Source organism: Rhinoderma darwinii, chromosome 1 (genome assembly GCF_050947455.1).
Source record: "Rhinoderma darwinii isolate aRhiDar2 chromosome 1, aRhiDar2.hap1, whole genome shotgun sequence".
Classification (NCBI taxonomy): Eukaryota; Metazoa; Chordata; class Amphibia; order Anura; family Rhinodermatidae; genus Rhinoderma; species Rhinoderma darwinii.
The window spans coordinates 404,660,112-404,804,290 of record NC_134687.1 but is presented as its reverse complement, the minus strand read 5'-3'; the positions used below and the strand labels follow the sequence as shown (position 1 = coordinate 404,804,290).

At 44.5% G+C, this 144,179-nt stretch overlaps 2 protein-coding genes across 6 annotated transcripts; both read left to right on the top strand.

Annotated features, from left to right (window-relative positions):
- The first annotated feature begins 88,736 nt into the window (after window positions 1-88,736).
- Window positions 88,737-132,342, top strand: DCAF11 (DDB1 and CUL4 associated factor 11). Of its 5 annotated transcripts, none has more exons than XM_075828883.1 (15): window positions 88,737-88,842; window positions 96,911-97,076; window positions 99,604-99,731; window positions 100,416-100,534; window positions 101,475-101,530; window positions 101,634-101,734; window positions 105,509-105,655; window positions 110,092-110,146; window positions 115,905-115,973; window positions 117,351-117,408; window positions 122,258-122,443; window positions 122,760-122,913; window positions 123,007-123,159; window positions 125,919-126,025; window positions 131,906-132,342. In XM_075828883.1, the coding sequence occupies exons 2-15, from the start codon at window positions 96,922-96,924 to the stop codon at window positions 132,020-132,022; spliced, it is 1,605 nt and encodes a 534-aa protein (XP_075684998.1). In that variant the 5' UTR covers window positions 88,737-88,842; window positions 96,911-96,921; the 3' UTR covers window positions 132,023-132,342. The 5 variants fall into 5 exon arrangements, with proteins under 5 accessions (XP_075684998.1, XP_075684997.1, XP_075684999.1 ...); XM_075828882.1 differs by having other exon boundaries at window positions 88,820-88,908; window positions 96,911-97,053; XM_075828884.1 differs by having other exon boundaries at window positions 88,820-88,908.
- Window positions 132,343-132,677: 335 nt separating this feature from the next.
- Window positions 132,678-143,664, top strand: FITM1 (fat storage inducing transmembrane protein 1). The gene is made up of 2 exons (XM_075852714.1): window positions 132,678-133,181; window positions 143,021-143,664. The coding sequence occupies exons 1-2, from the start codon at window positions 132,988-132,990 to the stop codon at window positions 143,637-143,639; spliced, it is 813 nt and encodes a 270-aa protein (XP_075708829.1). The 5' UTR covers window positions 132,678-132,987; the 3' UTR covers window positions 143,640-143,664.
- Window positions 143,665-144,179: the final 515 nt, after the last annotated feature.

Below are 144,179 nucleotides of genomic sequence, written 5' to 3'. Positions count from 1 at the left end.
CTTGTTCAACCAAGTTCCCTGTGAGTTTCCCTGTGCCCTGGTTCCCTGTTTCAGTCCCTTCTGCCTTTTGTCTGGATTTCCCGTTACTGACCTCTGCCTGAACTTGACTATCCTTGTCTGCCGCCTGCGTTGACCTATTGCTATCCATACCCGTTACGACGCCTGCCTTGACCTATTGCTGCCATACCCGTTACGACGTCTGCTGCCTGTCCTGACTTCTGCCTATCCATCCGACTGCCTCTACCCGCTGTGCCAAGCGTTGCCTGGGTTCCAAGCACCATCTCCCAGATGACACCGAGGATCCACGAACAAACCGGTGAGAACCGTTATAGTTTGCAATTTGACTGAAACACAGGCAACAAAAAAAAGGAGCACCTGGTGGATTTTGGGGCCTCTTTTTAATTAGGATGTTTTACGGGCACCATTTAAGATTTGCAGAGGACTTGACAACATAAGAGGCACCCCCCAAAAGACCCCTTTTTGGAAACTACACCCCCTGCGGGGTCAGTGAGCATTTTGACCCAACAGGTGTCTGATCTAGATTTTATTAGAAATGGGCCATGAAAATTTATATTTTTTTCAATAACATGTAGTTTTAGAGGTAGTTAGAGAAAAAACACCCCATAATTTGTTACATAATTTCTCCTGAATACGGAAATACCCCATATGTGGTTATAAACTGCTGTTTGTGCAGACGGCAGGAATCAGAAGGGAATAAGCGCCATTTAGCTTTTGTAGCGCAGATTTTGCTGGATTGGTTTTTGAGTGACATGTCCCATTTGCAGAGCCCCTGAGGTACCGATAAATTGGAGACCCTTTGAGTAGTGACTCTATTTTAAAAACTAAATTCTTCTAGGCATTCATCTAGGGCTGTAGTGAGCATTTTGACTGCACAGGTGTTTCATAGATTTTATTAGAATTGGGCCATAAAATGAAAAAATATATTTTTTCCAACAATATGGTTTTATCTAAAAATTTTCACAATGGGTAATAGGAGAAAAAACAGCCTTTGTTACACAATTTCTCTTGAGTATGAAAATACTCCATATGTAGTTATAAACTGCTGTTTGGATAGACAGAAAGAGCGTAATTTGGCTTTTGAAGAGCAGATTTTGCTGGATTGGTTTTCGGGAACCATGTCGCATTTGCAGGTCCTCTGAGGTACCAGTACAATAAAATCTCTGAGAAGTAACCCCATTTTGGAAACTATCGAGGCATTCATCTCAGAGTGTCGTAAGCATGCTGACCCCACAGGTGTTTTCCAGGATTTAGTGCGCAGTGGATGTTGCAGAGTGAAAATTGCCATTTTTGTCCAGTTTGTTGCACTATGAAAAGACAGCTCTCTAATTAGTATGCTGTTTCCTGTTTTTAGAAAGATTCTACATGCGGCCCTTATCTTGTGCCTGGACATGTGCATTTAGGGCCAAATTTGGGGATTGCAAAGTGAAAATTGCTTTTTTTCCACTGATATGCCATTTCAGTGAACAATATGTTGTGCCCAGCTTATGCCACTAGAGACACATACCTCATTAATTGCTAAGCGGTTCTCCCAGGTATGGAAATGGCATATATGTGGACGTAAAATGCTGTTTGAGCACACTGCAAGGCCAGATTCACACGAAAAAGTGTAAACTCGGACATGAAAAACGGCAGTTATTCACGTCTGATTTGCACCCGTGCGGTCCTGTTTTCACGGATCCCCATAGTCTTGAGTATATCGACGTATCCATGAAAACTAAAGAAAATAGGACATGTTCTATTTTTCAACTGGACCCTTCACACGGTCCGTTGAAACAACGACCGTGTGAACGGCCCTATTGAAATACATCCGTCCGTGTGATGGCCGTTGTTTTAACGGCCGTCACATGGACATATTCTACGTTCATGTGAATGTGGCCTAAGGCTTAGAAGGAAGGAAGCACCGCTTAGTACATTTTGGAGTACAGATTTTGCTTGGTAGTAGTTTTGTTTGGGGTTTTATTAGGCTGTGTTCACACAGAGTTTTTGCAGGAGGAAAATTCCTCCTGCAAAAACTGCTCCAGACGTTTTTTGCACAGTGGTTTGACAAAAACTCGTCAAAACACTCATCGAGGCATTTTTTTCCTGTTTCTGACTGATTGAAATGTTGTTTTGGAGGCGGAAACCGCCTCAAGATAGGTCATTTTGCGTCTTTTTACCGCGACGCGTTTTTTTTGCTCACGGTAAAAAAAATTGTCCGCCTCCCATTGAAATCAATGGGAGGCATTTTCGGGCGGGCCTTGTATTTCTATTTATAATGTGGAGGCATATTTAAAGAGGCTCTGTCACCACATTATAAGTGCCCTATCTCCTACATAAGGAGATGGGCGCTATAATGTAGGTGACAGCAGTGCTTTTTATTTTAAAAAAAACGATCTATTTTTACCACTTTATTAGCGTTTTTACATTTATGCTAATGAGTTGCTAAATTCCCAAGTGGGCGTATTTTTACTTTAGACCAAGTGGGCGTTGTACAGGGGAGTGTATGACGCTGACTAACCAGCATCATGCACTCCTCTCCATTCATTTAGGCAGTGCATAGGGATCCTTTTAGATCGCTATGTGCTGTCTTAGGGCGGATTCACACGAACGTGAATTGCGTCCGTGCAGGCCACGTGGTTTTCACGCGGTTCGCATGGACCAATAGAAGTATATGGGGCAGTACAGACAGTCCGTGCTTTTTGCGCAGTGTTTGTCCGCTACGTAAAAAGCGCTTCAATATCTCTGCGTTTTTCGCGCATCACGCACCTATTGAAGTCAATGGGTGCGTGAAAACCACGCATGCCGCACGGAAGCACTTCCGTGCGAACTGGCTGTTTCGCGCAACAGCTGTCAAAAGGATGAATGTAAACAGAAAAGCACCACGTGCTATTCTTTTTACAAACATCCAAATGGTGTGTCATAATGATGGCGGCTACGTGAAAACCACGCAGCCGCGCATCATATGCTGCTGCCACACGGAGCTGTCAAGTGGCTTTTGCGCAGGCAAAACGCTGCGTGTTTTGCGTGCGCAAAAACGCCACGTTCGTCTGAATCAGCCCTTATACTAACACATTACCGATACTGAAGTTTTTAGAGAGTGAATAGACATTCCACGGGATGTCTATTCACAATCGCTGCACTTCGTTACTGTTTCTATGGTAGTTACAACAGAGGAAGCGTGATCTCGTTGTAACCTGTCATTTACCGCGTAATCTCGCGAGATTACGCGTCCTCTGCTGTAACTACCACAGACAGAGTAACGAAGTGCAGAGATTGTGAATAGACATCCCGTGGAATGTCTATTCACTGTCTAAACACTTCAGTATTGTTAATGTGTTAGTATAAGACAGCACAAAGCGATCTAAAAGGATCCCTATGCGCTGAGTAAATGAATGGAGAGGAGTGCAGGACGCTGATTGGTCAGTCATGCACTCCCCTGTACAACGCCCACTTGGTCTAAAGTAAAAATACGCCCACTTGGGCATTAAGCAACTCATTAGCATAAATGTAAAAACGCTAATAAAGTGGTAAAAATAGATCGTTTTTTTTAAATAAAAAGCATTACTGTCACCTACATTATAGCGCCCATCTCCTTATGTAGGAGACAGGACACTTATAATGTGGGGACAGAGCCTCTTTAAGCTTTTTTGGAGTACATCAAAGCAAAATACAGTGATATTATAATAACAGAGTAAATAAATAATAAAAATAATACATAGATATGTGGTACGCTGTGAAGCAATCCTTTATGCACAGGCCAGTGTCGCACTAATAATTGGTGTAATTTCTTATAGCCCTGCACCTTTTTTGGGACCTTTCCTTGTTTGCAGTTTGGAGAACTTTGCTGGGAAAGTGCTGCCCTGTTTCAATTTGGGCGCCCTCGCTTTCAGCAGAAGTACTTGGGTCCTGCCTTTTCTGGTTCCCAGATATTTTGGCCATAATAATCACTTCTTGAAACTGAAGGAATGTTCCCCTCTGTCCTGAACATTGTTTTTTTTTTATCCCACGCATTACCAGATCCAAAACCTTTTTTCTTTTGCGTGACAAGCTCTAGTTATTATTGGTACCATTTTGGGGTAGATGTGACTTTTTGATCACTTGTTATTCACTTTCTTGGTAGGCAATGTGATCAAAAACCAGCAACTTCTGGCATTTTGTCTATTCTTTTTTTACGGCGTTCACCATGTGCCATAAATGACATGTTAACTTTATCGTACGGGTTGATAGAAATACGGCGATACCAGATTTATGTACATTTTTTTTTCCCGTTTTACAGCTTTTGCAACCTAAAATCCCTTTTAAAAAAAAATCCTGTTTTTGCGTTGCCATATTCTGAGCGCCATAACATTTTTATTTTTGCTACGACGTAGTTGTGTGAGGATTTACTTTTTGCGGGATGGGCTGTAGTTTTTATAGGTACCTCTTTGATCACTTTTTATTTCATTTTTTAAAGGTGAAGTGACCAGAAAGCAGCAATTCTGGTGTTTTTATTTTATTATTTTATGGCAGTTACTGCACTAGATAAATACAGTTTTTTTTCCAACAATAAAAGACATATGACAAATAAGGCGATTTTTCATTTTGATTTAAAAAAAAAAATGGAAAACCTTTTTTTTCTTAAATTTTTTTCTCTCATTGGGGACTTAAATATCCAATTTGCTGATCACTGGTATAATAAACTTCACTACTGATGTAGTGCAGTGTGTTATAACTCTCAGTTAGGCCTCTGGCAGGGCCTAATAGGCTTCCGCAGATGGCAGACCTGGGGGCCATTGTTAGGCCTCCGGTTGGTATAGCATCCATCGGCACCCCATGATTCGAATGCGAGGGTGCCGATGGGATTTTAAGCACTTAGATGCTATGGCTTCTAAGGGGTTAAACTGCCGGGATTGCATCTAGCTCTGACCCTGGCCCTTAGAGTAGAGTGTCAACTGTAGTATACAGCTAACACCCACTGGTTATGACGCGGGCTCAGATTCTGAACCCACGCAATCACCAGCGTGGTTAAAGTTTATCTGTCACCTCAATATACTGTGGATAGGTGTGACATGAGTATAAAAAAACAGCCCCCCAATCTGGACAATCCCTTTAAGTAATATTTACTGCCACTTTTCTAACGAGGTTCAACCGGGTATTGTTTAGTAGTGCGTGCTGCGTTCCACAACAGGCCTACCTTGTATTGGGGAATACATTACATAATACACCAGTAATCCAGATTTATGTACTACTTAGGCCGGATTCACACGAGCGTGTTCAGTCTGGGATATACGGTCCGTATGTCGGCAGTATTTCCCGGACTGAGCACACTGCAGGGAGCTGGGCTCTTATCGTCATCGTTATCTATGACGCTAGGTGTCACTGCCTCGCTGCGGGAAAACTGTCCCGTACTGAAAACATGTTTTCAGTACGGGACAGTAGTTCCGTGGAGAGGCAGGGACTCCTAGCATCATAGATAACGACGATGCTAGGAGCCCGGCTCCCTGCACTGTGTTCGGTCCGGGAAACGCGGCCGACCTGCGGACCGTATATTACTGAACACACTCGTGTGAATCCGCCCTTAGTAAGCAGAGAGAAGTATGAAATGGTACATGTAAGAAAGCACACAGCAATGAGTCTGCAGAAATGGCTGGATTCGTGGTTTTTTTTTTGTTTTTTTTGTTTTTTTAATTCTCAAATACAGTTTATTGTAGAACAACAAATATCATAGTACAAATATCTAACATGTTATAAATTACATCAGTAAAGTGCAACACAACAAGATAGAACAAAACGTATGCAAAGTCATATAATTGCAAATAGGTCAATGAAAAATTACTGAGCAAATAAATCCAATGAGAATGACAGTGTACAAAGAAAAATAAGGCACGGATAAGGACTGATAGGTAAACATTTACCAAATATACAGCGAGTAGATCCGACAGCAATCATGATATAAAGGTGATTATGATGGCGGTCAGTCAGAACCATTTCTCATATAGCATAGAAAACAAAAGTATGCATGGAATGAAAAGGGCGGCTAAATGAGAAGCAGGGCTGTGGCAAAGATTAACTAAGGGCTAGGAGGTGAGTCAAAGAACGTACGTTGGGAGGAGCAGACGGTGGCAGGGGATTTTAACCATCTGTCCCATATTGCGGTACATTTGAAAGGACAGTTCCTATGTTGGCATATCCATTTCTTGTAGGGCAGCATATTACCAACTGTAGGCCAGATATTCCACAAACAAAGGGGCAGGACATGACATCCAAGTTTTAGCTATTAATTTCTTAGTGTAGTACAATGCCTCGACAAGAAAGGTATGGATAAAACGTCAGATTCATCAGGATCAGGGAGAAAAGGACTGGCCTTGGGTAGAGCAGAAGAAGGTTTCCCATCTTGTCATTGAGAAATTTGACAACCTGATCACAGAGCCCAGCCACTTTAGGACATGAACATACCAAATGGTAAAATGTACCAGGAGGAAGTTCACATTTAGGACATTCATCGAAGTAATCAGGACAGAACCTGTGGAGTTTAGTGGTGGTATAATATGCCCTATATAAAATATAAAACTGTGTGAGCCGTACATTATGATTAGGGGACACTAGTTTACAGGAAGAAAGGGCTCTAACCCATTCGTCTTTGGTCAATGGGTCCACATCTCCAAAATGATCGTTTTTTTCTAAATAAAAAACACTGCTGTAATCTACATTACAGCGCCAATCACATTATTTATAAGATAGGGCACTTATAATGTGGTGACAGCGCCTCTTTAAATATGAAAATATTTGGGAGGGGGAAAGAGTAAACTCCTCTAGTAGATCCGGGAAAGGCTTGATGCTAGAGTCAGAATATAGGTGGGAAGGATTTAGTTGTTTATTACTATAGCTATCTACTATGGCAAGCTTCAGCTTGACAATTGCAGTCTGACCGCAGTGAGAAATAACAGGTTATGCAAACTGCAAACAGCTCTGTCCCTTGTTGTGAAGGGACAAGTGACATTGGAACTAGGGTCAGAGTCTGATTTTTTTGTCATAAATAATGATAGCTGCCAGAACAAAGATAAAAGGGCAAAATACATCATTAATAGTTTACTGTTCACAACATTGTTTTTCAAGATTTAGTAACCCAGCAACTGCTTTATACAACTGCTTTTGTCTTCAATATTTTTCAGTAAATACACACATCCACTTTTACAATACAACTTTACTGTTTATATAAAAATATAATATGCAAGCTCAAATCAAGTAACAACCTGTATTACAGGCCAGAGCAGCACTCACAATTCTGCTACTAGAATCAGTTGACAAACATGTTTACAGACACACCCCTTGCGGATCAGTTGATGTGTTATAATGCGCTGCTGCTGCTGAGGAGCATAATCGTCCTGATACGACTGGTGGTTGATGTCTGGTCCGTCTTCTGTCGCTCTGGTAAAAGACTTGCGGGAGTAAGTGACGTCGCAGAAAGATCTTGCGATTCTAGCTGAGATCACGCTGGGCTGTGAATCACGCTGGGCTGGACTCAAGACAAGTGTATGACGCTGATTGGTCAGCGTCATATAGTTATCTATACAACGCCCACATGGTGAAAAGACAATAAACGCCCAGAAAAATTTAGCTTAAAGAGGCTCTGTCACCACATTATAAGTGCCCTATCTTCTACATAATATTTTAGATTTATGCTAATGACTTTCTTAATGCCCAACTGGGCGTGTTTTTACTTTTTGACCAAGTGGGTGTTGTGGAGAGAAATGTATGACGCTGACCAATCAGTGACCAATCAGCGTCATACACTTCTCTCCATTCATTTACTCAGCACATAGTGATCTTGCTAGCTCATGATGTGCAGTCACATACTGACACATCAACGTTACTGAAGTGTCCTGACAATGAATAGACATCGCTTCGAGCCAGGACGCAATGTCTATTCACAATCCCGACACTTCGGTAATGTTTGTGTGGGACTTAATGACAGCAAGCGTCATCTCGCGAGATCACGCTGTAAGCTGTAATTTGCAGTGTGATCTCGCGAGATCATGCTCGCTGTCATTAAGTCCCACACAAACATTACCAATGTGTCGGGATTGTGAATAGGCATCGCGTCCTGGCTGGAAGCGATGCCTATTCACTGTCAGGACACTTCAGTAACGTTAATGTGTGTGTATGTGACTGCACATTATGATCTAGCAAGATCACTATGTGCTGAGTAAATGAATGGAGAGAAGTGTATGACGCTGATTGGTCAGCGTCATACACTTCTCTCCACAACGCCCACTTGGTCAAAAAAGTAAAAACACGACCAGTTCGGCATTAAGAAAGTCATTGGCATAAATCTATAATAGGTCATAACTTGGTCAAAATTGATAGTTTTTCTAAAGAAAAAAAACTGTTGTAATCTACATTACAGCACCGATCACATTATGTAGAAGATATGGCACTTATAATGTGGTGACAGAGCCTTTTTAACTCTAAAAAAGAACACAACTTTGGAAATAATAAACGTTTTTTTAAAACAAAAAACACAGGAGGGTATGTTCACACGCTTAACCAAAAACGTCTGAAAATATGGAGCTGTTTTCAAGGGAAAACAGCTCATGATTTTCAGACGTTTTATAAGCAAACTTGCGTTGTTCGCGGCGTTTTTTACGGCCGTTTTAGGAGCTTTTTTTTTATAGAGTCAATGAAAAACGGCTCCAAAAACGGCTTAAGAAATTACATGCACTTCTTTTTACGGGGCGTCTTTTTACGCGCCATTTTTTTTAAACGAACACGTAAAAAACGCCCCATCGGAACATTGATGGGCATTGAAATCAATGGGCAGATGTTTGGAGGCATTCTACTTCCGATTTTTTGGCCGTTTGTGGCTGCAAACATTATCCACCATGCCTTAGTAGATCGTCTTTACTTGCCCATAATACCTCTGGAGAAACCTCTGGCGATTTTCACAAAGCTGGATCAGGCTTATAACCTGATCCGTATACATAAGTGACGAATGGAAAACTAATGTATAGAAGAAAGATAAGTGTATAAGACGTAACTTTTAATAGAACCCATATAAAATAGAATATCAATAGTATTAACATACACATCCGTAGGTATTCAAAGTGATGAATACAGGGTTACAGTTCCTTGAGTACACAGCAGGGTAAGCTTGGATCATATGTAATTGCACAATGGCATTCTATCTGTCCCTTCAGCCTCAACCTGTGCCCTCATTGTTGACACTACTCCTGGCACTCGTTCTGAAAAGAACGACCCTGTTGTCTCTGGAACCTATCCCTAATGTTGGGATCGTTTCTCTAACTAAAGCTCCAGCTTCTACGCGTTTCGCCAGTTAAATACTGGCTCGTCTGGGAGATGTTGAGCATAACGGCATAACAGATCTTATGGCAGTGGGGCCAAACGTGTAGGAGCTGGAGCTTTAGTTAGGGAAACGATCTCAACATTAGGGATAGGTTCCAGAGACAACAGGGTTGCTCTTTTCAGAACGAGTGCCCGGCGTGTTGTCAATAGTGAGGGTTCAGGTATAGGCTGAAGGGACAGATAGAATGCCATTGTGCAATTTCATATGATCCAAGCTTACCCTGCTGTGTACTCAAGGAACTGTAACCCTGTATTCATCACTTTGAATACCTACGGATGTGTATGTTAAGCAATACAAAAGTATATACAATACTATTGATATTCCATTTTATATGGGTTCTATTAAAAGCTACGTCTTATACACTTATCCTTCCTCTAAACATTAGCTTAAAAATTTGGAAGGTATAATGGGAACCAGCCCGTTGTTTATTAACTGGGAATAATGAATTTGACTAATGGAAAACCACATTCAACACCCGAGATGGTCACTAAGAATATCTCGTAATGCCCTTTGGACTGTGTAACGCTCCAGCTGTGCTTCAGGAATTTGTAAACGACATCTTCCAGGATCTACTGTATGTCTGTATTGTAGTATATCTGGACGACATCATGATTTACTTACCAGATCTGATGACAAATTGGAAGCATGTTCGCCAAGTCCTGTCACGGTTAAGGGGGAATAACCTCTATGCCAAACTTGACAAGTGCGTATTCAAGAGGAAATCCTTGCTCTTCCTGGGCTATATTGTCTCAGATCGTGGACTCCAGATGGATCCAGAGAATGTGAAGTCTGTCTTAGAGTGGGCACGTCTTCAAGGTCTCCGTGCCATACAGAGATTTCTTGGGTTCACAAATTTCTACCGTCAATTCATCTCAAACTTCTCGTCTCTTACTGCTCCAATCTCAGCCAGCCCTCACCAAGAAGGGAGTGAACGCTAAGGTCTGGACTCCTGAGGCAGAGTCGGCATTCACCAACCTCAAGAGCGCCTTCACTTCAGCCTCCGTTCTTTATCATCCTGATGTGACTCAGCAGTTCTCGTTGGAGGTTGACGCTTCTTCCATAGGTGCTGGATCACTCCTTTTTCAAAGAAACTCCAAGGGTAAGGCAGTATCCTGTGGCTTGTTCTCTAAGCTCGCCTCTCCTAAGCGCAACTATTCTATTGGGGGCCTTGAGTTACTGGCTGTCAAATTAGCCTTAGAAGAGTAGAGGCACCTGCTAGAGGGGCTACTCATCCTATCATCATTTACACCGATCACAAGAATCTCACGTAATTACAGTCTGCACAACAACTGAACCCTCGTCAAGCCAGATGGTCACTGTTTTTTGCCAGATTCCGGTTCCTACTTCACTTCTGTCCTACAGATAAAAAGGCTGATGCCCTGTCCCGTTTTTTTTAATAGGACCCTCAACATATCATTGATCAACAAAAATTCTCATCTGGGGCCATAATTCCAAGTTGTCTGGGCTGGTCTGTACCAACTGTGCCCAAAACAAGACTACCCATTCCAAGCCTGCTGGTCTGCTCCAACTTCTGCCTGTTCCTGATGGTCCCTAGCAACACATTGCCATGTTTTTTTTACCGACCTTCCTCCTTCTGCTGGATGTACCACTGTCTGGGTTGTGATGGATCGCTTTTCTTAGATGGCACATTTTGTCCGTCTGTCTGGCCTTCCCTCAGCTCCACGTTTGGGAGATTTGTTTGTTCAACATATCTTACGTCTGCACAGACTACCTCTCCATATCGTGTCTGACCGGGGTGTACAATTTACGTCCAGATTCTGGAGAGCCCTGTGTAAACTTCTGGATGTAAAATTGGACTTTTCTTCTGTTTATCACCCACAATCTAAGGATTAATCAAGTAATAAAAAATTACCTTTGTAATTTTATATCTGTTCAACACGACAATTGGATGCACTATATTATGGTACCCAGGGCCGCCATCAGGGGGGGTATTATGGGTACTGATGTGAGAGGCCCGGCCAAACCTAATTGAAAGGGGGGCCCGGCAACTGGTGACGCGATCCTCTATTCCGGGCTGCGCTAATAATAGAGGATCGCGTCACTTGGACTACGGCCGGGGCAAGTCTAAACTTTTTTATAAATGTAAAAAAGTACCTTTTTTTTCTCATTTGTGATTTTTGCGGCAGAGCCGCAACAGAGGAGCAGCGATTCCACAGAATACATTGACATGCTGCGGCTTAAAAAGCCAAAAGTCACACTGCAGGTCCATTATTTTTGCAGCGTGTGGATGAGATTTGTTCATATCTCATCCACTCTGCTGCGACTGTAATACGCTGCCTAGTGTGTTCCTACTCTAAGGCCGGATTTACACGAGCGTGTGCTTTTTGCGTGCGCAAAAACGTGGCGTTCTGCGCATGCAAAAGGTCCATAACAGCTCCGTGTGTCAGCAGCGTATGATGCGTGGCTGCGTGATTTTCGCGCAGCCGCCATCATTATGACACTCTGTATGTTTGTAGCACGTGGTGCTTTTCTGTTTTCATTCATGGTTTATACTGCTGCGGAAGTGCTGGGCGGGATTTTCACGCACCCATTGACTTCAATGGGTGCGTGATGCGCGAACAATGCAGAAATATAGGACATGTCGTGAGTTTTACGCAGCGGACACACGGACACACGCTGCGTGAAAATCACTGACAGTCTGCACGGCCCCATAGAGTAACATAGGTCCGTGCGAGGCGCGTGAAAATCACACACGTTGCACGGACGTATTACACGTTCGTCTGAATAAGCCCTAACAATGAGGCCCAGTTCACACAGTTTTTGGGCCTTGATATTGACTCGGACACTGCGTCAGAATCAGCACCAAAAAACTTCCAAAACCGCCTCTCATTGATTTAATCTGAAATCAATGAGAGTAAGTCGCAGAAAAAAGAAAAAGCAGCACGTCCTTTCTTGCCGCGGTTCCGCCTCTGACCTCCCATCGAAATAAATGGGAGGCAGAAAATGCATTTTTCCCTGCGTTTTTTGTCTGCTGTCCTCAATCGCAGCGGGCAAAAAACGCAGCAAAAAACGCAGCAAGATAGTGTGGGCAGGTCAAAATCTGCCTCAAAATTCTTTAAGGAATATTGAGGCAGATTTTTTCGGCCTGCAAAATACTCTGTGTGAACAGGGCCATACTTAAACAGCACTTTGACACACTTTACTCACCATGTCAGAAGAGCTGCTCCCACTCCAGTCCTCTTCAGGCGATGTCTTCGGTCCAGACGTCGTCCTTCACCTCCAGGCTCCAGAAAATGGCGGGGATCGTAGAACTGCCGCCGCGCAAGAACTAGACTCCTCCCCCTCTCCTTACGCAGCTACGCTCTGGAGGAGGAGGCGGAGTCGGACGAGGAGGCGGACGAGGAGGAGGACGAGGAGGCGGAGGAGGACAAGGAGGACGAGGAGGCGGAGGAGGACAAGGAGGAGGCGGAGTCGGAGGCGGGCCAGCAGGTAAGTAACCGTGCGCCGCTGTCCCTGTGTGGCTGTCCTTCCCCATCGATGTACTTGTGTTGCTCCCTCTCGGCGGCGCGCCTGGTCGTTCGCACGTGGGCGCGCGCTTGCGATCGTGCGCGCTTGCGGTCGTGCGCGCTCGTACGCGTGCAAGCGGTGGTGTTTCGTGGCGCGGCGGCGGTGATGAGAGGGGGGCCCGCAGCTCGGGGGCCCGCAGCAGCTCACGACATTGTTTTGGTGAAAAGAACAGGCCCCATTGCAGGGGCTTGTTTTTTTCTACCAAAAGCAAGTCGCGGCAGTTGCCGGGCCCCCCTTTCAATTAAGTTTGGCCGGGCCCCCTACAGTACTACCCCTAATACCCCCCTGATGGCGGCCCTGCCGCTGACCACCGCCATCTTACCTCCCCCAACGGCCGTCAGCTACCCTTTTCTTAATGGCAGTGTCTCCCTCCTCTTCCTCAGTGACGCCGTCGCGTACTGCTTCCTGGTTCCTGCTCCCGTAGGGTGCGCGCGCTCTGGTGGTCTCTTAAAGGGTCAGCGCGCACACCACTAAAAGTTTCCCCAGCCTATCCCTGTACACTCTGGGCTATTTAGTCTGACCTGCCCTCTGCCCCAGTGCCTGAGCAATGTTGTGTCTTCCCAGTGTTTGTCTTGCAAAGGGCGGGTTCACACGTGGCGGAATTTCACTGAAATTCCGCTGCGGACACTCCGCAGCGTTAATCCGCAGCGGTGCCGTTTGTCCATTGACTTACACTTTAATTTAGCAGTGTTCGTTTAGACTAGGCGTAAAATTCCGCTGCGGAGCATAGGCTGCGGAGCGGAATTTGGTGTCCGCAGCATGCTCTGTCTGTTGCGGAGCAGTGGCGGACTGGTTGCGGACTCATGGCGGAATTTCTCCATTGACTTCAATGGAGAGTCAAAATTCCGCAATGAAGTCCGCAGATCTTATGTGTGCTGCGGAGCGTATTGTTTTTACTACCATGACATTTCTTCATTCTGGCTGGACCTATGTATTTCTAGGTCTACAGCCAGACTGAGGAAGTCAATGGGGCTCCCGTAATGACGGGAGCGTTGCTAGGAGACGTCTGTAAATAGTCACTGTCCAGGGTGCTGAAAGAGTTAAGCGATCGGCAGTAACTGTTTCTGCACCCGGGACAGTGACTACCGATCACAATATACAGCAACCTGTAAAAAAATATAAGTTCATACTTACCGAGAACTCCCTGCGTCTGTCTCCAGTCCGGCCTCCCAGGATGACGTTTCAGTGTAAGTGACGGCTGCAGCCAATCACAGGCCAAGCACAGGCTGCAGCGGTCACATTGACTGGAGCGCCATCCAGGGAGGTCGGGCTGGATGCCGAAAGAGGGACGCGTCACCAAGACAACGGGCGGTAAGTATGAATTTCTTTGACTTTCACTAGGGAAAGTGCTGTCCCTTCTCTCTATCCTGCACTGAATAGGGAGAAGGGAAGCACTTTTCCTGCAGTCCGCAGCGGCCAGTCCGCATCAATTTTCTGCACATTTTGTGCAGATCCGCAGCAGAATCTGCAACGCAGATTCTGTGCGGCATTGATGCGGACAGTTGCGGAGGAAATCCGCCACGTGTGGTCATGCCCAAATAGTTCCTTAGCTGTATCCTGTATACCATATCCTGCATCCCGTATCCAGTGTCTGTGTTAGGATCTCATGCCAAGTCAAGTGTCCGTGATGACTTTACCATCTGTGCCTGGTGCCTGTGCCAAGTCGAGTGTCTGAGACGACTTCACCATCTGTGCCAAGTCAAGTGTCCGAGACGACTTCACCACCTGTGTGCAGTGCCCTAGCCAAGTCCAGTGTCTGAGATGACTGCACTACTGCAGTCCGGTGTCCTAGCAAAATTCAATTATCCTGCACAAGCCTGCTTCCTCTGATTGTCTGGCACAAGCCCACCTCTGACTATCCAGGTACTTTCACCTCACTGACTGCCATAGACTTTGTTGTTCAGCAGCTACTTCATTACAATGGAGTGGCCCAGTCGGTTCACATACCTGCCAGCTGTTACACTAGCTAAATGTCATCATTTTTTGAGATAGAAAAACCCCTTTAAGAAAAAAGCATAGTTCAGTTCTACAGGAAGACAATAGTTAAGGCGGGTTTACATGGACAGATTTCAGCGCATAACAAGTGCTGATCAATGATGTAACAAGACATTAACATGTCCCTTTACACAGGCCAATGCTTTACTGTATGGGAACGAATGATCGTTAATACGATCGAACTGTCTATCAGTTTGCATCATTGTAGGCAGCCCTGTTTACAAAGGGAGATGTGCTGCCGACAACGATGATTTTATAGCCTGCATATACCATGTGATCAGCAAACAAACAAGCATTTGTGCTGATTGTTGCCATGTTTAACCCCTTGACGCAGCAGGACAGGGGTTAAAGTATGGAGCAAGCTCACGGGCTGAGCCCGCTCCATACGCTGTGGGTGTCAGCTGTGTATTACTACAGCTGATACCTAACACTAACAGCCAAAAACAGAGAGAACTCTGATACTGGCATTTTAACCACTTAGATGCAGTGGTCATCTAAGCCGTTAGAAAGTCCATCAGCCCCCCACGATGCTATTGCGGGTTGCTGATGGTTGTCATGACAGCCCGGTGGGCCTAAAAAAGGCCTCTAGGCCTGCCTTCCTGTGCTCCTGTGTGTATTGTACCAGCAATCTGACAACTAATAAAAAATGCTAAATATAGTTAAACTAAGTCAAACTAATAAAATTAGCCCTCACACGGCTCAATTGACAAAAAAAATTAACAAGTTATGACTTTCAGATAATGGCAGCACAAAACTATTTTTTTTTTAACAAATAGTTTTTTCTTTGTAAAAGTAGTAAATCATTAAAAAATTTGGTATCGCCGTAATCGCATTGACCAACAGAATAAAGCTAAGTTGACGTTTTTCCGCACGATGAAAAAACATAAAAACAAAACCCCAAGAAAACAATGGTGAAATCTCAGTTTTTTCCAATTCCACCCAACAAAGAATTTTTTTTCGTTTCCAAGTACATTATGTTAAACTTTAAATAGTGGCAATAGAAACTACGACTCCTCTCGCAAATAAAAAATAAAAAAATGTGTAAGATAAAAAAGTTATGGCTCTTGAAATTGCTGTGACACCAAGGGGTTAATCGGCCAAACAATTATTATAAGGAACGCTCGTTCCCAATTATTGGCCTGTATAAATGGGCCTATACAAAGGATATGATGTCTTTCGTGTGCAAATAAACTGCACACAGATCCCAGGGAGAACCCTTTCTTTCAATTTAGGTGTAAATGGCAAAAAAATACATCATATAGCTAAAAACTGGCACGCAAAGAAGTGTAGTTGCCCTTAGCAACCATACAGATTACTGCTGTAGCTGCATGGTCTGCCTCGATGGTGCACACAATCTTGGTCCAGAGCTTCTCTTGCAAGGTTCTTATTCATTATAACAGCAAAGCTTTGTACTGAAAAATGCAATTATAGGGGACATTTTGAAGGTGACAAACACTTTTTCAGAGTACTGTATACCAAGAAATATATTTTTGATCCTGGGGAAAGTGAAACAAAACATAGTATAGCACAGTTCAATAATATAGAGTGAATGTAAGACATCTGGGCCCCCTGTTGGCCATTAGTGGAACAAATTTTCTTTGATGAATTCTGTATTTGTTAAAAAGAAATACAGTGGTACCTCCTTGAGACCACCCAAATATGCATTGAAAAATGGTCTACTAAAAGGGTGGTCCTCTCAAAAAAGATGGTCAGTTTACATAGTATATGATGGAAAGTATATAATTGGAAATTTGGTCTAAATAAAGGGATAATTATGTGGTAATTCTGATGTGTTTTATGTCACTGTGACTATCTCTATGCGACCATGATTATGTATTTCAGAAGATTAGTTTGGGAATTTTGACAGCTTTCACCAGAATAATATAAGGCAATAAAAAAACCAAGAATAAAACAAACAAACAAAAAAACACATATTAAGGTGTTTATTATGTAATTACGGACCCATAGACTTCTATTGGCCACGGGTATCTTCCCGTTTGCTTACGGGAAGGTGCCTGGGCCATGGAAAAATATAGAACATGTCCTATTTCAGGCCGTAATTACGTCACGGGCAGGCCCATAGAAGCATATGGGGCTCCCGTAATGACAGGTGCGTTGATACGCATGGTACTCACTGTCCAGCGGTAGTCATTGTCTAGGGTGCTGAAAGAGTTAAACGATCAGTGCTGGGTAGAGAGAAGGGGCTGCACTGATCGGCAGTAACTCTTTCAGCACCCTGGACAGTGACTACCGCTGGACAGTGAGTACCATGCACGGCGCTCACAATATAGATTTTGAATGTTTCCCTCAAAAACCCGCAACAAAAAAAGTTCATACTTACCCAGAACTCCCTGCTTCTTCCTCCAGTCCGGCCTCCTGGGATAACGTTTCATCCCATGTGACCGCTGCAGCCAATCACAGGTTGCAGCGGTCACATGGACTGCCGTGTCATCCAGGGAGGTTGGACTGGATGTCAAAAGACGGACGCGTCACCAAGACAACGGCCGGGGTACGTATGAACTTCTTTGTCTTTCTATCGCTGCATTCCGCTGCAGAAACTCTGCCCGAAAGAGCTGCCCCTTCCCTCTATCCAGCACTGATAGAGAGAAGAGGCTGCCGATCAGAGCTGGATAGTGAGAAGAGGCTCGCGATCAGTGCTGGATAGAGAGAATTGGCTGCCCCTTCTCTCTATCCAGCACTGATCAGCAGCCGCTTCTCTCTATCAGTGCTGGATAGAGAGAAGGGGCTGGCGATTAGTGCAGTGCAATATCTCTCTACGTGTAAAGAGAAGCAGAGAAAACAGGTCCGTAAATACTGGTGGAATACGGGTGACTACGGACACGTACTTACGGATACGGGTCCGTAAATACGGGTTAAATTCGGTCGTGTTCTTGGGGCCTCACTTCTCAGAAACTGACGTCAAACTGTCTGTGTTTTAGCATGTTTTATCTACAGTCCTTGCCAAAAGTTTTGCGACTGACATAAATTTTGGTTTTCACAAAGTTTGCTGCTTCAGTCTTTTTAGATCTTTTAGTCGGATGTTTCTACGGTATACTGAAGTACAATTATAAGCATTTCATACGTTTTTACATTTTTATTGACAAATACATAAAGTTTATGCAAAAGACTCAATATTTACAGAGTTGACCCTTCTTTTTCAAGACTTCTGCAATTCACCCTGGCATGCTGAATATCAGCTTCTGGGCCAATTCCTGACTGATGGCAACCCATTCTTGCCTAATCAGTGCTTGGAGTTTATCACAATTTCTGTGTTTTTGTTTGTCCACCCGCTTTTTGAGGATTGACCACAGGCTCTCAATGGGATTGAGATCTGAGGAGTTTCCTGGCCATGGACCCAAAATGTCAATGTTTTGTTCAACAAGCCACTTAGTTATCACTTTTGCCTTGTGGCATGGTGCTCCATCATGCTGGAAATAGCATTGTTCATCACCAAATTGCTCCTGGATCATTGGGAGAAGTTGCTCTTGGAGGGTGTTTAGATACCATTCTTTATTCATGGAAGTGTTTTTAGGCAAAATTGTAAGAGCCCACTCCCTTGGATGAAAAGCAACCCCACACATGAATGGTCTCAGGATGCTTTATTATTGGCATGACAGGACTCATGGTAGTGATCACCTTTTCTTCTCTTGACAATCATTCTTCCAGATGTCCCAAACAGTGTGAAGGGGGCTTCAGTAGAAAAGACCAGGCCTGCATCGCTGGAGGACGGTGTAGAAACGGGACAGGTGAGTATGCGTTGAGGCATTATCTACAAGGAGCACTGTCTACAGGGGGCAATGCGGCACTATCTACAGGGGGCATTGTAGCACTGGGACTCTATCTACATGAGCACTGTGGCACTAACTACATGGGCACTGTGGCACTATGGAACTGTCTATATGGGCACTATGGCCCTATCTACAGGAGGCTCTGTGGCACCATCTACAGTGGGCACTGTGGCACTATCTACAGAAGGCACTGTGGCACTATCTACAGGGAGCAGTGTGTCACTATCTACAAGGGACAATGTCACTATCTATATGGGCACGTGTGTGGCTCTATCTACAGATGTAGTGTGTGGCATTTTCTACAGGGGGCACTGTGGCACTATCTACAGGGGGCACTGTGGCAATATCTGCAGGTGGCACTATCTACAAGGGGCTTTGTGTGTGGCACTATCTACGCTGTTTTTTACACTATGAGTAGTGGTCAGCACATATCCACTATCCTAGCCCTTTTATTTTAGAGCTAGAAATATAAAGAGCTCGGCTGGTAGCTACGTGTGGGCCAATACTCGTAGTGTAAAAACCAGGGGGCAGCAGGAGCGAGGCGAAAAAACTTGGTTTAAAAAGTATGCATGTATGTATTCCTACCGCCAGGTCTCGTACCTTGTCTGGCGGACTGTCCCTCTTTCAGGCCACCAGCACCTGAATGTTCCCTGCTCGCGGCAGCACTAGTGCTAGTGTATGTGCGCACAATCCAGCTGCCTCTTAAAGGACCAGCACACGTGAAATTTATTAGTGCCTCACCAATCCTTGTTGCCTCCCAGGACTATTTAAGGCACCTTCACTATCCACCAGGTGCCTGAGCAATATTGGAACAACCTAGGTTCTTGTATGCTCCTGTATCCTATCTGCTGTTTCTACCAGTTATCAACCTGTATCCAGTTGTCCGTTACCAGCCTGTATCCAGTCTGTTATTGCTACCAGTTATCAGCCTGTATCCAGTAGTCCCTTACCAGCCTTCATCCAGTCCGTTGTTACTATCTGTGGTCAGCTTGTATCCAGTCTGCTGTTGCTGTCTGTTATATGCCGGTGTCCAGCTACCTGCTACCTGCCTGTGACCAGTTACCTGCTACCTGCCTGTGACCAGTTACCTGCTACCTGCCTGTGACCAGCTATCTGCTACCTGCCTGTGACCAGCTATCTGCTCCCTGCCTGTGACCAGCTATTTGCTACCTGCCTGTGACCGGCTATCTTCTACCTGCCTGTGACCGGCTATCTTCTACCTGCCTGTGACCAGCTATCTACTACCTGCCTGTGACCGGCTATCTGCTACCTGCCTGTGACCAGCTATCTAATACCTGCCTGTGACCGTCTATCTGCTACCTGCCTGTGACCAGCTATCTGCTACCTGCCTATGACCGGCTATCTGCTACCTGCCTGTGACCAGCTATCTGCTACCTGCCTGTGACCTGCTACCTGCCTGAGACCGTCTATCTGCTACCTGCATGTGATCGGCTATCTGCTACCTGCCTGTGACCGTCTATCTGCTACCTGCCTGTGATCGGCTATCTGCTACCTGCCTGTGACCAGCTATCTGCTACCTGCCTTTGACCGGCTATCTGCTACCTGCTTGTGTCCAGCTATGCGCTATCCACCTGTGACCAGTGATCCCCAGTTAGCTCCCATCCGTCAAGGTACCATCTGCCTGTGCCTGTCTCGTGTCTGTTTGGCCAGCAGCTACTCCGCTGGCACCACCTTAAGGGTATGTTCACACGCAAACGCAAAATATGTCAGAAAATACGGAGCTGTTTTCAGGCGAAAACAGCTCTTGAATTTCAGACGTTTTTGCAAGTACTCGCATTTTTCGCAGCGTCCCCTACGGACGTAATTGGAGCTATTTTTCAATGGAGTCAATGAAAAACGGCTCCAAAAACGTCCAAAGAAGTGACATGCACTTCTTTGACGCGGGCGTCTTTTTACGCGCTGTCTTTTGACAGCAACGCGTAAAATTACACCTCGTCTGAAGAGAACATCGTAAAACCCATTGCAAGCAATGGGCAGATGTGTGCAGGCGTAATGGAGCCGTCTTTTCAGGCGTAATTCGAGATGTAAAACGCCCGAATTACATCTGAAAATAGGCCATGTGAACATACCCTAAGAGAAAGCAATCTGGTAGCCTCCTTGCAGTAAGGACCAGATCCCTGTATAGGGTTTAAACGTGGAAGAACGGGGAGGCTGCTTAGACAATACCCTTAGAGGTGGCCCTAAGCCAAACATGTGGAGTAGCCCAGTGGGTCTAAAAACCTGCTGGTCATAACAATGCATTTGGAAATCTCCCATTAAAAATCCTGCGTTTGCCCCTTATTCTACAGTCACATGTATTCTGACACTATCTGAATAGCACTGGGAGCTGAGGTATAAAAGCTGGTATTATTTATTAACAATGCTCTTTGGACAAGCCAACTGAACTAATCATGATTGGTTGCTATAACTCTATGTATCCTGAGAGACATGATCTTTTGAGGAAATTGAGTTTTGTTGACAGATGTTAATTATTTCTAGAAAATTATATAATGCATTATCTTGTGTTAAGAACCAGTAATAAATCTTATTATGTTAGAATTCCCAAACCAATAAGCCTATCATCCATCACTGATAGCGAGTAGAATGTATTGAAGGTACAATGTTGACACAGAACACAGGGTTTGGTGTGGCGTAGTTTACATAACGTCATAAAGATATCATCATAATTTGAATCAAATTTATTTCCTTTGCTAAACAAAGGTCTATGTGGACTTTACATTATATAATATACTTGTAGATTATCTAACATTACAGATTAACCCTTCCATGAATAGATAATAAAAATAACTGGCAGTTATTGGGGGTAACCCTGCTAACTTTATGCTGAACTTTTTTTTTTTGTTTAATTTATTCCAACAGGTGGGATGGCTGATGCAAATAGTCTTTCAATCTGTTTATCAAACAGGTTCCATCATCACCGGATGTCAGCGGTATCTTACAGCTGACACCCTGCTGTAATGGCGGGGACCAAAGTTAGCTTCGATCCCCGCCATTAATCCCTTAAATGCAGCGGTCAAATGCGATTACTGCATTAAGGTGTTTGCAGCTCATCGACACCCCAGCAATGAAATCGCCGGGGTGTCGGTGGCTGCAATGGCAACCGGAGGCCTAAAAGTGGCCTAGCATGGAATACTTTCAGCCCCCGCCCGGAGGTGGGACCTGAAAGGCTTCCGTAGCTGCCGGCAAGATGGCGCCGGCTAAGGAGATGAGCCGGTGTCATCAGCAGTGGATGTCAGCTGTATGTTACAGCTGACATCCACCTGTAACAGGAGGAACCAGAGCTAGCTCCGATCCCTGCCATTAACCCCTTAGATGCAGCGATCGCTGCACCTTTGTGGTTGTTAGCAGATCGGCAGCTGTGCCCTGCAATCACACGGCTGCCGACTGCTACTATGGCAACAGGAGACCTAACAATGGCCTCCTGTCTGCCATTACGGAAGCCGATTAGGCCCCGCCGGGAGGCGAAGTCTAATCGGCTTGCTGTCAGTGAATGACTGACAGATCTAATACATTGCACTACATAGGTAGTGCAATGTATTAGAAAAAAAATCTGACAGTTGGACCTTCAAGTCCCCTAATGGGACTAAACAAAAGTGTAAAAAAAATTTTTTTTTTAAATTATAATAAAAGTTTCAATTAATAAAATAAAACACAATTGCTCTTTTCCCCTTATCAAGTCCTTTGTTATTGAAAAAAAAAATAAACCACACATATTTGGTATCACCGCGACCATAACAGCCTAAACTATATAAAATATTATGTTATTTATTTCACACGGTGAATGGCGTAAAAAAAAACGTAAAAAACTATGCCAGAATATCCGTTTTTTTGGTCACTTTGCCCTACAAAAATTGAAATAAAAAGTGATCAAATAGTCGCACGCATCCAAAAACTGTACATTTAAAAACTATAGCTCGTCTCGCAAAAACAAGCCCTCATACAGCTCCGTCAACGAAAATATTAAAAAGTTATGGTTCTCACAACATGGCGACAGAAAATATACATTCTTTTTACAAAAGTAATTTTATTGTGCAAAAAGTTGTAAAACATAAAGTGCTATCAATTTTGTATCGCCGGAATCGTACTGACCCGCAGAATAAAGTTAACATGTAATTTATAATGCATGGTGAACGCTGTATAAAAAAACCTACAATGCCTTCCAAAAAATAGGATCAAAAGTGATCAAAATGTCGCATGTACCCCAAAATGGTACCAATAATAACTACAGCTCGTCCCACAACAAATCAGCCCTCATACCACTACGTCTATGACAAAATAAAATTAGTTAAGGCTTCAATAAGTCAGGAAATAAAAATATGCGGTTGTGCAGGCCCTAGGGGAACATTTCTTCTGTTTCAAGAGGCGATTTAATGGGGCCCTAAAATTAGGGAACCAAGAAGGGGAGGGACCAAACATATCTGCTGGAAGTGAGGGTGCCCATATTATACCAGGACAACACTTTCCCAGCAAAATTCACTAAACTGCAAAGGTGCGGCGTGTTGACCAAATGGGGGATAAGAAAGGACACCATTTATCAGTGCGACACCGGCCTGTGCAGAAAGGATTGCTTCACAGGGTAAAACACATCTATGGATTCTTTTATTGTTTACCCCATTATTATACCACCTGACTATGCCCCTGATGTAATCTGCCTAGCTCACGTATGCCCCCACATTATAAACTGAAATACTAGTAAACCTCCAAACAAAACTACTACCAAGCAAAATCTACGCTTCAAAAGCCAAATGGAGCTCCCTCCCTTCTGAGACCTACAGTGTGCCGAAACAACAGTTTTCTTCTACATATATGGCACCGCCATACCCGGGAGAACCCTTTTAACAATTTTTGGGGGGTGTGTCTCCAGTGGCATAAGCTGGGCATGACATATTTGCCACTGAATTGTCATATCTGGGAAAAAATTGAAATTTTTACTTTGCACCATCCGCAGCGCATTCATTTATGAAAAAGACCTGTGGGGTGAACATGCTCACTACACCCCTTAATACATGCCTTTAGGGGTGTAGTTTCTAAAATGGGGTCACTTTTCAAGGATTTATTTTATTATTTCACATCAGAGCCTCTGCAATTGTGAACCAATACTTTGTAAGTCGCCAAATTAGGCCTCAATTTCACATGGTACTCTTTCACTCCTGAGCCCTGTCGAAAGTCCAGGCAAAATATTAGTGCCCATGTAGGGTGATTCTAAAACCAGGAAACACAGCATAATAATTAGAGAGCTGTCTTGTTATGGTGGCACAAGCTGGGCACCACATATTGGCATATCTATGGAAAAAATCCCATTTTCACTCTGCAACATCGAGTGCACACTAATTTCTGCAAAACACCTGCGGGGTTAACAGTTTGCAAAATGGGGACACTTCTGGGGGGTTTCCACTGTTTTGGTCCCACAGGGGCTTTGCAAATGTGACATAGCGAACAGATACCAATCCAGCAAAATCTGCACTCCATAAGTCAAATGCCGCTCGTTGCCTTCTGAGCCCTGCCGTGTGCCCAAAAAGCAATTTATGACCACATATGGGATATTGCCGTACTCGGGAAAAATTGCTTTACAAATGTTGGAGTTCTTTTTCTCCTTTATTTTTTGAGATAATGAAAAATTTTGCGCTAAAGCTACGTCTTATTTGAAAAAAAAATATTTTTATTTTCACTGCCCAATTCAAATAAAATCTATGAAACACCTGTGTGGTCAAAATGCTCACTACACCCCTAGATTAATTTCTCAAGGGGTGTAGTATCCCAAATGGAGTCCCTTGTGGGTAGTTTCTATTGTGCTGGTACCTTAGGGCTTTGCAAAAGCGACATGGTGTCAAGAAATCAATCCAGCAAAATCTGTGACCACATATGGGGTATTTCCGTACTCCAGAGAAGTTGCTTTACAAATATTGGGATTCTTTCCTTTATTTGTTGAGAAAATTTAAGAAAAAGGATTGTTTTTATTTTCACTGCCCAATTCTAATAAAATCTATGAAACACCTGTGGGGTCAAAATGCTCACTACACCCCTAGATTAATTCCTCAAGGGATGTAGTTTCCTAAATGGAGTAACTTTTTGGGCGTTTTCAATGTTTTGGTCTGTCAGCGGCTTTGCAAATGCGACATGGCCTCCGCAAACCATTCCTTCTAAATTTGAGCTCCAAAAGCCGAATGGTGCTCTTTCCCTCCTGAGCCCTGCCGTGTGTCCAAACAGCTGTTTATTACCACATATTGGGTACTGTTTTACTCGGGAGAAAATGCTTTACAAATGTTGCGTGCTTTTTCTCCTTTAGTCCTTGTGGAAATGAGAAAAAATTAGCTAAACCTACATTTTCTTTGAAAGAATGTAGATTTTCATTTTCACGGCCTACTTCCAATAATTTCTGCAATAAACCTGTAGGGTCAAAATGCTCACTATACCCCTAGATATTTTCCTTAACCCCTTCTCGCTCCTGGACGTACTATTACGTCATGGCAGCTGTATCGTTCGCGCTCCATGACGGAATAGTACGTCTCGGGAGTAACGGCCGTTTTGGCCGTCGTCCCGACACATACAGGAGCTGTGACAGCTGCTGTCTTGTTCAGCAGCTGTCACAGCTCCTACAGCGGGGACCGATCGCTGTGTCCCCGCTGATTAACCCCTTAAAAGCTGCGTTCTATAGAGATCGCGGCTTTTTAGGGGTTAAGCTGCCATCGCCGGCCTGCTACGCGATAGCGGCCGGCGATGCTGACTATGGCAACCGGACACCAAACAATGGCGTCCGGCCATGCCATAGACGGAAGCCTAGTGGGTCCTGACAACATCAGGACCCACTATGCTTGCTGTCAGTGAGTAGCTGACAGTTCTAATCCACTGCACTACGCATGTAGTGCAGTGTATTAGAATTGCGATCAGGGCCTCCTGCCCTCAAGTCCCCTAGTGGGACAAAGTAATACAGTAAAAAAAAAGTTAAAAGAAGTTGTGTAAAAATAAGAAAATAAAAGTTTTAAAAGTAAAAATCCCCCTTTTTCCCTTATCAGTCATTTATTATTAATAAAAATATATAAACAAACAAATAAACTGTACATAATTGGTATCGCCGCGTCCGTAACGGCCTGAACTACAAAATTATTTCGTTATTTATCCCGCACGGTGAACGCCGTAAAGGAAAATAATAATAAACCGAACCACAATCACAATTGTTTGGTCACTTCACCTCCCAAAAAATGGAATAAAAAGAGATCAAAAAGTCGCATGTACCGAAAAATGGTACTGATCGAAACTACAGTTCGTTACGCAAAAAATAAGTCCTTGCACGGCTTTATTGATTGAAAAATAAAAACGTTATGGCTCTTAGAATAAGGCAACACAAAAAGTAAATGATTGTTTACAAAACGTATTTTATTGTGCAAACGCCATAAGACATAAAAAAAAACTATAAACATCTGGTATCGCCGTATTCGTATCGCCCCGCAGAATAAAGTGAATATGTCATTTATAGCGCACGGTGCACGCAGTAAAAAAAATAAAATAAAAAAACAATAGTAGAATTGCTGTTTATTAGTCACCACGCCACCTAAAAATAGAATAAAAACTGATCAAAAAGCCGCATGCACCCCATGAAAACTACAATGGATTCCTCAAGGGGTCTAGTTTCCAAATTGGGGTCACTTTTGGGGGGTTCCCAATGTTTTGGCACCACAAGACCTCTTCAAACCGGACATGGTGCCTAATAAAAAAGAGGGCTCAAAATCCACTGGGTGCTCCTTTGCTTCGGAGGCCGGTGCTTCAGTCCATTACCGCACTAGGGCCACATGTGGGATATTTCTCAAAACTGCAGAATCTGGGCTATACATATTAAGTTGCGTTTCACTGATAAATCCTTTTGTGTTATAAAAAAAAATGGTATAAAGAGGATTTTCTGACAAAAAAAAAATGTAAATTTCACCTCTACTTTGCTCTAAATTTCTGTGAAACACCTAAAGGGTTCATAAACTTTCTAAATGCTGTTGTGAATACTTTGAGGGGTCTAGTTTCTAAAATGGCGTATTTGATAGGGGTTTCTAATATATGGGCCCCTCAAAGCAACTTCAGAACTGAACTGGAACCTAAAAAAATAAATAAATGAGGCAATACTTCGCTTCTTACATTATACTGATAATGAGCCGTGCCCACCCCGAGGTGACCCCAGTTTTGACCGTTTGTATAAACGGAGACCCCTATTAGACCGTTTCAGTGCCCGGTTTTCCCAAGCATTCACCCCCGAGAAGTGTATTTCTATTGATGAGTCCCTGGTACATTTTAAAGGGAGGGTTCAATTCCACGAGTACCTGCCGGGTAAGAGGGCAAGGTGTGGCGTGAAGATGTATAAGCTGCGAGAGTGCATCCGGGTATACCTACAGGTTTAGGCTATATGAAGGAAAGGCCACCCCCAAACCAGACTGCATCCTGGACTACAATAGGTACATGGGAGGTGTGGACTTGTCAGATCAAATCCTGAAGCCCTACAGCGCCATGCGGTGTGGTATAAGAAGCTGGCCGGGCACATCATACAGATGGCATTGTACAATGCGTACGTGCTACGTCGATGTGCAGGCCAGACGGGAACTTTCCTGGAATTTCAAGAGGTGATTATCAAGAACCTAATCTTTAGGGACCAAGAAGGGGGGGCACCCAGTACTTCTGGAAGCGGGGCCACACGCATCGTACCAAGGCGGCAACACTTTCCAGGAGAAGTTCCCCAAACTGGCAAGAAGGGAAAAAGTCAAAAGAGGTGCAAAGTCTGCTATAAGGGATGACACAATATATCAATGTGACACGTGTCCCGAATAACCAGAGCTCTGTATGAAAGTCAGTTTTAAAATTTATCATACATCCCTTGGTTTATAATTTACCCCAATTTTACTTACCCTGATGCACTCCGCACAGCTTATCCCCCCTCGTCTTTCCCCTCTGAGCCCTGCTGTGTGTCCAGGCAGCTGATAACAGCCACATGTAGGGTATTGCCATACCCGGGAGAACCCACATTACAGTTTATGGGGTGTAGGTCTCTGGTCAAAATGCTCACTACACCTCTAGATGAATGCCTTAAGGGTGTAGTTATTAAAACGGGGTCACTTCTTGCGGGTTTCAACTGTACTGGTACCACAGGGGCTTCTGCATACATGACTTCGCACTAGAAAATCCCCAGTAGGCCAAATGGTGGTCCTTTCCTTCCGAGCCCTCCCATGGGCCCAAACGGCAGTTTATCACAACAAATGGGGTGTTGCGGCACTCAGAACAAATTGCGCAACAGAATGGGGTATTTTGTTTCTTGTGAAAATAAGAAATTTTCAGCCAAAACTACATATTATTTGAAAAAAATAATTTTGTTTTCATTCCCAGCCCAATTCAAATAAGTTCTGTGAAAAAACTATGGGGTCAAAATGGTCACATTACCCATAAATGAATTCCTTGAGGGGTATAGTTTCCAAAATGGGGCCAAACGGCAGTTTATCACCACAAATGGGGTATTGCCGCACGCAGGACAAATTGGGCAACAAAATGGAGTATTTTATTTCTTGTGAAAATAAGAATTTTTGAGCTAAAATGACATATTATAGGAAAAAATATTTTTTTTTTTAATTCCCAGCCCAATTCAAATAAGTTCTGTGAAGAAACTATGGGGTCTAAAAGGTCACATTACCCATAAATGAATTCCTTGAGGGGTATAGTTTCCAAAATGGGGTCACTTCTGATGGGTTTCCGTTGCTTTGATACCTCTGGGGCTCTGCAAATGCGACATGGCACCCGAAAACCAAACCAGCAAAATCTGTACTCCAAAGAACACACAGCGCTCCTTCCCTTCTGAGGCCTCCCATGGGCCCAAACGGCAGTTTATTGCCACAAATGGGGTATTGCTGCACTCAGGAGAAATTGGGCAACAAAATTTAGTATTTTGTTCCCTGTGAAAATAAGAAATTTTGATAAAAAATTACATCTTATTGGAAAAAATGACATTTTTTTAATGTCACAGCCCAATTGAAATAGGTGCTGTGAAAAAACTGTGTGGTCAAAATGCTAACAACAACCATAAATGAATTCCTTGAGGGGTGTAGTTTCCAAAATGGGGTCACTTTTGGTGGGTTTCCATTGTTTTGATACCTCTGAGGCTCTGCAAATGCAACATGGCACCCGAAAACCAATCCAGCAAAATCTGGACTCCAACAAACATATAGCGCTCCTTTCCTTCTGAGCCCTCCCATGGGCCCAAACGGCAGTTTATCACCACAAATGGGGTATTGCCACACTAAGGACAAATTGGGCAACAAAATGGGGTATTTTTTTCCCTGTGAAAATAAGAAATTTTGATCACAAATGACATTTTATTGGAAAAAATGAAATTTTTTTCATTTCACAGCCCAATTCAAATACGTGCTGTGAAAAAACTGTGCGGTCAAAATGGTAACAACAACCATAAATGAATTCCTTGAGGGGTTTAGTTTCCAAAATTGGGTCACTATTGGGGGATTCCTACTGTTTTGGCACCTCAACACCTCTTCAAACCTGGTATGCTGCCTAAAATATATTCTAATAAAAAAGAGGACTTAAAATGCACTAGGTGCTTCTTTGCTTCTAGGGCTTGTGTTTTAGTCCACGAGCGCAGTAGGGCCAGATGTGGGAGATTTCTAAAAACTGCAGAATCTGGACAATACATATTTAGTAGTGTTTCTCTGGTAAAACCTTCTGTGTTACAGAAAAAAAATGAATAAAATTGAAATTCAGCAAGAAAAATGAAATTTGCAAATTTCACCTCCACTTTGCTTTAATTCCTGTGAAATGCCTGAAGGCTTAAAAAACTTTCTAAATGCTGTTTTGAATACTTTGAGGGGTCTAGTTTTTAAAATGGGGTGTTTTATCAGGGTTTCTAATACATAGGCCCCACAAAGCCACTTCAGAACTCAAGAGGTACCTTAAAAAAAAGGCTTTTGAAATTTGGCTTTTGAATGGGACCCGTTCCATTCACTATGCTGTACGCCGTCTGTGTGGGAATGGCACATGCGCCGCTCCCACACAGTCCAAATGAAAGGTCTTTGGCCGAGCGACGTCCGGCGCCATTTTCTTGTGGACCGGAAGCCGCGGCCGGACAGTAAGATTACTACTTCCGGTCGCGGCTTCCGGACTTGTGTTCTAATGCAAGCACTTGGAGCGGAGGGAGCAGACGGAGCGGACCGACCGGAGGGAGCGGCGGCGGCAGGAGCAGGTAAGTTATTTCTGTGTATGTACATGTTTTAGTGTGTGATTACTACTGTATGTAAACCTACTACACTGTGTGTTCGCTCAAAAAATGGCGACACACAGTGTAGGAGGTTTGAACGTTCAATCCCCTCCTTTCTCCTGGCACTAGCCAGGATAAGGGAGGGGGGATTCTGTAAGCTCACTAGAGCGAGTGTGTCTTCTTAAATTTTGCAGCATAAAGCAATGTGGTTGCTTTACCACATGCCAATGCTGCATTTTGGGAATTGCTCCGTCTAGTGACCAGCACTGGGAAATGTTATAAATTAGAATCTAATTTATAATATTTCCTGACTCGTGAAAAAATTAAAAAAATTAGAACAATGTTTAATCATTTATACACTAACTGTTTAACTAAAAAAAAAAAAAAAAATTTTCTAGCGACACATTCCCTTTAAGAAACGTTCTAAATGCTGTTTTAAATACTTTGAGGAGTGAGGTTTTTAAAATGGGGGGGACTTATTGGGGGTTTCTAATATATAATGCCCTCAAAGCCACTTCACATCTAAACAGGTCTCTGAAAAATAGCCATTTTAAATTTTCTTGAAAATATGAGATATTGCTGCTAAAGTTCTAAGCCTTGTAACGTCCTAGAAAAATAAAAGGATGTTCAAAAAACAATGCGAATCTAAAGTAGACAAGCGAGGGATGTTAATTAGCAACAATTTTGTGTGGTATAACTGCCTGCCTTACAAGCAGATACATTTACATTTCGAAAAATGCAAATTTTTGCAATTTTTCACTAAATTTTGGTGTTTTTCACAATTAAATGCTAAATGTACAGAGCAAATTTTAACAGTAACATAAAGTCAAATGTGTCACGGGAAAACAATCTCAGAATTGCTTGGATAGGTAAAAGCATTCCGAAGTTTTTACCACGTAAAGTGAAACATGTCAGATTTGAAAAATGAGGCTCTGTCAGGAAGGTCAAAAGTGGCCAAAGCGGGAAGAGGTTAAAATTGATCATTCATGTATAAATTAAATCCTTTTCATTTGTGTGATTGTAACATGTATATGGTCATCCCCCAATTGTCCCTATAGTACTGTATCAGTGATACCCAGGGGCGTAGCTAAAGGCTCATGGGCCCCCCGCAAACTCCTCATGACCGACGGTCCGCATTCAGCTTTCAGCTGCATCGCTGGGTCTCCTAAGTGACCTAACAATGCAGCACTAGCAGCCAGGGGTGTCACTAATGCTGGGTTCACAAACCCTATTTACGGACGTAATTCGGGCATTTTAGCATTGAATTACGTCCGAAAATGCGGCTCAAAAGCGTTGGCAAACATCTGCCCATTCATTAGAATGGGTCTTACGATGTTCTGTGCCGACGGTCATTTTTTTTACGCGCCGCTGTCAAAAGGCGGCGCGTAAAAAAGACGCCCGCGTCAAAGAAGTGCCTGTCACTTCTTCAGACTTAAATGGAGCCGTTTTCCATGGACTCCATGGAAAAACAGCTCCAATTATGTCCGTAATGGACGCAGCGAAAGACGCCTGCACATGCCATGACGGCTGAAATTACGGTGCTGTTTTCTCCTGAAAACAGCACCGTAATTACAGCCGTAACGGAGGCTGCCGTGTGAACATACCCTCAGGGCTTAAAGAGGCTCTGTCACCAGATTTTCAAACCCCTATCTCCTATTGCAGGTGATCGGCGCTGCAATGTAGATAACAGTAACGTTTTTCTTTTTCAAAAACGAGCATTTTTGGCCAAGTTATGAGCATTTTTATATTTATGCAAATGAGCCTTTCTTATGGACAACTGGGCATTTTTAATCTTATTTCCAACTGGGCGTGTATTGTGTTTGTTACATATGGGTGTGTTTACTTGTTTTACTAGCTGGGCGTTGTGAATGGAAGTGTATGATGCTGACGAATCAGTGACCAATCAGCATCATCCACTTCTCTTCGTTACGACCCAGCTTCTGGCAGTGCACAGACACACAGCGTGTCCTCGCGAGATCACGCTGTGATGTCACTCACTTCCTCCCACAGGAACTTCATCGCGTCGGACGAGCGAGGACACGCTGTGTGTCTGTGCAATGCCAGAAGCTGGGTGGTAACGAAGAGAAGTGGATGATGCTGATTGGTCACTGATTCGTCAGCATCATACACTTCCATTCACAACGCCCAGCTAGTAAAACAAGGAAACACACCCAGATGTAACGAACACATTACACGCCCAGTTGGAAATAAGATTAAAAACGCCCAGTTGTCCATAAGAAAGGCTCATTTGCATAAATATAAAAATGCTCATAACTTGGCCAAAAATGCTCGTTTTTGAAAAAGAAAAACGTTACTGTTATCTACATTGCAGCGCCGATCACCTGCAATAGGAGATAGGGATTTGAAAATCTGGTGACAGAGCCTCTTTAAAATGTCAGGGGAAATGTCCGCCCAAAAAAAAATGTGTGTATAGGAGACAGCATAGCATATCTATATCACTACGACCCTATAAACTATGGATAGGATTAGATACATTGGCTGAGCAGACAGTATCACACATGATAGGATTAGATGCAGTGGCCCAGCAGACAGTATCACACATGATAGGATTAGATACAATGACTCAGCAGACAGTATCACACATGATAGGATTAGATACAGTGGCTCAGCAGACAGTATCACACATGATAGGATTAGATACAGTGGCTGAGCAGACAGTATCACACATGATAGGATTAGATGCAGTGGCCCAGCAGACATTATCACACATGATAGGATTAGATACAGTGGCTCAGCAGACAGTATCACACATGATAGGATTAGATACAGTGGCTCAGCAGACAGTATCACACATGATAGGATTAGATATAGGGCCCAGCAGACAGTATCACACATGATAGGATTAGATACAGGGCTCAGCAGACTGTATCACACATGATTGGATTAGATACAGGGCTCAGCTCGCTGACATTGCGGCTCCAGCGCTGGGTCAGGAAAGGTAAGAATAATAATTTTGCTTCTTTACGTGTTACTAATTATTTTTGTGTGTATGTGTTTTTTTACAGGTTCGGTTGTTGGACTTCGGATACGAGGACTTCAATGACGGCGTTTTTTTTATTCTCAATAAAATGGTTAATGAGGGTTGTGTTTTTTTATTTCAATAAAATATTTTTTCTATGTGCTTGTATCTTTTTAAACTTTATTATCACCGCCTTAGTAATGGCCGCTGGCTGATTGACAACCTCCATTACTAAGGCGGGGCTTAATGTTAGCTGGTGCAGAGGCCAACACTAACCCCCCTTATTACCTCGGTACCCACCGCCACCAGGGGTACTGGGAAGAGCCGGGTACGAACCAGTACCCGACCATCTGCAGTGACGGTCAGGCACCAGGGCGGCTGCAGGCTGGTAGTATTAGGCTGGGGAAGGCCAAAAACAGTGGCCCTTCCCACCCTGGTAATGCTGCCTGCTGCTGCTGTGTTGTATCCGGCTGGTTATGAAAATTGGGGGGGGACCCGACATCGTTCTTTCCAATTATTTTATTTTTTTATTTTTTAAATGACGTGGGGTCCCCCCCATTTTTCATAACCAGCCAGATACAATAAAGCAGCAGCAGCCTAGCATTACCAGGGTGGGAAGGGCCACTGTTTCTGACCTTTCCCCTCCTGATACTACCAGCCTGCGGCCGCCCCAGTGGCCGACCATCCCTACAGATGGTCAGGTACTGGATCGTACCCGGCTCTTCCCAGCACGCCTGGTGGCGGTGGGTACCGGGGTAATAAAGGGGGTTAGTGTTCGCCTCTGCATCGGCTAACACTGAGCCCCGCCTTAGCAATGGATGCTGTCAATCAGACGGCGGCCATCACTAAGGCGATAGTAATATAGTTTAAAAAAAAACAAAGACATAGAAAAAATATTTTATTGAAATAAAAAAAATCCACACAACCCTCATTAACCATTTTATTGATAATAAAAAAAAAGCCGTCATCGAAGTAGTCCTGGAATCCGCCGTAGTCCAACGACCGAACCTGTAAGAAAACACACAAAAAAAACGATTAGTAACACAGGCTTAGATACAGGGCCCATGTGTGATACTGTCTGTGGGACCCTGTATCTAAGCCTACCACAAGGTAGGCTTAGATACAGGGTCCAGCAGACAGTAATCTTATACAGTATAAGATTACTGCGTGCTGGGGTCCTGTATCTAAACCTACAGTGTGGTAGGCTTATATACAGGGCCCAGCAGACAGGATCACGCATAGGCCATGTATCTAAGCCTACCATGTGATTGGCTTAGATACAGGGCCCAGCAGACAGGATCACGCATAGGCCATGTATCTAAGCCTACAATGTGATTGGCTTAGATACAGGGCCCAGCAGACAGGATCACACAATCTGTGATCCTGTCTCATGGGCCCCCTAAGCCTGCTACATCGTAGGCTTAGGGGTGGGTTGTGCAGTCCCTAAACATTTGTAGTGTCCCACAGGAGCACTACTATGAAAACTATGTTTGTCTTCATGTGTTGTGTTATGCTGCCATCTACAGGTTCAGAAATGTTATGACATTGTGTTTCAGCCTATGCGGAGTGTTTTTCTATAATGTAACAGAAGCTGGGAGGAGTTAATTAGGGAGTGGTTAGAGTGAGTGAGGGCAGTGGTGAGCTAGGAGTGGATGCAGCAGGAAGCACAGTGAAGGTGCTCCTGAGTTCAGCCATTTGCGGATTACAGAGAAAGACAGGCCTAAAGAGATTTATTGGAATAACAGCTCAAGGAGCCAGAAGAGTCCAGAAAGAGAGACTGTGAGTAGAGAGATAATAGCACTCCTGCATTTAGTATTGGGCTACACTGATTGAACTGAATTTGGATGACATATTTGTATTGTACTATCTCCATCTTGAAAAGTAAAAGTGTGCTGCAAGCTCTCCTGATTAACTGCCACCACCGTCTCCTGTCTTCTGTTTGCACTCTACACCAAGGGCACCCCAAATAACACCAGACAGGAGTCAGCCACCAAGGGAGTGCCCCGGGGGAAACAACAGTCATCATCATCATCTTGTGCAACCCCCTCATCACTGTGTGTGTGTGTCCCTGGGAGGTGGGAAGGCCTGCAAGGCAAAATACCACCGTGACACAAGACAGAGAGCCCAGTGTCCACCATTTTGGGTTCCTGCATTCCCCGCCACCCACGGGCCACCACATATAATTTTGGCGTCACGAACAGGATATCTATGGCCTCTGTGCCTTATGAACTAAGTCAGCGCTGATGCGCCACAGCCGGAGCCAGATTATCGCAGCCGGAGCAGAGTTACAGACATTTCGCTACAGCCGGAATAAAAGTTTCCCGCCAAGTCGCCGCCATATTGGAAGTGGCAAGGAGCTGCGCAAGAGAACCCGCGAAAACAGCGGAGCAGCTAAGAGAAAGCTGGTGAGTGCCTGAATAGGCCAGTAAATGAGATTTAAAGTAAAAAGTGGCAGTTAACAGTGTAGAGACACCGGAAAAGATATCCGGAAAAGAGGCTTAGTGCATAGCCTGAAATTGAACACCCGTTGCTAGGGGTTACTGTAGGACTTATTGCAGAAAATGTCTGACGACGGAGATAACGGCTCTCCAAGCCCCAGTGGGTCACCTCCAACAGCGCAAGTGATGCCACTCACTATGCCCTATTACTTTGGAGCACCATGGCTTCCTCGCTACAAAGGCGAAGTTCATTCCCTGAGGGAATTCAAAGAGAAGATGCTGTCCATGTTCCGTTTGTATCCTGTCTCAACAGACCAGAGGGTTGAGATATTGATAGGACAACTAGAGGGCGCAGCATTAAGAGAAGTGAAATCCTGGCCCAGAACAGAGAAAAAAACAGTGGAACAGATACTGGACCGATTGCGTGCCACATTTGAAGTAAGGACTGTGGCAGAGCACAAGATGAGATTCTTTGGAAAGAAGCAGCAGCCCGGTGAGTCATTGAGAGACTTTGCTTTATCCCTGCAGGAGGCCCAGCGGGCAATTATGCAAGTAGAACCCTTAGAGGCTGCAGAGGCTGACAAGGCCTTAAGGGAGCAGTTTGTTGAAGGAGCTGCATCTGAAGCTCTTAAAAGTCAGCTCAGAATGTTGGCCTCCCAGAACCCAAGCTGTATCTTCTTGGACTTTAAAGAGCTCGCAATTAGAATCCTGGGGACTGAAGCCGCAGCGGTTCAAGCCAAAGTTTTCCCCTATTCCATAGAGACTCCTACGGAGTCGCAAGTAGATCATCCTACAGCAGCGGGAAGTCAAGTTGCACTAGCTCAGTGTGCTCACATGCAAGCTCAAGATCCAGTTGGTGAACTGAGGGACCAAATTGCTGTCCTCACCAAGAGCCTCAGTAAAATGTGCCAGAAAATGGAAGATATGGAGCAACGCCAGAAAGAAAGCCGCCGCTACTCCAGTAACAGGTTCAGTAACCGATCAGAAGGGGGAAGTTACCGGAATTGGGGTAGACGCTCTTCTGACAGATTTGATACCACCGGAAGACCCATTTGTCGTAGGTGTCAAAGAGCTGGCCATATTGAAAGAGAATGTCGTCAGTTAAACGACAATCCCCCGAGGCAGAGGACCGCCCCTCGGGAGGAAGACCAATAGGTCCCCCAACACCAGAATGGATTCCCCGGTACATTGGGCAGTGTCCAGTGATTACGATCCACCTAAATGGGATCCCACTGTCGGCCTTACTGGACACTGGCTCTCAAGTCACCACTCTGCAGAGAAGTTGGTTTGAGAAGTACTGGGACCTCGACCAGCTGATACAACCCCCAGACACGTGGCTTAACATTGTAGCCAGTAATGGACAATCGATACCCCATCGGGGCTACTGGGAACCCACGATCCAGATGGGAGAAACTGAACTGCCCCAGCAAGGCGTAATTGTAGTGAACGTCTGGGATGATGACTTTCCACCAGTGGTGCTGGGCATGAATGTTCTTAGGAATTGCTATGAAGAGATGCTAGATGCCCTACACCGAGCACTTTCTACAGTCCCTGTCTCCAATCAAAATGCAATTCAGCATGCTATCCGTCTCTTGAATGCCCAACAGAGGTTCACGAATGAAAAGGGTGAGATCTGCCGTGCCCGCATCATGGACTCACAACCAGTGACTCTGGAACCAGAGACGGAAACCATTCTGTGGTGTCGAGCTCGTCCAGGTTTGCAAGGTCAAGATTACCAGGCCCTCGTGGAACCTCTTCTTCTGGAAGATCATCCGACCGTGCTAGCAGCCAGAAGTCTAGTGACTGTTTCTAATGGGAGGGTACCTATTCGCCTCCTGAACATTGGTGATACGGCTGTGGTACTGAGTAAATACCGTCCAGTTGCTAAGCTCTCACAGGTCTTCTTCCAAGATGTCTGGAGCCCTGAGACTACAGTGTTCCAGCAAGCTACCCAGAATCAAGTTACCCCTGAGATGACAACGAAACCCTGGTGGACCGAGATCCATGTTGGCGATGCTAATACTACCGAAGAGGAGATCGAAGGAGCCCTGATGGTGGCCAAAGACAATCAACAAGCCTTCAGTAAACATCCTATGGATTTTGGGAAGGCTACTATCATTGAGCACACCATCCCTACAGGCGTCCATCCACCCATCAAAGAAAGGTACCGTCCCCTTCCACCAGCCATGTACCAGCCAGTGAAGAAAATGATTCGGGAGATGAAGGACGCAGATGTGATTCGGGAGAGCTACAGTCCATGGGCTGCACCCCTAGTCCTGGTGAAAAAGAAGGATGGCAACATTAGATTCTGCGTGGACTACCGCAAAATCAATAATATCACTCACAAGGATGCGTATCCCCTGCCACGCATTGAAGAATCCCTGACTGCTTTGGGGTCTGCTGCCTACTTCTCAACTCTGGATTTGACCAGCGGGTATTGGCAGGTACCTATGGCTCCCGAAGATAGGGAAAAGACTGCTTTCACTACTCCCATGGGGTTGTTCGAGTTTAATTGTATGCCCTTTGGGCTATGCAATGCCCCGGGAACCTTCCAGAGGCTGATGGAACGCTGCCTGGGTCACCAAAACTTCGAGACCGTCCTCTTGTACCTGGACGACGTAATCATCTACTCAAAGACTTATGAGGAACACCTACAGCACCTGGCAGAAGTCCTCAAAACCCTCATCAAATATGGCCTGAAAGTGAAACCCTCCAAGTGTCATCTCCTGAAGCCGGAAGTCCATTACTTAGGCCATGTCGTGAGTGCAGAAGGAGTGGTTCCTGATCCAGGCAAAGTAGCAGCAGTAAAGAGCTGGCCAGCCCCTACCACAGTCAAGGAGGTGAGAAGTTTCTTGGGATTTGCAGGGTATTATAGACGGTTCATCCCACACTTTGCCCAGATTGCAGAACCCCTCCAGGGATTGTTAAGAGGTCACTCCAAGGAAGCTATGAAGAGAAGGATCCCGATTGAGTGGGCTGAAGCCCATGAAGCCGCTTTCCAGAAGCTGAAGCAGCTGTTAACCGAACCACCTATCCTGGGATATCCTGACTACAACCAACCCTTTAGGCTGTATACTGATGCCAGCCAGAAGGGATTGGGGGCCGTCCTGTCGCAGGTACAGGACCAGAAAGAGAGAGTCATCGCTTATGCCAGCAGAGGTCTTCGAGGCGCTGAACGGAACGACCAGAATTATAGTTCCTTTAAGCTGGAATTCCTGGCCCTTGTGTGGGCAGTGACCGAAAAATTTAAAGATTACCTGGCTGCAACACCCTTCATCGTCTTCACGGATAATAATCCGCTGGCCCACTTGGATACAGCGCGACTGGGAGCTCTTGAACAGCGATGGGCATCCAGACTGGCGAATTATCAGTTTGTGATCAAGTACCGGACTGGTGCGTCCAACGTGAATGCCGATGCCTTATCCCGTTTGCCTGTGGGTGAAGAACTGGTCCGATGTAATGATGAATGGGAAGAGGTAGAGATGCCTACATTCTATGCTCAGTTTGCAACCCAGAATTCGGTGATCGCTCAGAGGAAGCGAAACGAACATCCGCAACCAAATGTTCCTGACTGCTCCCAAGATTCCAGACAGTGGGCTAGATTCCAACGGGAGAGTAGAAACCTACAGGAATTGCAGACTTCCCTTCTTCAGAAGAGGACTCCGGACCGAATACGTAGAGGTCAAGCTGATCAGGAATTAATTTGTCTATGGAGACTGAGGAATCGACTTTTCGTGTCCAGAGGTCTACTACAGAGGACTGCCCTGGATCCAGTAACGGGTGAGCGTCTACATCAAATTGTGGTACCCCGGCGAGATTCCAAATCCATCTTGGAAGCCTACCATGACAGATCGGGACACTTTGGGGTTCATAAAACGGAAGATACCATACGCCGACGATTTTACTGGATTGGCATGAGAGACGACATAGAGAAGTGGTGCCGAGAATGTCCCACCTGTGCTCAGAGCCGAGGAGAGCGTCATGACCAGAGAGCCCCACTTCACCCCATCATCAGTCATAGACCGCTGGAACTGGTAGCCATTGACCATGTCAAGTTTGAACCAAGCCGCACTGGGTATACTTATGCTATAACTATAATTGACCACTATACGAAGTTCGTGGTAGCTATGCCAGTGAAAGACCTGACTGCCAAGACCACCGCTGCCATCTTTTGGAAGAATTTCGTACTCCCCTATGGCTGTCCGGACAAGATCCTGACTGATCGTGGTTCCGCATTTGAGTCTCAACTGTTCCACGAGTTGTGTTCCCTCTATGGCTGTCAGAAGCTGAGAACTACCGCTTATCATCCACAAGGAAATGGCTTATGTGAAAAGATGAACCAGACTCTTATTGGGATGTTAAGAACTGTTCCGTCCCAGAAGAGGGCTGATTGGCCGACTCTCCTGCCAGAATTGGTGTACCTGTATAACAACACTGTGCACTGCTCCACAGGGTACACTCCTTACTATCTCCTGTTTGGCCGTCAGGGCAAATTGCCTTCGGACTTGGCCATGGATGTCGAAGTTCCAGATACTATCAACCCCCTGCCAAACACAGAGTGGGTGAGTGATCACCAGCGTCGCCTGGCTGAAGCCAACGAGATTGTGGAAAGACGGATGGAAGATGCTCGTCAAAGGCAACAAGCAGGTTTTGATCAAAAGGCCGAAGCAGAACCCTTCCAAATTGGAGACCGTGTGTGGCTGAAAAACAACCATCGTTCAAGTAAGTTGGACAGCAAGTGGCAGAAAGAACCATACACAATTAAGTCCATCCCGCACCCTGGGACTGATGTCTATGAGATTGTGCGTGAAGGCCGATATTCCCAAGTCGTCCACCGTAATCGTCTCAAGCTCTGCCTAAAGGAAGAGGTACCAGCAGAACCACAGACAACTGAGAAATCTCCTGCAGCTGAACCGCTACCGCCAACAACTAGTATGTCCCCTCTTGATTGGCTGTTCCAACCTTGGCTGTCTATTTTTGTTCCAAGAACTGTTCTTGATCCCGGCGAAGACCAAGTGACCTCGTCATCCGAGTTCCGGCCTGGTCCAGAGGAATCCAGGGACCCTGAAATTGTTATAGAGGAGCCCCTGAGGAGATCTGATAGAGCTACCCGAGGTAAGATGCCAGCTCGATATCAAGATTGAACTGTTGAATCTGAGACTTCATTTTTGGATTATCCTTCACCAGAGACATTGTATTGTTTGCATCCCAATTGGGTAACAAGCCCTTCATTTTCCCCAGTTCATATGACAAGGACTCTTGGACATTTTCCTTGTTCAGCATTATATCCTCATATTCCTCAGAGACTGTATGGACTCTTAGTTTATTATTGCAATTGTGATTAACCTTTGTTTTAGGTTAACCTGCCGCCTGGAGAGTCGGACGCCGAGGACGGCTTTATTTAAAGAGGGGGTGTATGTAGTGTCCCACAGGAGCACTACTATGAAAACTATGTTTGTCTTCATGTGTTGTGTTATGCTGCCATCTACAGGTTCAGAAATGTTATGACATTGTGTTTCAGCCTATGCGGAGTGTTTTTCTATAATGTAACAGAAGCTGGGAGGAGTTAATTAGGGAGTGGTTAGAGTGAGTGAGGGCAGTGGTGAGCTAGGAGTGGATGCAGCAGGAAGCACAGTGAAGGTGCTCCTGAGTTCAGCCATTTGCGGATTACAGAGAAAGACAGGCCTAAAGAGATTTATTGGAATAACAGCTCAAGGAGCCAGAAGAGTCCAGAAAGAGAGACTGTGAGTAGAGAGATAATAGCACTCCTGCATTTAGTATTGGGCTACACTGATTGAACTGAATTTGGATGACATATTTGTATTGTACTATCTCCATCTTGAAAAGTAAAAGTGTGCTGCAAGCTCTCCTGATTAACTGCCACCACCGTCTCCTGTCTTCTGTTTGCACTCTACACCAAGGGCACCCCAAATAACACCAGACAGGAGTCAGCCACCAAGGGAGTGCCCCGGGGGAAACAACAGTCATCATCATCATCTTGTGCAACCCCCTCATCACTGTGTGTGTGTGTCCCTGGGAGGTGGGAAGGCCTGCAAGGCAAAATACCACCGTGACACAAGACAGAGAGCCCAGTGTCCACCATTTTGGGTTCCTGCATTCCCCGCCACCCACGGGCCACCACATATAGATGGCCTATCCACAGGATAGGCCATCAATAGCTGATGTGTCTCCCGGGACCCGCAAATCAGCTGTTTTGAAGAGGCCGCAGCACTCGTACGAGAGCTGCTTCCCCTTCATTTCACTACTCGCTCCCACTGTGAATCGCCGACACCGATTCACAGTGTGACCGGAATGAAGTGACCGGAATGAAGGGGAGCAGCTCTCGTACGAGTGCTGCGGCCCCTTCAAAACAGCTGATTGGCAGGTCCTCTTCAGCCGCGGCGGGAGTTCTGTCGTCTCGATGCTGTGCGCGGCGCATAGCGCTGTGACGTCATGCGCTGCGCACAGCGCTTGACGTCAGGACCTCCGCTGCGATCCGGAACCAGGAAGGTAAGTACAGTTAGTTACTAAAGTAACAGGGGCCCGAGTTACTATAGTAACTTTTTATTGATGTGGTGCGAGGGGGCAGTGGGCCCCCCTGGCTTCGGGGCCCGGTCGCAATTGCGACGGCTGCGACCCCTGTAGCTACGCCAGTGGTGATACCAATAAATATATGTACCAAATTGTTCTTAATACATATGGTAGTTGAGTTAGCCTAGGTGTCCATCTAATAGTGTCACGGTTTGTGGGTATGTGGACCCACTAGGCCGCACCGCAGTAGCAGGGAGGCAGCTGGCCAAACAACAGGGAACCCCAGCAATACAAAGTCCCACAGAAGGGTACCTGGATAGTCCAGATAGTGGCCGCAGCTCTGGCACGGATGGAGGTGGGTGCATTAGGTAACGCCAGACGTGGCAGATGACAGCAGGTGTCGCAGGTTGCGATAGACGTGGTGAATCCCTCTGGACGTGGCAGATGACACAGGACGTGGCAATCAACAGCAGGTGCAGTAGACACGACTCCAACTAGTAGGCACAGGAACAAGAACACAGCACAGGATACAGGAACAGGTAACAGGGCACGCGTAACAACTGGAACGGGAAACACTAAGGGACCATTTGCAAGACAGACTTGGGATATACTAACAAAGTTCAGGCAAGGATCAGACGGGCTGGGGCCTTCTTATAATCCAGGAAGTCATGTGTGTTGATGATGATGATTTTCTTCATGTGTGCGCGCTGGCCCATTAAGAGCGGGCACGAGCGTGCGCGCACACCCTACGGACCCAGCAGACCGGAGCGGTAGTGAGCGCTGGCGTCTCCTGGGAAGGAGATAGGGACCAGCGCTTACAGATCCTTGGCTGCGGGCGTCAGGAGGTGAGTAGACCCGACGGCCCGCGGCCATGGACGCTACAAATAACAGTAAAGATTTCAGGGAATTAACGATTGTTAATTGTTTGGTTAAAAAATTGTCTAAATTGTGTAAATGTACTTTAAAAAAGTAAAATTTGTCATCAGTTGCTAAAAGGCTACAGTAAAATTGACAACCAATATGGTGACAGGTCCTGACACTTTTGCAAAAATGTCAGTATAGAATGTAATAAGGGTCATTTGTTCTGATATTCTTACCAGGCCAGTTGAATCCTTCTTATAAGGCTGTGATACATGCCTCCCAACCGTCCCGGATCCAGTGGGATAGTCCTGGGCAGCCGTCATCATGTCCCGGTCTTAACTGTCCCGGTTTCCTGAGGACGCAGATACAGTTGAATCCAATGGTAAAGCAGGAAGCCGTGAACTGCCTTCTCCTCCATTCACACTGGGAAACCTGCCGTTAGCGGCTTCGCACAGACAGGCGAGATGCAGTGACGTCATTGCACATGTCTGTGCCGAGTCGCACAAAGCACAGACCGGAGGAGATCTGCAGAGGGATCTCCTCCATTCATCGTGGGAACAGGGCAAGGTAAAGTATTTATTTTATTATTTTTAGGTGGCACTATGGGCACATTATACTGTGTGTGGAGGCACTATGGGGGCATTATACTGTGTGTGGGGCTATATGTGGCATTATACTGTGTGGGGGCACCATAGGGGATTATACTTTGGGGAGGCACTGTAGCAGGCATTATGCTGTGGGGAGTCACTGTGGATGCATTCTACTGTGTGTGGGGGGGGGGCATTATAAGGGCATTATTCTGTGGAGGGTGGCACTATGGGGGCATGATATTGTGTGAGGAGGCACTATGTGGGTATTATACTGTGCAGGGGCACTATGGGGGTATTATACTGTGGGAAGCACTATGGGGCATTATACTGTGTAGGGAGGCACTATGAGGCATTATACTGTGTGTGGGGCTATATGTGGCATTATACTGTTTGGGGGCACCATAGGGGATTATACTTTGGGGAGGCACTGTAGCAGGCATTATGCTGTGGGAAGTCACTGTGGATGCATTATACTGTGTGTGTGGGGGGGGGGCACTATAAGGGCATTATTCTGTGGAGGGAGGCACTATGGGGGCATGATATTGTGTGAGGAGGCACTATGTGTGTATTATGCTGTGCAGGGGCACTATGAGGGTATTATACTGTGTGAAGCACTATGGGGCATATAAAATCACATACAAGCGCAGCACGCCTGATTGGAGTCCGACCCTGGGTTTCAATGTCACAACTTTTTCTGGGACATCCCCGTAAGTAAAGTCCTGAAAGAAGCTGTCACCACAAAACCCAGGGTTTAACATCAATCTGGCGTGCTGTTCTTTTATGTGATTTTATATGCCAGTTTTGCCTTAAAGCTTGTGTGTATGAATACTTATTTTGTTAAAAGCGCTAGCTTTGCAGTGCTTGTGTGTATAAATACTTCTTTTGCTAAAACCGCTAGTTTTGCAGTGCTTTTCTATGTGTTTGGTGACCTTTTAAGGGAGAGTTAGCCTGGAAACGGAGCTCTGGACATCCCTCCTGAGAGAAGTACCACTGAACCCAACCAGACCATCGCAAACCAGCACTCACAGCGTTCTCTACCTATTACATGGTATAAAGGAAAGTGATGTTTTCCAACTAAGGAAATCAGCTTGGGACTTTAGACCGTCAGAGCGGTAAAGTAAACTGACTATATTTGTATCAAAGAGTAACTGGATTTTCTTACTATAATACCTGCTCTGGTCTAAAAGAAATGTGCATTGTTACTTTATTTTTTCGCGAATCTATAAGGGAATTATACTGTGTGTGGGACACTATGGGGGCATTATACTGTTTGGGATGGGTACTATGGGGTTTCAAATGTGGGGAGCCATTAAGGCCATGATACTGTGGGGGGGGGCAATATGGGGGCATGATATTGTGTAGGGGCAATATAAAAACAGGACACTGTATGGGGGCATGTCACGGTTTGGGGGGCACTACTGGGGCATGATACTGTGTGGTGGCACCTTTGAGGGCATAATACTGTGTGGGGGCACAAAGGGAACTACATGTGTATGGACAGGGATTGGGCGGGGTTAGAAGCATGGCTAAGCGTTTTAAAAACGTGCCGCATGAGATGTCCTTCTTTACATTACTTGAAAGTTGGGAGGTATGGTAATATGCAGTTATCTTTGTTAGCTAAGAGGAATGATTTATCTTTGACTCTTGTTCCAGTTTTCTTTATTCTGGCACCCATAGAGTTAACCCATAGTACACTCCTGGATCTTGGCAGGAGAATTCAAAGCTATTTATTCCAAGTTCAGCGGACAATGGGGTTGTTGCTATGTCGCTATTGAGTCTTTATGGGGATGTACCATGCGTTTGGTATTGGTCACCCAAAGCAGCCAAAGGGGATGTCTCGCAGCTAATGGTGAAATCACAAAATTTATGGGGCCGACATCACTTCCTGTTGTGCCCCATCTGGGACGTAATCATCTCTGACCTCACCACCTTTTCTGGGGCCTTAAAGGGTACACATCATGCAATGTCATTAATTTTGCCCATTATGATTGGACAGAATGGTAGCTTCAGTGGTTAGTACTGTTGCCTTGCAGCGCTGGGGTCCTGGGGTTCAAATCCAACCAAGCGATCTATAAGCAACAGAAATAAATGATGACATGATTTACTCTATGATTTCGTCATCACCCTTAACGGTACGCAGTATCCTATGTCCCTGACAGTTCCCCCTGATGACTCAAGGCAGTGATGACAGTTCCTGTGACTTGACATGCACAGTGTTATCATCTAGTAAGCTTGAGAAAGGTTGCATTGGTGGGTGAATAAATTCCCCTTTTTTTCCCTGGATGTGCTGCCTTGTTTCTTGTATGTGGATCATCCACTAAGGACCCTTAAAGAGGTTGGACAACCCTCCAGTACTGGCCACCCCTGCTACCTGGATGAAACAGCAGGGCTGCCTGCCAGCTACAGATCCTTCACTCAATCTATGGGGCCAGCATTTTTTTGTGCCTTTACTGTTCATTATGCCCCCACTTGTGACAGCAATACCCTTAAAGAGGTTGGACCACCCTCCAATACTGGCCATCCCTGCTACCTGGATGAAACAGCAGGGCTGCCTGCCAGCTACAGATCCTTCACTCAATCTATGGGGCCAGCATTTTTTTGTGACTTTACTGCTCATTATGCCCCCACTTGTGACAGCATTACCTACGACCTCACCACCTGTTCTGGGGCCTTAAAGGGAACATGTCAAGCAATGCTGCCAGCTACTATAATGGCGCCAACAAGTCACTCTAGCCGCTTTGGCCAAGGTATTTAGATTTAAACGAAATCTTTGCCCAAGTGGAGGAAAGCCCAGCTATTGCGTGGTGACAACAACTCCCGAGATATCTCACACGAGCAGTCATCATCAGCTAGGAAGCTTTAATGGATTGCACCAGCCAGGGTGTAACAAGAATTCAAAGGGTTCCATAGCAAAGTCACGGATGGCCCTCAACACTTTGCTGACATCAAACTGAACTGTAGTAATGCAAAAAGCAGCATAGCTGATTTGATAGATTTTACCCTCTGACACTGTCATGTAGGGTTCGTGGACCCACAGGGCCGTACCGCCTTGGCGCTATGGCAGCTGGCCAACAAGGCGCAGGTCAGAGTCTATAGTTCATAGGTACCTGTGGCAGCTCGGACAGTAGCAAGGCAGGCTTGGCTGTGGTAGGCGTCAGGCATGGAGTAGCAGGACAGGCGTGGTACACAGCACAGCACGACAACAGCTCAACACGGCACTAGATCAGGATACAGGATACAGGAACAGGGAACACTGGGAGCAGGAAACACTAGGGGACCATTTGCAATACAAACTTAGGATACCACAACAACGCTCAGGCATGGGAGGAAGGGGCTGAGACCTTCTTATAGCCCAGGGTGCTCTGGAAGCAATTAGCTCAATCTCTCACATGCGTGCGCTCTGGCTTCTTGAGTCTGGACTGAGCTCGCGAGCACACCCTGGTGGTCACTGTGGAACAGGACAGCCGTATGTGCAGACATGGATGGAAGAAGTTCGTGGTCAGCGACCACGGACGTTACAGTGTCCCCCCTCTTACGCTCCCTCCTCTTGGGATCAGAACGAGAGAGAAACCTCTTAATGAGAGTAGGAGCGTTGAGATTCTCTTCTGGCTCCTAGGACCTCTCTTCTGGACCAAACCTCTTCCAATCTACTAAATAAAAGGTACTTCCCCTTACTTTTTTAATGTCCAGGATCTCCTTAACCTCGAAGGTGTCTGAAGGACCGTTGGAGGCAACCGCAGGGCTAGGAGTCTTGGTAAAGCAGTTCATAACCACCGGTTTCAGGAGAGAGACATGGAAGGAGTTGGGGATCTTGAGGGTAGGAGGCAGCCCGAAGCTTGTAGGAGACAGGGTTGATCTGCTGTAGGATCACGAAGGGTCCGAGGAACCTGGCAGCAAATTTTGTACGACGGCACCCTCAGTCGAATATTCCTGGAGGACAGTCAGACCTTCGTGCCAGGAAGAAACTGAGGAGGTTCTCTTCTCCTTGTGTCCACCCTCCTTTTCATGCGGTCGACCGCCAGGAGGATGGAGGATCGAGTCTGCTGCCAGATCTGCAGAAAATCCCTAAAAGCCGTGTCAGCAGCTGGTACCTCGGACGTATCAGGCACCGGGAGAGGAATTTGTGGGTGTTGGCCGTAGGCAATGAAGTACGGTGTCTTCTGTGTGGACTCGCTGGTGTGATTGTTGTATGAGAATTCAGCCTACAGAAGCAACTGCACCCAGTCATCATGCTGCTTGGAGATGAAGTGGCGTAAGTAGTTCTCCAAGATCTGATTGATCCTCTCGACCTGACCATTGGACTGAGGATGGTAGGCTGAGGAAAAGTCCAACTTTAAACCTAGGAGTCTGCAGAGGGCTCTTCAGAACTTCGAGGTGAACTGAACCCCCCGATCAGACACAATATGCTGTGGTAAGCCGTGCAGAAAGAAGGTGTGTTGGATGAACAGCTTGGCCAGCAGAGGAGCAGAAGGAAGACCGGTCAGAGGAACGAAGTGGGCGATTTTTGAAAATCGATCCACCACTACCCAGATAGCCCTTCATCCAGCAGAGAGAGGCAGTTCAGTAATAAAGTCCATAGCTATTTGCTGCCAGGGAGCATCGGGCACAAGGAATGGCTGGAGCAGGCCAGCAGGTCTAGAGTGAGCGACCTTGTTAGCTGCACACACTGAGCAGGAGGAAACAACAGCGTGGGCCACCGGAAATTATGGGCAATGGCCAGTCTAGAGGAGTGTCCCCAGCAGAGGATACTCCCTCGGTCAGCTAGGCGCACAAAAGTCCTCCCTGGAGGAATGTCCCCAATTTGCAGGAAATTGACAGAGACAATGCAAGATGGATCAATAATGTTCTATGGCATTTCCAAGGTGTCCTCTGTCTCGAAAGACCTGGACAAGGCATCGGCCCTCACATTTTTGTCAGCCGGGCAATAATGGAGCTCAAACTGGAACATGGTAAAGAACAGAGATCACCTGGCCTGACGAGGATTCAGCCGTTGGGTTGTCTGGAGATAGGTGAGATTCTTGTGGTCCGTAAAAATTAGGATGGGATGAGCTGTGCCCTCTAGTAGATGTCTCCACTCTTCCAGGGCCAATTTGATGGCCAGTAACTCCCAATCCCCAATCAAGTAGTTGCGTTATGCGGAAGAGAAGAGCTTAGAGAAATATCCACATACTATTAACTTGCCCTTGGAATCTCTCTGGAACAGGAGTGCACCAGCACCGACAGAGGAGGTGTCCACCTCCAATGAGAACTGCAGAGAAACATCTGGATGATGGAGGATAGAGGCTGACGTGAAGGCACTCTTCAGGCTACTGAATGCGGACTCAGGAGTCCACACCTTGGCATTCATGCCCTTCTTGGTGAGGTTAGAGATAGGAGATGTCAGTGAGGAGAAGTTTGGGATGAACTGTCTGTAAAAATTGGTGAATCCCAGAAAGCGCTGTATGGCCCTCAAGCCTTGAGGGCGTGGCCATTCTAGGACGGACTTTACGTTTTCAGGATCCATCTAGAGACCTCGATTCGAGACGATGTAGCCCATGAAGGGTAGAGCATCTTTCTCAAACACGCACTTCTCCAACTTAGCGTACAGACGATTCTCACTTAACCGCAGCAAAACTTGACGGACATGTCTCTGATGTGTCATAGGATCTGGAGAAAAAATCAACATGTCATCAAGGTAGACCACAACATAAAACATAGAAGAGGTCACGGAAGATGTTATTAACGAACTCCTGGAAGACTGCAGGAACATTACACAGGCCGAAGGGCATTACTAGATATTCATAGTGTCCATCACGGTTGTTAAATGCAGTCTTCCATTCGTTACCCCGGAGAATCCGGATTAGGTTGCAAGCCCCACGCAGGTCTAGTTTGGAAAAAATCTTGGCACCACATATACGATCAAATAGTTCAGAGATCAATGGCAACGGATACTTATTTTTCACCGTGATCTGGTTGAGACCCCGGTAGTCGATACAGGGACGCAGAGAACCATCCTTTTTCTTGTTGTAGAAGAACCCAGCTCCTGCCGGGGATGAAGACTTCCGTATGAAGCCCCTCTCCAAGTTCTCTTTAACATAGGCGGACGGACATGGACAGAGTCTCATATAAGGAGAGAGGATATACCCTACCACGGGGAAGGGATGCACCAGGAATTAGCTCGATAGGACAGTCATACGCCCGGTGTGGGGGCAGCGTCTCCGCCTCCCTCTTGCTGAAAGAAAATGCAGCATAATGACCAGGAAATCCTGCCAATGACTTAGGCAGAGGAGGCTGAGACGAACGAATCTGTCTCAGGCAACGGTTGTGACACTCGGGGCCCCACTAGAGAACCTCTCCAGAGTTCCAGTCGAGGACTGGGGCATGTAGTCGGAGCCAAGGCAGGCCCAGCAGCACGGGGTTAACGGACTTGGACAAGACAAAGAACGATAAGAGCTCGGAGTGGAGAGCTCCCACTTGGAGCCTCAGCGGCTTGGTCACAGCTATAACTGGGTCTGGCAGAGGTATTCTATTTACAGATGCAACCATCAATGGCCTCTCTAGAGGGGTAGTGGGTAATTGAAGAAGATCCACCAGGTCTCTACAAATGAAATTAGCAACGGATCCAGAGTCCAGATACGCAGAGACCTGATGCGTTTTCTCGCCAGACACTATGGTCACGGGTATGGACAATTTAGACGGAAGTCCTTTTTTACCCAAGGTTGTCTCTCCTACCAACCCTAGGCTTTGGGACTTTTGGGGACACAGACGCACAAGATAGCCTCCGAGGCTGCAATATAGACAGAGTCCCGAAGTGCTTCTGCGTTGTTTCTCCTGGGTGGATAGCTTAAACTGGTCCGTCCTCACAGACTCCTTAGGAGGATCGGCACCTGAGGATAGCAGAGGTTGCTGCAAGGGTGGGACCGGACTAGGAAGGCCTCCCTCCCAACGAGCTTCTTGGAGCCGTTCTCAGATCCTAATATCAATCCGGGAGGACAGAAGGATGAGGTCATCCAGGGTAGATGGTAGATCTCGAGCGGCAAGTTCGTCCTTAATCTTAGGAGACAGTCCCTGCCAGTATGTAGCCACCAGGGCCTCATTGCTCTACAACAGTTCTCCCGCCAGGGTGCGGAAGTGGATGGCGTACTCGCCCATGGAGGTGTCTCCTTGGCATAGGTTTAGCAAGGAAGTCGCTGCAGATGAGACTCTTCCAGGCTCCTCAAACACCATGCGAGGAAGCCCTGGAAGTCACGGGTCTCTGGTCCTTGTCTCTCCCAGATAGGATTCGCCCATGCAAGAGCCTTGCCAGTGAGGAGAGAGATGATGAAAGCGACCCTTGCACCATGAGACGAAAATGCCCTTGCATACAGGCTGAAGTGGATCTGGCACAGGTTCAAAAATCCACAACAGGCACCTGCATCTCCATCATAGCGGTCAGGAAGTGGCAAACAAAAACGGGGATCAACACTACCAGGAGGTGTAGTAGGAGGAACGGCAGTTTGTGCCTCCTGCCGACGTGTGAGAATGTTTAAGGCCTGGAGTAGTTGGTCCTGTCGAGACCGGAGGTCCAGCATATCCGCCCGCATCTCTTGTGACGTCATCTTGGTCTTGGAACGACGAGCGGGGTCCATGGCCTGAGCGTACTGTCACGTTGAGTTCATGGACCCACTGGGCTGTACCGCCTTGGCGGTATGGCAGCTAGCCAACAGAGCGCAGGTAACAGTCTATAGTTCGTATAGGGTACCTGTAATGTCAGGATAGGGAGACAGACAGGTGAGCCCTAATCTACCCGCCACTCAGTCCCTGACTACTTGCACAGCCCGTCCTAGGCGACGGCGTACAACTGGGCAACGGTTCCTACGCTCAATATGTGCACGACAGACAAACAAGACAAGGGAACACAAAAGCAAGGAATGTGGGGAGTTGCCCACGGCAACACCGTGAGCAACAGAGTAGTGGATGAGCCGAGTCAAACCAGGAGTGTACGTGGTAACAAATGCAGAGCAGGAGAATAGTCAGTCAAGCCAGGGTCAATATGAAGCAGAGGTCAATAGTAACAGCAGGAACAGCAGTGCCAGGAAACTGAAGAATCACAGGCAAAGGACAAGCAGCAAATGAAGGTATAAGTGGACCAAGGGCGGGAGCTAGAACCGTCTGGCCAGGCTGCGATAGGCTCTCCCACTCCTCAGCCTACCAGCCTGAGTGGTAGCAGATCGAGTCACTCTAGCAGACCTAGAAACAGATGCAGGCTGATTAACCACGGGCGTCGACACAGAAGCTGTGTCAGGCAAATCCTTTACAGTTCACCCCCTTTTATGAGGGCCACTGGACCCTTCCTAGGTGGACCTGGCTTGTTGGGGAACCGAAGATGGAACTTCCTGAGTAATAACCCGGCGGGAACATCCCGGGCGGGTACCCAAGTCCTCTCCTCAGGCCCGTATCCTCTCCAATGGACCAGGTACTGGAGGGAGCCTTGGACCATCCTGCTGTCCACAATCTTGGCCACCTTGAATTTTAGCCCTTCAGGGGTAAGGACAGGGACCAGAGGTTTCCTCGTGGTAGCCAAGGACGGGGAGCAGCGTTTCAGGAGGGAGGCATGGAACACGTTGTATATTTGAAAAGACGGGGGTAACTCCAACCGGAAGGAGACAGGGTTAATGACCTCAATGACCTTGTACGGCCCTATATAGCGGGGAGCACATTTTTTGGACGGAACTTTAAGGCGCAAATTTTTTTAAGACAGCCACATCCGATCACCTACCACAAACAAGGGGTTAGCAGAACGTCTCTTATCTGCCTGAGTCTTTTGTATGCTCTGGGACGCCTCAAGGTTCTTCTGAACCTTGGCCCTGACTGTGCACAGTTCCCGATCAACGACATCTACCTCGGGATTGTTGGAACCACCAGGAGAAACGGAGGAGAACCGTGGATTAAATCCAAAATTACAGAAAAAGGGTGGAGACCCCTGACGAGTTACTGACCCTGTTATTGAGAGAAAATTCGGTGAGGGGAATGAAGGAGACCCAATCATCTTGGCAGTCAGAGATAAAACACCTTAAATATTGTTCTAGAGACTGATTAGTCCTCTCAGTTTGGCCATTAGTTTCAGGATGGAAGGCTGAGGAGAAGGACAGATCAATCTCCAACTTCTTACAAAAAGCCCTCCAAAACAATGAAACAAACTGTACCCCTCTGTCAGAAACAATATTGACAGGAACTCCATGGAGACGCAGGATGTGTTTGACAAACAAGGTAGCTAACGTCTTGGCATTGGGTAGTTTCTTGAGGGGCACAAAGTGGCACATCTTACTGAAGCGATCTACTACAACCCACACCACCGTCTTGCCTTGGGATGGAGGCAGATCGGTGATAAAATCCATGGAGATATGGGTCCAAGGTCTCTGGGGAATGGGCAAAGAACATAGTAAGCCCGCTGGTCGGGACCTGGGAGTCTTAGACCTAGCACAAATTTCACAAGCGGCGACGTAGGCCCTAACGTCTTTAAGCAACCCAGGCCACCAATAGGTTCTAGAAATGAGGTGCTTGGTACCCAGGATGCCTGGATGGCCAGATAGTGCAGAGTCATGATTCTGAGTACCCTTAGCCAGAATTGCAAGGAAACAAACAGCTTGTTCTCAGGAAGGTTCTCAGGAGCTGAACCTTAATCAGCCGCAATTTCGGAGACTAAGTCAGAATCAATAGAGGACATGATTATACCTGGGGAAAAACACAAGCAGGATCCTCCTCCGGAGTAGGGATGACCATGAAGCTACGCGACAGCTCATCAGCTTTAATATTTTTAGACCCAGCCCTATAGGTGACCACAAAGTTGAATCTTGTAAAAAAACAACGCCCATCGAGCTTGTCTCGGGTTTAACCTCCGGGCAGATTCTAGAAAAAACAGATTCTTGTGGTCGGTAAGGACAGTTACCTGGTGCCTAGCCCCCTCTAGGAAGTGGCGCCACTCTTCAAATGCCCATTTAATGGCTAAGAGTTCGCGGTTGCCAACGTCGTAGTTACTCTCAGTGGGGGAGAACTTCCTGGAGAAGTAGGCACAGGGACGGAGATGGGTGAGAGACCTAGTACCCTGGGACAAGACAGCACCCACTCCCACCTCGGAGGCGTCAACCTCCACAATGAACGGCTCCATCTGGTTAAGCTGAATCAACACTGGGACAGAGATAAAGCACTTCTTAAGGACCTCAAAAGCCTGGACCGCCTCCGGATGCCAGTGGAGGAGATCGGCACCTTTGCGGGTAAGGTCCGTAAGAGGCTTAGCGATGACCGAGAAGTTAGCAATAAATCTCCTATAATAATTAACAAACTGTAATGGCCGGAAGGAGGTGAAGGGAAAGTGAACCCTAATCTACCCACCGCCCTGTCCCTGCCTACTTGCAACGACCCGCCCTAGGCGACGAGGTACAACTGGGCGGCGGTCCCTACGCTGTCTAAGTGCACAGGAAAACAAACAGGGAACATGCAAGGGAAGGGGCAGTAGCCACGGAACGCCACGAGGAAACGGAGCGGCGAACGGACAGTCAGGACCAGGACGAAGTGAGTACACCCAAGCGGGCAAGGAGACAGAAGCAAGCCACGGGCAAAGCAAGGCAGGTCAAGCAGAACTGCAGCAAGGCAGAAGCACGGCAGAAGCAGGCTGGAGCAAGCAGCAGTGGGGCCAGGAATCCAAAAGAATTACAAGCACTGAGGGAGAGAACAGGGCAGGTAATAAAGGACAGGGGGCGGAGCTAACTCCGACAGACCAGGCCGCGATAGGCTCTCCCACTCCTGAGCCTGCCACCCTGGTTGGTGGGAGATGGTGTCAGTCGAACAGGTCTGGCCTCAGGTGTGGATTGATTAATCCCAGGAGTATACCTAGATGAAGTACCTGGCAGATCCCTAACACAAACCCCAGGAAGCACTGTAAAGCCTTCAGGGAGGCAGGTCGGACCCATTCAACCACAGCCTGAACCTTGGCAGGGTCCATGCAGAATTCATGAGGAGTGAGGATTTGACCCAAAAATTGTATCTCCTGCACCCCAAACACACACTTTTCGGTTTTAGCAAAGAGTTTGTTTTCCCGAAGGGCCTGGAGCACCTTCCTGACATGCTCAATGTGGGAGGACCAGTCCTTGGAAAACACAAGGATATCATCAAGGTACACTACAAGAAATACCCCCAGGTAGTCTCTTAAAATCTCATTTATGACATTTTGGAAGACCGCGGGAGCATTACACAACCCAAAGGGCATGACGAGGTATTCCAAATGACCTTTGGGCGTGTTAAACGGATAAGGTTGTAAGCCCCCCGAAGATCAAACTTAGAGAACCACTGGGCCCCCTGAACCTGATTGAAGAGATCAGGAATCAGAGGAAGGGGATATTGGTTCCTTACAGTGACCTTATTCAAGTTTCGGTAATCGATGCATGGCCTAAGACCACCACCCTTCTTCCCTACAAAGAAGAAGCCAGCACCTACCGGAGAAGTAGAGGGACGAATGTAACCCTTGGCCAGGCTTTCCTGGATATATTCTCTCATGGCTTCACGTTCGGGACAAGAGAGATTAAATATCCTACCTTTAGGGAGCTTAGCTCCTGGTACCAAATCGATAGCGCAATCGTACTCTCTATGAGGAGGTAACTCTTCGGAAGCTTTTTTAGAAAAAAACATCAGCGAAATCCTGAATAATCTCAGGTAGAGTGTTCACCTCCTCAGCGAGAGAAACCAAACTAATGGAAAAACAGGACGTCATGCATTCATTACTCCATTTAGTAAGATCCCCGGTATTCCAGTTAAACGTGGGATTATGCATCTGCAACCAAGGAAGGCCTAAAACCAAATCGGACCATAATCCCTGCATCACCAACACCGAACACTGCTCCGAATGAATGGAGCCCACAATGAGTTCAAAAACAGGGGTATGCTGAGTAAAATAACCATTAGCAAGTGGGTTGGAGTCGATACCCACTACCGGGACAGGTTTAGGCAAATCAATCATGGCATGGCTAGAGACATAGCAAATTCCACAGACATAATATTAGCAGAAGACCCTGAATCCAGGAAAGGCACTGCCGGTGGCAGACCTACCGTAAAAGGAGACCTGAATGGGAAGCAAGATCTTATTAGGTTTCATGTATACGGGAAATACCTGTGCGCCCAAGCGACCTCCCCGATGGTCACTTAGGCGCGGAAGTTTTCCGGCTGCTTATTCTTACGTCTAGGACAGTTGTTCACTTGATGCTTGCCATTCCCACAGTAGAAGCAGAGACCATTCTTCCTGCGGAACTCTCTATGTTGTTGGGGAGACATGGAGGCCCCGAGTTGCATTGGTTCATCCGAGTTTTCCGTGGAAGAACGAAGCAACGGATGTTCGGGGGCCATCATAGGGGAGCCAGAGGAGAATGCACCAAAACATTCAAGTCGTCGTTCCCTGAGACGTCGGTCAAGACGTACCGCTAAAGCCATAACTTGATCTAGAGAGTCAGAATAGGGATAACTAACTAACAGGTCTGAGCGTTCGACAGACCCAATCTAAACTGGCACCTCAAGGCAGGGTCATTCCATCGACAAACTACACACCACTTCCTAAAGTCAGAACAGTACTCCTCAACGGGTCTCTTACCCTGACGTAAGGTCACCAGCTGACTCTCGGCAAAGGCAGTCTTGTCAGTCTCGTCATAGATGAGTCAGAGAGCCGAAATAAAAAGGGTAACAGAAGAGAGTTCAGGGGCGTCAGGGGCCAAGAAGAAGGCCCATTCCTGGGGGCCGTCCTGGAGCCGGGACATAATTATACCCACTCGCTGGCTCTCAGAACCTGAGGAGTGGGGTCTTAGACAAAAATAGAGCCTACAACTTTCCCGAAAGGAGAAAAAAGTCTTCCGGTTCCCTGAGAACCGGTCAGGCAACTTGAGGTGGGGTTCAAGAGGTGGGGTGGAGGGCACTACCTGGGTAGCATCACGCAGGTTGCACCTCTGAGCCAGGTCTTGGACCTGTAGGGAGAGACCCTGCATTTGCTAAGCCAGGGCCTCAAGGGGGTCCATAGTGAGTTAGGGACCGGGGTAGAAAAGGTATATGGGCCTGTGATTATGTAATGTCAGGATAGGGAGACAGACAGGTGAGCCCTAATCTACCCGCCACTCAGTCCCTGCCTACTTGCACAGCCCGTCCTAGGCGACGGCGTACAACTGGGCGACGGTCCCTACGCTCAATATGTGCACGACAGACAAACAAGACAAGGGAACACAAAAGCAAGGAATGTGGGGAGTTGCCCACGGCAACACCATGAGCAACAGAGTAGTGGACGAGCCGAGTCAAAACAGGAGTGTACGTGGTAACAAATGCAGAGCAGGAGAATAGTCAGTCAAGCCAGGGTCAATATGAAGCAGTGGTCAATAGTAACAGCAGGAACAGTAGAGCCAGGAAACTGAAGAATCACAGGCAAAGGACAAGCAGCAAATGAAGGTATAAGTGGACCAAGGGCGGGAGCTAGAACCGTCTGGCCAGGCTGCGATAGGCTCTCCCACTCCTCAGCCTACCAGCCTCAGTGGTAGCAGATTGAGTCACTCTAGCAGACCTAGGAACAGATGCAGGCTGATTAACCACGGGCGTCGACACAGAAGCTGTGTCAGGCAAATCCTTCACAGTACCTGTGGCAGCTCGGACAGTAGCAAGGCAGGCTCAGCTGGAACTAGGCAGCAGGCAGGCGTGGTGTAGCAGGACAGGCGTGGTATGCACCACAGCACGACTACAGCTCAGCACGACACTTGACCAGTATAGCACGGGATACAGGATACAGCTACGGGAAACACTGGGAACTGGAAGACACTAGGAGACCATTTGCATAGACAAACTTTGGGTACGACAACGACGCTCAGGCATGGGAGGAAGGGGCTGGGCCCTTCTTATTGCCCAGGGTGCTCTGGGAGCAATCAGCTCAATCTCCCACCTGTGTGCGCTTTGGCTTCTTAAGTCTGGACTGAGCTCGCGAGCGCACCCTGGTGGTCACTGTGGAACAGGACGGCCGTATGTTCAGACATCTCTGGAGAGAAGGGCTTCGACTGGATGGAAGGAGTTCGTGGTCAGTGACCCCGGACGTTACAGTACCCTACTACAATACAACAAATGGCACAATCTGCACATCAACAAGATGTTAATAATCTTTAAAATTGTAATGGTTGTCCAGCGCATAACAATGTTTTTTTAAACAGCTCACAATGCTGTACAAACATAAAGAAAGCTTGCCGCTCTCGTTCCACCGATGCCTGTTCCCCCGTCGGTCCCTACTTTCTGCTGTAGCAATGACATGTCAACATAGGGACATGTGACATGATGTGGACATGATCGAGCAATGTGGTGTGTCACCCCTCCAGCACCTTGACTAGGACAATGCTCCAAAGATTTTCTGCAAACACTGATCTGTACTTCTCACTAGGAGGCGAGAATTTATTATCATTCTAGGTTTGGATAGCAGATACAAACAAATTGTCACTGGTTTCATCTGCCATCACCATTTACCCCCAGGTCTCTTTTTTATCTCCTGTATTTTTTCCTCTCTATCTTTTATTATACCCTTCTCCTTTCCTATCTTCTTTATTATTGATGCAGCCTCTATTCTTTTATTACATTAAAGGTTAGACACACTTTTGTAAAAAAATTTATTGCTTTAGTAAAGAAACTATCTAGCCAACCTAAGGCCTTATTCACATGAGCGTTGAATACGTCTAAGCCTAAGGAAAAGCTTATAAAAGTAATGCTTGTAAATTAGATCATGATAAACAGTGACATGCTGTTATCTGTCAACCTGTAGCATGTGGGAAACTGTCAAGTGGCAGGGAAAACTGTAGTGTCACTATTAGGCTGGGTTCACACGAGCACATTAACGTCCGTAATGGACGGATGTATTTCGGCCGGAAGTCCCGGACCGAACTCAGTGCAGGGAGCCGGGCTCCTAGCATCATAGTTATGTACGATGCTAGGAGTCCCTGCCTCTCTGCAGGACAACTGTCCCGTACTGTAATCATGTTTTCAGTACGGGACAGTAGTTCCACGGAGAGGCAGGGACTCCTAGCATCGTACATAACTACGATGCTAGGAGCCCGGCTCCCTGCACTGAGTTCGGTCCGGGACTTCCGGCCGAAATACATCCGTCCATTAGGGACGTTAATGTGCTCGTGTGAACCCAGCCTAAGGGTATGTTTATGCAGGGATATGTACAGGCTGAAAAATGACGAGGCTGATTCCAAAGCGTTTTTGAAGCAAATTTCGATGATTATTTTCAAAGCGTTTTTTGAAGTGTCAATGGAAAATAGAAAAATTAGCTTGTAAAACGCTTCAAGAAGCGACATGTTACTTCTTTCTTACAAAGCGTATTTTTACGAGTTATTTTTAAATTCAGTAGCTTAAAAATATGCCTTGTATGAACTGCATAGCATATTTGGCATTGCAACCAACGGAAAGATGTTTGCAGGCATATTTGAAGTGTATTTAGAGAGTTATATACGAATGTATACGAGCGTTTTACTCTCCAAAATACTCCTGACAATATGGTGTGTGAACATGGCCTAAGTTGCTATCCGCTGCAACTTGCCTGCAGCTGCCACTGCATGGCTTGTGCAATACAATGTTATGTTTATAGACATGTTAGTATTAGGGCCATACAATTTACATGATCACTACTTTCAGGTCCCTAATAACTTTATTTATAAAGCAGTGGTATGTCCACCTCTTTGCAACCATTTTTCTTTTGCTCCAGGGTAACGAAAATAAAGAATGAAGCAACTTAGCCTTGATTAAAAAATCTCCTTGCGTTTTGTGTCAACAGCTCTTATGCAATCCTATGTGTCTCCATGGTTACAGACTATAAACAAACTGTGTAGTCTGACTTACCGTCATATTTCTTTTTGCCCCCTACTTCTTGCTAACATACATTTAGCAAGTTAGCAAGAGGTAGGGAACAGATGAGAAGGAGTATTAACCCCTTCGTATCCAAGCCATAACTTTTTTATTTTTCAATCAATGGAGTAGTGTGAGGGCTTGTTTTTTTTTGCGGGAGGAGTGAAAAAAAATTGTAAGTGGTGTGGAATTGGAAAAAATATGATTCCTCCATTTTCTTTTGGGTTTCGTTTTTACGTCTTTCACCGTGTGGTAAAAACGACAAATTGACTTTATTCTGCTGGTCAATACGATCATGGTGATACCATATTTATATAGTTTTTTTTAAAGTTTTACTCCTTTTACAAAGAAAAAACTTGTTAGAAAAAAAAATAGGTTTTTTTTCCATATTCAGAAAGCCATAACTTTTTTATTTTTCCATGGATTCCGTGTGAGGGCTTATTTTTGCGGCACAAGTTGTGGTTTTTATTAGTACCATTTTTTGGTATGTACAACTTCTTACTAACTTTTTATTAAATATTTTTCACTGCTACGTTGACAAAAAAACTGAGATTCTGGCGTTTTATATATTTTTTTGTTTTTACATCGTTTACCGTGCGCATTAAATAATGTTATATTGTAATAGTTCGGACTTTTACTGATGCAGCGATACCAATTTTGTTTATTTTTAAAATGTTTACATTACTTAAAGAGGCTCTGTCACCACATTATAAGTGCCCTATCTCCTACATAATCTGATCGGCGCTGTAAGTTATGAGCAATTTTAGATTTATGCTAATTAGTTTCTTAATGCCCAACTGGGCGTTTTTTTACTTTTGACCAAGTGGGCGTTTTAAAGAGAAGTGTATGACGCTGACCAATCAGCGTCATACACTTCTTTCCATTCATGTCCATTTGTACTCAGCACAGCGTGATCATGCTGTGCTATCACATACACCCACAGTAACTTTACTGAAGTGTCTTGAGAGTGAATAGACATCACCTCGCGAGATCACGCAGTGCTGTGATTAAGTCCCACACAAACTTTACCGAAGTGTCGGGAGTGTGAATAGACATCGCGTCCTGGATGGAGGTGATGTCTATTCACTCTCAAGACACTTCAGTAAAGCTAATGTGGGTGTATGTGACAGCACAGTGAGATCACGCTGTGCTGAGTACAAATTGGTCAGCGTCATACACTTCTCTTTACAACGCCCACTTGGTCAAAAGTTAAAAAACAGAGCCTCTTTAAATGGGAAAATGTTTTTTTTTTTTTTTACTTTTAATTAAAAAAAAAAAAAAAATGTCCCTACTAAAAACTTTATTTAACTTTTTTTTTTACACATTCTATTAGACCCCCTAGGGTCGTTGGATAGCTGGTACAATACATTGCAATACTCAGGTATTGCAGTAAATTTGTCTTGATGCGGGGTGTAGACCCACAGGGCCGGTCCACATAGCGGGATGGCAGCTGGCCAAACAGGTTGTAGCGTCCAAGGCCACGGACCACCGGGTTTACTCACCTCCCGAAGCCCGCAGCCATGGATCCGTGAGCGCTGGTCTCCATCTCCTTCCTAGGAGATGCCAGCGCTCACTTCCGCTCCGGTCTGCTGTGTCCCTCTTAAAGGGCCAACGCGCGCACCTGTAAAAAAATCATCGTCAGCCACTTGACTTCCTGGTCTATAGGAAGGCCCCAGCCCTTCTGATCCTTGCCTGAGCGTTGTTAGTATTCCCAAGTCTGTCTTGCAAATGGTCCCTTAGTATTTCCCATTCCAGTTGTTACCCGTGCCCTGTTACCTGTTCCTGTATCCCGTCCTGTGATCTTGTTCCTGTGCCTACTAGTTGGAGTCATGTCTACTACACCTGCTGTTGCCTTGCCACGTCCTGTGTCATCTGCCTCGTCCAGAGAGATTCGCCATGTCTGGCGCAACCTGCGACACCTGCTGTCATCTGCCACGTTCTGTGTCTTCTGCCACGTCCAGAGGGATTCGCCACGTCTGGTGCAACCTGCGGCACCTTCTGGCATCTGCCACATCCTGTGTCATCTGCCACGTCCAGAGGGATTTGCCACGTCCAGAGGGATTCGCCACGTCTGGCGCAACCTGCGGCATCTGCTGTCATCCGCCACGTCTGGCGTTACCTGCTGCACCCACCTCCATCCGTGCCAGAGCTGCGGCCATTGTCTGGACTATCCAGGTACCCTCGTGCGGGACTTTGTATTTCTGGGGTTCCTGTTGTTTGGCCAGCTGCCCCCCTGCTACGGCGGTGCGGCCTAGTGGGTCCACATACCCACACACCGTGACACAGGTATAGTACAGAGTCTATATTTCGTATAGGGTACATGTGGCAACTCGGACAGTAGCAAGGCAGGCTCGGCTGGGACCAGGCAGCAGGTAGACGTTAGGCGTGGAGTAGCAGAACAAGCGTGGAATACAGCACAACATGACAACAGCTCAGCACGGCACTTGAACAGGATAGCATGGGATACAGGATACAGGAACAGGGAACACTTGGCAACTGGAAGACACTAGGAGACCATTTGCAAGACAAACTTTGAGTAACGAACAACGCTCAGGCAAAGAAAAAGAGGGCAGAGCCCTTTTTATTGTCCAGTAGCATTCTGGGCTTGATTGCAGACATCCTGCAATTATGCGTGCACTGGCCCTTTAAGACCGTGCACGCACAGGCGCGCGCGCCCTCCGGGAGACAGTCTCGATACCAGGAAGTGAGAGCCGGTGCCTCACAGGGGGAAGACGCTGCAGAGAACTCACATGTACATGGCCACAGCTGTCGAGGGGTAAGTCAGAACTATGGGCCGTGGCCATAGACGTTACAGTATCCCCTCTCTTACTCCCCGTCTTCTTGGGATCAGAGCGGAAGAGAAACTTCCTCATGTGGACAGGAGCATCGATATTCTCCTCTGGCTCCCAAGACCTCTCTTCTGGACTGAATCCCCTCCAATCCAACAAATAAAACGTCCTTCCCACCTTCTTGGTGGCCGGAATCTCCCTTACTTCGAAAGTCCCTGACGAGCCGCCAAGAGTCACTGTGGAACTAGGAGTCCTGAAGTAGCAGTTCAGGACCACGGGCTTCAGCAAGGAGACATGGAAGGAGTTAGGGATCATTAGGGTAGGAGGCAGCCGCAGCTTGTAAGACACCGGCTTAATCTGTAGCAGGATCTCGAAGGGTCCGAGGAAACTAGGGGCAAATTTGCAGGACGGCACCCTCAGCCAGATATTCTTTGAAGACAACCAGACCTAAGTACCTGGAAGAAACTGAGGAGGATCCCATCTTCTAGTATCTGCCTTTCTCTTCATGCGGTCCACCGCCAGCAGGATAGAAGATCGGGTCTGTTGCCATATTTGCAGAAAGTCCTTGAAGGTAGAGTCAGCTGCAGACACCTGGAACATAGTAGACAGGAAGAGGTATACGAGGGTGTTGGCCATAGACGATGAAGAACGGACTGGAGGTGGTGGACTCAGTAGTGTGGTTATTATAGGAGAACTCTGCCCACGGGAGCAGCTGCACCCAATCATAATGCCGTCTGGAAACAAAGTGACGCACATAGTTCTCCATAATCTGGTTAACCCTCTCGACTTGCCCATTGGATTGGGGATGATAGGACGAAGAAAAGTCAAACTTTACACCGAGGAGACCGCAGAGTGCTCTCCAAAACTTTGAGGTGAAATGGACCCCTCGATCCGAGACAATATGCAGAGGAAAGCCGTGTAGACGGAAGATGTGTTGAATGAAGAGGTCGGCCAATCGCACAGCAGAAGGCAGACCAGTCAAGGGAACAAAATGAGCCATTTTAGAAAATCGAACCACCACACTGATCACACTGCAACCCACAGAGAGAGGGAGAACCGTGACAAAGTCCATTGCAACAGGGAGCAATGGGCACAGGCAGTGATTGGAGCAGACCAGCTGGTCTGGAGTGGGTAACTTTATTGGCTGTGCATACCGTACATGAGTAGACAAAGTCCATGACATCTTTGGGCAGCGTGGGCCACCAGAACTGACGGGCGATCAGATCTTGGGTCTTACGAGCACCCGCGTGACCTGCCAGCTTGGAACTGTTACCCCAGCGAAAGATTCTTCCTCTGTCTGCCAGACGTACAAAAGTCCTTCCCGGAAGAATGTCTCTAACTTGCAGAGGGTTCACAAAGACGATGCAGGGAGAATCAATAATATTCTGTGGGGACTCCACAGTGTCCTCTGTTTCAAATGACCTAGACAAGGCATCGGCCCTCACATTTTTGTCGGCAGGTTGGCAGTGGAGTTCAAACCGGAACCGAGCAAAGAACAACAACCACCTGGCTTGACGAGGTTTCAACCGCTGAGCTGTCTGTAGATTGGTCAAGTTCTTGTGATCCGGAAAGACCAGGATAGGATGGGCTGCACCTTCCAGTAGGTGTCTCCACTCCTGCAGAGCCAGCTTGATGGCCAGTAACTCCTGATCCCCAATCGAGTAGTTGCGCTCTGCGGAAGAAAACAGCTTAGAATAGTAGCCACATACACAGTCTTGCCTTTCTAACCTTTCTGGAACAACAGTGCACCGGCACCAACATTAGAAGCGTCCACCTCTAAAGAAAACTGTAGGGATAAATTAGGGTGGTGAAGAATAGAGGCTGACGTGAAGTCTTTTTTAAGGATTCAAATGCGCCTTCTGCCTCCAGAGTCCACACCTTGGCATTCATACCCTTTTTAGTGAGGGTGGAGATGGGAGATGTCAAAGACGAGAAGTTGGGAATGAACAGCCGGTAGAAGTCGGCGAATCCCAGGAAGCGTTGTATGGCCCTTAAGCCTTGGGGGCGTGGCCATTCCAGGACAGCCTTTACCTTCTCAGGGTCCATCTTGAGACCCTGACCGGAGATGAAATAGCCCAGGAAGGGAAGATACTTTTTTTCAAACACGCACTTCTCCAGCTTGGCATAAAGATGATTCTCTCTTAACCCCTTCCCGCTCCTGGACGTACTATTAGGTCATGGCAGCTGTATCGTTCGCGCTCCATGACCTAATAGTACGTCTCGGGAGTAACGGCCCGACACATACAGGAGCTGTGACAGCTGCTGTCTCGTACAGCAGCTGTCACAGCTCCTACAGCGGGGACCGATCGCTGTGTCCCCGCTGATTAACCCCTTAAAAGCCGCGTTCTATAGAGATCGTTGCTTTTTAGGGGTTAAGCTGCCATCGCCGGCCTGCTACACGATAGCGGCCGGCGATGGTGACTATGGCAACCGGACACCAAACAATGGCGTCCGGCTATGACATAGACGGAAGCCTAGTGGGTCCTGACAACGTCAGGGCCCACTATGCTTGCTGTCAGTGAGTAGCTGACAGTTCTAATACACTGCACTACGCATGTAGTGCAGTGTATTAGAATTGCGATCAGGGCCTCCTGCCCTCAAGTCCCCTAGTGGGACAAAGTAATAAAGTAAAAAAAAAGTAAAAAAAAGTTGTGTAAAAATAAGAACATAAAAGTTTCAAAAGTATTAAAAGTAAAAATCCCCCTTTTTACCTTATCAGTCATTTATTATTAATAAAAATATATAAACAAACAAATAAACCATACATAATTGGTATCGCCGCGTCCGTAACGGCCTGAACTACAAAATTATTTCGTTATTTATCCCGCGCGGTGAACGCCGTAAAATAAAATAATAATAAACCGTACCACAATCACAATTGTTTGGTCACTTCACCTCCCCTCATCTTTCCCCGCTGGGCCCTGCTGTGTGCCCAGGCAGCTGATAACAGCCACATGTAGGGTATTGCCATACCCGGGAGAACCCACATTACAGTTTATGGGGTGTAGGTCTCCGGTCAAAATGCTCACTACACCTCTAGATGAATGCCTTAAGGGTGTAGTTTTTAAAACGGGGTCACTTCTTGCGGGTTTCAACTGTACTGGTACCTCAGGTGCTTCTGCATACATGACTTCGCACTAGAAAATCCCCAGTAGGCCAAATGGTGGTCCTTTCCTTCTGAGCCCTCCCATGGGCCCAAACGGCAGTTTATCACCACAAATGGGGTATTGCGGCACTCAGGACAAATTGCGCAACAGAATGGGGTATTTTGTTTCTTGTGAAAATAAGAAATTTTCAGCCAAAACTACATATTATTTGAAAAAAATAATTTTGTTTTCATTCCCAGCCCAATTCAAATAAGTTCTGTGAAAAAACTATGGGGTCAAAATGGTCACAACACCCATAAATGAATTCCTTGAGGGGTGTAGTTTCCAAAATGGGGTCATTTGTGGTTGGTTTCTATTGCTTTGATACCTCTGGGGCTCTGCAAATGCGACATGGCACCCGAAAACCAATCCAGCAAAATCTGGACTCCAAAGAACAAATAGCGCTCCTTTCATTCTGAGCCCTCCCATGGACCCAAACTGAAGTTTATCACCACAAATGGGGTATTGCCGCACTCAGGACAACTTGGGCAACAAAATTGAGTATTTTATTCCTTGTGAAAATAAGAATTTTTGAGCTAAAATGACATTATTGGAAAAAATATATATTTTTTTAATTCCCAGCCCAATTCAAATAAGTTCTGTGAAGAAACTATGGGGTCTAAATGGTCACATTACCCATAAATGAATTCCTTGAGGGGTGCAGTTTCCAAAATGGGGTCACTATTGGGGGATTCCTACTGTTTTGGCACCTCAACACCTCTTCAAACCTGGCATGCTGCCTAAAATATATTCTAATAAAAAAAGAGGACTCAAAATGCACTAGGTGCTTCTTTGCTTCTAGGGCTTGTGTTTTATTCCACGAGCGCAGTAGAGCCACATGTGGGACATTTCTAAAAACTGCAGAATCTGGACAATACATATTTAGTAGTGTTTCTCTGGTAAAACCTTCTGTGTTACAGAAAAAAAAAAATATTGAAATTCAGCAAGAAAAATGAAATTTGCAAATTTCACCTCCACTTTGCTTTAATTCCTGTGAAATGCCTGAAGGGTTAAAAAACTTTCTAAATGCTGTTTTGAATACTTTGAGGGGTCTAGTTTTTAAAATGGGGTGTTTTATCAGGGTTTCTAATACATAGGCCCCTCAAAGCCACTTCAGAACTCAAGAGGTACCTTAAAAAAAAGGCTTTTGAAATTTTCTTAAAAATATGAGAAATTGCTGTTTATATTCTAAGCCTTGTAACGTCCAAGAAAAATGAAAGAATCTTCAAAAAACGATGCCAATCTAAAGTAGACATATGGGAAATGTGAACTAGTAACTATTTTGGGTGGTATAACCGTCTGTTTTACAAGCAGATGCATTTAAATTCAGAAAAATGCTATTTTTTCTAAATTTTCTCTAAATTTTGCAATTTTTCAGCAATAAACACTGAATATATAGACCAAATTTTACTACGAACATGAAGCCCAATGTGTCACGAGAAAATAATCTCAGAATCGCTTGGGTAGGTTTAAGCATTCCGCCGTTATTACCACATAAAGTGAAATATGTCTGATTTGAAAAATGGGCTCTGAGCCTTAAGGCCAAAACTAGGCTGCGTCCTTAAGGGGTTAAACGAAGCAACACCTGGCGGACATGACTCTGATGAGTTACTGGATCTGGGGAAAAAATCAAAATGTCATCGAGATACACCCTAACACAGACATAGAGGAGATCACGAAAAATGTCATTGACAAATTCTTGAAACACCGCGGGGGCGTTACATAGGCCGAAGGGCATAACTAGGTATTCATAGTGCCCATCACGTGTATTAAATGCTGTCTTCCACTCGTCACCTTGACAAATCTGGATCAGATTGTAGGCCCCCAGCAGGTCCAGTTTAGAAAAAAAATTTGCCCCCTGTATGCGATCAAACAGTTCCGAAATCAAAGGCAATGGGTACCTGTTCTTCACCGTGATCTGGTTGAGGCCTCGGTAGTCAATGCAGGGTTGGAGGGATCCATCTTTCTTCTTGACATAGAAAAACCCCGCTCTGGCCGGGGATGAGGATTTACGAATGAAGCCCCTCTCCAGATTCTCCTTAATGTAGGCAGACATAGACTGGGTCTCAGGCAAAGAGAGAGTACACTCTACCGCGAGGAGGGGACGAATCAGGAACCAAGTCGATCAAACAATCATATACTCGATGTGGCGGCAAGGTCTCTGCTTCCCTCTTATTGAAGACATCAGAGAACATAGAGTAAAAAGAAGGTAACCCTGCCAATGACTGATGCGGAGGAGACTGCGGTGGATGGATATGACCCAGACAGCGGTCGAGACACTTGGGACCCAACTGGAGAACCTCTCCAGAGTTCCAATCCAGGACTGGGGCATGCAAACGGAGCCAAGGCAAGCCCAGCAGGACGGGGTTGACGTCCCACTTGAAGTCTCAATGGCTTGGTCACAGACAAAACTGGGTCAGGAAATGGCAGTCCATCTACCGAGGCAACGATCAACGGCCTTTCCAGCAGGACAGTGGGCAACTAAAGAAGATCCACAAGGTCTTGGCAGATGAACTTGGCTGCAGAGCCAGAGTCCAGGTAGGCAGAGACCGGATGGGGCTTTTCGCCAGCAATGATGGTCACGGGAATGAACAGTTTGGAGGAGAGTTCTCGATTAAATACAGTAGCGCCCAGGCTTGTCTCTCCAACCAAACGTAGGCGTTGTTTTTTTTTGGCTTCTGAGGACACAGACGCACGACATGGCCAGCGAGGCCGCACTATAAACAAAGTACATAGGTGTGCCTGCGCTGTTTCTCTTGAACGGACAATTTTAGCCTATCTACCTGCATCGGAACCTCGGGCAAAGCAGTAGAAGGCGGCAAGAGGGGTTGCTGGAAGTTGGGCGCAAGTCTAGGAAGCCGTCTCTCCTGTCGAACCTCATGAGATCTCTCCATGAGCCTTATATCCCCCCGAGTAGCAAGCAGAATCAGGTCATCCAAGGCAGGTGGTAGATCTCGAGCAGCAAGTTCGTCCTTGATCTCGGGCGATAGACTATGCCAGAAGGATTCTACCAAGGCCTCATTGTTCCAGGACAGTTCTCCTGTCAGGGTCCAGAATTGGATGGTGTATTCGCCTACAGAGGTGTCCTCCTGGTGAAGGTTAAAGATAGCAGTGGCTGTTGATGAGACTCATCCTGGCTCCTCAAAAACAGTACGGAATAACCGCACTAACCCCTGGAAGTCTTGGGTCTCGGGTCCCTGACATTCCCAGATTGGGTTTGACCATGCCAGGGCCTTGCCAGCAAGTAGAGACACGATGAAGCCAATCTTGGTTCCGTCCGACGGAAATGCTTGGGCGTGCAGGGTAAAATGGATATGGCATTGGTTCAGAAACCCCCTGCACGTACTTACGTCTCCATGGAACCGAGAAGATAATGGCAGCAAGAACCGAGGATCCAAACCGGAACTGCCAGGAGGTGTAGCAGGAGGGTCAAATGAAGGAGCTTGCATAGGAGCAGGAAGGGAAGCAGCTAGCGTCCCTAGCTGCTGTGCCATGGAGTCCACTGCCACAAGAAGTTGATCCTGTCTTGCTCGGAGATCCTGCAGGTCCGCCTGTATGGCTTGGGAGGGTGACATGACCTTGAATGGACCAGCAGGGTCCATGGCCTGAGCGTACTGTCACGATGCGGGGTCTGGACCCACTGGGCCGTACCGCGTAGCGGGATGGCAGCTGGCCAAATAGGTATAGTACAGAGTCTATAGTTCGTATAGGGTACCTGTGGAAACTCAGATAGGAGCAAGGCAGGCTCGGCTGGGACCAAGTAGCAGGTAGACGTCAGGCGTGGAGTAGAAGAACAGGCGTGGAATACATCACAACACAACAACAGCACAGCACGGTACTTGACAAGGATAGCACGGGATACAGGAACAGGGAACACTTGGGAACTGGAAGACACTAGGAGACCATTTGCAAGACAAACTTTGGGTAACGAACAACGCTCAGGCAAAGAACAAGAGGGCAGAGCCTTTTTATAGTACAGTAGCATTCTGGGCTTGATTGTAGACTTCCTGCAATTATGCGCGCACTGGCCCTTTAAGACCGTGCACACGCAGGCGCGCACGCCCTCCGGGAGACAGTCTCGATACCAGGAAGTGAGTGCCGGTGCCTCACAGGGGGATGACGCTGCAGAGAACTCATATGTCCATGGCCGCGGCCGTCGAGAAGTAAGGCAGAACGACGGGCCGTGGCCATAGACATTACAATATTATGATTTTTACAGGCATCTGTTAAGCCCTGCGCACTCAGCACCAAGACTTTTTGCAAAGTTCAAAATATATTAGACTGAAATTTAGATGAGTGTTCCAACAGACACTCACTCCAGGAACTTTATCCAGCATCCCAATCAGGAGATTTCATATCGATATGAGAGAGGACGACAAATAAAACACACAGACAATGCTCGTATGCTCAAAATACTCCTCTGAGGTTTATTGCCAAACTCAATTACAATAATATGATTCAAACGAGGTGTAGGCTTGAGGTTAACCATTCAGAGGCAATGTGACGATAAGGGTATGTTCACACGGCTGTAAACGCCAAAAAAACGTCCGAAAATTCGGAAGCAGAACACCTCCAAACATCTGCCCATTGATTGCAATGGGAAAAACGGCGTTCTGTTCCGATGGGCCGTTTTTTTACACGGCCGTTTTTAAAAATGACCGCGTAAAAAAACAGCCGCGAAAAAGAAGTGCAGGTCACTTATTGGGACGTTTTTGGAGCCGTTTTTCATTGACTCTATTGAAAACAGCTCCAACAACAGCCGTAAAAAACGCAGCGAAAAACGAGAGTGGGTTAAAAAACGAGCTATTTTCCCTTGAAAACAGCTCCGTATTTTCAAATGTTTTTGAGTTTGCGTGTGAACATACCCTTACTCTTATTCAGCCAATAGCATACCATGAGAATATTTGAAATGCACTATCATAATTACATCAGAATTACACCTGGAGACAAGCATACTATAGAGTGGTGTTAGATGTTTTTTCCCATAGAGGGAGTACGTAAGATAAAGAGAAAAAGTTGCACTATTTCTGGGAGTTCAGCCAGACAGCCATTTGAAGGACATAAGAACATATTTTTGCAGACTCAAGCAGCACTATGTAGAGGAAAAGTCATTAGAAAATGGAGAATAAATATCTTCATAATTCGGCATGCTTGATAATTCATAATGTAATTTAATACAGAGAATATACACTACCGTTCAAAAGTTTAGGGTCACTTAGAAATTTCCTTATTTTTGCAAGAAAAGCACAGTTTTTTTCAATGAAGATAACATTAAATTAATCAGAAATACACTCTATACATTGTCAATGTGCTAAATGACTATTCTAGCTGCAAACGTCTGGTTTTTAATGCAATATCTACATAGGTGTATAGAGGCCCATTTCCAGCAACCATCACTCCAGTGTTCTAATGGTACAGTGTGTTTGCTAACTGTGTTAGAAGGCTAATGGATGATTAGAAAAAACTTTAAAACCCTTGTGCAATTATGTTAGCACTGCTGTAAACAGTTTTGCTGTTTAGAGGAGCTATAAAACTGACCTTCCTTTGAGCTAGTTGAGAATCTGGAGCATTACATTTGTGGGTTCGATTAAACTCTCAAAATGGCTAGAAAAAGAGAGCTTTCATGTGAAACTCGACTCGTCTATTCTTGTTCTTAGAAATGAAGGCTATTCCATGCGACAAATTGCCAAGAAACTGAAGATTTCCTACAACGGTGTGTACTACTCCCTTCAGAGGACAGTACAAACAGGCTCTAACCAGAGTAGAAAGAGAAGTGGGAGGTCCCGCTGCACAACTGAGCAACAAGACAAGTACATTAGAGTCTCTAGTTTGAGAAATAGACGCCTCACAGGTCCTCAACTGGCAGCTTCATTAAATAGTACCCGCAAAACGCCAGTGTCAACGTCTACAGTGAAGAGGCGACTCCGGGATGCTGGCCTTCAGGGCAGAGTGGCAAAGAAAAAGCCACATCTGAGACTGGCTAATAAAAGGAAAAGATTAATATGGGCAAAAGCACACAGACATTGGACAGAGGAAGATTGGAAAAAAGTGTTATGGACAGACGAATCGAAGTTTGAGGTGTTTGGATCACACAGAAGAACATTTGTGAGACGCAGAACAACTGAAAAGATGCTGGAAGAGTGCCTGACGCCATCTGTCAAGCATGGTGGAGGTAATGTGATGGTCTGGGGTTGCTTTGGTGCTGGTAAAGTGGGAGATTTGTACAAGGTAAAAGGGATTTTGAATAAGGAAGGCTATCACTCCATTTTGCAACGCCATGCCATACCCTGTGGACAGCGCTTGATTGAAGCCAATTTCATCCTACAACAGGACAATGACCCAAAGCACACCTCCAAATTATGCAAGAACTATTTAGGGAAGAAGCAGGCAGCTGGTATTCTATCTGTAATGGAGTGGCCAGCGCAGTCACCAGATCTCAACCCCATAGAGCTGTTGTGGGAGCAGCTTGACCGTATGGTACACAAGAAGTGCCCATCAAGCCAATCCAACTTGTGGGAGGGGCTTCTGGAAGCATGGGGTGAAATTTCTCCTGATTACCTCAGCAAATTAACAGCTAGAATGGCAAAGGTCTGCAATGCTGTAATTGCTGCAAATGGAGCATTCATTGACGAAAGCAAAGTTTGAAGGAGAAAATTATTATTTGAAATAAAAATCATTATTTCTAACCTTGTCAATGTCTTGACTATATTTTCTAGTCATTTTGCAACTTATTTGATAAATATAAGTGTGAGTTTTCATGGAAAACACAAAATTGTCTGGGTGACCCCAAGCTTTTGAACGGTAGTGTAAGCAAATTGACCATCCATCACAAACCCATCACAAACCCCCCTTTTTGTTATATTAAATTACAGAGATTATGTATTATATGATTATAAACCTTATACAAAAATAATCAATATGGCCACAACATAATAATATAATGCCATCATCAATGTCAGGTTTGGGTATAGGGTCCTACCAGTGCATTGACAAGTCCTGTACATCATCATCCTCTTCTTCTTTTGTCTTCTGCTCTTTGTAGGGCAGCACTTTGAACACATTTTATAAGTGGTCAGAAACTTGTAAATAACTCATGAAAGAATAAAGTAACGTTAAAACCAAGCACACAATTGTTTTTCTTGTGAAATTCTCGATAAGTTTGATGTGTCACATGACCCTCTTCCCATTGAAAAAACTAAAGTTGGATACAAAATGGCCAACTTCAAAATGGCCGCCATGGTCAACACCCAGCTTTAAAAGTTTCCCCCCTCCCATATACTAATGTGCCACAAACAGGAAGTTAATATCACCAACCATTCCCATTTTATTTAGGTGTATCCATATAAATGGCCCACCCTGTATGTATATATATATATATATATATATATATATATGTATATATACATATATATATATATATATATATATATATATATATATATATATATATATATATATATATATAAATACCAGCATAGAACGTAGTAACGGCACCAGGACTTCAAGACGGATGAAAAACAGGGTGGATTTATTCACCTCAAGGAATAACAGCAACGTTTCGGTTCAACAGGAACCTTTCTCAACCTTTCCTGTTGAACCGAAACGTTGCTGTTATTCCTTGAGGTGAATAAATCCACCCTGTTTTTCATCCGTCTTGAAGTCCTGGTGCCGTTACTACGTTCTATGCTGGTATTTATCTAAAAAGAAGGGGAATTGATTCATCCCCTGGTGACGAGCACATGGCCTGATTTTCTTGATGTGTGGAGTGCTGTGTTTCTTTGCCCTTGGATTGTATATATATATATATATATATATATATACGGCACAGAGTTTTATTATCAAACAGCTGGTTCAATCCTCAGCAAAATTAAATAATATTGTGCAATGGGAATCTACTTCCACTGAGAAGTTTTATCATTTACAAATCATAACACTGACACATTCCTCCAATAGTCCAACGTTAAGGCTGATCCAGAACGTTACATAAAACGTAACCTGAGTATTTAATATTCCCACAACACTTCTTGAATACCATTATTAAACAAACTAACTGGAATAGCATCTGGAGAACTGCTGATATCTTATCATTGTAAAAACACCAGTTCAATACTGGGGATAAAAACTATTCCCCTGTCACTACACACAACTTCTGCAGTGGTGAAGATACCGGCCGGGCTTCAGGCCACCCTGAGAACAGGTCTACACACACAAGCACCTTGTCATACACTTCTACCTCGGGTAGTTGTATGTTCTGCAGTCGGTGGGACGGGTAATCTGGCCGGGCTGCAATTTTAATAGGTACCTTTGCTGTTTTACCTGTGTCATGCCATGTGCACATCATGCAGGCTGCTACAAACCTAGTGGTGGCATTATTGAATCCAGGCACACTCCAATTTACTGATACCTGGATGCACATACTCTTGTTGTAATCTCTTACGCTCTCAATTGGTTTACTCGATGATCCAACAAAGGTCCTACTACCAATGGGCCCATAATTGTGGGCGATGCCAAAAGCGTACCTAGAGTCAGTGTAAATGTCGGTCGTCTTACCTTTTGCCAGGTTACAAGCCTCAGCGAGCACCTCCAACTCCGCTCCTTGAGATGAACAAGAAGGTGAGAGTGGTTTCTGGATAATTTACCTTGTGCCTCGTATCCTGTCTTGTACATACTGTATATGATAAAGTATCTCTACATTACAAATTTACATTGGAAACCCATGTCACATATAGATAGACTATTTCAAAAGGGTGGTGTAAAGGATCTGCCAGACACAGCTTCTGTGTCGACGCCCGTGGGTAATCAGTCTGCACCTGCTCCTATGTCTGTGAGACTGACTCCATCTTCCACCACTCAGGATGGCAGGCTTAGGAGTGGGAGAGCCTATCACAGCCTGGCCAGACGGAGCTAGCTTCCGCCCACTGTCTATTTATACCTGCCTTTCCTGTTCCTCCATTGCCTGTGATTCTGCTCGTTTCCTGGCTCTGCTGCTGCTTGAACTACTGATCCTCTGCTTGTTATTGACCTTGGCTTACTGACCACTCTCTTGCTCAGCGTTTTGTACCTCGTGCACTCCTGGTTTGACTCGGCTCGTTCACTACTCTCGTTGCTCACGGTGTCTCCGTGGGCAACTGCCCCGTTTCCCTAGCTTCTGTGTACCCTTGTCTGTTTATCTGTCGTGCACTTACTGAGCGTAGGGACCATCGCCCAGTTGTACCCCGTCGCCTAGGACGGGTCGTTGCAAGAAGGCAGGGACTGAGTGGCGGGTAGATTAGGGCTCACCTGTCTGTCTCCCTACCCTGTCATTACATAATCACAGGCCCATATACCTAGTCTACCCTGGTCCCTGACACAACTATGGACACCCTTGAGACCCTGGCTCAGCAAATGCAGGGCCTCTCCCTACAGGTCCAAGCCCTAGCTGAGAGGGACAACCTGCATGATGCTACCCTGGTAGTGCCCCCCACCTCACCTCTTGAACCCCACCTCAAGTTGCCTGACCGGTTCTCAGGGGACTTTTTTCTCCTTTCGGGAGAGTTGTAGGCTCTATTTTCGCTTAAAGCCCCACTCATCAGGTTCTGAGAGCCAGCGGGTGGGTATAATTATGTCCCGGCTCCAGGACGGGCCCCAAGAATGGGCTTTCTCCTTGGCTCCTGACGCCCCTGAACTTTCCTCCGTTGATCTTTTATTTTCTGCTCTCGGGCTCATTTATGACGAGACTGACAAGACTGCCTTTGCCAAGAGTCAACTGGTGACCTTACGTCAGGGTAAGAGACCTGTTGAGGAGTATTGTTCTGACTTTAGGAAGTGGTGTGTAGCTTCTCGGTGGAATGACCCTGCCTTGAGGTGCCAGTTTAGATTAGGTCTGTCGAACGCCCTGAAAGACCTGCTAGTTAGCTATCCCTCTTCTGACTCCCTAGACCAGGTTATGGCTTTAGCGGTACGACTTGACCGACGTCTCAGGGAACGACAACGTGAACGTTTATGTGTTTTCTCCTCTGACTCCTCCATGATGTCTCCCGAGGTTCCATTGCTTCGTTCTTCCACGGAAGACTCGGATGTACCTATGCAACTCGGGGCCTCCGTGTCCCCCCAACAACGTAGAGAGTTCCGCAGGAAGAATGGTCTCTGCTTGTACTGTGGGGATGACAAGCATCAAGTGAACAGCTGTCCTAGGCGTAAGAATAAGCAGCCGGAAAACTTCCTAAGTGATCATCGGGGAGGTCACTTGGGCGCACAGGTATTTCCCGTAAAGATGAAACCTAATAAAATCTTGCTTCCCTTTCAGGTCTCTTTTGGTGGTAGGTCTGCTACCGGCAGTGCCTTCGTGGATTCAGGGTCTTCTGCTAATATTATGTCTGTGGAATTTGCTTTGTCTTTAGCTATGCCATTGATTGATTTGCCTAAACCTGTCCCGGTAGTGGGTATCGACTCCACTCCTCTTGCTAATGGTTATTTTACACAGCATACCCCTGTTTTTGAACTCCTTGTTGGCTCCATGCATTTGGAGCAGTGCTCTGTACTGGTGATGCAGGGATTATCGTCCGATTTGGTTTTAGGCCTTCCCTGGTTGCAGTTGCATAATCCCACTTTTAACTGGAATACTGGGGATCTTACCAAATGGGGTAATGAATGCATGACGTCATGTTTTTCTGTTAATTCTATTTCTCTCCCTGAGGAGGTGAACACTCTACCTGAGTTTGTTCAGGACTTCGCTTATGTTTTCTCTAAAGAGGCCTCCGAAGTGTTACCTCCTCATAGAGAATACGATTGCGCAATCGATTTGGTACCAGGAGCTAAGCTCCCTAAGGGTAGGATATTTAATCTCTCTTGTCCCGAACGTGAAGCCATGAGAGAGTATATCCAGGAATGCCTGGCCAAGGGTTACATTTGCCCCTCTACTTCTCCGGTAGGTGCTGGCTTCTTCTTCGTAGGGAAGAAGGATGGTGGTCTTAGGCCGTGCATTGACTACCGGAACTTGAATAAGGTCACTGTAAGGAACCAGTATCCCCTTCCTTTGATTCCTGATCTCTTCAATCAGGTTTAGGGGGCCCAATGGTTCTCTAAGTTTGATCTACTGGGGGCTTATAACCTTATCTGCATCAAAGAGGGGGATGAGTGGAAGACTGCGTTTAACACGCCCGAAGGTCATTTCGAATACTTCGTCATGCCCTTTGGGTTGTGTAATGCTCCCGCGGTCTTCCAGAATTTCATAAATGAGATTTTAAGAGACTACCTGGGGGTATTTCTTGTAGTGTACCTTGATGACATACTTGTGTTTTCCAAGGACTGGTCCTCCCACATTGAGCATGTCAGGAAGGTGCTCCAGGCCCTTCGGGAAAACAAACTGTTTGCTAAGACCGAAAAATGTGTGTTTGAGGTGCAGGAGATACCATTTTTGGGTCAAATCCTCACTCCTCATGAATTCCGCATGGACCCTGCTAAGGTCCAAGCTGTGGCGGAATGGGTCCAACCTGCCTCCCTGAAGGCGTTACAGTGCTTCTTGGGGTTCGCTAATTATTACAGGAGATTTATTGCTAACTTCTCGGTCATCGCTAAGCCTCTTACGGATCTCACTCGCAAAGGTGTTGATCTTCTCCACTGGCCTCCTGAGGCTGTCCAGGCTTTTGAGGTCCTTAAGAAGTGCTTTATCTCTGCCCCAGTGCTGGTTCAGCCCAACCAAATGGAGCCATTCATCGTGGAGGTTGACGCCTCCGAGGTGGGAGTGGGTGCTGTCTTGTCCAAGGGTACCAGGTCCCTCACCCATCTCCGTCCCTGTGCCTACTTCTCCAGGAAGTTTTCTCCCACTGAGAGTAACTATGATATTCGCAACCGCAAACTCTTAGCCATTAAATGGGCATTTGAAGAGTGGCGCCACTTCCTTGAGGGGGCTAGGCACCAGGTAACGGTCCTTACCGACCACAAAAATCTGGTTTTCTTAGAATCTGCCCGGAGGCTAAACCCGAGACAAGCTCGATGGGCGTTATTTTTTACCAGATTCAACTTTTTGGTCACCTATAGGGCTGGGTCTAAAAATATTAAGGCTGATGCACTGTCGCGTAGCTTCATGGCCAGCCCTCCTTCGGAGGTAGGTCCTGCTTGTGTTTTGCCTCCAGGTATAATCATTTCCTCTATTGATTCTGATTTAGTCTCCGAAATTGCGGCTGATCAAGGTTCAGCTCCCGGGAACCTTCCTGAGAACAAGCTGTTTGTTCCCCTGCAATTCCGGCTAAGGGTACTTAGGGGAAATCATGACTCTGCACTATCTGGCCATCCAGGCATCCTGGGTACCAAGCACCTCATTGCCAGAAACTACTGGTGGCCTGGGTTGCTTAAAGACGCTAAGGCCTACGTCGCCGCTTGTGAGGTTTGTGCTAGGTCCAAGACTCCCAGGTCCCGACCATCGGGCTTACTATGTTCTTTGCCCATTCCCCAGAGACCTTGGACCCATATCTCCATGGATTTTATCACCGATTTGCCTCCATCTGAAGGCAAGTCGGTGGTGTGGGTTGTAGTAGACCGCTTCAGTAAGATGTGCCACTTTGTGCCCCTCAAGAAACTACCCAATGCTAAGACGTTAGCTACCTTGTTTGTCAAACACATCCTGCGTCTCCATGGGGTTCCTGTCAATATTGTTTCTGACAGCGGGGTACAATTTGTTTCATTGTTTTGGAGAGCCTTCTGTAAAAAGTTGGAGATTGATCTGTCCTTCTCCTCGGCTTTCCATCCTGAAACTAATGGCCAAACGGAGAGGACTAATCAGTCTCTAGAACAATATTTAAGGTGTTTTATCTCTGAATGTCAACATGATTGGGTCTCATTCATTCCCCTCGCCGAATTTTCCCTTAATAACCGGGTCAGTAACTCGTCAGGGGTCTCCCCCTTTTTCTGTAATTTTGGGTTTAATCCACGGTTCTCCTCCGTTTCACCTGGTAGTTCCAACAATCCCGAGGTAGATGTCGTTGATCAGGAACTGTGCACAGTCTGGGCCCAGGTTCAGAAGAACCTAGAGGCATCCCAGAGCATACAAAAGACTCAGGCAAATAGAAGATGTTCTGCTAACCCCTTGTTTGTGGTCGGGGATCTGGTGTGGCTATCTTCTAAAAATTTGCGCCTTAAAGTCCCGTCCAAGAAGTTTCCTCCCCGGTTTACAGGGCCGTACAAGGTCATTGAAGTCCTTAACCCTGTCTCCTTCCGACTGGAGTTGCCCCCGTCTTTTCGAGTACACGACATGTTTCATGCCTCCCTCCTTAAACGCTGCTCCCCGTCCTTGGCTCCCTCGAGGAAACCTCCGGTCCCTGTTCTCACCCCTGAGGGGGTAGAATTCGAGGTGGCCAAGATTGTGGACAGCAGGATGGTCCAAGGCTCCCTCCAGTACCTTTTCCTTTGGAAAGGATACGGGCCTGAGGAGAGGACTTGGGTACCCACCCGGGATGTTCACGCTGGGGTATTGCTCAGGAGGTTCCACCTTCGTTTCCCCAATAAACCAGGTCCACCTAGAAAGGGTCCGGTGGCCTCTCATAAAAGGGGGGGTACTGTAAAGGATCTGCCAGACACAGCTTCTGTGTCAACGCCCATAGGTAATCAGTCTGCACCTGCTTCTATGTCTGTGAGACTGACTCCATCTTCCACCACTCAGGATGGCAGGCTTAGGAGTGGGAGAGCCTATCACAGCCTGGCCAGACGGAGCTAGCTTCTGCCCACTGTCTATTTATACCTGCCTTTCCTGTTCCTCCTTTGCCTGTGATTCTGCTCTGCTTGTTTCCTGGCTCTGCTGCTGCTGCTGCTTGAACTACTGATCCTCTGCTTGTTATTGACCTTGGCTTACTGACCACTCTCCTGCTCAGCGTTTTGTACCTCGTGCACTCCTGGTTTGACTCGGCTCGTTCACTACTCTCGTTGCTCACGGTGTCTCCGTGGGCAGCTGCCCCGTTTCCCCAGCTTCTGTGTACCCTTGTCTGTTTGTCTGTCGTGCACTTACTGAGCGTAGGGACCGTCGCCCAATTGTACCCCGTTGCCTAGGACGGGTCGTTGCAAGTAGGCAGGGACTGAGTGGCGGGTAGATTAGGGCTCACCTGTCTGTCTCCCTACCCCGTCATTAGAGGTGGAGTTGAATTTTTCCAAATTCATCTGATAATCCAGAACACTTATAAATCCCACCCCACCAGGTCCTGTAAATACCTGATTAATACAAAAACAAACTAATCATTTTACTAAAATCTGGCATAAAATTAACAATATTCAGACAATTTTCACCTCCTTCCCATCTAAATCTGTAAAGACTCATCCGTGAGTGACATCACCTCGTTTCCTGTGTAAATTTGCTGGAGGGGGATGGTCTTTTACACAATACCTCATATTGGGTGGAGACTACAGCACAGCATACCCAGTGCCATATTTACCATTCTGGAAGGATCTGGAACCATCTACACAGAAGAAATTAAAATCTGGGTTACTCTCTTACACATTTAACCTGTTAACGCCGAAGGACGGATATATCCGTCCTCTGCAGCTGCTAGCTCGCACAGGAGGACGGATATATCCGTCCTCTGATCGCGCGGGTACTGACAGTGTACACACGCGATTAGCGGCAGGAGCACGGCTGTTATACACAGCCTGGTTCCTGCTGCAACTGCCGGAATCGAAGCGCGCTCCGATTCCGGCAGTTTAAAGGAACAGTGTCATCACAAATTATTTTTTTATATGTTAAAGATGTTAGTGCTTTATTAAAAACGTTTATATTCATTTGTGTGTTTGTGTTTTACTTTTTCTTATTTTTACACTTTTTCTTCCCTATGGGGGCTGCCATTTTTTGTTCCATTTCTGTGTGTGTCGATTAACGACACATACAGACATGGAATACGGCAGCCACAGTCCCATAGGGACTGCGAACGGCTCCCGTCCCATTGACTGCAGTGTACGGCGTCTGTGTGGGAACTGCGCATGCGCCGCTCCCACACAGTCCTATTCTAAATTGGCGCCGTCCGGCGCCATTTTCCTGTGGACCGGAAGTCGCGGCCGGACAGTAATATTACTACTTCCGGTCGCAGCTTCCGGATTTGTGCACTTGCACCAGCGGCAGCAAACGGAGCGGACGGGCCGGAGGGAGCCGCGGCGGCAGGAGCAGGTAAGAGATTTCAATGTATGTTCGTGTTTGTGTGTGTTTACTACTGTATGTAAACCTACTACACTGTGGGTTAGCTAAAAAAATGGCGACACACAGTGTAGGAGGTTACATCGTTCAAACCCCTCGTTTATCCCGGCACTAGCCAGGATAAAGGAGGGGGGGATGCTGAGAGCTCACTAGAGCGAGGGCTTTTAACCCAATGTTGCAATGCTGCAATTTTGGGAACAGCTCCATCTAGTGACCAAAAATGGGTAGTATTATAAATTAGAAATAATTTATAATATTACATGGACTCGTGCAAAAAAATAAAAAAAATTTGAACAATGTTTAATCACCCACACACTAAATGTTTAATTTTTTTTTAAAAAACATGTTTTTCTGGCAACACATTCCCTTTAACCCATTAAATGCCGCAGTCAATAGCGACAGTGACATCTAATGTGTTTGACAGAGGGAGGGAGCTCCCTCTGTCACCCCATCGTGGGTCGCCATCGGGTTTCCATGGCAGCCGGGGGCCTAACAAAGACCCCCAGGTTATTGTCTTCAGCAAATGCCTGTTAGGCCATACCAGAGGCATGGCCTAATAGGTTGCCTGTCAGTTTTACACTGACAGGCAATAATGCTTTGGTATAATAAGTATACCAAAGCATTATATATGCAATCGGTAGATCGCATAGTGAAGTCCCTTGGTGGGACTAAAAAAAAAAAATGTAAAGCAGTTAAATAAAGTTTGTGAAAATAAATAAAAATAATAATTTACAGTCAAAATCAAATAAGACCCAAAAAGTGGTTTTATTTAGTAAAAGTGCCAAAACAACTAACACATACACATATATGGTATTCCCGCGATCATAACAACTTGAACAATAAAATGAACACATTAATTAAACCGCCGGATGAACGGCGTCCAAAAAAAACGCAAAAAACAACGCCAACATTTTCTCTTTTCTCCCATTCCCCCCATAAAAAATTAAATAAAAGTTAATCTAGAAGTCCTATGTACCCAAAAATAGTACCAATGAAAACTACACATTGGGCCACAAAAAGCAAGCCCACATACAGCCACATTGACGGAAAAATAAAAAAATTACGTCTCTTGCAAAAACAAGTAATTTTTTTATTTTTTCTAAAGGGGTTTTTATTGTGCAAACGTAGGAAAACATATAAAACCTTTACATATTTGATATCCCCGTAATCGTGCCGACCCATAGAATAAAGTTAACATGTTATTTACGCTGCATAGTAAACGGCGTAAATTTATAAAGTGAAAATCAATGCTGGAATAGCTGCTTATTTTCAATTCTCTCCTAAAATAAAGTTAATAAAAGTTAATCAATATGTTATAAGCATCTAAAAATGGTACAATTACAAAATACAACTCGTCCCGCAAAAAACAAGCTCTTATATGGCTATGTCGATAGAATTCTTGGAATGCGACCGTGAAAAAACAAAAAATAATCCTTGGTCATTAACGCGCAAAATGGCCTGGTCATTAAGGGGTTAATCTGGATTACTCATTGGGGTCTCATACACATTTTGTAGACCTCCTAGAACCAAATTCATTAATTCAAAACAAAACAAAATACAAAATAAAACAAAATTGGACCTGATCAGTCTCTTCACTACTCCCTCCTATTTGGACTCTGTGGAAGTAATGTAGCAGGATTCAAAACTACATATCTCAACATAATAAGGTCGGGCACTCTATCTGGGTGCACTAGTTTGGCCCCCTGTAATACACAATAGCCTGGAACAAAAGTTACTTTCTCCTGACAAATGTGAAGTATTTGCCTGACACAGCTTCTGTGTCGACGCCCGTGGTTAATCAGTCTGCATCTGTTCCTAGGTCTGCTAGAGTGACTCGATCTGCTACCACTCAGGCTGGTAAGCTGAGGAGTAGGAGAGCCTATCGCAGCCTGGCCAGATGGTTCTAGCTCCCATCCTTGGTCCACTTATACATTCATTTGCTGCTCGTCCTTTGCCTGTGATTCTCCTGTTTCCTGGCTCTGCTGTTCCTGCTGTTACTATTGACCTCTGCTTCATATTGACCCTGGCTTGACTGACTATTCTCCTGCTCTGCATTTCTTACCACGTACTCTCCTGGTTTGACTTGGGTCGTCCACTACTCTGTTGCTCACGGTGTTGCCGTGGGCAACTGCCCCACATTCCTTTGCTTTTGTGTTCCCTTGTCTGTTTGTCTGTGGTGCACTTATTGAGCATAGGAACCGTCGTCCAGTTGTACGCCGTCGCCTAGGATGGGCTGTGCAAGTAGGCAGGGACTGAGTGGCGGGTAGATTAGGGCTCACCTGTCTGTCTCCCTAACCTGACATTACAACAAAACTACATTTTATCTTTTAGATACCTTGCAACCATTTACTTTTAAAACATCAAACATTTTCAAAAATGACATTTAGGCAGTACTATAGCACTTGCCTGCATGTGTGAAAACAAAAATAACAATTGTAATTATTTATCCGATAAAATAGAGAATAATATGTCTGCTAATGTTAATTACTACAATCCAATAAACTATATGTGAGAATAGGGAACAGTAGGGTACATACATTTTCAACACCGATTTCAATGTTTCCGTCACCATTGATATCAATGGTGACTGAAACGGAAGCTGTGGTTTCAGTTTAACTTTCCGTTGCGGGGTTCACACGACGGAAACCTCAGACAGAACCCCGGAACGGAAAGCCAACACTGATGTGAACAGGCCCTAACTTTGTCATTTTAAATTATGCCTAGTAAACGCCTAGCCATCCACCATCCCTTATTCAACTTTCCACAAACCATTCTATTTATCACATGCAAACATCCATCTTACAGCTGCCAGCCTCTTCAACAATTTTTTACAGTGTGTTATTTTGCCTTCACGTTCTTCCAACGTCACAAGATCCAACTCCCATCACTCTTTAACATTCTTTACAATTACAGCCCTAGCTCCTTTTGCTCATTCTACTATAATGATGGCCGGGACCCGTGCCCCAAGGCTGTTCCGCATTTATGTCTCACTTCCTCCTGACCCCATGGTCGGAGCAGTAGTGTTATCTCCAGTAAATCCCCCACCTCGAGGTAAACTGTCCACATCTGCCGACAGATATCTCAGACCAGTCTATCTCCTAGACTGTCTTACCAATACGATATCAAAAGTTGTTCCTCCAGACATTCTAGCAGTAGGATATTCTTTCCTCTGATCCCTCACTGTATTGAACATCAAGAACAGACAAAATGCTGCCAATCAATAATTTCAAAAGCAAATTCTTCAATACAATCGACATTCGCGAACCTCCATTGACTCAAGCAGGAGTTGGTCACATTCGTTTAAAACATCTACCCTTGCTGTCGGGGTGTAGCTTTTGGTTCATACAGCCTGTGATGTATTTTGGTGATGATTTCTTTAGGGTCCCTGGGTGTGAGCCACTACCAATTCTCCTTGCACTGTAATTTGTGTAGGTAGTTATACTACTACGACACATGTGGCACTTGGGGGTATGTGTCAGGGTCATTCTTTGCTAACAAAAATGAAAAAGATCCTGGGTAGTTGGTGGGCGCAATACACAATACTAGCTAGTTGCCGTTAGGCAAGAAAAGCCCTGTTTTCCAGCTACCATAAAGATGAATGATAAATAAATAAAGTAAATTCTTTAATGTGCTATATATAGCAATATGACAGACCACATGAAAATTAAAATTGTCACTGCTTGATTGCCGGGTGAACGTATGCAAGACAGCTGCCCATGCACTAGTGTAACACACCTATAAGCCAACGTAACACGACCGCTATCGTAGCCGTCAGTGATTGAGGTGTGTGCTTTAGTTTAGCCAGCAAAAGCAGGAATTAAAATTTGAGAAGCCCCCCCGACATGTTTCGTTACTGCTGTAACGTCCTCAGGGGAAATGGGGCTAATGGCGACGCGCCGGGAATTCCTCCCCTCTTGTAAAGTCCGTCTATGACGCAAACCAAAGTACGTCAGTGCCAACTACCAATCACCAGGAGTGAAAGGATACCAGCCTCCACAGCTGATCCGTGGACCAATAGGAGACCATTCGGGGAGCCAATCATACAGGGGGAGGTGCGCATGCGCACACTTACCAATCGGGAACATAGTCTAAAAAGTCCTATAGTGATTAAATAGCTATACAGCGTCTACGCTGGTCCATTTGGGGACCGCGCATGCGCAGTGGTGCAAAGTCGCAACTTAGAAAAAAGTGGAAATAAGAATAGGATTACAGTGATAATGATAAATATAAAGCAGGCAGTAGCGCCTGTGTATACATAAGAGAATAGGACTTCAATTCGCTGGACCGAGAGGTAGCAGAGCCCCGTAAGTAAGTAATATAAGAGAACCTAATAGTACAAGAAAACCTGTATGATTATTCCAAAGCAAAGATATACGTATGTGGTATCCACTATTATTAAGAGAGATGGAAACATGGACCAATAGGAAGCGGCAGTGTGCGCGAAGCACATACATATCATTCAGGGACATGGTTCAAAATGTACATAGTTAGTGGACAAATGCACAGCATATACAAGGATCCAGGTAGAAATGACGCATGCGCAGATGGATGATATCCAGACTTAGAATGGGTCGGCCGTATAGATAAAAGAGGTAGCGTTTACAAATTCATAGATTTCTCGGACTTGTTTTCCCTGGACTAAGGTGTAACCAAAAATCAAGTGCCCGCAGCAAGACAAGACGCAAATAATGCAATTATTCTATTAAGGAGCATATATAAATAAATAAATAGATCTCCACTTCATCCTGCATCGGAATTAAATGCTGATGAGCTACAGGGATTTCAAAGTCCATTGGGCTGACTATATGTCAGATGGATATCAATTCCAAATATTGATTCCAAATGTTAAGGGGAGAATGAAGGGGCCGCCATAAAAATGTGGTCCTAGATAGTATAAAATTTTTATTATTTTTTTTATATTTTTTTGGATATTATTGCAAATAGAAACCCGTAGGAATTACGAAAGTATCCACAATTCATCGTTAGGGACAGGTATAGAGCTAAACTATCCACTCATATATCAATAAATACTGTGTGTATATACGTCTAAGAGAGAAGCCACAGTATACATCAGGGACACATAAACAAGAGATCAAAATCAGAAAAACAAAACAAAAAACAAAAAAACAGACAACAGAAACAACATCAGAGAAAAGCAGTGAAGGTGAACCCCTCATTCAGGCCCTGCGGGGTCATGGTGCCGAGCCGATGAATCCACCGTGCCTCTTCCTGTAGGAGTCTCCGATCTAAGTTACCCGCCCTGGGGCCCAGTTTAAGCTGGACGACACCCCAAAACTGCAACAACCGAGTATCACCCCCATGGAATTTATGAAAATGCCTGGATAGGGTAGTATCTTCTTTATTATTGATGGTACTACGGTGTTTGGAGATTCGTCTCCTCAATTCCTGGACGGTCTTGCCCACGTACAGCTTGGGACATGGGCATTTCGCTATGTATATAACTCCACTAGATTGGCAATTAATGAATTGTCGAATCTCATACAGTTTGCCATCCACTGGATTAGTGAAATTCTTGACTGTTGGCATGAGAGGGCAAAAAGAACATCTGCCACATGGATGAGATCCCTTGACAGATGATTTTAACCAACTAGGTGGAGCACTAGATCGTCTAGAGTGATGACTATGTACTAGGAATTCCCGCAGGTTTTTCCCCCTGCGATAAGTAATGCTTGGACTCGCTGAAATTGCGTCCCTAAGGTCAGGGTCAGCAGTGAGTATAGACCAATGTTTCCGTAAGATATTAGTGACTTGCGGAGAGCAAACGTCAAAAGTACCTATACAACGTATGGCACTGGGTGATCCAGAAATGCCACGTGTGGCCTCTTTATCTAGAAGTAAACTAGGTCTATCAGATGCCTTGGCCCTGGCATAGGCCCTATGTAGCCATTTTTTGGGGTATCCTCGTGCCAGGAATTTATGATACAGACCGTCGCATTCAGTTTGGAAGGATAAGTCGTTGGAACAATTTCTCTTGGCTCTCAAATATTGGCCGATTGGAATTCCTTTTTTGAGAGCGGGTGGATGATAACTATCCCAATGAAGGAAGCTATTAGTGGCTGTAGCTTTGCGGAAAATATCAGTTTGGACACTGCCACCAGGGTCCAAAGAGATCTTGAGATCGAGAAAATTTATCTCATGATCATGTATCTCATGAGTGAATCTCATCCCTATTGTATTATGGTTAAGTATAGACATGAAGTCAGTGAAGGTATTGACATCTCCATCCCAAAGGATGAGAATATCATCAATGTAACGCCCCCAAAATAAAATGTGAGAAGTGAAGAAAAGTAGGTCATCAGTGAAAACGATAGTGTCTTCCCACCACCCTAAAAATAAATTTGCGTAAGTGGGTGCACAAACAGTGCCCATGGCCGTGCCCTTTGTTTGATGATAGTATTTTTTGTCGAATACAAAAAAATTATGTGTGAGCAAAAAACGTAAAAGTAATAGAACGAATTCATTGTGTAATTGGTATTGAATGCCTTTAGTGCTCAAGAAGTGTTCAACGGCAATAAGGCCTAAATTGTGCTGGATATTAGTGTACAATGACTCCACGTCTATACTGGCTAACATGGTGGTAGGTGTGACATTGATCTCTTGGATCCTGGTGACAGTGTCTTTAGTATCTCTTAAATAGGAGGATAAAGAGGAGACAAATGGTGACAAAATCTCATCTACATACAGGCTAATGCCCTGGGTCAAATTATCATTCCCTGATACAATCGGCCTACCAGGAAGAGGACGAGTGGCCTTATGGACTTTGGGCAGTGCATAAAATGTTGCCAGAGTGGGGGTTGGATTGTATAACTGTTTGAATTCATCAGGGGTGATGAGTTTAGTTTTTTTGGCATCGTCAAGAAGAGCAAATAGCTCTGCTAGAAATTCATCGGTGGGATTGCTCCCAAGAATGGTATAAGTCGTATTATCATTGAGTAATCTGTGGACCATGGCAACATAGTCACCCCGGTCCATAATCACTATGTTACCTCCTTTGTCGGAGGGTTTTAGGACCAATTCCTCGTTTCTGCACAACTCATCCAGAGCCCCTCTTTCACTGTCACTGAGGTTGCCAAAAACCCTTGATCTGTCCCCTCTAAGTTTCTTTAGATCATGACACACCATTTTGACAAAAATGTCGATGTGACTATACTGTGCGAAGGGGGGGGTAAGTTTAGATTTGGGTCTCAGTGATGAAAGAGGGCCGACAACCGAGGTGGCCCCAAATTCATTTTCATATAGCAGACCTTCCAGGTCCCTAAGTGTATTGGCTTCCTCACGATTCTGACTAGTACAGTCATGTGCACTACTTTTAAAATATTTATGTAGGGCCAGTTTCCTCGCGAACAAATTGATGTCCTTGGTCCATATAAAATCGTCGTATGGAGGAGTAGGAGTATATGACAACCCCTTACGTAGCAGTGTTTCTTGGTGAGGATTCAAAATGCAGGAGGACAGATTGAATATCTGCATCTCCTCGTCCCTAAGCATATTATTGCTAGGTGTTGTTATTTTGTGCCCCATCGTGCATTGACTGGTCCTAAAAAAGGAAAGATAGTAGGGGGAATCACAGAGGTATTGCCAGTGTTGTTCCCTGCATATGAGGTTGTATTTGTGCCAATGGGTTGAGGGGTGGGTGGTATGCTCAAGATGTTTGACAGGGATACCGGAACAGATGTAAAAGAGGTGGACTGCAAATTGACCACCCATCACACCGTCATATTTCTTTTTGCCCCCTACTTCTTGCTAACGTACATTTAGCAGGTTAGCAAGAGGTAGGGAACAGATGAAAAGGAGTATTAATGCAGGATCAGGGATTGCATGTATTCTGTAACCATAGCAACACAAAGTTCTGCACAGGAGCTGTAGACACAAAACGGTAGTTTCTTTTTAACCAAGACTTTTTGCAAAGTTGCTGATTTTTTATTTTTGAGCAACAAAAAAAAAAATCTTTGCTAAGGTGGACATTGCCTTTAAATTTAATTTTCAAAGCATAATTGTTCATATTTCCAATCTTATTTAGCACTCTTTTATTTACAAATGACCACAAAATCTGACAAATGTACATGCAAATAGCAATAAATATAGATGGAGATAATATGCGGCTATGAACCAGGCTGCCACTACCAGGAGCATTCTATAATTTGCACATAGGTGTTTCCAGTGGCTATCAGAACTGAAAATATACCTAAGATTAAGTATTGTATAGGGAGCAGAAATGTTTCTGGACTTCTTGTTAGCTATCCCACTGAAGAACGCTCCAGTCTGAAATGGTTGATAACAGGGAACAATAGACTGCAGTCAGGCTTTGTGCCTCCATATTAAAATGAAGGTATTTCCGGTAGTGAAGAGGTTAAACCGTCTCCTCGGTAACCGAATCAACCAATAAGCTCTCGATCGCTGTTCCAAAGTTAGGAATTGTAAACAAGAGGGCGGGACGCGCGTTAACCAATAACTGACGGCGCTGTAGAGCTCAGGCGACCTTTTGACCAATCGGACATTAGTCACGTGCTGAGTCTTGGAAGCGGAAGCAGCCGGGAGACGTTGTGGAGAGATGTAAACATTGTGTGTATGTATAATTATATATGACGTTATCGGTCGCCATTCCCTGTGTATGCCGGGCAGAGCTACTGAGGTAATGGGTAATCTGCCAGTAAGTTTATGTGTATTGTGTGTACCCGATCTCCTCCTCATAATGCTTACGCAATGTCACCGATTTGGGCTGGCTCATGGGAATATACGTGAATATTGTGGACTAACACGTCTGCAATGCTTACCACAGTGATCTATGATACCGACGCCATAGATTCTCTTGAGACTGAGCTTTATTATAATACGGATGCATGCTGAGTCAACAATGTCATGTCTACTGGATACTGATTGGAGTTTACGCTGTGGCTCCACCTCTTGGAGAATAGGTTATAAGATTGCTCGAGTAGCAATCCCCCCGGGCCCCCCATATTCTGTTATCTTTAGACCGGCACTCTTAAAGGGATTGTCCGGTTTCATCAAATTTATGTTATTTTTTGTGTCGTTAAAAGTTTTATACAATTTTTCCAATATACTTTCTGTACTAATTCCTCACATATTTCAAGATCTCTGCTTGTTGTTATTCAGCAGCAACATTCATTGTTTACTTCCAGTGGATGCAATTCTGTCCATGGTCATGTGATGGACACACAGGCGCTGCGATCGTTACAGTATGTGAATCAGAATGTCTTCTAACAATCCCAGCACCTATGTGTACATCACATGACCATGGACAGAATTGCATCCACTGGAAGTAAACAATGAATGTTCTTGCTGATATTTGTTACATAGTTAGGTCTCATTCTCACAAACTGTATTCAGGATCCACATGATACGGTGCAATATATGGCTTATAAAACTGAACCATACAGATATATATGCATGAGATGTTAAAAAAAAAAAAACATGTCCGTCAAGTGCAAGTTTTCCTTCTTGACTCCACAAAGGCACTTGAACAAATTCCCTGGATCAATTTAAAAGGGTTGTATATGTGAATATGGATGTAATAGAGGGAGGCCCCTGCTTGACCCAATCTATTAGCCAGAGAGGTGAGCGTGTGCTAAGGGCACGTCTCCTTATAGAGGACCTAGCTTGTCTGTGTATTACAAGAACAGGCTATTCACTTTACTGAAGACTCGCAAGCCCCCCCCCCCCCACCAACCTGGCAATAACAGCTGATCAACACATGGAAGACCTTTCAGAGGGTCCGGTTTCACCCTTGTTATTTTTTTTAAGAAAAAGAAATAGCTTTTATGAGGTTGTTTTTCTATTATTACATCTGTGATAGGGCTTTCCAATGTTTGACTACTCACTGTAAAGAACCCTATTGTTCATCTCAGTAAAAAATTCACTTTCTATTTAGCAGTCCTTAAAAAGCGGTTGTCCAGCCACATTACAATTCTTTAAAATAACAAAAGAAGTAATACTCACCTAACCAATTTCCTGACGATCCCATGGCAGTGCTTCCTGGGTCCTTCCTGCTCCAGGGATGATGTAGTGGTGATCTCAGTGCTTGGCTTCACTCATAACATGTCTTGTCAACACATTATCGCTGACGGGGAACCCGGTAAGGAGCGGCAGGAAATTGGGAAGATGAATGTTACTTTTGTTATTTTACAGCATTGTAAACGCTTTGTAAAAATATTGGGGGGGGGCTGGACAACCCCTTTAACATCTAAATCTAGCGATACATAAATACAGTGTAAGGCAGATAGATATATATATATATATATATATATATATATATATATATATATATATATATATATATATATATATATATATATATATATATAATTAGGCAAAAAAGAGGAGCAGCAGCACTCACAACAGGAAAATAAGTGTCAGGGTGCCCAGCAAGTAGTCCTGATCCTTGGACTGAATAAAGTAAAGTATTCAAAAGAAGATATTGCAGCACTCCAATAGACGGTAAAAATGTTAGTTTATTCAGTCAACATCAGACAGTGCAACGTTTCAGTCCTTCAATAGGACCTTTCTCAAGCTTCGTGATACACAGGCTCATAATGGTTTGTAGAACATGTAATCAATTAGTATCATCAGCCTCATTATACTAAATATAGAACTTGTGAAGTGCAAATATAGTGAAAAAAACAAAGATTAAGGTATCAAAGAAAGCTAAATGTAATGTCAGGGTAGGGAGACGGACAGGTGAGCCTTAATCTACCCGCCACTCAGTCCCTGCCTATTTGCACAGTCCGTCGTCCTAGGCGACGCCGTACAACTGGGCGACGGTCCCTACGCTCAATATGTGCACGACAAACAAAACAAGACAAGGGTACACAGAAGCAAGGGAAGAAGGGCAGTTGCCTGCGGCAACACCGTGAGCAACAGAGTAGTGGACGAGCCGAGTCAAACCAGGAGTGTACGAGGTAACAAATGCAGAGCAGGAGAATAGTCGGTCAAGCCAGGGTCAATATGAAGCAGAGGTCAATGGTAACAGCAGGAACAGCAGAGCCAGGAAACACAAGAATCACAGGACCAAGGGCGGGAGCTAGAACTGTCTGGCCGGGCTGTGATAGGTTCTCCCACTCCTCAGCCTACCAGCCTGAGTGGTAGCAGATCGAGTCACTCTATCAGACCTTGGAACAGATGCAGACTGATTAACCACGGGCGTCGACACAAGTTGTGTCTGGCAGATCCTTTACAATACCCCCCCTTTTATGAGGGGCCACTGGACCCTTCCTAGGTGGACCTGGCTTATTGGGGAACCGAAGGTAACTCCAGCCGGAAGGAGACAGGGTTAAGGACCTCAATGACCTTGTACGGCCCTATATACCGGGGAGCACATTTTTTTGGACGGAACTTTAAGGCGCAAATTTTTTGAAGACAGCCACACTAGATCCCCGACCACAAACAAGGGGTTAGTAGAACGTCTTTTATCTGCCTGAGTCTTTTATATGCTCTGGGACGCCTCAAGGTTCTTCTGAACCTGGGCCCAGACTGTGCACAGTTCCCGATGAACGACATCTACCTCAGGATTGTTGGAACCACCAGGTGAAACGGAGGAGAACTGTGGATTAAACCCAAAATTAAAGAAAAAGGGGGAGACCACTGACGAGTTACTGACCCGGTTATTAAGGAAAATTCGGCGAGGGGAATGAATGAGACCCAATCATATTGACAGTCAAAGATAAAACACCTTAAATCTTGTTCTAGAGACTGATTAGTCCTCTCAGTTTGGCCATTAGTTTCATGATGGAAGGCCGAGGAGAAGGACCGATCAATCTCCAACTTCTTACAGAAAGCTCTCCAAAACAATGAAAAAAATTGTACCCCTCTGTCGGAAACAATATTGACAGGAACCCCATGGAGACGCAGGATGTGTTTGGCAAACAAGGTAGCTAACGTCTTGGCATTGGGTAGTTTCTTGAGGGGCACAAAGTGGCACATCTTACTGAAGCGGTCTACTACAACCCACACCACCGACTTGCCTTGGGGTGGAGGCAGATCGGTGATAAAATCCATGGAGATATGGGTTCAAGGTCTCTGGGGAATGGGCAAAGAACATAGTAAGCCCACTGGTCGGGACCTGGGAGTCCTGGACCTAGCACAAATTTCAGAAGCGGCGACGTAGGCCTTAACGTCTTTAGGCAACCCAGGCCACCAATAGGTTCTAGAAATGAGGTGCTTGGTACCCAGGATGCCTGGATGGCCAGATAGTGCAGAGTCATGATTTTCCCTGAGTACCCTTAGCCGGAATTGCAGGGGAACAAACAGCTTGTTCTCAGGAAGGTTCCCGGGAGCTGAACCTTGATCAGCCGCAATTTCGGAGACTAAGTCAGAATCAACAGAGGATATGATTATACCTGGGGGCAAAACACAAGCAGGATCCTCCTCCGAAGCAGTGCTGGCCATGAAACTACGCGACAGTGCATCAGCTTTAAGATTTTTAGACCCAGCCCTATAGGTGACCACAAAGTTGAATCTAGTAAAATACAACGCCCATTGAGCTTGTCTCGGGTTTAACCTCCGGGCAGATTCTATGAAAACCAGATTCTTGTGGTCGGTAAGGACCGTTACCTGGTGCCTAGCCCCCTCCAAGAAGTGGTGCCACTCTTCAAATGCCCATTTAATGGCTAAGAATTCGCGGTTGCCAACGTCATAGTTACTCTCAGTGGAGGAGAACTTCCTGGAGAAGTAGGCACAGGGACGGAGATGGGTGAAAGAACTAGTACCCTGGGACAAGACAGCACCCACTCCCACCTCGGAGGCGTCAACCTCCACGATGAATGGCTCCATTTGGTTAGGCTGAATCAGCACTGGGGCAGAGATAAAGCACTGCTTAAGGATCTCAAAAGCCTGGACCGCCTCCGGAGGCCAGTGGAGGAGATCAGCACCTTTTGCGAGTGAGATCCGTAAGAGGCTTAGCGATGACCGAGAAGTTAGCAATAAATCTCCTGTAGTAATTAGCAATTCCCAGGAAGCACTGTAACGCCTTCAGGGAGGGAGGGCGGACCCATTCTGCCACAGCCTGAACCTTGGCAGGGTCCATGCGGAATTCGTTAGGAGTGAGGATTTGACCCAAAAATGGTATCTCCTGCACCCCAAACACACATTTTTCGGTTTTAGCAAAGAGTTTGTTTTCCCGAAGGGCCTGGAGCACCTTCCTGACATGCTCAATGTGGGAGGACCAGTCCTTGGAAAACACAAGTATGTCATCAAGGTACACTACAAGAAATACCCCCAGGTAGTCTCTTAAAATCTCATTTATGAAATTCTGGAAGACCGCAGGAGCATTACACAACCCAAAGGGCATGACGAGGTATTCGAAATGACCTTCGGGCGTCTTAAACGCAGTCTTCCACTCATCCCCTTCTCTGATTCGGATAAGGTTATAAGCTCCCCGAAGATCAAACTTAGAGAACCATTGGGCCCCCTGAAGCTGATTGAAGAGATCAGGAATCAAAGGAAGGGGATACTGGTTCCTTACAGTGACCTTATTCAAGTTTCGGTAATTGATGCACGGCCTAAGACCACCATCCTTCCCTACGAAGAAGAAGCCAGCACCTACCGGAGAAGTAGAGGGGCGAATGTAACCCTTGGCCAGGCTTTCCTGCATATATTCTCTCATGGCTTCACGTTCGGGACAAGAGTGATTAAATATCCTACCCTTAGGGAGCTTAGCTCCTGGTACCAAATCGATAGCGCAATCGTATTCTCTATGAGGATGTAACTCTTCGGAGGCCTTTTTAGAAAAACCATCAGCGAAGTCCCGAATAAACTCAGGTAGAGTATTCACCTCCTCAGGGAGAGAAATAAAATTAATGGAAAAACAGGGAGACACGGAGGCCCCGAGTTGCATTGGTTCATCCGAGTTTTCTGTGGAAGAATGAAGCAACGGAACCTCGGGATCCATCATAGGGGAGCCAGAGGAGAAGGCACAAAAACGTTCAAGTCGTCGTTCCCTGAGACGTCGGTCAAGATGTACCGCTAAAGCCATAACCTGATCTAGAGAGTAAGATGAGGGATAGCTAACTAACAGGTCTTTCAGTGCGTTCGACAGACCCAATCTAAACTGGCACCTCAAGGCAGGGTCATTCCACCGAGAAGCTACACACCACCTCATAAAGTCAGAACAGTACTCCTCAACGGGTTTCTTACCCTGACATAAGGTCACCAGCTGACTCTCGGCAAAGGCAGTCTTGTCAGTCTCATTATAACTGAGCCCGAGAGCAGAAAAAAGGTCAACAGAGGAAAGTTCAGGGGCGTCAGGAGCCAATGAGAAGGCCCATTCTTGGGGGGCGTCCTGGTCCTGGGACATAATTATACCCACTCGCTCGCTCTCAGAACCTGAGGAGTGGGGCCTTAGACGGAAATAAAGCCTACAACTCTCCCGAAAGGAGAAAAAAGTCTTCCGGTCCCCTGAGAACCGGTCAGGCAACTTGAGGTGGGGTTCAAGGGGTGAGTTGGAGGGCACTACCTGGGTAGCATCAAGCTGGTTGCACCTCTGAGCCAGGGCTTGAACCTGTAGGGAGAGACCCTGCATTTGCTGAGCCTGGGCCTCAAGGGGGGCCATAGTTGTGTAGGAACCAGGGTAGAAAAGGTATATGGGCCTGTGATTATGTAATGTCGGGGTAGGGAGACGGACAGGTGAGCCCTATCTACCCGCCACTCAGTCCCTGCCTACTTGCACAGTCCGTCCTAGGCGACGGCGTACAACTGGGCGACTGTCCCTACGCTCCACTATGTGCACGACAAACAAGGCAAGGGAAGAGGGGCAGTTGCCCACGGCAACACCGTGAGCAACAGAGTAGTGGACGAGCCGAGTCAAACCAGGAGTGTACGAGGTAACAAATGCAGAGCAGGAGAATAGTCAGTCAAGCCAGGGTCAATATGAAGCAGAGGTCAATGGTAATAGCAGGAACAGCAGAGACAGGAAATACAAGAATCACAGGCAAAGGACAAGCAGAAAATGAAGGTATAAATAGACCAAGGGCGGGAGCTAGAACCGTCTGGCCGGGCTGTGATAGGTTCTCCCACTCCTCAGCTTACCAGCCTGAGTGGTAGCAGAACGAGTCACTCTAGCAGACCTAGGAACAGATGCAGACTGATTAACCACGGGCGTCGACACAGAAGCTGTGTCTGGCAGATCCTTTACACTAAATGTTACAGTGTGTTTATGTGGCTGCACATAGCGATATAGCTATATTGCTATGTCCTGTGTAAATGGATGGGGAGAAGTGTATGACGCTGATTGGTCAGCGTCATACACTTCTCTGTACAACGCCCACTTGGTCAAAAAGTAAAACACGCCCAGTTGTTCATTAAGAAACTCATTAGCATAAAGCTGATATAGGTCATAACGTCAAAAATGATAGTTTTTCTAAATAAAAAACACTGCTGTAATCTACATTACAGCTCCGATCACATCATGTACAAGATAGGCCGCTTATAATGTGTTGACGGAGCTTCTTTAAGGTTTTAATTCTTCGTTCTATATCACATTTGGGATCGCTCTTTAACCTCCTATAAATTTTGGTGTCCTGTAGTTTTCTATTTGCCTCATTGATATACATATGACACATCTGTATACTTTTTGATTATGTTCTAATCATGCATTTTTTTACATTATGTGGATATTTATATTTATTATATCTGTATTTGTCACTTTCACTTTATGTATCAATTTTAGCTTTCTTTGATACCTAAATGTTTGGTTTTTTTTCACTGTATTTGCACTTCACAAGTTTTATATTTATTACAATGAGGCTGATGATACTAATTGATTACACGTTATATAAACCATTATGAGCCTTTGTATCACGAAGCTTGAGAAAGTTCCTATTGCAGGACTGAAACGATGCACTGTCTGATGTTGACTGAATAAACAAAATATTTTTTTTTACCGTCTATTGGAGTGCTGCAATATCTTCTTTTGAATAATATATATATATGTATATGTATGTAAAAAAAAAACGCAAAATATATGAAATTCATTCTAATGATTTATTACCATAAAACTATAATTTAAAAGAAATATATATATTTTTTACTTTTTGTACAAGTTACTACTAATAAAAGTAACAAAGAAAACCCATTTCTATAAAACTAGTATAAAAAAAACAGTCCTATGTATCACAAAAAAAATAATATTTTGGTAGCTCAACAAAGGCATAACATCGCCCATTGACTCCCACTGTAAAGAAACGTGTACTGCGTGCAATATGTCTCTGTACTGTGCATAGGAAAAAGCCGCAGATTACACTTTCCTACACCGTTATAAAAATGCACTTTTGACATATGCGTATGGATATGTTCGACAGGAGATTTCCCCGTCATACGCCGAACATAGGGCAAAAACTAAATGTAAACCGAGCCCTAGGGGATGAGTAGAGATCTTTAGCCATCTCAGAGCTATATATGCAGTCATATTCTGACTTCATGGTTCCTTCAACATATTTCTCCGTTTTATTCATTTGTTCCATAGCTATCGTAATGTAAATGTGGTATTTTTGAAAGCATTTAAAGAAAACTGTCAGACAAACCATAAAAATACTCCTTCAGCAATCTATGCCGGTAATGTTATGCCTCATCTTTTTGCTGTGTAACAATGGGCTTTGATCTATTAATGCTGATATGATGTACAGGGGAATGGAGAATGGGAACACGCAGTAGCAGCAGTGCAGGTGGCGGAGGAGCTTCAGGGGGTTCTCCAAGAGGCTCCCGCAACAACTCAGGATCTCGTGGTCTCCAGGATGATGACGACGAGGAGAACGTTGACCTGGCGCAGGTATTGGCGTATCTTCTGCGCAGGTAACAACAACACCCCACACATTTCATTCTACAGTTCACAAATATAGCCTCCGGTTTTAAGAGTACAAAAACTCCTACAAACTGTGATCTACTTTGCCAATATTTATATAGTTCCATATTCCCCGACATGTATATCTGCATTGCATGTTTAACTAAAAAAATGACCAAATGAAGTAGAACAAAATCCTATTTGCGTCCCAATGTCTCCCTAAGCTTCTTAGTACATAGATAACATGTGCCCTACTATCTCTCCATCACATTTGAAGGAAAAAATAGAGCTGTATGCAGCACTATATTTTTCTATCAAGACAGACTCCTTAGCGGAACCTGATGGACCCGATTATATGGAGTCTTTTGGGCAACGGATCTAGCCTAGCACTGTGGCTTACTTTCTCAACAATAGCCAAAATACTTATGTGAACAGAGCCTAAAAGTGCTGCGTTTACAGCTAATGCTGCCCTTGGCACTGAAAATGAATACACCCCCCATCTAGTAATAATATCAAAGAAAATATATAAAAATAATAGTGGCATATACTGCTAGGGTAATATTAAATGCCTTTAACGCAGAAATAATATCGCTCATACAATACCATCAATAAAAACTTTTAATATAATACCACCAGAAAGTCTATAATACCAGCCAAAATAGTGGTGAAATAATTCATACGGTGCTCAAACAAGACCTCCACATAGATCCCCAATAGTAACGTCCCAGTAATGCTGCTCTATAGTACCAAAAACGTACTGTCCTGATTCACTATATACATGCAAGCACACATACACATGCTCATGTACACTGACTAAATACATACATGCTCACTAGATACATACATACATACATACATACATACATGCAAGGCTGCACACAGAATGTCCTTTTACCTCTTTGGTGAACCAGTACAGGCTGCAGACTAGGTAGGAAGGGGGGAAGGAAGTCTTGTGTGATGGCGACATGAAAAGCTACTGCCCTACAGTAATGGCTTGTGTGGCGAGTCGAGTTCCAGTGTTCTGAGAATCCTCTGAGTGGGGCTGAGCAGAGGCGATCATTGTGCTGCTTATAAATTCTGCCACCCTGGGCATAATCCATAAGTTCTTTTCATCAAATAGGGCCTCCTGCCTAAGTTGGACAGCAAGTACCAACGACATTTACCCAAAAGTATGATAGTTTGCAAAATACATTAAGGTGAGCATGGGGGGGGGGGGGAGGGGACTGCGCAAAGAGAAGTATATTATGCAATACTAATGTGTATGCAGTTACGTCAGTGAAGTTAGTTTTAACTTGTGGCGTGGGAGAACCCAACAATTAATGAAAAATTAAGAAGTAGTCATGAGCAATTTTACTTGGCTCTCTGATGACGCTGAATGAGTTTGCTCGCCCTGCTGATTGCATGGGCACAGCAAGTGAGAGGTTAGAGGAACCTCTGATCACAGCATTCGATGGAGAGAGTGAGGGGGCACCCCACTTTGATAGTGTCACATGTAATCTCTGCGATCGAGGCTCATACATAGTATGGGCAAACAGCCCGGGGTCCATCGAAAGACCCCAGGTCTGTCTGACCATATTTCCTGTTCGGGCATACTTGGGCATGTCCTAAAACATCCTGTCTTCTGTTAATACACAGCATAATGTACTGGCATATAGATATATGCCAGTACATTCTAGTTAAAAAATCTAAATAAAAAAAATCCCCTATGGGATTAAAAGAAAGCGTTACAGTTCAAAAAAAACAATGCGCCTTATATTTAATAACGGTTATTTATTTTTAAACAAAAGTCCCAAAACCTACAATAATATACACATATTTGGTATTGTTAAGTCCATACCAATCTGTACAATAAATATGTAGCATCGTTTATGATGATTGGTGTATGCCGTAAAAAAAATTAAATAAAAACTACAGTGGAATTACTTTTTTGCCAAAATAAAAATGAGATTAAACACTAATATACAAAAAAATATCCCATACGTAAAGTACAACTCGCCTCCTATAGCTATGTAGAACAAAACTATATTAAAAATGCCTTAAACCTTTGTTTTAACTTGAGAAATGTAACCAGATCCGTTCCCTGGGTCCACCGCTGCTTGCTAGAATAAAGGAGCCCCTGGCTCTTGACCAATTGCTGCGCTCTCTTCAACCCCTGTGCGGCTTTTAGTTCAGAAATTTCCATAACTCTGAAACTCTATTGCTGGAAGTTCTATAGAGAGCCCTATTTTGTCCTACATCTACAGCCTGTATGGTGTTCATTACGATCACTTCGTATAGGTAGCTGAGAGTATATCCTATCATGTGCCACGCATTACTTTTAACATTGATCATTTAGGTGACTCCTTCCCTGATATATTCTTCTTACAACCATTTGCTTATAAAACATCACACACCTTCTCGTAGTTTCAGATCACCTTCCATTTTCAACATATTTCATTTTGACCGGTCAGTGATATTTTCATCCAAATCTCCCCAATTAATAGTAAGTGTATGTGGTATTTTTACTGATCCATTATATCTCCTCTCTCTATACCACAGGGGGCAGGTTCGGCTAGTGCAGGGAGGGGGCCCCGCAAGCTTGCACCTGGTGCAGTCGCTGTCTGATTCAGATGATGACAATGACAGTGCTTGGGAGGGCTGCTTAGGAGACCGCTACAATCCTCCTGGTAAGTAGGAATGCCCCTTTAAACATTCGAGCTAAGCAGCAAAGGGAACATCAGCAAAATATAGGTTGCGGTTCATCATAGTCTCTATTGTGCCATATATGCCTAGGTACATTCACGCGGAATGCCACACCATTATCACACTGAACGACGTCAAAAACCTCATATATTTACATTCAGAGACTGAAAACCCTATCGACCTAGTCCTAGCAGGACAAGGTTTTCCACCTCTAGATGTCAATAATGAGGTTTCCATGGGGAAAAATTGAAAAACAAAGTATATTACAAAGTTGTATAATTTGTCGCTAAACCGTGATTACGCTTTATTTATATAAAACCGAAAAACCCATTTGAACTCTTTTATCTACCTGTTACAACACCTAATGATATTATAGTAGTCATTTATTAAACAGTCTATTAATTGCCTCTTTGACTTCTTTAGTTTTGTTCATGTTTGTATTTTATTATCTCTTTGCTTGTAGCTGTTGTTCAGTTTATAGGTACGGACAAGCCCTATTCTGTTGTTAGGTCCCCCAACAACCATCTGATCGGGAGGAGGGAAGTCCCGCTGTTCAGTTCAGCTGTGATTGGTGGAGGAAGATGGGTCATTTCCCCTGTCCGTCTTTATTTTGTATGAAGATATTTTTTTTTTCCTATTTTTTTTTCATTTCTTATCTGTTCTTGCAGTTGATCCCACACCAGACACTGAAGTACTGGATCAGAGCCAGATAAGAACACAGGTCCTGTTAGCTACGGGAAGGCTAGGAGCTGGCAGAGAACAGAATATCACTCGTCAGCTTCTGAAGGTAAAATATGTGTTCTTCGAAACATAACGCAGTTATAATTTCTCGTTCGTTACATTGGGGGACACAGACCGTGGGTAGATGCTGTAATATTGATCCTTTTTATAAAAAATTTCTTACAAATTATTATTTATACCGAGGTACGAAAATGTTCTTGGTCAGGCAGCTTCTTTCATGGTGCATTCAACATTGACTTAAAGGGTTATTCCGTCACAAAAAGAGGTTTTTAATATTGTCCTAATGCCAATTTTTAAAGGTTCAGTAATTCAAAGTAATACCAATTTCGTCATGCTTCTCTAACAAAAAACACACAGTACCAGTCCCCCATCCCTCTCGTCACTCTTCATTTCCCTATGTTACAACCTGTAGGCGCTTAGCTCTCGCTGGTCAACCATGCTCGATATGCCTCTCTGCTCATCCACTGGGTGTATTATAGTGACGTGCACGCGTATTGTCCTTGACATGGGTTTTTTGCCTACTTTGACAGACTGGATTTTCAATGTATTGCGCATGCGCAAATTCTTTTTTACGCTCCTAGAATAATACCATGTTAACAAGCGGTGATGCTGGACATGTGTTTGTCATGAGGCTATGCTATGAACCAAATAGTGAGCAGAGCTTCTTGTGAGTTTGAAGAGGTTTAAAGCAGGTCACAAGACAGTTGAAGGACATACTCCTCATTTTTACAGATACCAGGATTGAATGAGAAATAACGGAATGGATGTTGAGATACAGTTAACATAATGGGAGGGTGAAAAACAACAAATATACTTTATTACACACCCCACAACACATTAGGATGGGAGTTGAAAGTACGTTCTGTAACTGGAATACCACTTTAAGCAAGGCCAGTGAACCACTATTGAATATTGGTAAAAAGTTTGAAATCAGTATAGTCTGTATATTCTAATTCTTACACCCTTGTTGATTTTGTTGAATACAGAGAGAGCGAGGAGGGTCTGGTTTCTCACATGGAGTGCGCTGCCGTATGACATCTCAGTGGGTATTTAGGCTCATGTCTATTCTGCCTATTTTGGTAATTTAAATATATCACAACTTTGTATATAAAAGAAAAAATCCCTGTTTGATTTCCATGTTGCAGCTTTCTGCCAAACCATGTTCTTGCCACGGATTCTTACTCTCAGAAATCCTTCTGCGGAGTATATTCTTCAGATGGAGCCATCTTTATGTCTGCTTGCCAGGGTATAGTATTTCCTATTTCTCTCATTTTCAGTACCACTATTCTTTTAGCTGGTGCAATATCTTGCAATATCAACTGACTCAAAATGAATAGACAGGAAAATGTCGTGAATATATAATAATTAACAGGGATACCCTGGATATGACTGTGAAACATTACCAACACAAAGACTGCTGAGTACACATGATTTGCAGTTTGGTAGCTCTATGTGTTCTTCCGTAGTTAGGGAAAAAAAACTGTAGAAAGCAAACAAATATGGACTACATCACATTATATATATATATATATATATATATATATATATATAATTAATATCTATATATATATATATATATATATTAAATATAGGTTCTATATTTTATAGTTCCCACATACAAATACTTTTTTTGTTGAGATTTGGGTTCATTATCTGAACATTTTTCCCTCTTACCCACGACAGCACCACAAGCGAGGGAACTTCCCCTCTAGACACGAAACATGGATATAATAACAAGCACCTCCTCTCTCTCCAGTGACTTCCTGTCCCTTGGAGGAAGACCTGGTACAGTAGAGCTTAGTTTTTAAGTAAGCTCATTTAAAATGTACAAAAAAAAAAGGTGTTTGTCTCTTTTTTTGGTCTGTGGACTCCTGGGCTTCATTGGACCAGACTATGGTACCCTCAGGAGTCCCGGCAATGTAAATCTCCAGGACCAAAGTGGGTGTAATCTGGTTTTCATTTAGGCCATATGTTCTGGGCCTATTGACAGTCCCACGGTCGGATCGGGGCTGCGGCCTGGTCCCGGAGCTCTTTGTTGGTGAGCGGCATAGTGTAGGTTGTGGCTGATCCTTTGCAGGCAGCAGAACAGAATGTGACATCAGAGGCCTGGCGCCATTGTTACGTTGGTGCCTGGCGCCTACTTTTTGCTTCAAAGGGAGCCAGCCAGAAAAGGGGAGCGTCATTTGTTTGGCACTCTGGATTTCTGCAGCCTTCTGTGACCGTCTTTCCCAAAAGCCAGTCACAGCCTCATAGAATAGGCCTCCGAATATTGATGTCCCTGTATATAAAGTTTCCTTTAGATCCTCCCTTCTCTTTGAAGACATTGGTTTTCCTTAAGGATCCCATGGATAAAAAGGCAGACTTTTTTTGTGGAAAGAATAGGAAGTGGTCAGGGGAGCATTTAAGCCTAACATTGCAGTAAATTGTGCAGCCAAGTCTTTACTTTTTTGGATCAATTTGAAGAACATTTAAAGGGGTTATCCGGGACTTTTCAAAAGTTTTCCTAGGGCAGGTAATGGTATAAAAATATAAACTATTCGATACTCACCCCTGAATTGCCCCCAGTGGCTCTGATCCCAGAAGTACCTGCAGTGGTCACGCCGTCCACGTGATCACTGAGGTGAGTGAATGTCTGTAGCAGCACTTCACTGTTAAACACCACGTGACCGATGCAGGAGCTTCGGGAACCAGGTTTCAGGGGTGAGTATCGGATTGTTTATTTTTTTTTATACCATTACATTCTGTAGGAAAATGTTTTAAAAGTCCTGGATAACCCCTTTTTAAATAATAGATCCTCAGCTTTTAAAATCCCTACCCACCCTTAAAAAAGCAACAGAATTTGTTGCAGATGCATCTGTGGACGTAGTAAGGCTATCTGCCCATTAGTCTGCCCTCTCAAATTTGGCCCCGAGTATAATAGTAAATTATATGCCATTCCACGTGAAGGGGATTTTCAATTTGGTTCTTATCGTTGATGATCTGTTCAAATAAGCTTCAGATAGGAAAAAGAGTTGTCCCCAATCTTTTCCAGGTAGAGGGCATAGATCCTTCAGTAATTCGATGAAATCTAAAGGATAAACAGAAAAAAGGCAATAGATGGGGGTTCTCCCTAAGAAAAAGAGTGGTTGGGTCTGCTGTTCAATTCCCAGAACCAGGATAGCAAAAAGAAGTTCTCCCAATGAAACCACAAACCGAGGGATGAGATGCTTAACAGATTTTTTTCTCACATGGGCCCACATTTCAAGAAATCCGTGGTTCCTGGGTATTGTGTGAGAAGTTCTAAAATTACATTTTGTGTCCACAGCCCACATTTATAGTCTCAATCCTTCTCATTTCAGGCTCATTTGCTCTCTTATAAACTGGTGACAGAGCCTCTTTAAGTGCCCTATCTTCTACCTAATCTAATAGGCGATTTAATTTAGATAACAAGAGGTTTTTTTTTAAAAAAAACTTTTATTTTTGACCAAGTTCTGATCATTTTTATTTTTATGGTAATTTGTTCTAAATGCCCAAATGGGCGTTTTTTTACTTTTCACCAAGTGGGCGTTGTAAAGAAAAGTGTATGACGCTGACCATAGTGGTATCTATTAAACGGATAAGTCATGAACTGGGGTCATGAGAGTTCATGATGTATCCGTTAAAAAGATGCTATTATAGTCTATGGGTTTAATGTATCCGTTACCCATAGACTATAGTGGTATCCATTTACCTTATGCATCGTGAAAAGCTCTTAAAAAGCTCATTACGTATAAGTTAAATGTATGCCTCTGACTTCTGGCATATGTCACCTATAGGCTCTAATGTTAAGAAAAACAAAAACCTTAAGGTTCACATATCTACTCTGAGTGTCTTTTTTTTTTTTTTTAACAAAAACGGGCATGCGGATCCATGGATAGTGAGGTTCATAGAAACTTCCACTAGAATATTAGGTCCCAGATTCCACCTTGGGATCTTAATATAGTTCTCAAAGGTTTAATCAAACCCCTTTGGATCTTTACTTAAGTCTTCTTTGAGACATCATACCCCAAAAACAGTCTTTTTCTGCTGCTGTAACCTTGGTCAGAAGAGCTTTGGAGTTACAAGGCTTGTAAGTCCATATATGAAGCTCCTGGGTGACAGAATTGTTCTATAACCTAGATCCAGCATTTCTCCCTATGGACGTGACTTTTTTATAGATCTCAAGAGGTTATCCGCCGATCCTTCTGTGAGAATCCCAAGTCTAGGAAAGCACGTTAGTTCAACTTTCTAGATGTTAGGAGATGTGTGATCTCCAGAGTACCAAGTAGTGGAAGAAATTCTCAAACCTATTCTTGTTATGCAGTGGGAGAAACAGGGGTTTGAGGGCTTGTAGGGGATACTATTACGTATTGGAACATACAATCGATCTGTCTGGCCTATTCTTCATTGAACATTTCTCCCGCTAGCCTTCGAGCCATCTCCACTAGGGCAGTAGCTACTTCCTGTTCCGAGTTTAGGGAGGCCAGCATTGAACAAATCTGTAAAGATCCTGTCTGGTCTTCTCTTTCAACTTTTTTTAAATGCTATAGACTTGACATTTCTGTGGGTGCAGACCTTTCCTTGGGGCGCAAGTTTCTTTAAGTTGTAGTCCCTATCTAAAAAAAATTCTGGTATGTCTCTCATGGTGCTGTTGTGGGAGAGGGGGAAATTTGATAATTACTTACTGGTAATTTGATTTTCTTGATCCCGTAACAACGCCGTCTCTTTCCCCCCTTTTGGTATTGGTGTCGGTTCACTTGTTCCACTGGCACTCTATTATGTTGGTCATTTATTTATTTTGCATATTAAACTAATGGCGTTCCTCTTTGAATCTCGGTAATCCAGTGGCAAGAGAGAAAAGGTGCTTGTTTTTATATCCAGTTTTCCTGTCCCTAGAGGGACGGCCCCTCTCTCGTGGTGCTGTCGTGACCTCTAGAAAATGAAATAACCAGCGAGTAATTATAATTGTTTTTCTCACATATATTATCATGAATGCTGTTTTTTGTCCTTTTTGAAACCTCAGATCAGAATATTCGCCTTTATGACTGCCGGTACGGATCCTTCAAAAAGTTTCGGACCATAAAAGCTCGAGATGTGGGCTGGAGTGTCCTTGATGTGGCATTTACTCCAGATGGGAGCCATTTTTTGTACTCTAGCTGGTCTGATTACAGTTAGTATACACCCTTCTATCTCTCCATCCAAATATAAGACTGACGGATAATAATATTATATATATATGTGTGTATGTGTCTGTATATATACAGTATATGTGTTAATTTTAGCAGCAGAGGGTAGAATATTTTAAAAGTATTCTTTATCTGTGTCTTATTCTTTATCTGTTTTTTGGCAAGTATTAGGCCCTGCTCACGTTCCGTTATTGCCCTACGAATAGTGTGTTAGACTACAGTATTCCATCCCGTCTGATCCCGCAAAAAAAAAAAAAAGAGTTTTTTTTTTTTTAGTCTATGTGTGACGCATGTCACAGGCATACGTTCGTATACATCGTGGGCTTTTCAATAGCCTTTCATGACGTATATGTTTAACGGATACCATTATAGTCTATGAGCGACGGATAAATTAAACAGATGCCTAATAGTGGCATCTGTCACCCATAGACTTAAATAATATCTGTTTAACACATGCGTCATGAACTCTCATGACCCCAATTCACGACGTATTCGTTTAACGGATACCATTAAACTTATCACTGACAGACTTCAAAATTGAGTATCAGTGTGATGATCTAATAGTTCTACTAGAAATCTTAATTGCATGCACTATAAAGACCTCATTGTGACAAAGCCGGGGGCTGGAAAAAAAGCTCTTCCTGGAGGATTCACATGGTGTATCGCATGATCCCTTTCACTCAGCAGCTCTGAACATATCATGGACCATACACCCCACAACTACTTAGAAACAGGAGTCGCAGAATTCATCACATGATCCTTTTCACAGTTTCACATCTGATACACCATGATTCCACAGAAACACTTGGGGGGGGACGTTAACAATGTTTCTACGCCAGTTTCCTGGTGTAGAAAGGTCGAACGGGCCAAAAGTCGCAAAACTTCTTACTTTTCGGTGAACCCTATTGAGAGGGGACATCGCTACCCCGGCCCAATGCATTTACTATAATTTACGCCAGAAACTAGCTTAAATTATAGAGGAAATCTACGCTAGCTCCTGGCTCGCGTAAATTTCATTCAGTATCGCGCAGACAGCTGAAGATACGATGCGTGTGCCTCTTAATAAATTTGTCACATTTTTCTTCACTTGTATTAAGACTGTGCCATTTTTAAAAAAAAACATCTCCCCAAACTGCTTTCTTATCAGCACCCTTGTTTGCCATTTTGGGAACTATTTAGTCTGTATAATTGAAGCCACTAGTACTGTATAACTCTTGTAGGTATCATACTGTTTTAGATCTTTATTATTTTACACTGGCCACTTATCGGGCAAATGAGCATTCATATGAACGCTTGATCCTGATCATTGCCCTGTGTAAACCGAGCAACAATCAGCCGATGAACGAGCAAACGCTGGTTCATCGGCTGATCGTATATTTTATGCAGCATTAAATGTTGTCGGCAGCACATCTCCCTGTGTAAACCGTGAGATGTGCTACCAACATGATAGAAATGTATGTGGACGAACAATCATAGTAACGATCGCATTGACAGTTCTGGGGCTTATTTACATATCGGGCGCCAAATATAACGGCACCGATATGTAAATAACGGAGGGAGTTAGAAAAATAATTTTACGTGGGACCGTGTTTGTGAAGCCTTTCCTATAACATGCTGCACTCAGCTGCACATGTTTGGGCAGGTGAAAGGTTTTCTTTAAAGAGAACCTTTCACCTGCCCATACGTGTGCAGCTGAGTGCAGCATGTAATAGGCAGGGCTGCACAAATCCTGGGGCACTTTAAATTTTATTCGTATCCTCCTCCGTTATTTAGATATCGGTGCCGTTGTATTTGGCGCCCGATATTTAAATAACCCCCTGAACTGTCAATGGGGCCTGTAATCTGCAAAGGGTCGTGTTATCGCTGTGACACTGTCCAATCATCTCTCGCGAGAGATCACACAGTCTTGTCATCCTTGTCTGCTGAGAGCTGAGGAGTGAGAGCCTATGCGCGATTAGCGCCGACGCCGCTGATGACGATACTCCCACCGCCACGAAACAGAAAAAGAATTCACATTCTTCTCCTCTGCTGTTCAGTGGTGGCGGCGGAGCTGCACGTGCGCACGCACATGCTATCCTCTCTCCAGCTCTTGCTGTGACATTGTCTGTTTCTGATTGGACAGTGTCACAGCAATAATAACATGCCCCCTTGCCAATTACACGCCCCATTGACCGTTCAGGGTGTTATTTAAATATCGGGCGCCAAATATAACGGCACCGATCTCTAAATAACGGAGGAGGATAGGAAACAAATGTAAAGTGCCCCAGGATTTGTGCAGCCCTGCCTATTACATGCTGCACTCAGCTGCACACGTATGGGGAGGTGAAAGGTTCTCTTTAAGTGCTTTTATTGTGGAAAAGTAGTAAAACATAAAATACATTATAAATGTGTTATCGCCGTAATTGTACTGACCAGCAGAATGAAGTTAAGGCTCTGTCACTAGTTTGGTAATGCCCTATCTCCTAGCTAATCTAATAGGCTCTGTCACACTGATAATGATCGTGAAAATTATTTCCCAAAAAGTTTATTATTTTAAAATGTATTACCTTTTTTCTAAATATGCAAATGGTAAGTATAGCCAATTTAGCATATTTAGAAAAATGCTCATAACTTTGCAAATAATAAACCGTTTTGAAAAAAAATGACACTAGTTATCAGCATCATAGCGCCTATTAGATTAGTTAGGAGGCAGGGCATGCATAAATTAGTGACAGATCCTTTTTAAAGGGGTTGTCCGGCTTTCGATACCACGGCCTCTTCAGTGTTTGCCAGCCCCTTTAACAATTCTACAGTGCATTATATGTACCCAAAATAATGGCTTTAAAAATGACAACTCATAAGGCTATGTCGACAGAAAAAAATAAAGTTATGGCTCTCGAAGCGCAGTGATGAAAAGACCAAACAAATCGCTGTGTCTTCAAGGCCCAAAATAGCTACGTCGTTCGGACTCAAAATGGCTGCATCGTTCAGGGGTTAATGTGATACCAAGATGTAAGCTTTTATTTCTAGTCGCAGAAACTGTTTAGTCATGACATATTACGTACAACCTTGGCAGTTAAAGGGGTTGCCCCACGATTCAATATTACATTTCTCTATTAGATTACGCAAAACGTAAAATTTTTCAATTAAAATCATTTAAAAAAATGCTTGTTTGTCTAGATATTGCTGCTGCATACTTGTTAGGGCGCTCTATTCCCTTCTTAGAACATCCACCTAATGTGACCAGTGCTGGTTAGAAGCCGCTTCTAGTGCATCGGACGGTAAGGCTGAGCTACTGGGCATGTGCGACCACTGGCACTGGGCAAGTTAGGTGCATGTTCTGAAAAGGAATTTAAAAAAAACATCAGGGGGTGCAATTACAAGTATGTAACAGCAATATCTTCACAAAAACATTTTTTTTAAATTATTTAAATAGAATTTTTTTTTTACCTGCGTGATCAAACAAGTTTAATTGTAGGACAACCCCTTTAAGTGGTTTTTCGAAATCCAGATGAATTTTTGGAAAACAACTTTTTTTTAACAGACATCAGAAAACAAGAATATTTTATGTGCTGCTGTGACTACTAGAGAAGTTAGGGGGACTTGCTGTGACTACTGTGTTGGGGAAGGGGTTGCCTTGACTCCTGGGGAAGATGTGGCGGAGGCTACTGCGACAACTTGGAAAGTGGAGGCGGTAGAGCATTGAACACAAGTATTACTACTAGGGAAGAGTCACTGCTGTGACTACCATTAAAGTGGTTCTCAGTACTTTTATATTTATGGCCTGTCCTTAGGCTAGGTCATCAATATCAGATAATGGGGGTCCGACTCCAGGCACCCGTAACAGTTAGCTGACTGATACGCCGCGGCCTCTTCCTCGTTTACCAGGCACCACGCCGCACAATTCCTCTAAAGCGAACTTCCCTTTATTTGGACCGGAACTGCAATTCTAGGCCCAGCCGATATGGAAGTGTACGGCACTGTGCCTGTTAAACTATGAAGAGGCCGCAACATTTGTCGCCGCGGCCCCTTCATTTAGCTGATCGGTGGGGGTGCCGGGAGTCGGACCCTCACCAATCTGATATTGATGACGTATCCTAAGGATAAGCCATCAATATAAAAGTTCTGGAGAACCGCCTTAAGGGGAGCTGTATTCTGACTATTGGACTCAAGTGATGAGTGAAGCCCATCTAATATTGCAGAGAATTTGCTGCTTGTTTGGTTTTTCTTTCTAAACGTTCAGCAATCGCTCCTCAACCAGGTTGTCTGGACTTTGCCCTAGAACGTTTTGTTGCTGGTGCCTAACTTTTTGAGCTGGCTCTTAGAGTTGGCTGAGATTTGTCCAGGCCTATTATTAATATTATATGCAGATCAATACAGCTATATTATAACCGCAGACACGTCATTATATGTAATAATGGAGTATTTCATTTTATTACAGTTCACCTCTGCAACATATATGGGGAAACAGAATCGCACACCGCACTTGATCTCAGGTACTGTTTGTAGATACTATATACACAATATAGCACAAATATATTTTCTCTCCTATCTGACAGCAGCATGTAATAGTGACAAATGTTCAAATACATTATGATGTCAAAAGCTTCTAGGGAAGTAGTTTAACCTTTTCGCTGCCAGGGGTTTCTGGCCGATTTTCACTCGTTTGATATGTACAAATAAAACCTGAATTATAAAATTAAAAATTCATACTAAAACCACATACCCATATATGCTGTGAAAAGCAAACACTTGGCCCATTGTCAGAATGTCACTTTTTTTCCATCACAAAATAAAAATTAATGTTCGATGCTAAAAGTTTAACCGAAGAAGAAAATTACACACACGGCTACTCCTAAAAATAAAAGTTAAAGATGTGCAAAGTACATACAAGTCACTTAAGTCTATGTCTACATGAAATTATCTTCACAAAATCATCAGAACTGAAGGGACCAAAATCTGGTTTTAAGCTGGAAATTTAAAAAGAGTAGTAATTTATAAATAAGCAAAAACAAGAATTACACACCGACAAACATTTAGTTCACCCCACGCCCTCTGTATGAGAGCAGACAGCCTGACAGTTACAGTTTAATGTGCTGTTTACAGCCATGTCCACCTTCATGTAACTTTGTGACAAATAGGAATTTTTGTTTTAAGTGCATTAAATATTACATATATGTCCGAAACGCGCATCCAGCAGAGGCTTACACGCAAAAACAAAGTAAAAATAATAGCTTGAGGTGTGCAAAGTTCAAATATACCATAAGTCTCAACATGTACTCTCAAAAATGCTTAAATAGAGGCCATGCAAAGTCTGTGCTTCATCCACAAATGTTATAAAGATATATAGTACATACCCCATCCAGCTACTATGCTACCAACATCATTATTTGTTGAGAAATTACACATCATATGTGTGCTTAACCACTTCCTGAGCGGGAGCTTTACCCCCATTTTCAAGTTTTAGCCATGTGCCAATTTAAATGCAAATTGTTGTTTTATTATTTTTCCAACCTACATGTATTTGGTATTCTACAGTATATTGGGCTTCCATATTGTGTAAAAAAGTAATAGATTATTTTACTTTTTTTAAAAATATGGAAGGAAAAATGGAAAATAAAGTTGAAAAAAAATGTGAATGTGTTTTTTTGTTTTTTTTTTACACCTGGGGCATGCCACTGGGTAAACACACCTGAATACATATTTGGCAACTTCTACCGACTTCAACGATTCCAAATATGTGTTCATTTCTTACACGCTGGGCGCAAGGCGGAGCTTACAATGAATGGTATACTGGCTTTTAGAGAAAAAATTTCCAAAGCTGGTTCGCTGACGCTTTACGACCATTACAGATGTTGTGGCGTTTCAAGTCCACAAAAACTGATAGCCTATCCTCAGGATAGGCCATCAATATCTGATCGGTCAGGGACCGACACCCGGCACCCCCGTCGATCGGCTGTTTTGAAGGGACCACAGTGCTTATACGAGCGCTGCTTCCACTTAATTTTCTTTACTGCTCACACTGTGAATCACGGACACACTTAGCGGCGGTTCACAGTATTACATCCTTCTACCATTCAAGCGTATACTGTAATACTGTGAACTGCCGCTACAAGTGTGTCGGCGATTCACAGTGTGAGCAGTAAAGGAAATGAAGGGGAAGCAACGATGGTACGAGCATCGCGGGCCCTTCAAAACAGCTGATCGGCGGGGAGACGGGCCACCACCAATCAGATATAGATGGCTAAGGCTCTATTCACGCGACCGGGTCCTAGTGTCAGCGATAAAAACTGCAGTTTTTTCAACCAATTTTGACCCGTTTTGCATCCGTTTTTTTCCCTGTCCCCCTGTAGGTAGTGCCACACAGCACCCCTGTAGGTAGTGCCACACATATATGGACAGTGAAGGCAGGGACTTCTCCTGGATCAGAATCCCCGGCCACAGCGCTGGCGATTCCGCTTCAGAAGTCCCTGACGTCACTGTGTCCATATATGGACAGTGAAAGCAGAGACTTCTCCTGGAGCGGAATCCACAATCCCCAGCCACAATGTTGCTGAAGCTGTGGCCGGGGATTGGGGATTCTGCTCCTACAGGGAGCAACAAAATACCCTCCTCCTCCTCCTCACATGGTCTTCGCACTGTGAGGAGGAGAGAGAGCGAGCGACGGGAGACACGGCCGTCACTCGGAACTCATTCAAATGATGGCCGTGTATTACCCGACCCCATAGACTTTTATGGGGGCTGGGAGAACGGCCGAAAATAGGGACTGCCCCATTTTTTGACGTGTGAATAGCCCCATTTGGGGTCTATTGTTCCTACTGCGGCCGTGTGACAGACGTTTTTTGAATGGCCATCAGACGGCCGGGAAACCCTGTGGTGTGAATAGGGCCTTATCCTGAGGATAGGCCATCAATTTTTGTGGACTGGAAAACCCCTTTGACACCCCAAAAATTATTATTTTATGGAAAGTGGACCCCAAGGTATTAATTTAACGATGCAGCAAGGATTTGAAAATCTGCCTGTGTAAAATGTTTGCAGCATGCAGATGAGTTTTGTAAAATCTCATCTACTTGCCTTGTACTGTAATCCGCTGCAGACTTTGCCTGCGCAAATCCGCAGGCAAAATTTGCAGTGGATCCTCCACATCTAACGTCACCCGAAGGCCCAATTCACGCAGAGCTTTTTGGTGCAGATTTTGACGTGGAAACCGCATCGGAATCAGCACCAATATACAGCCAAAATTGTTGTTTTTTTCCTGGGCGGCTGGGAGGCAGAAAAAGCGTTTTACGCCCGCGTTCCTCAATGGCCTCAGGCGAAAAACACGGCAAAAAAGTGCAGGCAGGTCAAAATCTGAAGGAATTTTGAGGCAGATTTTTTTTCTGCCTGGAAAATACTCCGTGTACAGGTTGTCCGACCAAAGATCGCTATGCCCCATAGTCTACACCGCAAGTAATGAAAGTCAATCTGGTCGCGTTGCGACCTGCAAGTAACTGCGACACAACAGTTTGGATTTCTTGCAACTGTCATGTCGTGGCAACTTGCGCATTGTGAAACAACCACATTGACTTTTATTATATCCAATGTAGGCTATGGGACATAGCGATCTTTGGCTGGTCGTCCTGTCGTGCGTGGCCAAAGTCGCAGTGTAGCAGATAGACAAATTTATTTATAGAGAAAAATTTCATTGAAAAAAAAGTGTGTGTTTTTTTTTTTTTACATCACATTATTTTTCTCCCTCTCTGGCAGTCTGCCAGAGAGGGAGAAGATGCAACTGGTGAGCGTGGTGACAGGCTGTCACAGCAATCACCTGACCAGGGACCACTCTGACACTCGGTGATACAGCTGTCTCTAGACAGCTGTATCATGAAGCTCCTTACTGTCGGAATGCATGTGATCGCTGTGACAGGCTGTCACAGCGTTCACAGCTGAGCGCCTTACCGTCGGCGCACAAGCGCTGCTGGGAGGAGCAATGTGATCGCTGTGACACGCTGTCACAGCGATCACATGACCGGAGACCACACTGTGTGGTCTCCGGGTGAAAGCTCAGTGATAACAGCTGTCTCTAGACAGCTGTATCATGGAGCTCCTCACAGATGGCGCGTAAGCGCTGCTGTTCGGAGCAATGTGATCGTTGTGACAGGTTGTCACAACGATCACAACACCGGAGACCACGCTGAGTGGTCTCTGGTTAAAGTTCCATGATACAGCTGTCTAGAGACAGCTGTATCACAGAGCTAAAGGCCGCCGGGGAGCGGCAGACCTGCTAACTCTGCAGGACGTTCTGGAACAGCCCTGCAAAGTTAATTGCGGACTGCTCGGACGTTTATAGTCTATGGGAGGTCCGGAAGTGGTTTAAAGGGGTTTTCCCACCAAGCACGTTTATCAATAAATGTCTGATTGGTGGGGGTCCCAGTGGTGAGGCCCATAGCGATCAGACATTTATCACCTGTGGATAGGTGATAAATGTGCTTAGTGGGAAAACTTCTTTAATAATATATACGGACAACCATCATAACACAATTTTGCCTCAAACAGTGATAATAAGCAAAATTTGCACGAAAATTCAACTTTGCAACTAAAACGCTTTTTCAAGCAGACCCTTTAATTAAACAACTCTGTAAAAAACTGTAAGGCTGGGTTCACACGACCTATTTTCAGGCGTAAACGAGGCGTATTATGCCTCGACTTACGCCTGAAAATACGGCTCCAATACGTCGGCAAACATCTGCCCATTCATTTCAATGGGTTTGCTGTCAAAAGACGGCGCGTAAAATAACAGCCTCGGCAAAGAAGTGCAGGACACTTCTTTGGACGTAATTTGAGCCGTTTTTCATTGAATCCAATGAAGAACAGCTCCAAATTACGGCCGTCAAAGACGCCTCGCAAAATGCGAGTACATGCAATTACGTCTGAAATGACGCAGCTGTTTTCTCCTGAAAACAGCTCCGTAATTTCAGCCGTAATGGTCGATATCGTGTGCACATACCCTAAGATGTGAGGAGTTCATACATACGACACGTGTCTGTTCACTGCATGTATTAAGAAAACGTTAAAACCGCAGGAATACACCAACTGATTTTTGCATGCAAATTAAAATGGGGTTTATATATGCATGTCATTTCCTATCCTCCTATATGAACTCTAACCCTAATCAATGATCGCAAATACCTAATCGAATATGTTAACTAATACTGATTTATTTTGTGGAACTAGTTCAAACAAAGAGCTAGGTCATGTATGGCGATATTCAGTGGATGAACATGTGATTTTTGACAGAAATGTATTAGACAATCTTTTCTAATGATAATCGCTATGACTAGTTTGTAACGTATATCGCTACAAAAGAGAATTTTACACTAAAGATCAGGTAGGACTGGATAGTGACAGTGTAAAAATGTAGAAACTTCGTTAAATGTTTATGTATGTGGTGTGAGTGTTCCCTTTTAAATGGGTTGTCTCATCAATACAACACTTTCACATATGCCCTATTAGGGAATGTGGAAATCATAGGGGGGGGTCCTCAGCGTGAGACCCCCTCTATGACCCAAAGCAGAAAGTTGCTAAGTATAAGAGGCTCCCGCCTTGGAGAACCCGGTCTGTCCTTGTATTACATGGATGCCCATTCATTTGAATGGCTTACATATAATACTAAATTTTTCCTGCAGCGTCCACAGGCCACAACTTCCCCATGCCATAATACCTGATCGCTGGCAGTTTCAGAAGCTGGACCCGAGGCAATAAGCTGATCGCCACAGATCTGGCTTCTGAAACCACCATGGTCATGCCTGAAAGTGGGTGACCTGGTGAGACAACCTATTAACCAACTGTGTGTACCCGAGACTCTAAAGATTGATCTGTCATTATCGGATTACAAGGCAACACTCGGAGACCAGTCAACGTGTTCTGCTGCAAGAGCTGGTTGTACCATTGTCTTCACGGTGAAAAGATTTTCTACAGTCCGCATCTTCTCCATCTTTTTTCTGTCTGTAATAGAACATTTCCGAAAGCAGATGTAGTTGCAAAAAGCTAAAATTGTACATTTGCCCCAGTCCGCACTTTTACATATATTTTTCGTATTTGTAAAGCCAACTCTTTCCCTACTGAACACATATGTTGTCTACTGTGACATGTACACTACATTGTATGGTTATTTCATTAGCATTAAGCTGCAGGGCACACAGGAACCTATAAAGTACATACATTTAAGTAGCCTTGCAATTCCGGTCTAAACGCTGACTTTTTTTATCCAAACAGCCCATCAGAGAGACGTTTTGCTGTTTTTTCTCTCACTGTATCCTGTGACGGTCGGGAAGTGCTTGGCGGGTGAGTAAAGATCTATTTGGAAGCTCAGGAGTATACAGATTTCGTTTTATAAGAAATATATCTGTATGTGCAAATTATTTTATGTGTGATTAGAAGAGATCAGTACAAAATTATGTTAAGTTTTTACTTTGTGTAATGTATGTTTTGTAAGTGTTTGTACATGATTAGAAAAACATGGCTGCTTTCTTCCATAAACCGCTTTAAACCTGGCCATGGGTTGTGTCTGGTATTGCAGCTCAGCACCATTTAATAAAATGGGGCTAAGCTGCAATACTATACATAACCTGTAGACAGGGGTGGCGCTGTTTCTGGAAGAAAGCAGACATGTTGTTTTAATCCTGTACAACCTCGTCAAGTTAAAAACAGGAAATTTTCCTTTTAGGGCTCAGTCAAACAGGGTGGAGTCTATGCGGATTACGCGTCGAAAATTTATAAACTAAGTACAGTGCTATGCAAGTGCATAGAATTTTCAAAATCCCATGCACATGTAGAGGATTTCTCCACTGCGGATTTCAGGACATGCTGCAGAATTTGAAATCCACAGCATACCTATTATGTTACAGAGTCCGACTCATTCATGTGGCACTGGTTTTCACGCGTCGTTCTCGCCATCCTACAACTGATTAACAAAAGTTTCTTTATTAGGGAAGTTTCAGATGCTGTAATATGGCCCCATTTTAGTGTCCGTATTACAGACGCAACGCCCGTACCTCTGGTTCTAATGAACTGAACTTGGATCACTACAACTTTAAATGTCTAAAACTGACATTAGCGTTATACGCAAAATGTTATATCTGACAGATCTGCTCTAAAAAGCATCTTGTAATAAAGTTATAAAAAAATATATATTTATCCTTCCAGTGTCCTCTTTTGTCCGGTTTTAAAAACATTCTGTTCAGCTGTTTCTTAGTTACATATGTCTTCTAAGACAGTTGGGTGACAACCAATATAGCTGCCTTTTACAGCACCCACCTGAATGTCAAAGCTGCCTAGTTATGCAGAGATATATTCCCCATTGCCAGAAGATAACTTGGGGGACATGTATTAGCAGCCAAATTACCCAGATATAACCAAGAAATGGCTGAATAGAATTTGAAGCTGGAAAAAAAGTCTTAAAGGGGTCGTCTAGGCACGGGACCGTTTTCCATACAGATAACCTTTACACAGGATAGGTCATCAGTATATGATCGGTGGGGGGTCCAACACCCAAGCCCCACACGATCAGCTGTTCGGGCACCGGATGTTATGCAGTGTCCGGTGTTGGAAGCAGTTGTCTCCGTACACTGTATAGCATCCGTGCTGCAGTACTGCAACGCTGCTCCTATTCACTTGAACATGATATAGAATTTATACAGATCATGTGTATTCTCTCCACAGAGCCAATGATGGATGTGTATATGTGTACGACCTAGAACAAAACCGTCGAATACTGAAGGTATAGTACCCCATTTCCTGACTTCCACCCGATTTCTTTCTGGTCCTTTTACCTAGTGTTCACCTTTTTATAAAGCAAAATTTGAATGTTTCCCCCCTAAGCTCTTTCCACATCTTTTTTCACAGTCTATGCCTTTGCTCATGTTTTTACCTCTTTTAACCCCACCACGCCCTGTAGATAAAGCGAGCACAGGAGCTGTGCACGCTTTATCTTCAGCGGCTGTGAGCTGTCATACACAGCTGACATCCCGCTGCGATGGCAGTTACCGCCGATCGCAGCCATTTAACCCCTTCAATGCGGCTGTCAATGGCGTCCGCCGCATTGAAGTGGTTGACAGAGGGAGGGAGCTCCCTCTGTACCCCCGGGCCCCCCCCCCCCCCACGATAGATCGCGAATGTTGATGGTTGCTATGACAACCAGGAAGCCGTTGCTAGGCTTCCTGGTTGCCCAGGTACGGTAGCCTATTAGGTGCTGCCCGAGGCAGGACCGAATACGCTAACTGTCAGATGATGAATGACAGTTACAATACACTGCACTACATAAGTATTGCAATGCATCGTACTGGGGATCAGAAGACCAGATCTTCAAGTCCCCAGGTCAGTGTAAAAGAAAAAGTAAAAAATGTAAAACAAAATGTGAAAGAAAATATAAATAAAAGTTTTAACTAATAAAAACAACACTTGCCCTGTTTCCCTGATCAACTCCTTTTATTATTAAAACATGAAAAAAAAACTATACATAATAGGTATCGCCGCGTTCGGAACGGCCTGATCTCTAGAAATGACATTATTTTTACCGCACGATGAACACCGTAAACATTTTTAATAAAAAACAATGACAGCATTTTATTTTTTGGTCATCTTGTCTCAAAACAAATGTAATAAAAAGTGATCAAAAAGTTGCAAGTAACGCAAAATGGTACCAATAGAAACTATTCGTCACGGATAAAACAAGCCCTCCCGCAGCGATATCAACGAAAAAATAAAAAAGTTATGGCTGTCAGAAAATGGCGACACTAAAACATGATTTTTTTAGAAAAGAGTATTTTTATTGTGGGAACGTAGTGAAACGTAAAAAAACTATATAAATTTGGTGTCGCTGTAATCGTATCGCCCCGCAGAATAAATTTAACATGTTGTTTATACTGCACGGTGAACACTGTAAAAAATAAAAAAACAAAACTTGCTAGAATTGCTGATTTTTGGTTTCCTCATCTCCCAAAAAATGGAATAAATAGTGATAAAAAAAAATCGCATGTACCCCAAAATGGAACCAATAAAAATTACAGCTCGTTCCACAAAAAACAAGTCCTCACACAGCTCCGTCACCGGAAAAATAACACGTTATGACTCTCAAAACGCAATGATGCAAAATGACAGCCCAGACTAATTTTTTAGGTCCAATAGAATTTCACAAAATACCCCACATCGTCATTTGCTGGACCCCACAGGTGGACCCTGTAGATGCAGCGGAGATGAGGAAATTTTAGGGCCTTGTGCGGCTTATAGGGCTAGTGAAGAAGTCAAAGATTAGGCTATACTGGAGCTTAGATATTTTGTAAAGTACCCAATAACCCGGCCTGTGCATAAAGGATTGGTTCAAAGCGACCACACCAATCCATGGATTATTCATTCTCCCCATTATTATATCATCCTATTATGCCCTGATGCACTCTGCCCAGCTTACATATGCCCTTGATGTACTCCGCCCAGTTTACATATACCCTGATGTACTCCGCCCAGCTTACATATACCCTGATGTACTCCGCCCAGCTTACATATGCCCTTGATGTACTCCGCCCAGCTTACATATACCCTGATTACGCTGCTCAGCTTACATATGCCCTTGATGTACTCCGCCCAGCTTACATATACCCTGATGTACACGCACATATTACATATACCCTGATGTACTCCGCCCAGCTTACATATACCCTGATGAACTCCGCCCAGCTTACATATACCCTGATGTACTCCTCACAGCGTACATATAGCCTGATGTACACGCACATATTACATATACCCTGATGTACTCCGCCCAGCTTACATATACCCTGATGTACTCCTCACAGCTTACATATAGCCTGATGTACACGCACATATTACATATACCCTGATGTACTCCGCCCAGCTTACATATACCCTGATGTACTCCGCCCAGCTTACATATACCCTGATGTACTCTGCACAGCTTACATATATCCTGATGTACTCTGCACAGCTTACATATATCCTGATGTACTCTGCACAGCTTACATATATCCTGATGTACTCCGCCCAGTTTACATATACCCTGATGTACTCCGCCCAGCTTACATATACTCTGATGTACTCCGCCCAGCTTACATATGCCCCCACATTATAAGCTGAAATACTACTAAAACACCAAGCAAAATCTGCGCTTCAAAAGCCAAATGGTGGTCCAACTGAGCCTGGCAGTGTGCCCAAACGGCAATTTATGACCACATATGGGGTACTACTGTATTCTGGAGAACCTGCTTAACAATTTATGGGATGTGTGTCTACGATGGTACAAGCTGGGCACAACACATTGGGCACTGAAATGGCATATCTGTGGAAAACGACAATTTTCAATCTGCAACATCTATTGTTTACTCATTTTTGCAAAACACTTGTGCGGTCAAAATGCTCACTACACCCCCAGATAAATTGTTTGAGGGATCTAGTTTCCAAAACGGGGTAATTTTTCGGGGGTACCACTGTACTGGTACTATAGCTCAATGCAACATGGTGTCAAAAAACGAACCTTGTAAAATCTCCACTCCAAATACTAAATGGCGCTCCTTCCCTTTAGAGCCTTGCTGTGTGTCCAAATAGCAGTTTATGACCACGTGTGGGGTATTTCCCTACCTGAAGAAGTTGCTTTACAAATGTTACGGTGCTTTTTCTCCTTTTATTTGTTGAGAAAATGAAAAATTTTGAACTAATGCTGCGTCTTATTGGAAAATAATGTAATTTTTCATTTTCACTGCCCATTTCTAATAAAATCTATGAGACACCTGTGGGGTCAAAATGCTCTCTACCGCCCTAGATGAATTCCTCAATGGGTGTAGTTTGCCAAATGGAGTCACTTTTGGGGAGTTTTCACTGTACTGGTACCTAAGGGGCTTTGCAAAAGCGACATAATGCAGAAAAACCAATCCAGCAAAATCTACTCTCCAAAAGCCGAATGACGCTCCTTCCCTTCTGTGCCCTGATGTGTATTCATACAGTGGTTTATTACCACATATGGGGTATTTCCGTACTCTGGAGAAGTTGCTTTACAAAAGTTATGGTGCTTTTTCTCCTTTATTTGATGAGAAAATTAAACATTTTGACCCAAAGCTACGTCTTAGTGGAAAATGAAATTTTTCATGTTTACTGCCCAATTCTAATGAAATCTATGAAACACCTGGGGGGTCAAAATGCTCACTACACCCCTAGTTGAATTCCTCTAGGGGTGCAGTTTCCCAAATGGAGTCACTTTTGGGGGGTTTCCACTGTACTGGTACCTTAGGAGCTTTACATTTGGGACATGGTGCAGAGAAATCAAACCAGCAAAATCTGTACTCCAAAAGCTAAATGGCGCGCCTTCCCTTCTGAGTCCTGCCGCTTGCCCAAACAGCAGTTTATGACCACATATTGGATATTTCCGCACTCTGGAGAAGTTGCTTTACAAATGTTGGGGTGCTTTTCCTCATTTATTTGTTAAAAAAATTAAAGATTCTGAGGTAAAGCTACATCTTATTGGTAAATAATGTAATTTTTCATTTTCACTGCCCAATTCTAATGAAATCTATGAAATACCTGTGGGGTCAAAATGCTCACTGCACCCCTAGATGAATTCCTCTAGGGGTGTAGTTTCCCAAATGGAGTCACTTTTGGGGGGGTTTCCTTTGTTTTTGCACCACAAGACCTCTTCTAACCTGACATGGTGCCTGAAATATAATTTAAGAAAAGGAAGGCTGAAAAATCCACTAGGTGCTCCTTTGCTACTGGGGCCTTTGTTTCAGTCCAGTAGCACACTAGGGCCACATGTAGGATATTTCTAAAAACTTCAGAATCAGGGCAATAAATATTCAGTTGTGTTTCTCTGGTAAAAACCTTCAGTATTACAAGAAAAATTGAATTTCTGCAAAAAATATGAAATTTGCAAATTTCCCTTCCATTTTTCTTTAATTCCTGTGAAACGCATAAAGGGTTAAGAAACTTTCTAAATGCTGTTTGGAATACTTTAAGGGGTGCAGTTTTCAAAATGGGGTGATTTGTGGGGTTCCTAATATAGAAGGCCCTCAAAGCTACTTCAGATCTGAACTGTTCCCTAAAAAAATAGGCTTTTGAAATTTTCTTGAAAATATGAGAAATTGCTGCTAAACTTATAAGCCTTGTAACGTCCTAGAAAAATAAATGAATGTTCAAATAATGATGCAAACATAAAGTAGACATATGGGAAATGTTAACTAGTCACTATTTTGTGTGGTATAACTATCTGTCTAACAAGCAGATACATTTAAATTTAGAAAAATGCAAATTTTTGCTAATTTTCTCAAAATGTTGGTGTTTTTCAATAAAATATTGAATTTATCAACAAAATTTTTTCACTAACATAAAGTACAATATGTCACGAGAAAACAATCTCAGAATCGCTTGGATAGGTTAAAGCATTCCAGAGTTATTACCACATAAAGTGATAATATATTTTGTCAGATTTAAAAAATGAGGCTGTGTCATAAGCTCCAAAAGTGGCTGCGTCCTTAAGGGGTTAAGGTAATGCTCTTTTTTTTCTTCCCATTACATTATCCGAGTTTGAATTTTTGTCTGTGCCATTTCTTTTCTTCTCTTCCACCTAGATTTGCTCTCATGAGGATGATGTTAATGCTGTCTCATTTGCTGACGATAGCTGTCACATCTTATATTCTGGGGGTGATGATGCCCTGTGTAAAGTGTGGGATCGTCGCACAATGCGTGAGGATGATGCTAAACCAGTGGGCCTCTTAGCTGGACATCAGGATGGTATCACATTCATTGACAGCAAGGTGAAAACAATGAAGTCAGGGTATCATGTATTCCTTTGATTCTCTTGTTCTGACTTTTACTGTGATCTGTATTACTTTTATTTTTTTGTGTAATCTTTTTACTTCAGAAAAATTTCCTTTGATCCCAGGGTTCTGACTGCTTTTCTTTTTCTTGCCAGATTCTCATCTGTCTTTGCCTTCTTTCCTGCTGTAATTTTTTTTGAATGAACTTGTGCCAGCATTACTTGTCCCATCATGTCTCCATCTTCAGTTGGCTTTTTTAACTTTGACAGATTTTTTTTCTTTTATATAACAAAATAATATTTTTATGTCCCAGGGTGATGCACGATATCTGCTTTCTAACTCAAAAGATCAGAGCATTAAGCTGTGGGACATCAGACGCTTTTCAGGTCCAGAGGGGCTTGAGGCCTCACGCAGAGCAATCACCCAACAGAATTGGGACTACAGATGGCAACAGGTGCCCAAGAAAGGTGAATTCATTCTCTTTAATTAAAGCCAAAGGTTTTTTTGTGTACATATTATGTTGCCTTTTCTATTCAGCTTATTCTTTTGTATATTTCCAGCTCTCAGAAAAAAACGCCTTCCTGGGGACACGTCTCTGATGACTTATCGTGGCCATGGTGTACTGCACACTTTGATCAGGTGTCGCTTCTCCCCTTCATATAGCACTGGTCAGCAGTATGTGTACAGTGGGTGCTCAACTGGCCGAGTCGTGAGTAAGTGAATAGATTACCTCACCGCCTATAAGAATACTTAGATTTTGTGAGCCACATTTGTACCCACTCCAGATAAATGTACTCTCCAGTTCTCCTACTGCTTACCGTTTTACACATTAAAGGGATTGTCCGACACCATAAAGCGTTCCTAATTGTTGATCAAATGTAAAATAAGGATATTGACTAATATACTTTAGATTTTAAAGCTGCACGGATGTCCAGATTTCAATTCCCCTTCATGTGGTCTCCCCTTAACTGTGACGTGTCAACACAGCCTCATAATACCAGGAGCCCCCCCACCCGTTCTGTGTGTCAGTGACGTAATGAAGTGGCTGGTTGCCTGACTTCGTTTAACTAAGCCAGCCCCTTCTCTGTCACGGCTGGATGGCAGTAGCCCTCTGTCTTCACGGAGCTATCTTTTTTTCAGTGTGAGCCATATGCAGCAATAATAATAATAATAAAGACATCTCACACTGACAGAAGATAGCTCCATACTGACACTCAAGGAGTGTAAGGGAGCTAACAGGAAGTAAGGAGAGCAGGAGGAGGAGGGACTATTGCAGACTAGTCAGGGGGCTATTGTCTTCCAGCCTTGACAGAGAAGGGGCTGGCTTATCTAATGAACTGGGCCAGACAGCCAGCTCCTTCATCACGTCAGACGCACAGAGAGGGGGGGGCACCCTGCATCCTGAGGCTGTTTAAACGTTACAACTAAGAGAGGAGCTCAACTTCTGGGACTACATGACAGCGATTGGGAAATCTGGACATCCGTGCAGATTTGAAAATGAAAGTATATTAGTAAGTGGCTTTATTTTACATTTGCTAAACAATCAGGTTCTACTTTTCTGGAGTCGGACAACCCCTCGGTATCGACTTTTGGATTAAATAAACTGTATGTTATAGCTGACACATACTTGACCAGTGATTTATATAAGCAGGCTATAGTCCATTCAATTTAAAAAATTAAATATAGATGTAATTTCAATATTTTTTGTTTTTGCAGCAGTGTTTTTTATTTAGAAAAACGATCTTAGTTAATTTTGACTTAGTTATGACCTATATTAGCTTTATGCTAATGAGTTTCTCAATGGACAACTGGGCGTGTTTTACTGTATGACCAAGTGGGCGTTGTACAGAGGAGTGTATGACGCTGACCAATCAGTGACCAATCAGCGTCATACACTTCTCTCCATTCATTTACACAGCACATAGCGATATAGCTATATCGCTATTTGCAGTCACATAAACACAGTATAACGTTACTGCAGTGTACGGACAATGAATATACATTACCTCCAGCCAGGACATGTTGTGTATTCATTCTCCTGACCACTTATGTAGCGTCTGTGTGATTTACAGCATAGCAGGCGTAGTCTCGTGAGATTACGCTGTAAACGGTCATCCACAGCGAGATCTCGCTGTTCTGTGCTGTAAATCACACAGACGCTACAGAAGTGGTCAGGAGAATGAATACACGTCACGTCCTGGCTGGAGGTAATGTATATTCATTGTCATGACACATGAGTAGCGTTATAGTGAGTGTATTTACGTGACTGCACATAGCGATATAGCTATATCGCTATCTGCAGTGTAAATGAATAGAGAGAAGTGTATGACGCTGATTGGTCAGCCTCATACACTCCTCTGTACAACACCCACTTGGTCATATAGTAAAACACGCCCAGTTGTCCATTGAGAAACTCATTAGTATAAAGCTAATATAGGTCATAACTCCGTCAAAAATGATCGTTTTTCTAAATAAAAAACACTGCTGTAATCTACATTACAGCGCCGATCACATCATGTACAAGAGAGCCCACTTATAATGTGGTGACAGAGACTCTTTAAAGAGGCTCTGTCACCAGATTTTGCAACCCCTATCTGCTATTGCAGCAGATAGGCGCTGCAATGTAGATTACAGTAACGTTTTTATTTTTAAAAAACGAGCATTTTTGGCCAAGTTATGACCATTTTTGTAATTATGCAAATGAGGCTTGCAAAAGTCCAAGTGGGTGTGTTTAAAAGTAAAAGTCCAAGTGGGCGTGTATTAGGTGCGTACATCGGGGCGTTTTTAATACTTTTACTAGCTGGGCGCTGTGAAGAGAAGTAACATCCTCTTCTCTTCAGAACGCCCAGCTTCTGACAGTGCAGATCTGTGACGTCACTCACAGGTCCTGCATCGTGACGGCCACATCGGCACCAGAGGCTACAGTTGATTCTGCAGCAGCATCAGCGTTTGCAGGTAAGATCGACTTACCTGCAAACGCTGATGCTGCTGCAGAATCAACTGTAGCCTCTGGTGCCGATGTGGCCGTCACGATGCAGGACCTGTGAGTGACGTCACAGATCTGCACTGTCACAAGCTGGGCGTTCTGAAGAGAAGAGGATGTTACTTCTCATCAGAGCGCCCAGCTAGTGAAAGTATTAAAAACGCCCCGATGTACGCACCTAATACACGCCCACTTGGACTTTTACTTTTAAACACACCCACTTGGACTTTTGCAAGCCTCATTTGCATAATTACAAAAATGGTCATAACTTGGCCAAAAATGCTCGTTTTTTTAAAATAAAAACGTTACTGTAATCTACATTGCAGCGCCTATCTGCTGCAATAGCAGATAGGGGTTGCAAAATCTGGTGACAGAGCCTCTTTAAAGGCACAAGTGGAAAGTTATTCCTGAACATTAGCAAATGTCTCATTAATTGGCTTGTTAATTATAATTCTGTAATTCCTTGTTTTTATTGTTTTGTTTTCTCAGTTTACGACTTGTTAACGGGGCAGATAGTGAAGAAATTGGCCGACCATAAAGCATGTGTGCGGGACGTAAGCTGGCATCCATGTGACAACAGGCTTGTGAGCAGCTCTGTGAGTAATAACAAATGTATACGGTGTAACATTCTGTATCATTGTAATGCTGCATTGTAAAGACACTGGGGACCCCAATTGATTACATTTTGCCGCCTTTTGCACCATTTTATTTAAATCATTTATATATTAACACCTTAACGACCAGGCCTATTTTGGCCTTAATGACCAAGCATTCTTTTTTATTTTTCTCATCTTCACATTCCAAGAGTTATAACTTTTTTATTTTTCCGTCAACATAGGCGTATGAGGGCTTTTTTTTTTGCGGGACGAGTTGTCTTTTTTAATGCCACCGTTTTTTGGTGCATATATTATATTGATTAACTTTTATTAACTTTTTTGTGGGAAGAGAATTGAAAAAAAAACGCTATTCCTGCATTGTTTTTCGCGTTTTACATTTACGCCGTTCACTATGCGGTATAAATACCATGTTACCTTTATTCTATGGGTCGTTTACGACGATACCACATATGTATAGGTTTTTTATGTTTTACTGCGTTTGCACAATAAGAAACCTTTTAAATAAAAATAATAAATTTTTGCATAACCGCATTCCAAGAGCCGTAACTTTATTATTTTTCCGTTGATATCGCCATATGAGGGCTTTTTTTTTGCGTGACAAGGTGTAGTTTTCAGCGTTACTATTTTAGGGTGCATGGGACTTATTGATTAACTTTTAATATATTTTTTTGTTGGGGGAATGGAGAAAAAAAGCGAATTTGCTGGTTTTTGCGGTTTTTTTGTTTGGCGTTCACTATACAGTTTAGTGAATGTGTTAACTTTATTCTTTTTGTCGTTACGATCGCAGTGATACTATATATTTGAATTTTCATGGTTTTTTTTTTAAATAAAACCAAATTTTATGGAAAAAAATGGTTTTATTATTACTGTTCAAGTCATTTTCTTATATTTTCAAAAACGTTATTTTACTTTATTTGAACCACTAGGGGACTTCACCATGCGATCTTCTGATCACACATATAATGCTTTGTATACTTAGTATACCAAAGCATTATTGCCTGTCAGTGTAAAACTGACAGGCAATCTATTAGGCCATGCCTCTGGCACGTGGGAATGCGTGAACAGACTGCATTACCCGACGTACATGTACGTGAAAATGCGGGAAGGGGTTATCTGACTTGATAACGTTTTTTAGAAACAGCTGCAACGTTCTAAAAGAAAAAAAGAATCAGTACTCACATATTCTTTCCCCCGGCGATCCAGCGCTGATGCTTCGACGGTCCTCTCTTTGTGTGTTTACATGTGGCCAGCATGTGACCACTGCAGTGAATCGTAGGCCTCAGCGGTCACGTACTGTGTTCCTAGCATGAACGCTCCATGATGCCAGGAATATGGCACGTGACCACTGAGACCTCTGATTCGCTGCAGTAGTCACATGCTGGCTGCATGTAAACCAACACCGGGAGGACCAACGGTCAGCCAGGGAAAAGAACAGGTGAGGAGTGATTCTTTTTTTCTTTTAGGACATTTGCAGCTGTTTCTAAAACAAAACAACACGTCTACAGCTTGTATGTTTTGAATATATTGACAAAATAGAATTTCCCAGGTTCTCAGAGGTTGTCTAGTTTAGAAAACCCATTTTCAGATAACCTATTAGGTCATTCTGAGCTAAAAGAGGGGGATACCCGGTTCAGAATCCTTATCTATTAGCTGGGGTGTAACTAGGAAAGACTGGGCCCCATAGCAAACTCTTGACTGGCCCCCCCCCCCCAGGTGCCACAAGCAGCCACTTATAGATAGTGCCGCCTGTAGAATGTGCCATACAGCCCCCCTGTAGACAGTGCTGTACAGCCCCGCCTATAGACAGTGTCACACCCCACTTGTAGATAGCGCCATAAAACCCCCCTGTAGATAGTGCCAAACAGCCCCCCTCGTAGATAGTGCCGCACAGCCCCCCCTTAGTAGATAGTGCCACACACAGACCCCTGTAGATTGCGCCACACACAGACCCCTGTAGATTTCGCCACACACAGACCCCTGTAGATTGCGCCACACACAGACCCCTGTAGATTGCGCCACACACAGACCCCTGTAGATTGCGCCACACACAGACCCCTGTAGATTGCGCCTCACACAGACCCCTGTAGATTGCGCCTCACACAGACCCCTGTAGATTGCGCCTCACACAGACCCCTGTAGATTGCGCCTCACACAGACCCCTGTAGATTGCGCCACACAGACCCCTGTAGATTGCGCCACACACAGACCCCTGTAGATTGCGCCACACACAGACCCCTGTAGATTGCGCCACACACAGACCCCTGTAGATTGCGCCACACACAGACCCCTGTAGATTGCGCCACACACAGACCCCTGTAGATTGCGCCTCACACAGACCCCTGTAGATTGCGCCTCACACAGACCCCTGTAGATTGCGCCTCACACAGACCCCTGTAGATTGCGCCTCACACAGACCCCTGTAGATTGCGCCTCACACAGACCCCTGTAGATTGCGCCTCACACAGACCCCTGTAGATTGCGCCACACACAGACCCCTGTAGATTGCGCCACACACAGACCCCTGTAGATTGCGCCACACACAGACCCCTGTAGATTGCGCCACCCACAGACCCCTGTAGATTGCGCCACCCACAGACCCCTGTAGATTGCGCCACCCACAGACCCCTGTAGATTGCGCCACCCACAGACCCCTGTAGATTGCGCCACCCACAGACCCCTGTAGATTGCGCCACCCACAGACCCCTGTAGATTGCGCCACCCACAGACCCCTGTAGATTGCGCCACCCACAGACCCCTGTAGATTGCGCCACCCACAGACCCCTGTAGATTGCGCCACCCACAGACCCCTGTAGATTGCGCCACCCACAGACCCCTGTAGATTGCGCCACCCACAGACCCCTGTAGATTGCGCCACCCACAGACCCCTGTAGATTGCGCCACCCACAGACCCCTGTAGATTGCGCCACCCACAGACCCCTGTAGATTGCGCCACACACAGACCCCTGTAGATGGAGCCACAGCGCTCCCCCTTGTGTATAGTGCCACACAGATCCCCCTTGTGTATAGTGCCACACAGATCCCCCTTGTGTATAGTGCCACACAGCTCCCCCTTGTGTATAGTGCCACACAGCTCCCCCTTGTGTATAGTGCCACACAGCTCCCCCTTGTGTATAGTGCCACACAGCTCCCCCTTGTGTATAGTGCCACACAGCTCCCCCTTGTGTATAGTGCCACACAGCTCCCCCTTGTGTATAGTGCCACACAGCTCCCCCTTGTGTATAGTGCCACACAGCTCCCCCTTGTGTATAGTGCCACACAGCTCCCCCTTGTGTATAGTGCCACACAGCTCCCCCTTGTGTATAGTGCCACACAGCTCCCCCTTGTGTATAGTGCCACACAGCTCCCCCTTGTGTATAGTGCCACACAGCTCCCCCTTGTGTATAGTGCCACACAGCTCCCCCTTGTGTATAGTGCCACACAGCTCCCCCTTTTGGACAGTGCCACACAGCTCCCCCTTTTGTATAGTGCCACACAGCTCCCCCTTGTGTATAGTGCCACACAGCTCCCCTTGTGTATAGTGCCACATAGCCCCCCTTGTATATAGTGCCACGAGGCAATGGTGCATCCGGGAAAGTTGTATCAGCCAGGGGGTTGTCAATCAAACATGGAAAGGTGGGTTTGGAGGCAAGACTATGTGACTCTTCAGGATAGCGGCACCGCCCCATGACCCTTTAATGAGTAATTAAAAGTGGATTTTAAAGATTTTGCTGATCTGAAAAAAACATGCATTTGGAAATATTGTCAGGTCATGTATTACCGCATGGTGGCGGTTCAAGGGGTTAAAACTACCAGACAGGTTCCCATGAAATATACAATGAACTGAAAACCATTCCATCTGCCCTGCAATTTTGTTGTTATAAATATATATAATTACAGCTCCAGAACCAAGCTCTGACATATATACAGTACCAGAACAAAGCTCTGTACATAAATACAGCATCAGAACCAAGATCATACATATATACAGCACCAGAACCAATCTCAGTACATATATATATATATATATATATACAGCCCCAGAACGAAGCTCAGTACATATATACAACACCAGAACAAATACAGCTCAATTTAGTGCAACCCCTGCCATATAGGTTTGTACGACGTAATTCTACAGCTCCCAGCATGGCCTGAACAATGGTAAGGATATGCTGGGAGATGCTGGTTCACAAAAAAAAAATCATACCACCCATCATCTCGCTGCAGATCATACAGTGACTACAGTGCTGATTTAGAGGCAGAATAAACATTTACATGAAGTGACTCACCGGTGACTTCTCAGATTCTAGTTCTATTCTTCTCCCTCCGGTCATGACCTCTATGATGGATTTCTCCCGGCCACGATCCATTTCTGCAGTTTTCCGCTCAGTTGTCTTCAGCTTCTCAATTTTAAAACATTTCTGCACCTATAAACGAAGTTAAAATTCCCAACACCTCTAAATATAATAAAGCGCCATACACTGCACCACTAACTATAATAGCGCCATACACTGTGTCCCTGAATATAATAGTACCATGCACTATGTCCCACACACACACACACACACACACACACACACACACACACACACACACACCGTGCCCCCTGTAGATAATGCCCCCATAGCCCCCTGTAGATAGTGACCCCCATAGAGCCTCTGTAGATAGTGCCCTACATAGAAGCCCCTGTAGATAGTGCCCACATATGGACTCCAGAGCTCTAAGGCAGTAGTGCTAACCACTGAGCCACCGTGCTGCCCTACATATAGCTTCCCCTATAGATCGTGGTCCACATATAGCCCACCTCCGTAGGTAGTACCTCACCTATAACTCCCCCTGTATATAGTGTCCCACATATAGCCCACCCCTATAGGTAGTGCCCTACAAATAGCTCCCCTATAGATAGTGCTCTACATATAGCCCACCCCTGTATATTGTGTCCCACATATAGCTCCCCCTGTATATAGTGCCCCACATCTCCACATATAGACCCCTCCCTGTATATAGTGCCCCCCAACGTAGATAAATCCCCCCACTGTAGATAACGCCACTCCGTTTTAGTAGGAAAAAAAAAAATTACATACTCGCCCTGATCCCGTTCCCGCACTGATGCATGTATTTGTACCGGCGTACTATAGATGCAGGTACAATTACTGCAAGAGGGGGTGACTGCCCAGCCCATACATGTTAGAGGCGCGGGCCCCGTAGTAGCGTTGCTACCGCTTTAGCAGCCATAACAGCTGCTAGCAGCACCACCGGGCATATGGGCGGGGGGCGTGTCGGCTAGCGGCACGGGCCCCCTCAAGATGCGGGCCCTGTAGCAGCCGCTGCGGCGGTAGTTACGCCACTGTCTATTAGCCAAAGCGAAGATTGGCTAAAGAGTGTCTCCAACATTGGAGGATCTGTCCAGTACCATGCATTTTAAGGACTGCCTATTGGTTTTTGGAGCAAATGTGTAATGCTTAATTTCAACTGTGGTGGCTCTGCAGGGAAGTTGAACTCTTGTTATTAGGCATCCCCACAAAATAACCATGAGAGTGCTTGAGGTTGACAATACCTGTTGTAAACAATAAATCTGCCAGTGAATTGTCCATCTGACGTCACCGGTGAAATAATCTCGTGAGCGCTTTATCCATGGCCTCAGATTATGTGCTCACAGATTACTGATCTATGCATACACAGATTACTATCATAGTTTCTAGTGTATATGTACACCTAGATCCCGAGGAATGGACAAAGTGGTCACGTTATTATAGCACTTAAATTCTCCCCATTGAAATTAGATTAACCAGTTGCAGCATAGTGTCAGTATTGGAATCACTGTACTTTTATTTATTCTCTGATCTTATATTTTCACTTCAGTGGGATGGCACAGTTCGTGTGTGGGATCACCGCCAGTCTGAATTTTATGAAGAGGATCTGCGCACCCCACCACTAGAGTCTGAAGGCAGTCCTGCTAGCAGTTCCTCCTCCTGGTAGCCAACTGTTAGACCACTAATATGCTTGGCTTGCTATGTGGGCAACTGAAGATGGACATTTCTGCTTACTATGTGTAGTTTGGTGAATGTAATGGTATGAAGAATGGATTTCTTCTACTGAATTAAAATAACTAAGGACGACTGCAGTTTGCGGACCGAGTTAGTAAAACTCTCTGTAACAAGTGTCAGATTTGGTGTTGGGATTCCTTGGGACACTGCAGTGACACCTGTTATTGACATATGGTAAAACAAAGATGTACTATTATGGTGTGTTTGTTGTGTCCTGGCTTCTATTTCTATAATAAACTTGTCCCAAATTAATGTATATTGCCTCTTTATAGCAACAAAGTCTCCAATATTTGGAAATTCTGTGTGGTTGCATGTCTTCATTTTCACCTGATTAACTTTACACGCAATTCCAGACAAGAAAACTGGAGTGTGCAACTAAATATGGATACAAGTTTCTTTATTTTGCTCTGATGTACAATTTATTGTCACATATTACTTCTAGAAGCTCATAACTGTGAGCCTGAATAGGTACTTTCCAAAAAGTGTATTCATACCTGTAAGCGGAGAGTGTTTCATGGTGCTATGCAATATGAAATGGACAGGGTCACAGTGTCGTGTGTGGGGACTGGCAGCTGACAGGGGGATGGGACATGATCTGTCCTTCCTGGGGGGGTGAAGGGCAGGATAACAGCTGTTGTGGAGGAGTTTGTCTGCAGTTTTGGGTCTTTGCTTGTGCCTGTTGCTTCTTGTCTCTTCTATAGTGAGTGGTTATGATATCTTTTTGTACTTGTCTGTCTCTGAAATCGTCATTACGTTTTTTTTCTCCCTTATTTTATCGTTTTGTTTTTTTTGCAAATATCCTGTCTGCATTCTTTATACAGCGACATCTTTTTCTTCCCATTGTGATCAGTTTTCTCACCTTGTCCTTCTGATTGACTATTCTACGTGTATTCTCACATGGCTGCGCTCAGCAACTGTATGAGTGCCCTTGTATGTCTCTGCTCAGAGATATGCGCCCGTATACTGGGTAGTGTTTGTATGAGACGAGGGTACCACTTGTGGCTGGCAGCTGTGGTCAGTGTGACTCCCTTTCTTCAGGAATTGAGTAACCCCCGGAGCATTTTCTCCAACTCCAACAACTTCTTCAATGTGTGAGTATATTTTTTTTTCACAGAATATGTTTAACTGGGCCAAGCAATGTGAAATGAAACACAATAAGGAAAAGTCAATTTTTATAGTATGTGTGCATCTGTTTGTACATACTCTATGCCATTGTTTATGATGCACATTGTTACCACACTTTACGTTTAATGGACGAAGTGTTTAACAGCACGCTACTGAAATAAATCCAGTAAAGTCCTTTCCTAAGTAGTTGGTAGCATTCATTTATAAAAGTATTCTGCTATAGTGAGTCAATGTATAGGTTAATTGCTAGTTTAACAGAACTTTTCATCTACAGTTCTTTGCGTCAACACGTCATAGTTATTTATATTACCAAACGGCTTACTGCATGTTCATGCCAAGCAGTCTCCTATCTCCCAGTATGTCCCATAGAAACTCACTTTGATATTTAAGTAATCGCTGCAAATAGTAATGTAACCGTATCCACCAATCAGATATTTGCTTTTATTTTCTAAGCTTCATTAGAAAACTGACGGTCACTGGGCCACAGCCCCTATGCAATAGTTTCCTTGACGGTAATACTGATATACAGATGTGTTCACACGTAACTTTTCTTTGTGTTAAATTGCACAATTTTCGACGATACCAATTCAATGCAATTTCGAGCCATCCATTAAAAAAAAACGTATATATTAAAGGGGTTTTCCCATCAGGAACATTTATGACATATCTACAGGATATGTTGTATAAAACAATTTCCACAGCACTCACTGTATCAGGAACTCCCCACTTCAAAGTAAAAGGGATGCAAATTCCATATCCTGAAATCCACAGGATATGTCATAAATGTCAGATAGGTGCAGGTCCCACCTTTGGAACCCTCACCTATCTCTACAACGGGGCCCCCTAAACCCCGTTCTACCTTTTCTGTTATCGCTGCCTCCCAGCCAGTTATATGATCGGGAGTTACGAAATAGTCCCATAGTAGTGAATGGCGGTTACGGAAGCAGCGTAGCGTGCATGCAGCGCAGAATGCGAGCTGCGCTGTTTCCATAACTACCATTCAGTTCTATGGACGAGATACACTGTTTTCGTAACTCCCGACCATGTAATCTTTTTCATGGTCGGAATTCAGCCACAACACAGCGGCAGAACCGGGTTTAGGGGCTCCCGTTCTGGAGATAGGTGTGGGTCCCAGAAGTGGGACCCTCATCTATCTGACACTTATGACATATCCTGTGGATATGTCACAAATGTCTCTTATGGGAAAACCCCTTTAAATGTATATATTTTTAACACGGTCGTGTATGGGCAAGGCGACGGATGGCATCTGTCGGAGGTTTTTCTTTTTTTTTTTTTTTTTTTTTTAACTTGCACCATGTATTTTGATATAGGTCAGGTTCATCCACAGATGTCTCCTTCGATAACTTTTTTTTACCTACTTTAAAGAGTTATGTACATGTTAAAGGCACTTGTAGCACAGTATGGTCTGAATTAAAAAGTGATCCCTAAAAGCAGATCTTGGGGTCTGCTACTTTCAGTGTATTTATTTCCGCACAATGAAGGGGAGTTCATCCAGGCAGTATCTATGCATAGATAAAGTACAGTAAAATGTTACCGCTCAGACGGCACTGTTTTAAACCGTTCACTACGAATTCGGTGTGGACACTCTACTACTTTTTACTCGGAGAGACAGTCCGCGATCCAATGAGGGTGTAGTTCCGCAGAGCTCCATATCGTCTCTCGACGTTCAAAAGGCTCCTGGTAGGGAAAAGCACTATGTCTCTTCTTTTCACCTACTAGAGACATAGGATCAACACTTTCTAAAATTGTTCGCTCCACGCTAAGTTTATTCCATACTCACAGACGTAAAAACGAACAGAAACATAAATAGATACAATCGTTATGGATTCATAGGCGGCACGCCAAACACTCTCGCCCGACCCTCGGTTTCGCCCTTCCGGCTTCCTTTGATGCCCCATGAGTGTTGCTGTAAGGTGTATAAATTATAGCTGTTCCTAAAATTTGCTAATACCACTTAAAGGGGTTGTCCCAAGAATAACATTTATGACCTATCCAAGGGATAGGTGATAAATGTCTGCTGGGGGACCCCACTGCTGGGACCCCCCCCACTGACCATTAGACGGGGGTATCGAACCTCCCCACTGCACGATTGCAGTGAGGAGGAGCTTGAATAAAGCGGAGGTTGAGCATGCGCCTTGCAGCTCAATTCAGTGTCCTTGTGACTGACGGAGCTGTTCTTGGCTGTTTCCGTCAGTCCCATAGACTTTGAATGGAGTGGCACCGCGCATGCCCGTCCTCTGCTCCATTCATGCTCCCTCCTTAAAGGGGTTTTCCAGGTTCTGACAAGTGATGACCTATCCACTGGATAGGTCATCAGTACTTGATCTGTGGGGGTTCGACACCCAGGCCCCGCACAGATCAGCTGCTCCGGTGCCTCCGTGCACCGGACATACATGCCGGAAGCAGTTAGCTCCGACAACGGAATAGCGGCCGAGCTGCAGTACTGCAGCTCTGCTCCTATTCAAGTGAATAGGAGTGGACCTGCAGTTCTGCAGCACGGCCGCTATGCAATGGTCGGAGCCAACTGCTTCCGGGCTCCGTCCATAGCATTATGCACCACAACATCCGGTGCCCGCAGGCCACCGGAGCGGCTTATCGGTTCGAGGTCCGGGTGTCGGACCCGCACCAATGACATACTGATAACCTATCCAGTGGATAGGTCATCAGTTGTCAGAAGCTGGACAACCCCTTTAATGCAATTGTGCAGTGAGGAGGTACGGCAGGTTTGGTACCCCTGTTCTAGTGTTCGGTAGGGCTCACAGTGGTGGGGCCCCCAGTGATCAGACATTTATCACATATCCTGTGGATCAATGAGGGATCAATGTTATTCTTGGGACACCCCCTTTAACATAGTATAACACGCTATATGTGCTCTCTTAGTTAAAGGGGTATTCCGGTTGTGAGAAGTTATCTATCCACTGGATAGGTAATAACTATTAGATTGATGGGGGCCGGACCAGTGGGACTCCCAACGATCGCCAGAACGGGGGTCCTATGTCCCTCTTTCCCCCAACAAGAGCGCAGAGCGCTCAGCAGTTTCCGCCACTGCCATAGACTTTGAATGGAGCAGCAGGGCGCATGCTCGACATGAGCTGCATTCATGTCCTCCCAGCAGGCTTGCTGCTAGGGAGAACGAGGGATACAGAACCCCCGAGTAGTTGGATATCCCTCTGATCTAATAGTTATGACTTATCCGGTGGATAGGTGATAACTTCTCACAACCGGAATACCCCTTTAAGCACTAATACTTGCAAGGTTTACAATTGTGTAGTGGTCTATTGTAAGAATGCAGTAGAGTTTCACAAGCATGATTAATATTTTGCAGGTGCATTATCCAATGTTCTGTCTATGACCTATCACAGCTATGTACAGCAACACACAAAGTTCCTATGGCTTCGTACTCCACCGTGTGGTGTCTCCATACCGCACTTTACAAAGATATACTTCCATAGCATCAATGCTTCAAGTGGAGAATATGTCTGTAATGTGGCAGCCTAATTTTCTTTTCTATAAATGAATCCGGCAGAAAAACCTCTATTTGGCTCTATGTGAAAGCAGAGGTAAAAGGGTAAGTTCTTGTATTAAAGGTAAATTTTATTAAGAACATATGAAAATTGGCACATGTACAGAGAATATATATCCGTTGTACAGAAATAACAGTATACACATATGTACCCACCAGTAGACGGTAGTATGATTGTACAAACATGACAAAAATAAAACCACCACACAAAAACAAAAGCTACATAGCTTTTCATTACAGTATATAGAAAGAGCAGTCAGTCAAATGCCTTGCCGAGTTGAGAAGTGGGTGGACTAGGGAAATAGACTAGTAGCCCATGTCTCAAATGTGACTGTCAAGAATATGAAAAAGGAGAGGGTGGAGAAGCCAAGGACATTAGCTAGTATGGGGGTTAGCTACCCAAGATTGCCATATTTTCATAAATTTATCCTTGCATCCCCGCCCTTCATATGGAAGTTTTAAAAGGGGGAGCTTGAAATTTATTAAAGTAATCCAGGCTTGTAACGTAGGAATCGTGGGGTGCTTCCAGTTTAGTAGGATATATATATATATATATATATATATATATATATATATATATATATATATATTTTTTTTAGATAGAACAATAAGAGCATCATAAGGGGTTTTGTAGCCACAACAGCAAAAAGGTCTTCCACCAAGAGAAGCTTTGGGGTCTAGTATACGGGGAAGTCCAACTTTTAAGTCAATAAATTTTATCACCTCATTCCAGAAACTGCAGATAACTGGGCACTCCCAAAACATGTGGAGAAAGGAGCCAACTCCTCCCTGGCAGTATGGGCAAATAGGAGAAGGAAGCTTCCCCATCCTAAACAATTTGGAGGGAGTATAGTAAATTTGATTACAATTTTTTATTTGAATGAGACGATCTCTAGCTGATATCAAGGGACCATTCAAGGCCTCTATCTCTGTATGGTCATCAGAGGCAATAATCTGAGACCATCTGTCCAAGGCTCTAGCCAATTTAAGGCTCTATCCAATTTATAAGTGGCACGCAGAAGTTGTTTGTAAAGTGTGGACATAGGCTTGACCAATGCCACCTGGGTCACTGGAGACGTACATATCCTGACATTATAGCCGGCAAATTGAGACCAGAAGGCATGTCTAAGTTGGAAGTATCGAAATTTAAGATGAGTTGGGATCTGGTGTTTAGCCCTAAGATGTGCAAAGGTGGCAATCTTATCTTCTATGACCACATCACCTAGAATCAGTATTCCTAAATTTGCCCATTCACCAGGGGTAGTGAGTCATCTTATGTGCGTCAGAAGTGGATTATACCAGAACGGTGTCCTAGGTGACCAGGACACCTCCTCAGAGCGGAATAGCATGATCGATCCCTGCCAAATCTTCAAGGTTGTTCGAATCGGGACTGTAAGTAGGTGCCCCGGGGGAGCTGTCTATCTATATAAGGAGTTGACTAGGGCCTTGAAAGATCCCAATATGGTCGCTTCCAGATCTGTAGATGGGTTAAGATGTCTGTATGTAACCCACCACCAGGCATATACTATTTGAATAGCCAAAAAGTAAAGATACGGGTTCGGCAGGGCCAGACCACCTTGCTCTGTAGGTAATTGGAGCGTGATATAAGGGTAAGTTCACACGTAGTGTAAATACTGCAGATTTTCCGCAACGTATTTAGTTGTGGAAAATCCGCAGCATAATACAGTAGCTTCAGAGCGGATGAGATTTGAACAAATCTCATCTACACGCTGCGTAAATGATAAGTGGAAAAAATGCACAGAAGTTGACCTGCGGTTTGTTTGTTTATTTAATCCGCAGCATGTCAATTGTATTCGCTGCTTTTTTTTTGTTGCCGTTTTTTCCCATTGAATTGCAAAAAATCACAAATTAGATTTTTTTTAAAATAAAAATGTGATACTTACCCAGAATTCTGTGCTTCTTTGTAAAGGCTGGCCTCCCGGTATGATGTTTTATCCCAGTTGACCACTGCAGCCAATCACAGACTACAGCGGTCACATGGGATGAAACGTCATCCCAGGGCTGCAGAACGTCAGGATGTCAGAGGGACGTGTCGCCATGGTAAGTATATCCATTTTTTTTTTTTCATGGCAGTATTCCGGGTGAAAAACCACCACACTTTGGTGCGGCCGCCAGTGTAGAAACGCTGTGTACCTTTACGCAGCGTATCCACCCTGTCTGAACGTAGCCCAAGGAGGTACAATAGAGCACCCATAGACTTGTTGATGAAGTATTATGGTTCTATACAACTCGTAGTTTGTACTGAGCTGTTAAATGACCGTTTGCAGAAACAAGTTGAAAATGAGTTGCTTTATGTTTGCCTGTCCATTGCTGGCTAATGTTAGCCTTGCTCATCCCCAGCCTTTTATGCTCTGGTATTGGTCAACCTTCTCTATTAACAATTTCTTAATGTACTCCTTTTACTCAAACTACTTCCTTTTGACCATGATCACAGTTTTACTGCAGTTTTTGTGGCAGGTTTTGGCTCAGTTTTTGAGCCAAATACAGAAGTGGAAACAAAAGAAAGGAGTCATCAGTCTTTTCTTTATACCTTTCCTTCCTTTTTGATCCACTTCTGGTTTTGGCAAATAAAACCTGAGCCAAAATCTGCATCAAAACTGCGTGTGTGATCCTGGCCTTACGGACGCCTTAAATACTGGCAATAATGGAGCACAGCCATGCAGAAATCCAATTTCCATCAACTGCTACCCCCCAATGTCATCACCTGAATTCTTTGAATGGGAATGTAAAAAGTACTATCTTTACGTACCCCTCCGTTGGCATAGTACAGGCATTGTAAACCCTCCATTTTCAGTTGGCAAAGTAGAGGAGAGCAGCCATTGGGAGTTTAATTTCCTTTTGTCTTCTATCTTCTAGGTTTACCTCCTTCGTGATAAACCTTTGTATATTAACAGGACATTTAAATATTTTCACACTTATTTAACTATAGACAAAAATATAAAATGTTCGTGCCCCTTGACAGATTGTGCTACAATTTCTACTCTCCTGGTAATGTGATCTAGGATCATACTGTATTCCATTTGATATAGGCCATTGTCCATATTATTTTTCCATCAGTGCAAAATCTGTAAATGTGCAGAAGTCATTTCTGTTCCACTAAAATATCACTGAACTTTGCACTGTTGCTATGACCATACATCTTATAAATATCCTCCAAGAGATGACATCCAGGACCTTTCATTCTATACCGTCAACTACATGCTCTCCTCTCAACTTCCACACCTTAATTTAGAAACGGCCTTACATTTTCATGCTGCAATAAATCCTGGATGTTTGCTGCTATCACCACCCATTATAAAGATATAGTCCGTTCGTGTGTCTGGTCGACTGTTTTATACAAAATTGTGGCTTGCATTTGGGAATTGTCCGCAACAGCTGTTGATGGACCTTCCTTGTGCCCACCATCTGTTTCCTGTTGTCGGAGACCAGAAATATTTCAAGGTGGGAAGGATTCACAATTATTAAGGAGCCACATAATTATTATATTTAGCTTCCTCATCAGTAAATCATTCCCCTTTCTTTTAAAGAGGAATCTTTCACTAGAAGGGACCCTTTTAAAAGTATTACATTGGTTAGAAATCCTAATAATACTGAAAATGGGTACAGTTAGGGTATATTCACACGATTAACAAAATACGTCTGAAAATACGGAGCTGTTTTCAAGGGAAAACAGCTCCTGATTTTCAGAAGTTTTCTGAGCAACTTGCGTTTTTCATGGCCCTTTTTGGAGCTGTTTTCAATAGAGTCTATGAAAAACGGCTCCAAAAACGTCCTGCACTTCTTTTGACGAGCCGTCATTTTACGCGCCGTCTTTTGACAGCGACGCGTAAAATGACAGCTCGTCTGCACAGAACATCGTAAGACCCATTGCAAGCAATGGGCAGATGTTTGCTGACGTATTGGAGCCGTCTTTTCAGGCGTAATTCGAGGCGTAAAACACCTCCATTATTTCTGAAAAGAGGTCGTGTGCACATACCCTTACTGTATGTCAAAGTGATGAGTAGAGGACAGAAAACAACTTGCCATATATGAACCTCTCCTTATTAAATATTTATAGCCATTCAACAGAGCTGCAGCATGACACACTTCCTTGCTCTGGCATCGACTGACTATTGTACCCTCAAGTGCAGGGGTCGGCACGTGCGGCATGGTTTGCTGGCAGACTTCCCTTTCCAAATGTCTAGCGCTGTTGCGTGCTTGGCGGCACGGAATACAGGGAGAGAGTGTGGCGGTTCATTATGCACTTGGCGGCGCTGATCACCAGGATAGAAAGCAGTGCTTCACTGTGTTTGTCGCTGCTGAACACTTGGTGAGCACACTCTCTCTCTTCTGGTGTTCAGCAGCGCCAAGCACATAATGAAGCACTGCGCTCTCCTGGTGATCAGCGCTGCAAGGACGGAGTTCAGTAACCGCTCTGTAGAAGAAAACCGTAGCAAAAGTGGTCTCTCTCTCCTATGTGCACCACCCCCCAGCTGGTGTTTAGTAGAAGCGGTCTCTCCTATGTGCACCTCCCCAAGCTGGTGTTCAGTAGCCGTAGTGTCTCCTTTGTACACCTACCCCAGCTGGTGTTCAGTAACCTCATATGCGCCACAGATGGATTATCTTGCAAAGAAAGTCAGGGACAAGGATCACACTGAAATGTAAGTTTAATGACCTGATTGTGATGGCACACTACGTTCTTCATCATTGTTTTTAGTTTTTATGTTTGTTTTTTTATGGCACACCATGCAGAAAAGGTTGCCTGCCCCATATCTAGCGTCGTGATAGGGAGCTTACACTGGTGCCAGGTTTACTGTAGAATGTCCATTCCTGACTCATTATCAGTGACCTCACATGCTATGGGCAATGACATACATTGCTTTGAAAATTTGCAAATATCTACCATCATAGAAAACCTTTTCTTATGTCTATGTTGCTAAGTGTGGCAGCCAATAATAGTAGTCTGGAATGGTGAAGATCTCCACAGTGTGGAATTTAAATAAAAGAGCCCATGATTTCTGTAAAACTCTGGGCTGTATCAGCTTTTCCATTTATTGCTGGTTTGAAAGAACAACCGTATTCCTAAAGGCCCCTTTACATGGCACAACTTTTTAAACCACTAACGAACGATCGTGCAATTGGGATCTGATGGTCATCTCCATCAGGATATTCTTCGCTGCCGGTAGGGAGTAAATTACCTCTATCACTGTTGCCTAGCGACTCTTGTGAGAGCTGATAATTGAATACGGATACGTTCAGGCAAATAGGTCAATTCTTATCTTCCTTATAATATTTTTCATAGCAAAACTCAACATGTAAGTGCAGGAATAATCACAATAATTATTACACGTGTTCCGTATGGTGCAAGGCATAATAAGATGGTTCACCTGTGTAACTTTTTGGGGGTCCTTCCACTTTCTTATTTGCCTTAACGTATCTTTATTGGATTGTGGACTTTAATTGGAAGTGGAGAGACCTCCGCTAATGTCCTGGGCTTTGGTGGTTTACATACTCAAAAAGTATTTGATAAGAGAGACGATAATTGGCCAGTGTGAACCGGTGGAACGATCAGCAGATGAACGATCATCAACTCGATCATCTGCTAGTCGTATCGTTTTAAAAAGTAAAATATCAATGTCGACAGCACATCTCCCTGAGTAAACAGGGAGACGCGCTGCCAACATGATAATAATAATGTATGGGGACGAGCGATCGGAGTAACGGCCACTCATCCCCATCCATAGCTCTGTGTGACCGGAGCAAACGAGCGCCGATCAACAATGTCTCGTTGATTGGCGCTTGCTGCACCGGCCGCTTAGCGGCCGGTGTAAAAGGGCCTTTAGGCTTCGTTCACATCTGCGTTAGGGCTCCATTCAAGGGTTCCATCCGAGCTTTCCGACAGGAACGCTTGAACGGAGCCCAGACTGAAACAAACGTAAATGTTTCCTGAATTAGGGACTCACTCCCTAATAGAGTACTTGAAAATGGACTTAACAAATCAGACTACCTGCTCAGATTACATAGGTGACCGCACTGCTTTAAGAAAAATGTGTCATTTTTTTTCCTTTAAGGTAGCTGCAATGGTAAAATATTTTCTTACTTCCCTTTATTAGTCTGTTAAACAACCTTAGCTTAATAAAGTGCATATTTTAATGGATAAATTTTTTTGCCTAATGAGTTTGACTGTCCATTTCCTAAATAGTTAGTGTAATGCTTATGTTTCTCGAGGACCATAAACTTTAACTCTTTCCCCTTTTACAGGAAGTTTGTTCATTGCTCCTGCGGTTGGACATTTCTGCTCCTCTCTGGATTTGTTCTGCTGGTGTCTTTGGTACCCACTGGCCGTCCATTGCTCTCACTGAAGCACCTTTCAAGATTGGGAATAAGTACAGCTGTTTGCCAAGGTATTCCCTACTTATTCAAACTCTTGGAGGATCTAACTGGTTCCTGTCACCAACCAATGCCACCTGGTACGCTACTACTCCATCGTCTGGAAACCAGACCAAGTTGCCAAGCAGAAGGGCACCAATGGGAGGGTTACCATGTCTCTCCACAAACCTTCACCCTGACATTGTGCAGTCTTTCTTTGGCAGAAGAACTGGCTGTGTTTGTTCGCTACTTGCGAAGAGGCTATCCAGCTGGCACTTCTCTGCGTTTAGTCTTCTTGTTGAATGCTAGCCTTCTGGGGTTGTACAATCTGCTTTTGGTTTGCACTGCACTTTATGCTCCTAGCTATACCCAGAGTGTGGTTGGTGCAGCCGTTGGGACCCTGTGCTGGCACCTTACCTATCGCAGCTGGTTCCGCACACCCTATTCACCTGGACCACCTGGTTTTGGAATGTTTCCCAGATTTGCTGGAGCCAAAAATAAACTAGAATGAAAAAGGTGAAATTTTCACCTGGAAATGTATCCATTCTTGGTCAGTTTCCATCCAGGATTTTCTTATACATCAAATTAATTACTTTCTATTTATTTGTTAACCGTGCCTGGAGTCTTCATTAGAAAGATAAACTAGTTTAACATAACCTGTTTACTTGTTTAAGACTCTTATCAACTAAACTGGAATTTCAACTGGTACCTCTCTCCATTCATAATAAATAAGGTAATCAAGTTACCCCGCAAGAGGAATTTTAACCAAGGTTGTTCAAAATCGACCATCAAGGAGATCGATAGAGAAAAACGAGGTTTCGCAACAAATATGTTAAATAATAAAGAGGAGCTCTAAAAAAAAAAAAAAAAAAAAAAAAAAAAAGGTTGATTTCAAAAAGCTACCAGAATATTTATAACACTTGGTCAAATTAAAGATATATTTAAGTATTAGTAGGTTTGGAAAATCTAGTTGAATGATAGTAACGATTACATTATTATATTAATTAATATAATAAAATAATATTACTATGTTAATTTGTCTCATTAATCT

Bases quoted from the DNA above. Each gene is read 5' to 3' on its own strand.
- DCAF11 (XM_075828882.1), top strand. From the start codon at position 88,888: ATGCCGGGCAGAGCTACTGAG. The intron at 115,974-117,350 runs GTGAGTAAAGAT...TTCTCTCCACAG, and splicing joins GGTCGGGAAGTGCTTGGCGG to AGCCAATGATGGATGTGTAT. The intron at 126,026-131,905 runs GTGAGTAATAAC...TTTTCACTTCAG, and splicing joins ACAGGCTTGTGAGCAGCTCT to TGGGATGGCACAGTTCGTGT.
- FITM1 (XM_075852714.1), top strand. From the start codon at position 132,988: ATGGCTGCGCTCAGCAACTGTATGAGTGCCCTTGTATGTCTCTGCTCA. The intron at 133,182-143,020 runs GTGAGTATATTT...CCCCTTTTACAG, and splicing joins TCCAACAACTTCTTCAATGT to GAAGTTTGTTCATTGCTCCT.